This window comes from Trichosurus vulpecula, chromosome 8 (genome assembly GCF_011100635.1).
Source record: "Trichosurus vulpecula isolate mTriVul1 chromosome 8, mTriVul1.pri, whole genome shotgun sequence".
Lineage (NCBI taxonomy): Eukaryota > Metazoa > Chordata > Mammalia > Diprotodontia > Phalangeridae > Trichosurus > Trichosurus vulpecula.
In genome coordinates, this window is record NC_050580.1 from 39,561,813 (window position 1) to 39,705,991 (window position 144,179).

The 144,179-nt window shown below is 38.6% G+C and overlaps 1 protein-coding gene across 3 annotated transcripts; it reads left to right on the top strand.

The window, feature by feature from the left end:
- Positions 1-3,956: 3,956 nt before the first annotated feature.
- WAPL (WAPL cohesin release factor) lies at positions 3,957-114,401 on the top strand. Of its 3 annotated transcripts, none has more exons than XM_036734632.1 (20): positions 3,957-4,046; positions 4,589-4,659; positions 6,590-7,110; positions 36,548-37,591; positions 42,444-42,544; positions 74,848-74,943; positions 76,151-76,303; positions 76,638-76,774; positions 79,403-79,514; positions 88,765-88,992; positions 98,494-98,605; positions 99,268-99,365; positions 100,420-100,496; positions 101,517-101,692; positions 102,053-102,168; positions 102,521-102,682; positions 105,182-105,389; positions 106,326-106,414; positions 111,666-111,761; positions 111,989-114,401. In XM_036734632.1, exons 2-20 carry the CDS (start codon positions 4,652-4,654, stop codon positions 112,052-112,054), a joined length of 3,600 nt encoding a protein of 1,199 aa, XP_036590527.1. In that variant the 5' UTR covers positions 3,957-4,046; positions 4,589-4,651; the 3' UTR covers positions 112,055-114,401. The 3 variants fall into 3 exon arrangements, with proteins under 3 accessions (XP_036590527.1, XP_036590526.1, XP_036590529.1); XM_036734631.1 differs by having other exon boundaries at positions 3,996-4,046; positions 42,426-42,544; XM_036734634.1 differs by lacking the exon at positions 4,589-4,659 and having other exon boundaries at positions 4,026-4,046; positions 42,426-42,544.
- Positions 114,402-144,179: the final 29,778 nt, after the last annotated feature.

Here is a 144,179-nt window from a genome sequence, read left to right on the forward strand (position 1 = left end):
ACTCCCAAAAGGATGTCTTAAGGTGTTTATATTCAAATTTTCCTGAAAAGCAAGGTCACTGGGGTATGTTCTAGGGATCCCCACCTTCTGAAATGAGAAAGTAACAAAAACTCTCTATACCAAGAAAAAGAAATTCACCAAATAACAAGCACTTATTATGTGCCTACATGTCAGGCCCTGTGCTAAAAAAAACAAACACACCCAACAACAAAAACCAACACACACAAAGCTACCCCAAAATGACCTCCCTTCCCCCTCAGGAAATATTAAAATAAGAATAAGAAAAACAACAACAAAAGCTAGCAAAGAGTTTTAGAAATATCCCTTTTTTAAAAAGGTCTCTGATTCAGAGAGTTTTTTAAAGCCCTTAGCCCACAGGGTACACAGTAAAGGCTTAATGTTTGTTCCCTTCCCCTTCTCTTAAACGACTTTTAAGGCATTTTCCTTTAAAGAAGTTTATACAAATGAAAAAAAAATTATTTCTCACGAACTCCAATTTGTAACCATCTGCTAGATTAAGGGAGGACAATATAGGCAGCACACCTCACAGTCATTACTATTTTCCTCAGGGGTAGTTTCTGAAACCTATAATCAAAGTATAATTGTAAATTCACTTGGGACTTTCCTTCTCAAAGTCTGGGGGGTGGGGGAGGCCCTAGCCCTCCTACAAAGACAGGAAGGGTGGTCTCTTGTAGGATCACAAATTCTAATATGACAATACGAATACTTTGGCTCATTTCTAGCCTCATCATTAATAAAAATCCAATTTCAACAAGTATTTATTGAGCGCTGATGGTGGTGTTTAAAGAGACGGTCCCTATTCTCCAAGTTGCTTAGAATACATTTTCCCTGGGGAGAAAGGCCCCAGACATGAAAAAATAGTGGCACCATTTGGTCCTGCATCACCTGCTTCAGAAGTTTGTTCCCTTGAAATGTAGATGAAAGTGTTCAGGGAAAACAAAGAAGATGGAAATTAACCAAAGGAACCCCAAAGGCTGCCACAGGGAAGAGAGACCCAAGTTAGGCAAGGTCATAGTGGGCATCCTTTGCTTGGCCACAGCTCCACGACCTCGACTTGCAGCAAAGAGGGCACAAAGGTTCTGGGCAACCCCAAGACCTAAATGCCGTGCTTATGTTCCAAGCTACCTGGATGAGTGCAGAAATGTGACTGTCACATTTGGGTCAGAATGACAGTCGCTTACAGGAGAGCTCCATTCTCTATATGGATGTCCTCATTTTAGTTGACATTTCGTTAGTTCAGTATTTTAAAATGGGGAGAAAACAAGAGACACCTAAAAAGGGCCTCCGGAGTGTTTTTTAACTCCTAGCCACTGGGCCTGCCCCATAAGGAAGTTACAGACTTTGAATTTAGAGGGTTAACACCAAGCTTTATACACCTTGGTATAAAAATCTTGCAATTATCTCCTTGCTCCTTTTGACTTTTTGATCTTAGCTTTTGCTTCTGATGATAATTACCCCTTAATTAGCACCCACCACTGTATCATCTAAGTAATTATAGTTAGTGGAGCCTGCACCCCAACAAGTAGTCTTCAAAGAAAATTATAAAATAAGATCCCACATTGACTTTTTAAAGCAAAACTGGTTCAAATAAAACACTCCTGCAGAGACTACACCCTGAAGAATAGAGTTCAGACCTAACTTCCATTCAAGCCGGCTGCAATAGAGTTGGCTTTTAAAAAGGAAAAAAAGGATACTGTGCATAAAAGTTGAAGGGTACAGGTCCAAAGTTAGGGAACAGGTTATCTATACTTAAAATAATGCATCCACCTGTGGTGACTTAATCATTCAACTGCCAAGCAGTTGAATTCAATGCCTTGAATTGGACCTGTTTTCTATGGACTCCTTATAGAGCTTCACTAACATACTGATTACATATTGTTTAAACTATTCTTTATAATTTAGAAGAAAGCCACTTGAAGAGTTTCATAAACATGCTCTACTCACAGCTTTAGGTGTATGAATGGAAGGACTTGAGGAAAAAAGCTAACGAAAATCTTGTTAATTTCCCAATTACCTAAAACTCCATTCATTTCCCCTTTCCCCCAGAATAAGACCACATATAGATACAGAAGTCATGAATACGGTTTTATTTTGGTATCCTTGTTAAACTTTAAGAGGGAAGAGAAATGATATAGAGATAATTAAAAAAAAAACCCAGAATACATTGTTATAGTTGTTAGATGGAAACCACAATCTCATAGATAGCATCCAGCTCAACTCCTTTAGGTTTCAAATGAGCAAACCGAGGCCCAGATCACTAAAGACTTGTAACTCAAGGTCACCCAGATAGCTACAGGCAAAGGCAGAATTTAGAAACCAGGTCTCCTTATGCCCACATGAATGCAATTCGACAGTAACATACAATTGGGTCAAATAAATCTGGTTTTCCATTGACGATGTTTTTGAAGGTTTAGTACACCAAAAAATATAGAACAAATAATTAATGTATTTTCACAACGAGTTCCCAGTATTGAGAGTGGGGAGGGAGGGAGAGAGGGGGAGAGACAGAGAGAGGAAGGGAAGGGGAGGGGAGGGGAGATCTAGTTACCTGTTCCCCTACGGATCTGTGACTCAGGTTGCTGGAAGCTGTCAATTTCCAGGATGACTCATTTGGAGCACAGAAGCGCTGAGGAAAGTCGGACAATAAAGATTTTCTAATCCTTTAAAACTAAAATAAAAAGGAAAAAGGTGCTTGGTTGCTTCCTTCCATACATAAAAAGGTTATTTTTAAAATGTTTTCGTGATATCTTCACGAGGGCGGCATTTTGTCGCTGATTACGTGGGTCAAGAGAGAGACAGAAACAGAGAAGACAGAGAGATAGGGGGTGCGGGGTGGGTAGCCACCGTCTCTCTCCAGCACCACGTGCACCCAGCATCCCGGGCTCCACGAGCCTCTTTAAGTAGCCCGTGGGAACCCGAACTGACCATGCCCGCCGGTAGGCACACATTGCTCCACTACCAGACCCGGAACCGGACCAGGGCAGGAGCCGAAGCCGGTGCATCCCAGTAGGAGTTCGCGGGCGCCTCCGGGTCCCTGGGCTGCGGCAAGTCTGTGCAGGGCAAGCACGGACATCGAGGCGTCCGCCACGCTCCCAGTCTCTGCACTCCCTCCCCCGGCCGGAAGCTTCCGAGGGCACTGGCAGAAGCAGTCCGAGTGTCCGGCCCCTGGCCCGCGCCCCCCCCCCTCCCCCCCGCCAGCCTCGGCAGAGCCCAGGCCCTTCGTCCTACTCTCTCCTTGCGAAGACCGCGGTTCACCCCCACCCCCTCCCCGGGAGTGCGGCCGGAAACTACACCTCCCGTGGGCCCTCGCGGCCGAGACCATGGCGGGCCCCGGCGCGTGCGGCGTCCCGCGCTTGCGCGACGGTTGGTCCGATAGGCTCTGCGATTGGCTGCGGCGGCTGGGGCCGCGCGGGGCCTGTGGGAAGCGCCGTGACGGAGCTGGCGGCTGGGGGAGGAAGGGGGGCGGCCGGCCGGGGAGCGCAAATGGCGTTGAGATGGTTCAGGGCCCTACTCAAACTCCAGCCCTGACCACTCACCGGGCGAGGAGGCGGCGCAGGCGGGGGCGGCGGCGGCGGCGACGGCGGCCCAGCGCGAGGAGCTAGTCAGCCCCGGCGGCGCGGACGGGGCGGCCTAGGCCCGGGCCGGCGGCGGCGGCAGCGGGGGAAGTTGCGGGGCAGCCGCCGCCGGCGCTCCCCCCTTCCCCCTCTCTGGCTCTTCCATTCCCCGGGGGCTCCTCTTGGCCCGGAGTGGACGCCGGCGGCGGCCGGGGCAGCAGCAGCGGAACTCTTCTTCCCGTCCCCTTCCCCCCCCCCCACCCTCCGAGCCCCTTCTTCCTTGCGCGTCAACCGTCTCCCACCTCGAGCGCGCCAACCGTCTGCCCCCCCCTCACCCCCCCCTCGGCCCGCGCGCGCGGGGCCCCAGCGGCCGCCCGGCTCGCGCCGCCCGGGGGCCGCCGGGAAGGCGAGGCGGCGGCGGCGGCGGCGGCCGGAGCTCGGAGTCTCCACCCCGCCCGCTCGGCGCCCAGGGTAAGTGAGGTCCCGTGGCGGCCGCTAGGCCCCGCCCGAGACGGGGACCCGGGAGGGGGCTCGGGGCGCCCGGTGCGGCGCGGCCCGGAGGAAGTTGGGGGGACGGGCGGGCAGAGAGAAAGTAGTATCTGGATCTTCGCCCGCCCTTCCCCCCCACCCCCCGGCCCTTTCCGGGCGGCCGCCAAGTCCGGGGCGCCTCCCTCCCCCTCCCTGCGCCTCGGTCAAGTGCACGGCGGGCGCCGGCCGCGCACCCGCTTCTGCCCCCGAGAGCTGGGCGGGGAAGGCGACTTTTCTTGGGGCGCCGGCCAGACTCGCCCTGGCCGGAGGCTCGGAGCGTTGAGATCGTCTGGTCCGCTGCCCCTCGGGAAGCCGCGCCTGGGGAGGAGGGCGATGGGAGGGAATTGTGGGTGCCAGGACCCCCAGTTTGCCGCGAGCCCTCCGAAAGGCCCCGGGGGTGGGGCGGGCGGGGCGAAGTGGATGCGGAAGGAAAAGACCCCAAGCATCGGGATCACGGAGTCCCACTTTCTCTCTGGCCCGGACAGGTTGTTTGGAGGAGTTGCAAATGTCTCTGAAGGCCCGAGTGAAAGGTTAAGACCCACGCGCCTATGCACATGTAAGTGAGACTGTAACTGTAAGTTGTCCGCCCACCCCCTGGGGTCCCCCGCAGGCCGGGTGGTGGTGCCCCTGGTGTCGGGGCGTCCCCGAAGCTTTCCGTGTGCCTTTCCAGTTTAGACCTGAGAAGGCTTGACTCGAGATTGAGATTTGCCACGGGTCTCCTGCTTTTGGCAAACTCTCAGGTGTTAACTTTTTAGGTCATGGAGTAGGAAAGGACCTGAGAGGTTGTTTAGTCTGAACCCCTCGTTTGAAAGAGGGGAAACTGAGACCCATAGAGGTCAACTGACTTGCTTAAAGCCACAGGAGTAGTAAGTAAACCCAAATCCAAGGAATTCCCAGGCCAACACTCTTTAGCTCAGTGTTGAGGAATATCTCAAATATCTGTATCCTACAGTAATACAAATGCATAGGGATTTATTTACATTTTTCTATGGAAATGACCAAGTTCTCTTGTTTACAGATGAGTTACTTAAATAAAGCATTTTGTTTCTATAGCACCTAGGAAAGAAAAACACAAAATTCACCAATAAAATCTGGTGCAAGGGGGTATACAGATATCTCCTGTTCTTATTCCCAAGGTTATAGGAAATGTTACTAATTTATTATTGAGTTTCATATCTCATATGGAAAAAAACTCCTGGTGAATACCCCAAAAGATCAGTTGGACAGTTATTCCTCAGAGGTGTTTAGTAGATCCAAGGGGAAAAAAAACAACAGCAGTATTTGGAGTTCAGTGAAACATGGGGCAAATTCTGGTACAGAAAACCATTGTGATATTTCAAAATACTGGCATGCTTTCTGTGTGTAGCCGATAGCCCATTTCTTTTAAGCTCATTAATTCCAGTACAGTGAAGCTGTACGCCTCTTAAAAGTTTATTATAAATTCAACTATCTCAGTAATGTAGTTTTTAATAACAGTTAAATGGAAGAGGCTTATTAGTGAAAGAATACATGCATATCAGGTATAAAAGAAAGATGTACACTCCCCACCCCCCTTGGGTGAGTTCTCCCTCCCCCTTTTGTATATTTGTGTATTTTCATCTTGGGTACACCTTGTTGTTCTCTGGACCTTCCCCCCCCCCCATCCAATCCCCCATTGAATGCAAGCTCCTTGAGGGTAGAAACCATTCTTAGTATTCCTTAGCTAGTACCTTGAACTAGTTGGCACTTATATATTGCTGCATGGCATTAATCTTTTAGTTAATGTAACCTATCCCTTTCTGGGGACTTCACATAAAGATCTAGGTTTCTCCAAACATGTCTTTTTTTCTCTCTTGAATACATATCACCTGTCTATTGTGTAAGTAAATCTGAATGAATCTCTGAATCCTTAAAGTTTACAGATAAAGGAAAAAGAAAATGAAGTTGTATGTTTATAATATGGTTTAGTTGCCCATGGAACTAATGTTAAAGAACTGACTTGCACTTATTTATCAAATACAAAAGCAGTATCTTCAAAGTCAGACTTCAGTTAGTATAAGACCCAGCATTTTTAAAGTTATCCTAGAAGTATACGTTAGATTCAGTGTGATGCCGTCTTTTCTTTTCTTTTTTTTTTGGTCTAAAAAAGCAAAAGCTTAGGAATCTAGAAACACAATATGACCCTACATTAACATGTCTTAAAATGTTACGCTTTTCATGGCTTAATATGGTACAGTGCATTGGGAATTGAACTGTTCATACCAAAACTTTTCGGAAGATGAGTGCCTAAATTTTAAGCTTTTTAATTATTACACTTAACATACTTAAGTACTGTATAAGTGAATATTGTACATTGACTATTGGTTCAATTTCGGAACTTTAATGAGTTCTATTATGGTAAGTCGTAAGTCAGTCAGTCATACTTGTTTGACAACTTATTAATTCTACTTGTGGTATTTAAAATTTTTAATTACAATATTGGTTACATTTTTCTTGATTTTCCACAGAGAATATGAAACAGGTGTCAAAATGACATCCAGATTTGGGAAAACATATAGCAGGAAAGGGGGAAATGGCAGCTCTAAATTTGATGAAGTATTTTCCAACAAAAGGACCACCCTTAGTACAAAGTGGGGAGAGACTACCTTTATGGCTAAATTAGGCCAGAAGAGGCCTAATTTAAATCCAGATATCCCAGAAATTCCTAAGAAGCCTAAAGTGGAAGATGAAAATTCAGAAGATCCTTTTGGATTTGATAGTGATGAAGAATCTTTACCAGTTTCTTCAAAGAATGTGGTGCAGGCTAAGAGTTCCTCCCAGTTGGAGCCTGGTGAAGCTACTCATCTGGGTGACTTCACCTCTGTACTTGAAGCTAACAGCTGTATTAATCAACCAATCACCGAAGACATTATTGTGTCGAGCAAGTGTTTACCTTGTGAGAGTACTTTCCTTGGTTTAAAAGAAAAGAGCACAAACCGAACCTTAGAAGACGGTGAAAACAAAAGCAGTGCAAAACTAATAACTAAAGGTGAGTATTTTGTTATAGTTGTCATAGACAGCTCCTTCTAAGTATGCATGCCCTTTACTTTTATGTAACTTAGATTATAGACCTGCTTTCATCAAAACTTTTGCCTTTGAAAAATGGGGGATAGATAATAAGATCACAATCACTGTCAACTTTGTAAATAAATTTCAGAATTTTGAGGAAAACAATTGTCTTGAAAAAAGTTCTATTTTTGTAAAATGGATAATAGTCTGCTATAGAATAGCATTTTGCATATGCTCCAGATGTCTTCTTCCTTTTGGTTATCCATAAATAAGATAAAGTGGACTAGGTTATTTATATTAATAAAATACCTTATTTGTCAAACTTAGTATTTGGTAGTTATTGGTAGTGACAATAACATGAATTTTAAATTGTAGAATTAGCCCAAGTTTAAAATATTTAAATAACCTACAGTTTTGGTTCCAGGAAACAAGTATTAGTCATAATATTTTTGTAGTTTTCTTGAGTATAACAAATTAGTATTTTACCCTAATTCTTGGTGAGATTTGATTTAGGGCTGAGATTAATAGTTGACAGTCAATGCCCAGTTTATAAAAGTGAGTTCCCAAAGTTCATGTTCTGGTTGGTTATTTTGGAACTTGAAAGATGTTTCCTCCCAGGATCTGTGTTATTATCAGTAGCAGTTTGGTTCCTAGGTCAGCCCATAAATAGAATTTTATAGTTGGAAAGGACCTAAAGGTTCATCTCATCAACTTCACTGCCCCTACCTTTTGCCATCTTCTACAGAGGAAATTGAAGTACAGAGAGTTTGTGATTCACATTTGAGTATTCTCAAGTTAACCCATAATGTAGCTGAAATAGTACTAATAGTTACCCTGAACCTTGTGTGTGGGAGTAAATACTGGAGACTGGGTGCAAGTTGCAGTGGTTTGGCAACTCCCGTAGTGGCTTAAGGGAGAAAATGAGAATATAGCAAGGAGACTAGGAGGGGGCTCCAGAGACTGGAGTGAGGGGGAAGGAAGCAGGCAGAGAGAGCACACAAGAAGAGCAGTGCTACATGCCAGAAGAGATGCAGAGTTTGGGAGAGAGATATGTGTGACATGTATACAGATGTATGATGAGACGTGCATAAGGGATGTGTAAACAAAATGCTCTGTGAGGTCTGATCATCAATAATGATTAGGTTTCCAGGCCGATCTAAGTAATTAGAAAACTTTTAAGTCTTTGCCCACAAACAACCATTTCTCACCCTTAACCCTTTTGATTTGGCTATCCCCTTAAGCTTTCATCCTTTCTTCTCCCTTTTGATGCCAGTCTCCTAAAAGAAATGATACGTGCTTACTGCCTCTACTTGCCTTCCTACTTGGCATTTTACAGATTAACTTTTCCTCAGGTTCCCTAGGATCTCTTTTAAGTTGCCAGAATTTGTTGGTCTTTTCTTTATCTTAATCTCCCTTGATTTGGGCAGCTTTTTGCCCCTGTTGACTTTGAATCTTCTTCCTCCTTGATCCATCTTGACATTTGAGACATGATTCTTTTCTACTTCCTTTGCTGGATAGGCTTCCTGCCTAAGAGTGGGTGTCTTTCTTTGTTCCCCAAGGCTCTCTCCTGGGCTTTTTTCTTCTACATGCTCTTCCTTAGTGATCTGATCTTTTATGTTTCAATTATCATCTCTAAATAGTTACTCCTAAACATGAACATACCGCCGAATTTCCGGAAATCTAGCACTGCATGGCCAGCTGGCTCCTAGACATCTCCATTTGGCAGTTTAAAGACGATTTGTCCAACACAGCTTATTAACTCCCACCTTTCTCTGATAACACTCCTGATCTAGACTTCCCTGGACCTCTTTAGGGCATCACTCTCTTGCCAGTAACCCAGGTTTGAAATCTCTGATATCTTTTGCTGTTACCTCTCCATCACCCTCTGTATTCACCTAGTTGCTATCTCTCTTTCCTGTTCTGTCTCAGTCCTGTTTATTCACAGTGCCACCTCCACAAGTTCAGGCCCTCCATCACCAAATTGATCTGGCCTATTGTAACAGCTTCTTACCTGTCTGGTCTACTTCCAGTCTTTCTTCTCTGAAATCATCCTCCATACACAAAATAATTGTCACTTCCCTACTTGGAAACCTTCTGTGATTGCTTACTTTGTCTCCAGGATAAACTTATCCACTGCTTAGCCTGCTTTTAAAGCATTACAGGGTCTGGGCTCCCTTTCATCCAGTCTGTTATGTTTGCTCTCTGAACATTTTGTCTCCCATCTCTGTGCCTTTGAACAGGCTGTCTCTTCTGTGCCTATCATTTCTGAGGTTCAGTGCTGGAGCTCCTTCCTTCCCTTGTTGTTAGTGTTGTCTCTAACCTGTAATTAGCTTGTACTTACGTTGTTATCATTTGGTAGAACAGAAGCTTCATGCAGGCAGAGGTTCTTTCTTTTTGTCTTATTTGCAATGCCTTGTATAGAGGAGAAGCTTAATAATAATATTTATTGAACTGATGAATTTCTTTCAACTTAACTGATTGATTACCTAACAACAAGAGAATCAAAACTTTGAGAACTGCAGGTCATTTCTGTGCCATAAAGAGACATCTGAGCAGGACTTCAGGGCATTAGAAATTTACTTGCAATGAGTGTTGTATTTTCCAGGAACAGCATGGGGCAGTAACAAGTCCTCTGAATTGCAGGGCAATTATAACATTCCTCTATAGGGTTTTCTCCATTCAGACCAATCAAATCATTGGAAAAGGCTCATTCAGACTTATTACTAGTGACTACTGCCCCTGCTGGGAAAGTGTTTTAGCGAATTCAAATTCACTCCTTTATAAAGGAGTGTATGGTTAGGAACTTGAGGTCAGTCAAGAAGCATGTATTATGTGCTAGTCTCTGTCAGGTATTTCAAGTTCAAGACCTGTGTGTACTTATAAAGGAGAGGAGGTAGCATATCTTCACATTTATTGGAGGAATTGGACAAATATATAGACAGGAGTTAATTTTTAGACTGAATTTAAAATGTTTTAGATAATTATTTAATAGTAGCCTGAAAAGTTCCACCCTCTTCTCTTCCCCTTCCCCCATCTTATTTATTTATTTATTTATTTATTTATTTATTTATTTATTTATTTATTTTTCTTTTTTTTTTTAATCTTTTTTTAAAATTTATTTATTTAACATATTTGGTTTTCAGCATTGATTTTCACAACAGTTTGAATTACAAATTTTCTCCCCATTTCTACCCTCCCACCCACTCCAAGATGGCATATATTCTGGTTGCCCTGTTCCCCAGTCAGCCCTCCCCTCTATCACCCCCCTCCCCTCTCATCCCCTTTTCCCTTCCTTTCTTGTAGGGCAAGATAAATTTCTACACCCCATTGCCTGTGTATCTTATTTTTTAGTTGCATGCAAAAATTTTTTTTTTTTTGTTTTTGAACGTCTGTTTTTAAAACTTTGAGTTCCCCCCATTTTATTTATAAGAAAACTAAGGTAAGGTGACTTATCCAAGGTTATTCGCTCTGTGTGTGCCCCACCGTGCCCCCCATGGCAGAGCTCCGTTTCTTGGTCTAATATTCTTTGTATTCCATGAGGCTGCCTGCCTTTTCTTTCAGCTTGGCCAAATTTGAAGTAGACCAAGAAATCAAGACTATACATTGTCGGGAAGTACAGGATTTTTCCATTACATTTTGCCAAAAGTAGTAACCAAAAATTAATTTGTTAGCATTTTTATATTGCTAAACTAAATTATTTGTCATTTAAACTGTTTCACAGTAAGTAAAGAGTTTGTCCTGCTGCCAGAGTTTTATCCTGACAGTCAAAATTAACTTGAATAGGGGAATAATAATGCATTTATTCTAGATCTGTTAAAGTCTTAAATAATTTTAATAGAAATACCATTTTAACAGGTTCTTTTAAAAAAGTGGGCTTTAATAATATTTTTTCTATTTTGTTTGACAACGGAATGAAAGTAATTTAAGGTATAAATGTAACAGTTTAGAAGGGCAAATAATGTAAATAGATTCACCCTATTGTAAACTAGATAATTTGTTTCTTGTGAAAGATTTTCTGAAGTAAAGAATATTCACTCATGGAGCTCTGCAGCAAAACATATGGAAGGGATCATTAATCAACTACTACTAAATGCCTAGAACTTGCCCAGAACTGTGGGAGATACCAAAGAACTAGCAAGCAGTTCTGTACTACTCCTGAGGATCTGCCTTACATTTGTTTGCCCGTATTGTTGAATAAATGCTTTTCAAAAAATCTAGCTGCTTCCCCAGAAGTCAAATGTTGTTGAATTTTGAGATGTATTTTGCTTTAAGAATAATTTTGAGAGAGTATTTGTACATTTATATAATGCTTTTATATTTTTCAGTGTGCTTCTACATGTTGTCTTGTTTGAGCTATTGTGGAGTTCTATAACCCTCTGAAATAAAATGTAGTTTGCTAGCTATCATGTGGGGGAATTACTAGGTAGACAGAAGGTTTTGGAAATAATTAGCCCCAAGGTTCTAATTAGAGTGTTGGTATGATGGAACCTTCATAGATCCCCACTGAACCCCTGTTGTTTAGAACCATGGCTATTCTTATTCTTTTTCCTTTTCTCTCCTAATATTCTCATATCTACCTTAAATCTCCAGTCTTATCTTTTTTGCCTCATTTGTAACCCCTGTTTTATTTTTTATACATTCCTTCATCCTTATACTTTTCATTTCATATTCATTGTAACTCCTGACACTAACTGGAGCTTGGTGTTCTTTTGAATACATCACCTTTTCCAGTATTGGATGTTTTCATCACTCCAAGAGGAAGAGAAGGCACCTTCTTGTCCCCCTCTCCCCCTTCCCCGCTGTCACTTTCAAAGTTTTTCTTACTCTGTCACCATCTTTCAACAATCTCCCTTGCTTTGTAAGAATACGAACTTAATACTGACTTGCTGTCAATAAGAATTTAGGACTTGCTCCTGCCTTTCCTTAATGACTTTAGCACTTGGTTTGCCACTTTTACTCCATCTCAACTCCTGTCATCATTTATTTATGGTTATCCTCCATCTCAGGTTCTCCATCTCCACTCTATCTCATCCTTCTGAGAGGGTGGTAGTCATTTAGTCTTCACCATCACTCCCCAACTACATTGTCTCTGAGATTCTGTTCATGTTCTTGAGTCTCATTATAACCTCTGCTTCTCAGCTCCTCTCTTGCCTTCATTTCCTTCCCTTCACGGTCTTGACCCTGTAGTCAGCTATTTCAACAAGGCACTAATCCCCTGCCCTCCAGTCTCATTCCCCTGTCCTTTTGCTGCTGCAGCCTTATTATTCTCCAACCCTGAGTCACTCTCAACATCCCATTTCTCTGCTTCTACTTCCAAGCCATTAATATTGCCAGAGGAATTCACAAAATGAAGTTGACTTGAGTCCATTTCAGTAACTTCAATCTAACCCCTCATATCATAGAGCCTTTATGACATCCCATTTCCTATAAATGACTGTTCCAAACTTTTCCCTTTGCGTTTAAGCCTTCAGCTTTAGCTCTCTCTGTGGCTCTTCTCTTTTCTCAGAATTGGTCAAGTTCATCTTAGACAAACTTAAAAATGTCTCTGATTCCCTTCAACCCTCCTCTTTTTCTCTTGCCTTAGAGGGAATAAGGTAATCTTTCTCCTTACCAAGGTTAACCCTTTATTTTGTGTCCTTGATCACATCATCTCCCATCTGCTCCAAAACCTGCTCTGTCCTTCATCTCCACTCCCAATCTTCAGTGTCTGCCTAATTAGACTCCTCATTCTAAAAAAACAAAAACAAAAAAAACCATACACACTCCTTTGAACCTGTCATCTTGCCAGCTATCATCTTAAAGGCCTTCACTGCTACATTGACATGGAGTAGCCTCCACAGTAGCTTCCCCATGTTCTTTTCTCAAACCCCTACAACTTGGCTTTCAGAAAGAGCTTATATTTCCTGAAACTTCTATGTCTGAGGTCACAAGTGTCAGCCTATGATTTTTCTGAGGCATTTCATACTGTCAACAGCTCCTTCTTGATTTTCTTCTAACTTCCTACCCTCTGCTGCTTTTCTACTGGTCTGAATTGTCCTTTTTGTTTCATCTCTTAACTATAGGCATCCCACCATCCCCCTATACTTCTTCCCCCTTGGTTCTCTGATCCAGTTCCATGGCATCAATTTAACACTTCACGCCTGAATTCCCCTCGTGAGCTCCAGCCCTGAATTTCAACTCCCTGCTAGACAGTATGTCATTGTGGGTAAGGTGGTGATCTTGGAGTCAGGAAGATCTCATTTCAAGTCCTAACACACTACTGTGTGGCTGTACAATCACTTGGCCTGAGCTTTAGTGTCCTCATTTCTAAAATGGGATTGAGAAGCATGTATTGTGAGCCTCAAATGAGATGATCTGTGTAAAGTTCTTTGCCGACTTTCAAAACACTCATAAAATTGTTAATTTTTATTTCTACTTTGATTTCCCACTTTCTACATTCGAACTGAATGTAACCAGAATTTAACTTACCATTCCCCTCATCAACCCCTAAATCGAACAAGGAGCTTACATTATAAAGGGGAGACAAGTACCTATGAAAATATATGTAACATAAATATAAAGGTAGGAAACATGCACAAAGTAGTTAAATACAAGGCAGTCTGGGAGGAAAGGCACGAGTCATTTGGGGGAATAAGGAAGTTCATGCAGAAGATGGTGCTTGAGTTTCATCTTGAAGAGACTGAGGTAGAGGGAATGGTAGAGACATATAGTGGGCAAGGAGATGCAGTGCCATTTTTGAGGATCAGAGAGATGGTCAATTTTGGTTGATTCTAGAGTTCAGGCAGGAAACTAATGTCCAGTGAGGCTGTAAAGTTAAATCGGGGCCAGATTGTGTGGGGCTTTGAAAACTACTCAGAGGACTTTGTATTTTATCCTAGAGACAATAGGAAGCCACTGGATTTCATGGGGGAGTGACATGATCAGATCTGTGCTTAAGGAAAACTACTTTGACAGCAGTGTATGGGATGAAGTAGTAAGAGACTTGAGGTGGGGAGACCAGGTAGGGAGGAGGCTATCACAGTAATCTAAGTGAAAGATAATAAGGTCCTAAAGTAAGTAAAGTGGTAGCTTTACCACCCGGTGTGAGAGGAGAGAAAAAGGTATTGGATTCAAGATGTATTATAAAGGTAGAAATGCAATATTTTTTCAGCTGGTTGGACATGTGGGGTGGAGGAGCATTGAGGCATTGAGGCTAATGCTAAGATTATAAACATGATACTGGGAGGATAGGCATGGTCTTCTCCTCTTCACATATGGATGATTACAGTCCTACTAGCTGACCAGCCTTTAATCTCTTCTTCCTCCAGTCTCTCCTCATACAGCTGCTGAAATAATGTTTATAATGCAAAGATAAAATACGAACTCATTAGCCTAGTATTTAAGGCCTCCACAACCAGTTTTCCAGCCCTTCAAGCCTTTCTCACTATTTGTATTCTACTTTCCAACCAAGTTGTACTATTAGGTCTTATTCCCTGATGTCATTTTCCATCTACTTTCCTCTATACATTTGCATTGGTATCTTTCCTACCCACTTCCATATCTGTTTATTGAAACTTAATCTTTTTCAAGGTACAGTTCAGGTGTTTCCATAAAAGCCTTTCCTCCAGCTGAAAGTAATGTTTCCCTAATTTTTTTGTAACAGTACTGGATCCTTCTTTTGACCTTTATCACTTCCCTATCCTACCATTTCCCTTAAATTATAAGCTCTTTGTGTGGCAAGGTTGGTGTTTTTCATCCTTTCTCTCCTCCCTGCCCCCCCACCCCCAGCCTCTCAACTGTCCCTTACCTAGGAACCCAACTTCTTTTCAGGAGTTAAAAACAAAAGATGAGAATGTACATAATTAACTGCTAGTTTCTACAAAGAAACTGCCTAGAATTTAATAACTTTGATCAAAATAATGACCAGCCACAGTTCCAAAGGATTCATGGTGAAACATACTCACCTCCAGAAAGAGAACTGATGGACCCAGAGTATAGATTGAAGAATATTTTCTTCTAATTTTTTCTTACATTTTTGGGGGGGGGGTGGGGGGGGTGGAGAGACATAACTAATGCAGAAATTTGTTTTGCATAATTTCATCTATTTGTAATTGGTTTCATTTTTCTTGCCTTCTCGATGGGGGAGGGAGAAAATTTGGAACTAAAAATAAAATTGAATTTAAAAAAACTTTGGACACAGCATGGTTCTACATAAAAGAGGTTAGGACTCTGCCACTAATTAATTATGTGACTTGGACAAGTCATTTTACTTTGGATCTCTTGAGGGGATAGATGAAAGTTTTGCTCAGTTGGCTTAATTGGAAAGAAGAGGCAGATAAATTCAGATGTCTGAATTACTAAGTATTTTGAAAGCAAAGTTTTAATACTTTGGAATAATTCAGATTCACTGCTTAGAAAATTTATTCTAATCTATATTAAAATGACTTAAGGCTCATTTTTTTGGGGGGGGGGAAGGCAGGGCAACCGGGGTTAAGTGACTTGCCCAAGATCACACAGCTAGTAAATGTGTCAAGTGTCTAAGGTTGAATTTGAACTCAGGTCCTCCTGACTCTGGGGCTGGTGCCTCTACTCCCGAGCCACCTAGCTGCCCCTTAAGGCTCATTTGTAATGAATACTTTTCAAAATATGCTGCTGTTCCTCCCAATAATCTTATTTACGCTATTTACTTGACTCAAGTAAAAAGTAAATTCTTTCCCACATTAGGAGAAAGTTAATGAAAATCAATGGATTCAACATTAATTAGAACTTATAATCATTTTAAATTATGAATACCTAAGATTATTAACTTTCTACAAGGTTTAGATTCATATGAATTGATTTTCTGTATTAATGGATACCTCTCTTTGGTTGAGGGAAGAAACTTTTGTTTCTTGGAGCTCTAGCATTTTATTTTCCTAGAGGCACTGTGATAGGCATACATATGCAAGGTATTTACTACAACCTCGAAGCAAGGAGTGGAGCAAGGGATGTTATTGAGGAGATCTGGAAAAGAAGGTGGGCTGGTCATGTGGTGACCTTGAGGGATATCTGATGGATGGTCTGCGTGCTGTGTTCTTTTTTTTTCCGTTTTTTTTTCTCCAGGGGGCAGGTGTGGCAGTCTGGGTTAAGTGATTTGCCCAACGTAACACAGCTAGTAAGTGTCAAATGTCAAGAGGCAGGATATGACTCCAGAGTCAGTACTCTATTCACTGTGCTACCTAGCTGCCCCTATGAATGCTGTGTTGATATGAATTGTAAAAAATCCTACAGGAAGGAAGGTCTCCAGCACTTTGGGCACATCATCTATGAAAAGAGAATATGGATATTGTTAGGATATTCAGGAGAAACTTTGGCTGTAGTGGGATTTTTATGGGAGGAGGCAATAGTAACATAGATGGGGTCGTAGATTTAGAGATAGACGATTATTTAGAGCTTAGTGATTATCTTGTCTAATTGATAAAGGTCAAGGATCCATTAAAGTACAAGTATGTTCTCCCTCAATTCTGTCTATAGTGGAATGTTATTACTATAGTGGATTGTTACTAAGTGCTTGAAGAACATAAATCCATCTTAAGCTTCTATATGTAGACTTCAGTTTTAAGTTTGTGCAAAAGTGTCCTTTGAGAAAAACATGTCTTTGACTTGAAAATAATGTAATTATTACAGAATTTCAGAGTTGGAAGGGATCGAAGTAGCTATTTAGTCCAAGCATTCCTTCTAGAAAATACCATTCCAGCTTTTGCTTTTGAAGGTATCCCTCTTAAGTGAGGGAGAACCTGCTTCTTCCTAAGGTGACCTGTTGCACTTTGCCATAGCTCTAGATCGCTAGGAAGTTTTTATTTATCAAGAAAACTTTTCTTAAACCTTTCCAAAATGTCAGTTTCTCTTTTAAAAAGGAGTCAAAAACAAAGTAGAATAGCTAAAACAGAAAATCAAAAAGACATTACAGAATTGTCCCATATAGAATTAAAAACATTCATACCGTATTGACGATCACTTTGATTCAGAGCTTCACTTCATTCCTACATCCTGGCCAGAAACAGAACTGGTACCATGTTCAGAGACAGAAGGCCGCTAATGCTGGCAAAATAAACTCTAGACTAGAATTTGACACTGTACCTCTCTTTTTTTGAAAGGAAGTTTTTCCTTATGTTCAACCTCAATTTCCTTTTTTGTGACTTTAACTGCCCTCCCGGGCCAAGCAGAACAAATGAAAAAGAGAGAGGGTTTTATGACAGTAGTTGAATGGGGGAGACATTTCAGTTCTGCAGTCCTTTAAAAGATTGTGTTTACCTGGAACAGTTTTAATTCCCGCCCCCCCCACACACACACCCTTTTTTCACATAGAGATAAACATGAATCTTAGTAAACATGACTACATTTTTAATGTGTGATATGCAAATTAATGTGCTAATATGTATTAATTTTGTTTACATTATTACAATTAAAACTACTTTTTCTCAATACCAAATTGGAAACCTGGAAATTTTTAAAGATTGTAAACAAAGCAATTCAAAGATCTGTAATACAGTTGTTAGGTACAACTTACACCAATGCACATGACTCCACCCCCACATAACTGAGTAGATGTGGTTGGAGGTAGGGGGCTGCTGTGGCTGAAAATTCTTCCTCTGGCCAATGTAGTGATTAGCCTCTCTGAATTTAGCCAGTCTTGTATTTTGGTGACATAGCTTTTAAGAACTCAAGGTTATTAACCAGTGGTCACTACCCAGTCATTACTCAGATCCTTGCTGTCAGCCATCTTTCTTCAGCACTCCATTGAAATTGCTCTTTTAAAGATCACCACTGATAATATCACAGTATCTTTGATGCTGTCTTATGCTTTGCCATGATGATACTTTTCTTCTTGACTTTTTATGTTTCATCTCCTAACTCTCCTAATAGTTCTCTAATAAGCATCTTCCTCCTCTCCTCTCATGCCATGTTTGCATTCCTCAGAGTTCTGAACTTTGGCCTTCTCTTGGCTCTCTGTTCAGCCAGCTTGTGACATTTCTACTCTTGGATCCTCTTGAGTATCTCTTATCCATTTCTTTGGTCTTGAGTGCCTCTCACTTAGACTATTGGAGTAACCCTGCTCTTCTCTCAAGGATAGTCTCTTCCCTCTAATACACACTACTTCCATGTAGCTCAAGATTTGGTACCTTTTCACCCTCACCCTGTAAATTGTTTTCCATATAGACCCTCCAGGCTTCTAAACCATATAACTGAAATGCCATTTTTACATAAGGCCTGTTCCCCTCAGCTGAAAGTGAGCTTGCCATGCTTTGAACCACTTTATATCTTCCATTGTATAGTGGTAGCAGCAGCTCATGTTAATAGAGTGTTTTAAGGTTTTTAAAGTGATGTGCATACATTTTCCTTTGTTCCTTTAGGATCCTGGTACTATTATCCCCATTTTATGAATAAGGAAACAAACTAAGCCTGAGTTAAATGATTTGCCTAGGGTTATAGAACTAGTTAGTGCTGAGGCTGCATTCAGCCTTGGTCTTACTGACCTCACTAAGGCCAGCATCCTGTCCACTGTAGTTGGGTGCTATTTCTTGTTCAGTCATTTAACTTTCTAAGACCCCCACACCCCTTAGGGGTTTTCTTGGCAAAGATGCTGAAGTGGTTTGCCATTTCCTTCTGCAGATCATTTTACAAATGAGGAAACTGAAGCAAACAGTTAAGTGACTTGCCCAGGGTGACACAGCTAGTAAGTGTATGAGGCTGGATTTGAATTCAGGAAGATGAGTCTTGCTGACTTCAGGCCTGGCACGCTGCACTGAGCCACCTAGCTGCTCATTTCTTGTTACAGCTTATTATTTATTTACGAGCCTCTTGTTTCCTCATCTGTAATATACATACATACACACACACACACGTGTATATATATATATATATATATATATATATATACGTATATATATGTATATATATACTTATACAAGTATATGTATTATATTTATATTTTATTTAGCTCCTCTTTTATAATGAAACCTTCTTTAGGGCAAGAGCCATGTTTTCTTTGTAACGCCCATGGTGCTCTCTATATAGCTGATGCTCAAAAAATAACATTGATCAGTGTCTGTAGCTACTACAAAACATACAGGTGATGTCTCTGAGGCAATTTGTATAGTTTTTATGATCTATTATAGCTTCTATTACTCTGTGGCACTTGTAGGTTTCTAAGAGCTTTCACATATTTTCTCACAGAGGATAAAAAAAGAAATCCTAAGTAGAGCAAGTGCTAGTATTCATATGTTAGCCATAAGGAAATTTACCTTCAGGCAGGTTGTGACTTGTTGGCCTGTGCCACACAGGTAGTTCCTTGGCAAATCTGGAGTTAGAACTTAGTTGTTCTCACTCTTTTGAGTCCATTGCTCTTGCAGTATTATGTTCCACTTCATATGTATTAAAACTTATGAGCCTCAACTTTAAAAGGGACATGACATTTTGTCCTCAAGTGTGGCTCTTTGAATCCTTTTATTAAGAGGATTTGTTCTGTGGAGTTTGGATTCAGTCAAAGGGCCTTGAAGGACACTTGTTCCCCACCCCTGCCCTATAATTTGATCTATGTCTAATTTATTAGCTGGAGATTGTTCATCCCATATACTTATTACAAAACATAAAAGACTACCTTAAAAAGTTCATTTTGTGTATTCTATGGAAATGTGAAGTTCTGAACTAGCCATTATTGTTACCTAGAGCTATGCTGTCATCCAGGAAAATGTATGTAGTAGTTGAACTTAAGTGATTGTTAATATGGTGAAAGTGACACATGATGGTCCAGTGGGGTAAGAGGTATCCTGAGTGAAAGGTATTGAATTTTGAAAAATCTGGTTTGGACTTTTTTAAGTGTAGTTTCAGAGGTGTGCTAGTTAATATTTTCCTTAGGGTGAGTGTGACCAGCTTCTCTAAATAGAAGGTTTCTGGAAGACATTTTCCTGGCCCACTTTGCGGATGCTTACTTAGTCTACATGGTATTCATACATTGAAAGAATGAATAAAACAGTATAGTACTTTAACTAGGGAGGAAGTATTTGCAAGTTAGAGTCCTCTAAGACTTTTTTAACTGAAATAAATGAACTGTTTGTAATTATAGCATCTCTTCACAAAGTATGTCACAGTTCTTACAAGCTTGTTCTCTAGTAGGTTATTAGAGCACACTTCATTTATATTACAATTAAAATTTACTTAGTAAACTATTGATTATAACAGCTTTCAAATTAATGTCACCTGATAGTTTATACCATAAATTGAACCTATCTTGCAGGTTACACTGAAGTATTTGTTATTCTCTGACACGCTTTGTAAATAATGTGTGCAATGGAATTTCAAGATTAGGCAGTTCAGAGAGGTGGAAGAGCAACAAAAGGAATTTTGGAATTTGGAAATTGTAACATTTATATAAGTAGAATAGTAGCTAACACTTATGAATCAGTTTAGAGTTTGCTAAAGTACTCTTATTTAAATTAATACATTTGACCTACAGAACAGCCTTGTAAAGTACATGCTATTGTTGGCCTCATTGTATAGATAAGGCAGCAGAGGCCCAGAGAGACATAAGTGGCTTGTCTAGAGTCAAACAGCTGGAAAGTATAGGAGGCCAGAATTGAACTCCAATATTCTCAGCCCCATATCCTAGACACAAAATCTATCCTTAGCTTTCAGCTACCCATGACCACAAGTAGGGCCTGTTTTTCCCTTAACTCATTTAGCTGTAATCATCTTCTTAGACAAAGCTGTTATGTCAGCATTGATACTGTTAGGTAATAGAGAGTTGCCAGTCATTTAAGAAACTGGTGGGTATGGGAGTACCTTCCATCCTGGATCCACTGTCATCCTTTAGATCTTAGATAAGATGAGTTCATTTTTAAAGGCTCCTAATACTAAAAATGTGCTAAATGTAAGCTTTGCCTTATAGCTTATTGAAATACTTGAGAGAATATATTCAGCACTCATCAAATAGTTTATATCTATAATAGGATCATATTTCTGAATAAAATTTTTTTTACTTATGGGGATATACACTTAAAGCTGGACTTTTAAATATCTAGTCTCATCTTCCTGTAAAACTGAGGTCCAAGAAGGATTCTTTTCCAGAGTCTCTGACTCCAAATCATTGTTTTTCACTTTTAGTGCTCTCTATCCAACCCCCTTTAAAAGAAACAAAACAAACTGTATTAGTGAAACTGTTCAGTAGTTTTGCTTTTGTCCACACTTAGTGTCAGTACATAATTTTGTGGGGAACAAGCATGCTTAGTTCTTTAATACTGAAAATGCAGTGATCATTTGAAAACTTATCAAGAGGAGATTTGTGTGGATGTAATGAATACTTGGAGGAAGCACATTGCCCTAAGCAGGAGGGATCACTAGAGCATTTGACTCCTAATACAACACACTGTTGTTCCTATTTTGCATGAAAAGAATACATTGAACTGAAATGAGTATTTTGATTTTTTTTACTGTTACCCCAATGGGACTAAAGTTCTTTGTCATCGTCATTATCATTTATGGTGTCCCCTAGCAAAGTGATTTTTTCCTGAAGTTCTACTTAAATTTATTGAAGGTGTGACAGAGCTAAAATTTGAAGTATCTTGACAAAATTGGTATATAAGCCAGATTGGGTGAACCAAACCTAGTATGAGCTTGGGAACCAAATTACGCTTTCTTCCAACATGTTTCCTCATTTGTAAAATGAGGGATTGGACTGGATTGTTTCTGAGGTTCTTCCAACTATATGTAAAGTGCCTTATAAACTTTAAAGTCCTATACAAATCTTAGGTGTTATAATATGTTTTGTGCTTGAGATATTGGCATACGTTTGAGTTTTCAAAGGTATTTTCCCCCTTGCTTTTGATGTTATTCACTTGTTTCAGTCATGTCTGACTCTTTGTGACCCTATTTGGGGTTTTCTTGGCAAAGATACTGGAGGGGTTTGCCATTTCCTTTCTCCAGCTCATTTTACAGGTGAGGAAACTGAGGCAAACAGGGTTAAGTGAGCATGTAAACCTAGTCTAAAATAAGAATTGTCAGTGCTTGAAGAAAATGCTAGTGCTGAGATAAGTCATGTTTTGGTATTTTCCTTTGGTTCCTGAAAATTTTGAGGCAATGTATTTACCATAAGCTTTCCTCATTTTTTCTAGATGCACAGCTAGGTGGTACAGTGCGCTGGGTCTGAAGTCAAGAAGACCTGAGTTCAAATCTGGCATTAGACACTTATTAGCTGTGCGACCCTGGGCAAGTTACTTAACCCCATTCCCCTCAGTTTCCTCATCTGTAAAATGAGTTGGAAAAGGAAATGGCAAACCACTCCAGCGTCTTTGCCAAGAAAACCCCAAATGGGGTGATGAAGAGTTGGACATGACTCAACAACAATATAGGACAGCAAAACATACTGTTGCTTGGTTTCTATGCCTAGTGTTATAAAAGGCTTAAAAATTGAAAATCGTGTAGAGCACTTAGTTGAATTTGGTGGTGGGAGGGCTGCAGGGTCTTCCTTTCTCACCTGAGCTGAATAGGCCACTCACATTAACTTTGATCGGCATGTAGAAGCTTTGGCTATTCTGTTTTTCTGATCTGGTCTTAGGAAGGCTGAGGGCCCTCTGCTCCCAGTGAGTCACTGTGGGGGGTTGGGAGGGGTAATATTTAGTGCAGACACAAGAATGAATTCAGCCCTACTGTAGCCCAGAACTCCGTAGCTTAAGTTCTCCACTATCTCCTCCTCCCCAAGCATGACCATGCCCAGCCCAACTTAGTTAAATTTTGAGAATAATTTCAGTGGATATATTCGAGATGATTTTCTTTTTGGTGAGCTAATGTTTTAGGTCAGACCTCTTTATGTAATTAATGAGCCCATATACTTTGTGAAGTATCCCACCACAAGGAATAGCATGTTGTGAATAAGTAAAGTTTTTCTAGCAAATTGTAGTGGTATGGGACAGTGTTCATAACACGGAATTTTAAGTCTTCTAGTGTGGATTTAAAGCCTAATTCTGCTCTGTGGTCTTGGGTAAATAAGTCATTGCACTCCTCTGGGTGTTTTTCTTTATCTATAGAATGGTTGGGTTAGACCACATAGTTTCTCTGGTTCTTCCATGTCTAAATCTGATCCTAAATTTAACTTTTAAGTGCTGAAACATTATAGTTATGATGGAAAATCTTCTGGAATGTTTTACTCAATTCCTCATACTAGTATGCAAAGTATAATTAATGTACATATCCTAATAACTAAAGGTTATGATTTCAAAATTACTTCTCAAAGTGATGTGCATAGATTCCTTTCAGTAGGGTCATCTACCCTCCTGACTCCAGGTGTTTCCATAGATAGTGCCTGGAATGTGTTCCCTCAGCATATTTGCCTTTTAAAGTACTTTTTTTTCAAGACTTAGCTTTTTCTTCCGCAAAAACTTTGGGGGGGGGTGTCCTTTGTTTTTAACCATTTTTTTCTTGTATTCCTCTATTTGCAATCTCTCTGAGGGCAGGGATTGTGTTTTTCATGTTTTGCAAGGGCATGGCATCGTGTGCAATAGACACTCAATATGTACTTGTTGAACTAGATTGTAACATGGAATGATTAATCCTTAAACTATCAAGAAACAGAGTTGAGAATTTTTGAGAAGGATAGGCATGTTCACGGGTCAGGCTTATAGATACCAAGTCTTCCACTGAGGATGCTTTGGAGAAAGCATCACAACTTCAAAGCTCTCCTAGATCTGTACTCAGCAATCAAGTTAATTAGACCAGTTTTTTTTTTAATAATACTAGTGATTCTGAGAATCCCTTTAGAATTGAATTTCCCCCTCTTTTTTTTAAATGAGTTCATAAAAGCTTATAGAGCTTTGTTAGTTACATGGGGCATCTCTATAACTCATGGATGTTCTTCAACTTTAAAGTTTCTTTAATTCCAGGTTTTGGAGTTCAGTTAAATCGGTTTCCTGGCTTTATTTTTTTTTCTTGTTATTATTTTTTAATTCAGTTTTAAGTTCTGAATTCTTTCTCTTTCCTTACCCTTCCCTTGCCCATTGAGAAGGCAAGAAAAACAAAGCCAATTACTAATATGCGTGGTAATGCAAAACAAATTCCCACATTAGCCACATCCAAAAAAAAAATTTGCTTCACTCTTGAATTCATTCATTCTCCCTCTGGAGGTAGGCAGCATTTTTATCATGAGTCCTTTGGGATTGTGGTTAGTCATTATCAGTTCCCAAGACTTTCAGAGTTGATTATCTTTACAGTATGGCTGTTATTGTATAAATTATTCTCTGTGTAAGTTCTCTTCACTTCGTATCATTTTATACAAATCATTCCAGTTTTATCCAAAGCCACCTCCTTCATAATTTCTTAGAGCATAGTTGTATCTCAGGGGTTAGGGGTGTGGCGCTGCACCTGTTCCCCTACCATCACCCCACCCCCAATCTGGAGAATTCATGTAAAATTTTTAGGCCCTCCCTTCATACTAGAGAAGGTCTGAACTTTTTTCTTTTTCTTTTATGGGTTCTTTAATGTACCTTATTGTAAAATTCAGGTAAGTTTTTGATCGTAGGTTATACATAGGTCAGTGTTACATAAAAACACTAGCCTTTGTGTTTCCTGGCTTTAGCATTCTTTTCTCAAACTTTAACTTATTTTAACTTTAAAAAAGAAACTGTGTATATTGTATGTTATTAAAAGATAAAATATGTTGTTATTATACAATACTAAACATATATTTTGTGCATTTCTGAGTTTCTAAACTTTTTCCGTGTTGTCTGCTGGTCTGCATGTTGTCTGTGGCTTCTGCACAACTCCCCAAAATTCCCATTTGATTTCTTATGCTCACCTGCAATATATCAAAACCTTGATGGGGAAAGTCATGATGTGGAAGAGATAACTGTACATTCATATCCCATAACTTGTTCAACCATTCTGCAGTTGATAGGCATCACTTCAATTTCCAATTCTTTGCTACCACAAAAAGAGCTGCTATAAATATTTTTGTACATATGGGTCCTTTTCCTCTTTCTTTGATCTCTTTGGTTGCCCTACTTTATTAATTCTGTATTTTAAAAAAATGTGTCAAGTGAAAATTTACTTAAACTGAAAGAATACTTATTTTTCCTACTACATTTAAAAAATCTCTTTGGGGGACACATCTCTGTGGTTAGAAAAATTCTTAACCAGATAAGCTTTTAACTTAAACATTTTTTTTTTTGAGGGGGGAAGGCAGGGCAATTGGGGTTAAGTGACTTGCCCAAGATCACACAGCTAGTAAGTGTGTCATGTATCTGAGATCAGATTTGAACTCAGGTCCTCCTGACTCTGGGGCTAGTGCTCTACTTACTGTGCCACCTGGCTGCCCCAACTTAAACACTTTTAATATCCTTCCTCTTTATTTTATTGATAACTCTTCAACATTAGGAATGTAGGTATATCTTTGGTAGAAAGATTAAATTATAGATCACCTTTAAATGGTACTACAGACTATAAAGATAATTTTTATATTGCTATATAATTGAAATTAAGTAGGATGACAAGAATATTTAGAAGGCTTCCTTTTTTTTTAGATAGTGTTTCAATACTAAATTGTTCTCAATTCACAGTGTTCACTGACACTAGTCAATTTTGCTAGTGTAGCAGTATTGGAATTTGAGACCCATTTCCTTCAAATTTAATATTCTTAAGCCAGATGTGAAAAAGAAATTTCAAGTCTTAAAAAAAAAACTCAACTTAATTTCTGCTTCACTTCGTATTTTTATTTTTAGCAAGCAACCCTCCCAATTCTTGATTTAAATTTAAAAATTAAAATTAAATATAAAAATAAATTATAAATTAAATTAAAATTAATTTAAATCCTTTCTGATGATTTTCCTTCATCTGAGTATTATTATTTTCCTTGAAAGGAAGAGTTTTGATAATTGTGGGGTAAGTCTTAGCCAGCTTGAGAAATTTGTATTTTTACCCTTCCTGCCAGACAGAGCCACTAAAGGTTTTTGAATAAGACTCTTAGCTGTACAAAGTGATTTTGGAGGTCCTGTGGCTAGAAGGCTTGATCAATGAGAAGAGTAAATTGGCAAGTGAGCTTGACTTGGATTCCTGAAAAAATTTTAGAACAAAATATTAAAAGGATAGTTAGTGAACATGACCGGGTTACTTTACTGTAGGTAAAGGAATTGATGAGTCTACCTAGATTTTGGCAGTCTTTCATACTATCTTTTGTGAACCAGATGTAGAGGTTTGGGCTGGATGACAGTGCATTTAGGTAGATTTGGAAGAGGTTAAGCAACCAGGCCTAGGAGATAGTCATTAACAATTAAGTGTCAGCTTGGAAGGGAAGTTTTTTGTGCTAGTGCCTTAAGGATCTGTCCTTGTACTTGTTCTGTTGAACACTGTTATCAGTGACATGGATGAATGAGATGGCATGCTTAGAGAGTAACAGGAAGGAATAGTTAATATGTGAATAATAGAATTATCCAGGATCCAAAATGATGTGAACAGGCCAGAATGATGGAGTGAATCTAATACAATAACATTTACTGGAGATTAAATTTAGTCTTATCCTTGGGTTCACAAGTTATCTTTACAAGTACAAGTTAAAGTGTCTAAAGCACTTGTCTGAAAAAGATGTGGGGATTTTGTTGAGTTATAAGGGTAGGTAGGATGATATGGGAAAAAAGCTAATATATACTTATGGTACATGAAGAGAACTATAACATCTAGAATCAGGGAGGTATGATTGTTGCTGTACTCTGTCCTAGTCAGATCACATCTATGATGTTGTTTAGGTCTGTGCTCTACATTTTATAAAGGGCGTTGGTTAACTTGAGAATGTCCAGAGGACAGAAATCAGGATGGTAAAAGACTTCAAGACCATGCTGTATAAGGACCAATTAAGGGAACTCAGGGATGTTTAGCTAGCTTGGAGAAGAGAAGAGTAATAAGATTGTTCTCTTAAAGTATCCAAAAGTCTATAATGGGAAGAAAGAATTAGATTTTTTTTTTCTGCTTGGCTCCAGGAAGCAGAATAATGGGATAGAAATGGTACAGTCACAAATTTATCCTTGATATAAGGAAATACTGGCAGTTTGAGCTATCACAAAGTGGAATAGCTCACCTGGGAAAGTAATGTGATTCCTTTTATTAGCAGTCTTGTATGGAGAATTACTTTTCAGGTATATTACAGAGAGTTCCTGTTCATGTGTAGGCTGGACTCTGTGGCCTCTAAGGTCCCTTCAAATGCTGATGAACTCACTCTTGAAGGTTTGAAGAAAAGACCCTTGACTATTGAAGAAGTTTATGTACATAAAGTATGGGGAGGCGGGGAATTGGAGAAAGGGAGGAGGGAAAAAGAGAAGAGTGAGATGTCTGTTTCCATTCAGAAAACCTGGGTTTGAATCCCAATTCTGCTACTAACTATATAATCTTGATTTTATCACAACATAGTGCTTGAATTCCAGCTTGTCGGACTCAGAGGTGTGATTTTTTTTTTCCTTGACCTAAGGAATATTACTTCCTTGAAACTTTTTTTTTGGACTTTGTACTACAACATAGTCTTTGATAAGTCCAAGGTAGCTTAGTCACCACCTGAATAGTTGAGGCATATCCCAAAGAAGAAGAATCAAGGTAAAAATATGTTTTGTTTCACTCAACAGCAAATATTTATTAAGTGTCTACTCTGCCAGACACTATTCTAAATGCTGGGATTACAGATGCAAAAAGAAGTAATCCTTGTCCTCACAGCTTACTTTCTATGAGTAAACCAGTGTTTTTTGAAGGGGAAGTGCTAACAACTGAACAGAAGAGGGTGGTAATCAGGATAGGCTTCCTGTAAGGGATGGTTAAAAGAAACTTCTCAAGAGTCCCTCTTTTCTAAAGCAGAGCTGAGAGTCTATTCTAGATCCTGGGGTGGCAACCTGGGCAAAAAATCACAGAGGCAGGAGACAGAATGGTGTTTATGAGGAACAGTTAGGGGGCCGTTTGGCCTGGAAACATAGAATGTGTGAAGGAAAGTCATGGGCCCTAAGCTTGGAGAGAAGCAAGGATGGAGCCAGAGATGAAAAGCATGTGCCTTTGATCCTAGAAGCAGGGAGGTTCACTGTCTCCCTTCTTTCCATGCCTCTTGCTCTTGTTATAAGTGGCAGAACCAGTATTTCAACCTCAAGCCCTTTGACTTGAAATCTAGCAGGGGTTTTTCCCCCTGGGCTGTGATGCAGAGTTATGTTGCCATAAGAAGTGATGGCTATGAAGACTACAGGGAGCCACAGGAAGACTTAGATGAATGTGTGCAAAATGAAGTCTGCAGAACCAGGAAACTAACACTCACAATGATAACAGTAAAATGGAAAGAACGATAGTAAAAATTAAAGCTCAATACTCCTTATAAAAATGACTTGTTTGACCCCAAAGATGAAGTGGGAGGCTATGGATGTAGAACACTGCGTATGATGTTGGACTTGGTTGATATGTTGTTAGTTTTGCTAAACTTGTGTGTGGTTTTTTTTTTTTTATTTCTATTTTGTTCTAAGGAATGATTCTCTGGGAGGGGGTGGGTATGGTCATATTTGGAAACAAAAATGGCATAAAAACAATCTAAACAAAAATCAGAATGTTATCACTCAAAATGCATTTTACCATATGAGTAGTGCTATGGATGGTGGTTGATTGTTTTTTTTTCTTAAAGGATACAACACAAAACTCTTTACCCCAGAATGTTAAGCTTTTACTAATGTGTAAAATACTCTGGGCACTGTGGATTCAAAGACAAAAATTAAAAGTTAAAAAATAAAATCTGTGACCTCAAGAATATTACATTCTATTGGGGAGAATTACAACATATAAAAGACATAGGCCGGGTGTGTCTGTGTCTGTGTACTGACAACTAGAGTTATAGGGAAAGAAGGGGTAGCAGCAGCGGTGGGGGGGGGGGGGCATAGAGGTGGCCTATGCAAATTAGGCCAAAAGGGAAATAATTTCATTGAGCTTTGAGAGGTAAGCTACAGCCGGATCATAAAGGACTTCAAATGTCAGGATGAGAACTTTGTATTTTAACCTAAAGGCAGCAGGGAGCCACTGGAGAGGTTCTTGAGCAGGAAATGTAGTTTAGAAAAATTTATTTTGCCACTTTGTGAAGGATGGTTTGGAGAAGGGAGAGTTTGGAAGTACAATTAGTAGGCATTAGCATTAGTCCAGGTTAGAGGTGATGAGAGTCTGTCTGTACTGGGGTAGTGGCCTGTGGATTAGAGAGATAAATGTGAGATATTACTAATTTTAGACTATAGCCAGCTTTATTGCAATCCAGATTTGGTTGGTTGTGTGTGGCCTATATTTGGGAAAATGTGGCAAGGAGCATTTGACTTGTTCTCCTCGCCTTTTCTGTATGTCTCTTTTTAAGGTACTCATTGTCTTTATGCTGCACCAGGGGTGGGGAACCTGCAGCCTCAAGGCCACGTGTGGCCCTCTAGGTACTCAAATGCAGCCCTTTGACTGAATCCAAACTTCACAGAACAAATCCCCTTAACAAAAGTATTTGTTTTGTAAAACTTGGACTCCTCAGTCAAAAGGCCACACCCAAAGATTAGAAGACCACATGTGGCCTCAGCTGCAGGTTCCCCACCCCTGTGAACATATTTTTTTACAAGAGTTTAGTTGAGAAAGGGGAGGGGAAATGAGATAGAGGATAGATTTGATGTGGTAAAAGTTTTGGACCTGGACGTATTTGAAAGGAATAAGGAAGGAAAAGGGAAAAGGATGATTGAGAGGGCAATCTGTTGCAGAAAAATGGGGGGAGATAGATTCAAGGGGTACATGTAGAGGGGTTAGCTTTGGCAAAAAAAGGGGGGGAGATTCCTCTGTCAGAGGGTGGGTGAGGAATTGGATTTTAAAGCAGTTTTATATTTTGGATGCAAAACCCCTCCATCTGTGGAATAACAGGAAAGTAAGCTGAACAAATTCCTACTAATTCATTTATAAGTAGCCACCATTGGTTAGGTGAAGCATATTAGCTTTGTCTTGGGGTCCCCCATAGGGTCAGCTTTTCTTCCTTTTTTTACAAAAAATGCTTGTTTTTTTCTGATCCTAAATTTAGCTGATTTTCTTGTAAATACTGTTTTATTTGTTTGACAGTCATGGTAGAAGTTTCAGCTGTCACTGCAGTGTGTCTCTGCATTTTTATGCTGGAGAATTATATAGGACTATGAATTTTTATGAATTGTTGATTTTTTTTGTCTTTCTGTTCTTAAAATTTTCTTATTTTTATTAATAGCTTTTGGTTTTTTTGTTTGTTTTTTTTTTAATTTAAATTTATTTATTTAACATATTTGGTTTTCAACATTGATTTTCACAACAGTTTGGATTACAAATTTTCTCCCCATTTCTACGCTCCCCCCCACTCCAAGATGGCATATATTCTGGTTGCCCTGTTCCGCATGTCAGCCCTCCCCTCTATCACCCCCCTCCCCTCTCATCCCCTTTTCCCTTCCTTTCTTGTAGGGCAAGATAAATTTCTACGCCCCATTGCCTGTGTATCTTATTTTTTAGTTGCATGCAAAAACTTTTTTTTTTTAACATCTGTTTTTAAAACTTTGAGTTCCAAATTCTCTCCCCTCTTCCCTTCCCACCCACCCTCCTTAAGAAGTCAGCAATTCAACCTAGGCCACATGTGTATCATTATGTATAACCCTTCCACAATACTCATGTTGTGAAAGGCTAACTACATTTTGCTCCTTCCCAACCCATCCCGCTTTATTGAATTTTCTCCCTTGACCCTGTCCCCTTTCCAAAGTGTTTGTTTTGATTACCTCCACCCCCATCTGCCCTCTCCTCCATCATCCCCCCCCTCTTATTTTTTTTTAATCTTCCTCCCTCTTCTTTCCTGTGGGGTAAGATACTCAACTGAGTATGTATGGTATTCCCTCTTCAGGCCAAATCTGATGAGAGCAAGGTTCACTCATTCCCCCCCTCGCTTGCCCTTTCCCTCCTCCCACAGAGCTGCTTCCTCTTGCCACCTTTAGGCGAGATAATCCACCCCATTCTATCTTTCCCTATCTCCCTCTCTCAGTATGTTACTCTCTCATCCCTTAATTTCATTTTATTTCTTTTAGATATCTTCCCTTCATCTTCAGCTCACCCTGTGTCTACTCTCTCTCTTTTACATATATATATATATATATATACACATACATACACCTATATATACACATAAACATATATATACATATATATGCATATTCCCTTCAACTACCCTAATACTGAGGTCTCATGAATCATACACATCATCTTTCCATGTAGGAATGTAAACAAAACAGTTCAACTTTAGTAAGTCACTTGCAATTTCTGTTTCTTGATTACCTTTTCATGCTTCTCTTGATTCTTGTGTTTGAAAGTCAAATTTTCTATTCAGTTCTGGTCTTTTCACTGAGAAAGCTTGAAAGTCCTCTATTTTATTGAAAGTCCATATTTTGCCTTGGAACATGATACTCAGTTTTGCTGGGTAGGTGATTCTAGGTTTTAATCCTAGCTCCATTGACCTCTGGAATATCGCATTCCAAGCCCTTCGATCTCTTAATGTAGAAGCTGCCAGATCCTGTGTTATCCTGATTGTTTTTCCATAATATTCAAATTGTTTCTTTCTGGCTGCTTGCAGTATTTTCTCCTTGATCTGGGAGCTCTGGAATTTGGCAACAATATTCCTAGGAGATTTCTTTTTGGGATCTATTTGAGGAGGCGATCGATGGATTCTTTCAATTTCTATTTTGCCCTGTGGCTCTAGAATATCAGGGCAATTCTCCTTGATAATTTCTTGAAAGATGGTATCTAGGCTCTTTTTTTGATCATGGCTTTCAGGTAGTCCAATAATTTTTAAATGATCTCTCCTGGATCTATTTTCCAGGTCAGTGGTTTTTCCAATGAGATATTTCACATTGTCTTCCATTTTTTCATTCCTTTGTTGCTGTTTTATAATATCCTGATTTCTCATAAAGTCACTAGCTTCCACTTGCTCCAATCTAATTTTTAAAGTAGTATTTTCTTCAGTGGTCTTTTGGACCTCCTTTTCCATTTGGCTAATTCTGCCTTTCAAGGCATTCTTCTCCTCATTGGCTTTTTGGAGCTCTTTTGCCATTTGAGTTAGTCTGTTTTTTAAGGTGTTGTTTTCTTCAGTGTATTTTTCAGTATTTTTTTGGGTCTCCTTTAGCAAGTCATTGACTTGTTTTTCTTGGTTTTCTTGCATCCTTCTCATTTCTCTTCCCAATTTTTCCTCTACTTCTCTAACTTGCTTTTCCAAATCCTTTTTGAGCTCTTCCATGGCCTGGGACCAGTTCATGTTTTTCTTGGAGGCTTTTGGTGTAGGCTCTTGCACTTTGTTGACTTCTTTAGGCTGTATGTTTTGGTCCTCTTTGTCAGCAAAGAAAGAATGCAAAGTCTGAGACTGACTCTCAGTGCATTTTCGCTGCCTGGCCATATTCCCAGCCAACCAACTTGACCTTTGAGTTTTTCAGTGGAGTATGACTGCTTGTAGACTACAGAGTTCTATGTTCTACAGAGTTCTATGTTCCACGTTTGGAGGGGAGGTGCCAGCTCTGCCACACCAGCACTGCTCCTTCCCCAACCCCCAACCCGAACTGGGCTTATATCTTCAGCAGGCTGTGCACCCCTGCTCTGATCCGCCACTTAATTCCTCCCACCAGGTGGGCCTGGAGCCAGAAGTAACAACAGCTGTAGCTGCCCCACCTCCGCTGCCCCCGGGGCTGGAAGCCGAACCGCGAACTCCTTCTACTCCCGCAGCTTTTCCCACTAACCTTCTCCGCAGTCTGGGCTGGAGCCCTGCTTCCGTCTGCTGTTTTGTGGGTTCTGCCGTTCTAGAATTGGTTCAGAGCCATTTTTTATAGGTTTTTGGAGGGGCTCGGTACCGAGCTCACTCCAGTCCCTGCTTACCAGCCGCCATCTTCTCCACCTCTTTTTCCAATAGCTTTTGTTTTTATATCACATTCATTTCCAATAATATCTCTCCTCCCTCCCCTTCCCAGCAAACCATATCTGGTAACAAAGAATAAGAAAGAAGAAAAAAAGTAGCTCAGCAAAATCAACCAACATATGTAACATATATGAGAATGTATGCAGTAGTTAGCCTGAGTGCCACACTTCTGCAATGTTTTCAACAATTTTCCAGGGCCACCTTTGGTTAGTGTGTTCATTTTTGTTGTTCTTGTTGAGGTCATTATGTTTATTATTTTCCTAGTGTTGCTTACTTAGCATCAGTTCATGTAAATCTTCCAGTGCTTGTCTGAAGTCTTCATATTTGTCATTTTTTATGACACAATAATGTTCTCTTACATTAATGTGCCACAATTTGTTTATGTAGCATGCCATCTCTTGTCATTCTTCCTTCTTTCTCAAGGAGTTCAGCATTCTTTTTCTTTCTGCGAACCAGTCATTATACTTGAGGACCTTGCATATGTCCACATAGATGTACCCTCACAGTACATAAATCTTCGATTTCTTAACACATCTGACCATATACTCCTGTCATTGCCTTCCACCCCTTCTAACCCTCTGCTTTGGCCTCATTGAGACCATTGCCTTACAAAGGGTAACTTTCCTCTCTAACCTATAGCCATGTGGACTCTATACTGTCTTATAATCTTAAATCCCTTGCCTCTTGTCTTGTCCCTTTTGCCAAACTTCAGCCTTAGATTATACTCCTACCATCTTGTATTCCCTGCCCCTATTCACAAACCACAGAATGAGGCTGGGAGAACTTGTAATTATACCAGCTGGATATGTTACAAATAGATGTTATCCAACCTCAACTGGACTCTTACTACAACAGAGCTGTCTTTTAATTCCTCCCAAATGAATTCCCTATCTCATTGCCCAAAGAAGATATTCCAAACTTTCTCAAACCCTTCATACTTCCAGCTCCACTCCCAACCCCCTTACTTTACTGAAAAAATTGAATCCATTCACCATCAACTCCACTTATATTTTTCGTTGCAAAAGCATATCTCCCACGCACTCCTCCTTTCCCCATCCTCTGGCAGAAGTTACCTTTCTCTTTGCCAGAGCCAGCCCCTTGATTCTGTCTTCTCCCATTTTTCTCCAGCAGATTGCTCTCTCAATCATCCTTTTTCCCTTTCCTTCTCCCTCTCTGCCGCTGCCCCTTGCCTTCCTTATTCCTTTCAAACATGTCCAGGTCCAAAACCTTTATTACCTTACCACACCACATCAAGCTATCCTTATCTCCCCTCCCTTTCTCAAATAAACTCTTGTTTAAGAAATATTTTTTAATTGATTTTTTTCCCCCTAACATCTTATCACCATTAGTAATAATCCATGTATTCCTTCTCTTCCCTGGCTGCCCCCCCCCCCCCCCCCCCCACTATGTGACAGTATTTTTTTGGAGAAAAAAGATTCAGCACGATTGATAAATACATTGAAAAAGGTCTGAAAACATGCACACAATGTGTAGCACCTGTGAACTTACTACCTTCATGAAAGGGTAGGTGGGGTTGTCATCTCATATCTCTTCATTTGAGTTAAATTGTATTCAACTCTTCATGACCCCATTTGGGATTTTCTTGGCAAATATATTGGAATGGTTTGCCATTTTCTTTTCCAACTAATTTTACAGATGAGGAAACTGAGAGGCAAACAAGGTTAAGTGACTTGCCAAGGGTCATACAGCTGATAAGTATCTAATGCTAGGTTTGAAAGATGAGTCCTACTCTAGATCTGGCACTCTATCCACTGTATAGTAATGTTCAATTACATTCATATACCACAATTTATTTAGCCATTCCCCAATCGATGGACTTCTATTTTGTTTCCAACTCTTAGCTATCGCAAAAAGTACTGCTATTAATGTTTTGGAATATATGGGGATTTTTTTCTAACAGTGGCATCCTTGGGTTATGTATGGATATTTTAGTCACTTTATTTGCATAATTCCAAATTGCTTTCCAAAATGGCTATACCCTTTCACAGCTCCACCAACAATGTATTTGTGTGCCTGCCTTTCTACAACTACTCCAGTATTGACTTGCTACCCAAAATCTTTGGCAAGCCTCAGGTTGTGCTGACCTGATCTAGATCATGCTTCCAAACTGTAGTTATCCCAAGATTCTGTCCTGGACTCTCTTCTTCTTCATTGCTTTCACTGCTTTTTGATAGCCTTCTCATTTCCAGTGGGTTTAACTATCACAGAGATATATATTCAGCCGCAGGTTCTCCCTTAAACTTCATTCCCACATGATCAGTTGCTCTTTGGACCTTTCAAAATGGGTGTCCTGGAGGCATCTTAATTTTCACTAAGTGCAGATCTGATTATGCTCCTCTGTTTTAGTTTCAGAGCCCTATGAAACTTAGTCCCAATTTATCTTTACAACATCTTTGGGCATTACACCCTTTCCTGTACTTGAGCATCCACCCAGATTTTGGCCTTTTCCTTGTTCTTCAAACATGACACTGTATTTCCTGTCTCTGTGCCTTTGCTTTGGTGATCACCTCATTTCTGAATGCATTCCCTCTTTATTTTTCCTTAGAGAGACTCTATTCCTTAATTAATAATTACTTTCCAGTTTTGGTTGAGTAGTTCACAACTCTACCAATAGTACTTGTGTGCAAGCTTTCATATTTGTTAATAAGCTACAGTTCTTCTGTGAATTGTTTGTTCATATCCTTTGTTTATCTACTGGTGAATTTACCTGTGCCTCTTTATTCCAAACCAATAGTTACTGCTTGCCCAGCACCATAACTTCCCTCTCCTCCCTTCCTAAACACCCTTCCCTCATCCTAATACACACGAGAGAGGATGTGTGCATTTTCTATACTAGTGCCCCTTCACTTTAAAAGGGAGGTGAAGAATGTCATTTGCATTAGTTTTTACTGTGTTCCTTCATTGTTGGAGATTTTTATTTAAAGCCTTAGGAAACTTTACCAAGGCATTAAAAAAGATGAGCAGATATTCAGTGAATGCCTAGAAATGTGCAGATTTGTAAGTGAGATCAGTGTAGTGTATGTAGGACCCATTTGTTGAAGTAGTACTAAGTTAATTTATAAGAGTAAGGTAACAATTGACTTTGTGTACGGAAATTATCAGCCAAAATAAAACTCAGGTAAGCCTTAAATAAGTTTTGCTAAATACTATTGAGTTTATGTGGAAATTGTGCTGATTGTTAATCAAATATGAATTTAAGAGCCTTAAGAAACATCATGAATAGGAATTATTTTATTCTTTGTATCCCTAGCACCTAGAAAAGTGATTGGCATATGGTAAGTCCTTGATAAATTCGTGATTGAAAGTAAAGGTGATTTAAAGCTTAAGAGGAGGTCTTGAGCTTTTTGATATAATGTTAAATTTCTTTGGAAGTATCTCAAGAATTTTATCATCTTTTCATAAATATTTGGTAACCTTTCATGCTAATATTTTATATCCATTAATTTATACCTTTTTCATTTTATAGATAAAGTGCAGAATTTTAATGACAATGAAAAGAACAGTCACTTTATTTACAAACATACTGAAGGTGGTAATAAACAATCCAACCCTGAAACTACAGCCATTTCTGGATATAAAGTTGAAGCCAAGGATTCATATGATGCTTGGGATTCCCAAATTGGGAAAAGGTTAGACTCTCCATCAGAAATGGCCCACACCAAGGTATCCCTACGAACTGGTTTATATGAATGGGATGATGTTGCGGATAACAGACCAGGAGATTATATTTTAAGTTTGGATAGCGGTCATCATTTAGAGATAAAGAATAAAGAGGAGTGTACAGGTAAAGATGAAATGGGAAATCTACAAGAAGCCATTAATGAAGACCTTCTGCAAAGTGTTCTCAGGCCAAGCAACTGCAGGACGTATTGTAGGTCCGGTAAAGCAAAATCATCACAAGGGGCATCACATTTTGATAAGCTAATGGATGGCACCAGTCAGTCTTTAGCCAAAGCAAATAATGAATCAAATCAAGATGGTCTAAATCCAGTTCGGAAAGTTGGTGTAAGTTGTGGGACCAGTTTCAGAGGGACAGTAGGACGGACTAGAGACTACACTGTTCTGCATCCATCTTGCCTGTCAGTTTGTAATGTCACCATACAGGATACAATGGAGCGGAGCATGGATGAATTCACTGCAGCAGCTCCTACGGACTTGGGTGAAGCTGGCCGCCTAAGAAAGAAGACAGATACAGCTACCACCAAGACCACCACTAGACATCGACCTAGCAATACCAAATCCAAAAAGGATGTTAAACTTGAATTTTTTGGATTTGAAGACAATGATGAGGCAAAGGTTGATGAAGGAGGTTCTGGAAGTTCTAATTACAAAATTAAATATTTTGGTTTTGATGATCTCAGTGAAAGTGAGGATGAAGATGATGATGACTGGCAAGTAGAAAGAAAAACAAGCAAAAAAAGAACTAAATCAGCACCATCAGTCTCCTTTCAACCTCCCACAGAAAGCAATGATAATTATTCCCAGGATAGTCAATCTAATGCAAATCCAGGTAAGTGACTTTTTAAAATGAATACTAATATTAAAGAGAAGTTAAAATTATTTGTAGACTTCAAATGGAATTGTTAAGTGTTTTGCAAAATCTTAAAGCACTATATGGGGCTGCTATAATTAGACCAATTTACACCCTTTTAAAAATATTTTTCCTATCTGAATATAGACTTAAGTTACTTTTTTTACTTTTTTGGTCTGAACCTATGAATTTTCCTATGGGCAAACTTCGTAAGGAAAACTCCCTCCACCAGTGTAGATGTGCATCCCTTGTGAATGTTGATGCAGAGAGTTGCCTGAAGCAATGAGCATTTAAAAGACTTGCCCAGGATTACACAGGAATTGTGTGTCAGGCAGGCCATGAACCCAGATCTTCTTGACTCAGTCCTGCTCTTTGTCCATTATGCCAAGCTTCCTCTTAGTATCTTGAGCTCCATCGATAACTCTTTACAAATATAAACATTTTTACACTTAAAATGGAGGAAGCATTTTGACGGTCAGTTCTGAATTGGGGGAAACCACTTGAAAGTGGGAAAAGTTTTTCCAGGTTTTTGTTATTTGTTTTTCATTCTCCCACATTAGTATTTAAAAAATAAGTGGGAGAAAAAACATTAAATGTGGATTTCAGTATTTACCCTTTCTCTTTAGATATATATTTCAATACATAGGGAATTTCAATAACAAGACTGATTCAGTCATGTCCTACTCTAGGTCACTCTGTGGGTTTTCTGTGCAAACATGCTGGAGTGCTTGGCCATTTTTTTCCTCCATAGTGTCCTCATTTTAAAGATGAGGAACTGAGGCAAATAGAGGTTAAGTGATTTGTCCAGGGTCACAGCTATTAAGTGTCTAAAGCCAGATTTGAACTCAGGAAGATGAGTCTTCCTGACTAGTTCCTGGTGCTCTAGGCACCATGGCACCGCCTAGCTGCCCCTAACTTCAGCTACTGGTTAACTATTAATGGTATTGAATATTGGAAAACTTTTTAACCTAGATTCTACCTCCTGAGTTAAGCAGTTGGTTTTCAATGAAGAAAACACGCCCTCCCTGCCAGTCTCCTCCCCTTCCTATGTAAAACACTCAAACCAATGTAGGTTGTGGGTTTTTTTTTTTTAATCCAGTGATCTTATTCAGCTGTTGAGTTATAATTCATATTGAAAGCTCATTTTGGTTGTGTTGGATAGAGGAAAACATGACTTCAGGATGTTGGGCCCAAAGACCTCAGCGATTTTTTTCACAGATTTTATTACATACATCTCAGAACATAAACCAACCAAAAAAGATTACCATTATGCTATGTATAAGGTCCAGTAATCAGAGTCTGGAGGGGACCATGGCTATCTAGTTAAACCCATATCTAAAAGGAGTTTCCACTATATCATACCCAACAAGTGTTCTGTCCAGCCTCTGCTTGATGTCCCCCCAAGGAGGGGGAACTCAACACTTTCTGAGGTAACCCATTCCACTTTGGGGTGGCTCTAGTTGTAATTAAGCCTAAGATGGCCTCTTTGCAACTTAAACCCATTGCTCCCTATTCTGACCTTTAGGGCCAAACACAAGTCTAATCCCTTTAGATACTTTCAAATGACTATCATGTCCCTCTTCCAGTCTTCTTAGGCTAAACATCCCAAATTTTTTTAGTCCATTATTATGTGAAATTGACTCAAGGACTCTTAGCACCCTGATTGCTCTCTTACACCCTCTATAATGTATTTATTAGTACCCTGCTTAAAATTGTATCCAAAACTGAATACAGTACTCTAGATGAGATCTCAGCAGGGCATCTGGAAGCGATGCCTCTCTCAAAGCAGCCCAAGTTTACATTAACTTTTTTGGCTGCCCCATCACATCACACTGCTGACTTACTGAGCTTGCAGTCCATTAAAAACGTCAGTTGCTTTTCAAGATAACTGCTATCTGACCATGCCCATCCCATCTTATACTTGTGGAGGTGGATATTTTGTGCTATAGAATAAAACTTTACATTTCTCCCTGTTGGATTTTATCTTATTAGATTATCTCAGTGCTCTAGCCAATCAAGATTTTTTTGGATCTTGACATAGTCCAGTCTGCCATGAACTTGCCATCTCTGTCTTGATCTAGGTCAATGATAAAAATATAAGATAGGGCCAAGTACAGATCACTGGGATTCTTGACTAGAAACCTCCTGTTGCATGGATGTTAAATCATTAATTACTTTTTGAATGTACTAGCTATTAAGCTGGTTCAAAATCCATCTGATTATGTTATTGCCAAGTAATATGAGATAGTTTATCAAAAGTTTTGCTAAGATCTCTGTCCATAACATTTTCTGTGAGAAAGGGAGATGAAGTTATTCTGGTGTTGACCTGTTCTTGATAAAGCCATGCTGGCTCTTTTCCCTATCTAGATGTTCACCTACTATCTCTTTAATAGTCTATTCTATTTGGCTTATATTTAGAGAATCTTTTCTCTTCCCTTTTAGAAAATTGGAACATTTGCCCTTCTCCATTCTTATGGTACATTTCCTGTTTTCCACAACTTTTCCTATATCATTAACTGTGGCTCAGAAGTCACATCTGCCCCGTATTTCTGTTCCTGAGGATATAGTTCATCTGGCTCAGGTGATTTGAATTCATGAAGGGCAGCTAGGTGCTTTCTCAACTTGACATGGAAATTACTCCAGGTTCTTTGCAACTGTGCAAATATAGTATAAGCTTTGGTATGCCATAATAAACTGGAAAGACTTCCTGGCAAGATATTTTCTCTTCAAAGACCAGCCTATCTTGAATTAAGAGAAAGTTATTGGATAGGGGGTTATCGTTTTTCATCTTCTGCAACTTATGAGGAAAAAGAGGGACATACTGTGTTTTAATACAGTATATAAATATTAAGGACCTACTGTGTGCCGGGCATTGTGCTAAGCACTGGGAATCCAAAGTCAAATGACAGTTTTTCCTCATGAGGAGCTTACATTCTAATAAGGAGAGACAGCATGTCAAAATGATGTACAAACAAGGTAGGTAGGATACATTGGAGATAATCAACAGAGGGAAGGCACTGGCATTATGGGGGATTGGGAAAGGCTTCTCATAGAAAGTGTGATTTTTAGCTAGGACTTGAAGAAAACCAAGAAGGTGAAGATGAGGAGGGAAAGAGTTCCATGTATGGGGTCGAGCCAGTGAAAATTCATTTGAGTCATGAATGGTGTGTTGTGTGTAAGAAACAGCTAGGAGGCTTGTGTCACTGGATGATGGTGTGATGGAGGGTAGAATAACATGTAAGAAAACTGGAAAGGTAGGAGGGGGCCAGGTTAATGAAGAAACCCAAACACCCAAAAGCCAAATGGGATTTCTTATTGGCTCCTACAGGTGATAGCAAACCACTGGAGTTTATTGAAACGGGGTAGGATGCACTTAAATGACAAGAAGACTTGTGCTTCAGGAAAATCATTTTGACTGCCGAGTAGAAGGTGGACAGGAAGGAGGAAATATTTGAGTCAGGGAGAACAAAAATAATCGAGAATCTGCCATATTGCCTCAGATCATCCATTAGTTAAGGATCCTTCAGAGTAAAAGTATGCATTTTGTCAAAATTCACAGGATCATGAATCTAGAGCTGGAAGGGACTTCAAAGGCTATTTAGTCTAACCTTTTTTTTTTTTTTAAACACATGAGGAAGCTGAGTTCCATGGAGGATGATTGACTTGGCCATGCTAGGCAGTAATCATGGTATAGGATTTAATTTAACTTAGGTCCTCTGGTTCTATAACTAATGCCCTTTGCACTGTACGTTACTGGCTCTCTTGTCTCATCTTTTTTATTAGTTTTAGAAGACTAAATGTAATGGTTTCAATGGGCACACTTTCCAGAGTTGCTTATCGACCCTATCAGCCAGACTGTAACATATTGCCAGATTCAGACGGAGGGCTGAGTAAATTACCAGTTAAATTTTTCTGCCGTTCAAAATTTTTTTTCATTTTTAAAGAAAGAAAAAAAAAAACACTCTTTAGACATTGGTATCCCTAGCCTATGTTAGGTATCTGTGCATGGGGTTTAGAGTGCAGTGCTATAGTAGATAGAGAGCCCGTGTCCATGTTGAAGTCAGAAGGACCTGGAGACAAGTCCCTTAGTGCTCAGCAGTGTATCAGGAAGCTCAGTAAGACTAGGAGTTGTAGATTGGTAGATACAGTTTCCTAGATCCAGACACACCCTGGTCCCTCTTCTACCTTTGCAGAGTGTGTGTAACTAGCATAATGCAAATATAGACATAAATGTGTATTTTAATACTTTTGTGTGAGAATTCCCGTCAGTACAGATAGAACAAACCCCAACCCTCTAGTCTGTAATTTAGTAAGTTTAGTGTTCAGGAGTTGCTATAGTCTTAGAGATTGGGAAGTGGTAGGGAGAGAATGATACAGATTATGTTTTGAACCCAGACCTTCCTGAGTCTTAAGTTCAGTATTCAATAGAGAGATTTTAAGTGAAGCCCTTGTGCTTTCTTTTGGGGATAGGCCTCCTTGGGCTAAAGTTGCTTTGTTCTCTAAGAGGTAGAAAAGTGGAGGACTGCTAGGTCAAAATGTTGTTTCCTTTGTTAGATATGTTCACTTTTATTCTGTGTATTTGCTTAATTGTCTTTCTCACAAAGGAAGGGTTAAGTCTGAATGTTTTCTGTTTTTCTTTTTCCTGGCAATGACTAAAAATAAATATGATGCCTTACATCAATATCCATGTATAATAAAAGCCACTTATGTACATTTCTTTCCCTGTCTTCATATTTCTTCACAGTAATTATTTTATTTAGTAGATAATTAAATTAAACTGGTAGAATTTGCTGGTTGTGAATTACCATTGCAGATGTTTTGGACTTTTCAGAGGATTCACCTGGCGTGCCTGGAAACATAAAGAAGACTACAAATAAACAAGGAGATAAATCAAAGGAAAATACTAGGAAGATTTTTAGTGGCCCCAAACGAGTAAGTACTATTGGCAATTTTGTTTATTCTTTGAAGTCTCCTCCCCTCCTTTATTTTATTTAATTTTAGTTTTTGCTTTGCTCTTTAAAGAAAAGGTTCAGATCTCTAAGAAGCTTATGTTATAGAATAAAATGTTCTGCGTATGGTTCCTATAGATATGGCATAATTTTTAAACTAGAGAAGCACTTTTTTGCTTAAAATTCTTAATGAACTTTTAATTTCAACTTACAGAACTTAAAATTTGTGACATTTTTCCCCTTTCGAGTTGTCTTATTGAAAGAGACTAGAATATTATTTTATTGTCTTGTTCTTGTATCTTTTTATACCAGCTTCCAAGAATGTTGTCTGTCTGAGTAATTCCTCACACATGACTTGTTTGGTGGTTATAGTACATGAACTGTTCATTTGACTTAGGGAAGGATGGTCAGTGATTAATTGTAGAATCATGTAAGTAGAGGGGAAAAAATTGCTTTCGAAAGTTATACGATATATAATATGTGTGTATGTGTGAACGTGATTGTGAGGAAAGTGGAAATTTTAGAGCCCTACATAGATGTTTTGTTTTTTAATTGGGGAGAGGGGGTGGGAGACATGTGATACTCTTGGTCTGGAAAACTTCAAATGACCAAAGATACCAATTTATATTGGCGCCTTTTCTCTAAGTGAAGTTGTGACCTGTTAGGATCACATAGCGTTTGTGCATGTGAGAGAGAATACACTCTGGCACACTAAATGACATTTCAGTTAGTTTATTGGGCTAGATCATCTTTAAGGTCTTTTTCCAGCTTTTAAATTTATGTTCCTACAGTACTTTTCATTTAATTTTTGAGATGATATATTTCGGGCAGAGGTGGGGAGAGGCAATTGTTATAAATGGTTTAGAAAGCAGTGTTTAAAATTAATTTTGGTTAAAGAATCATCTTAGTTCAGGCCTTGAATAAAATAAATTGGGCATCTAAATAGTACTTTTAAAGTATTAAATACAAAATATCAATGGTACAAACATTTTTTAGACTACTCTTGAATCATTAAAAGTCATGACTTTGGGGGGGAAGGAGGGGAGAAAAATAAGGAGCTCAAAATTATGTAGAACCAGGTGTTGTAAACTAAAAATAAAAAAAAGTTCTCTTTCAAAAAAAAGTCATGACTGCAAAAGTGGGGAACTGTGTAGAATGTTGTACATACTGGCAGACATGGTCAATATGTTGGTTTCTCAACTTTTTATGAGGAGTATCTTGCTGGATATCAATGGCCAGGATATATTTGGAGAGGAATGTGATACAAAAACAAAAGGTATCATTAGAAATAAGATTACTTTTTTTTAAGTATCATGCCCATATCTGCTTATGTATGGGAAAGAATAATTCCGTATAGAAACCTTGAATAGCAAAAATTATGCTTAAGTTCAATATCAAGCCTAGGTTGCCCATGCGAAAAAAAAAACAAAAAAACAAAAAAACCCCAACCAGTTCAGGATTATTGTCATTCCTTTTGATGTATCTAAACAGAAGTCCTAATGGTTCTAATGGCTGTGTTATTATGCTAGTCATCAGTAATAGAAACTGTGTCCCTTTCACATGGTCCAGAAATTTGCGGGGGGTGGGGGGGTTGTTTTGTTCATCTATATATGCATACGTATACATATATATATATATATATATATATATATATATATATATATATATATATATGTATGTATGTATTTAGTATGTGCATTGTTTTTTTAGTATGGTCTCATGGTTTCTGTTTTCTTCATGAGAAGAAAAAGTTCATCTTTTCTATTATGTCCAACCCCCACATTTCAATAAATGAAGAATTTTTGATTAAGTTAAACTTTGGCTAGTGGTAAAGGCAGAACCAGAAGACATGATCTCTTGGCTCAATTCATACTCTTTTTGCTGTGCTTCAGTGTCTCTCCTGAAAAATACTTTATAAGTTTTCATGAAAGCTCCAACAGATCTTTGTAGGTTCCCTGAAGGGTAGTTTTCAATTGTGTGGTGACATCTGGTTTAAAAGGCCTTTAGAAACCTTCTGAATCAGTAATAAGAAGCCATCTGGTGGAAATAACATCTAACAAGGATATAGACCATTCCTCTGCCTTTAAAGTAGGGCTTTTTACTCTGTGGCATATAGTAGGTTAAAATATAAGGAAAACAAAATGGCTCAAATTGTGGTTGAGTTATAGGATGGTACAACAACAACAAGAACAACATACTCATTAAGAAACAGAAAGATGGCTCCTTTAGAAAATATGGAAGAAAATACCGGCTAATAACTAGATATTGGTAAGCGTGGAAAAAATGCAGCAAAGTTTTTTTTTTTAAAATATGTAAGAATACATTGTGATAAAATAAGAAATCAGAGCTGAAAATTAAGATTTGTGTGGAATGAAAAGGGAGCACCCTTTTTGTTTTTTGTTCTGTTGTTGAGATAAGAATTTGTTCTTAATCAGTTTGTTTTCCATGAGTAAAGGCTAGGTCTGGTTTTAGAGAACTTCAGATTCAGTAGACTGTCACTTTTCTCTACCATTTAGAATCATAGAGCATTACTTAAAGCATTGAATGGTTAAATAAATTTAATCCAGGTCTTCTTGGCTTTCTATCCAGTGCGACACGCTGCCTCTCATTCATAAAGAAAGGAACCTGAAAAAGATCCATTTAGAAATTTTGGTCAGGTTACTTCATGATACTACAAAGGATCATGAAAGGAGTTGAGCAGGTTATAAAAAATAATCTCTGAAGTTTTAGCCACTGTTTTGATATGACCTCCCATACTAAGCTAGATTAGAGCTGTAGCTTAATTGCAAGGCTTATTGTCTGTTTCAGTAAGGCTAAACATCAAAATAGTCATGAGATAATTCATCATTAAATAAATCTATGTATATATCTCTTCTTGATATTAAAAATGCCAGAAAAAATCTGTTGTAACACAACATAATTTCAATGAACATAGCTTCAGTTTTTTAATTTGTTCTTCTGTTTCCTTTTTTAATTATTTTTTAATCAGCAAAAATCAACCTTCTATTTCTCCCTTCCCTCTCAACTAAGAAAACAAAACCTCTCTTAGAAACAACTGGTCGAGCAGATTTCTGCATTCACCACTTCCAAAAATTTGATCTCGTTTTGTACTTTGAGTCCTGTCAGTAGATGAGTTGCATATTTGATCATGAGTCCTCTGTAATTGTAGTTGATTGATAAACTGATTATTGATTTTAAGTCTTTCAAAGTTCGTTGTCTTTATGATATTGTTATTGTATATAACTTGTTATTCTGGTACTGCTCACTTCAGTATACATCATTTCATATTTCTGAAACCATCCTCTGCATAATTTTTATAGCATAATAATAATCTATCACATTCATGTCCCATAACTTACTCATTTCCCTATTGAAGGGCATCCCCTTAGTTTCCAGTTCTTTGCTACCACAAAAAGAGCTTCCTTATAAACATTTTTGTTTATCCTTAATTATTGTTTATTTTACTTTGGACTAATCCCTTAATTTATTCTCCCTCTTACTCCTTTCTCTTTCCTTTTACGTTTACCTTCTTTTCTCCTGGTTAGTATTTCTGTATCCAACTCTGTGTGTGTTTTCCTCCTTTGACCAGTTCAGATGATGGACCTGTTCTCTTTTTTTTTTTTCCTTGAAAAGTTCATTCATATAACTTTTATTTCACTTACATCAGCTTATTATTTGTGTTCTTAACAGTTATGTTTGTTCCTGAAAATTTCACGAAACATAAAACAAAACTAATCATCATTTCATTTCCCTGTTAACTATTTTTATAGCATATGTGTGTTCAGCAAATATCCAAAAAAAAATTACAAAAGTAAAAAATCCTTTTAAAAAAACTTACACATGGGTTTTTTTATATAGTGACTTTATGAATATCAAGTGTTTAATTTTTATTGCATCTTGTACATTTGATCATAGGTTGCTCAAACTATTTAAATACTATTTAAACTGTTTAGCAAGAATAATGAAGTTGAACAATGGTAAGTTTATAAATAATAGAATGTGAACTCTTTCTGCCCTTCCCCAGAGTAAACAGTCTTAAGGAATATTTTTGCAAATGCAGTCATAAAGGTGTACATGTTGAGATTGCATTTTCTAAAGATACGCATGGCACTGACATGTAATATCTGTGGGACACCTGTTTGTGCCACAGCCATGAGTGCTCCAACCCTAAAGTACCACAACAATCTATTCCCCTATAGTATTATATTCGGTTTGCTGGATAAGTCATTCTTGGCTATAACCCTATGTCCTTTGCCTTGTGGAATATCATTTCAAGCTCTCTACTTCTTCATATTGGTGGTTGGTACATCATATGTGAACTTGACTAGATCCTCAGTACTTGAATTCTTAATTTCTGGATACTTCGGTATTTTTTTTTTCTTTTTACTTAGAAGATTTTGGGTTTTGACTCTGATGTTCTTGGGAGATTTCGTTGTGGAGTTTCCTTGAGGAAGTTACTGATCATTTTTCTTATTTCCATTTTGCCCTCTGGTTCTAAGAGATCTGGATAATTTTCTTTAAAGATTTCTTGAAATATAAATATTTTAAGTTTTATATATCAATATTTCTTAATATAGGTATGATTCTTAAATTTTTTCTCAATCTATACGTCATTTGTTTTTGCTATGAGATCATCTTACGTGTTCTGTTTTTTCAATCTTTTGATTTTGTTAATTTTTCATGTTTTATGGAATCATTGGCTTTAGTTTATAGTCCATTCTACTTTTCAGTGAGTTTGTTGTCAAATTTTCTATTTAGCTCTGGTCTTTTCACTGAGAAAGCTTGAAAGTCCTCTATTTTCTTGAAAATCCATATTTTGCCGTGGAGCATGATACTCAGTTTTGCTGGGTAGGTGATTATTGGTTTTAATCCTAGCTCCATTGACCTCTGGAATATCGTATTCCAAGCCCTTCGATCTCTTAATGTAGAAGCTGCTAGATCTTGGGTTATTCTGATTGGGTTTCCACAATACTCACATTGTTTCTTTCTGGCTGCTTGCAGTATTTTCTCCTTGATCTGGGAGCTCTGGAATTTGGCGACAGTATTCCTAGGAGATTTCTTTTTTGGGATCTATTTGAGGAGGCGATTGGTGGATTCTTTCAATTTCTATTTTGCCCTGTGACTCTAGAATATCAGGGCAGTTCTCCTTGATAATTTCTTGAAAGATGATATCTAGGCTCTTTTTTTGATCATGACTTTCAGGTAGTCCAATAATTTTTAAATGATCTCTCCTGGATCTATTTTCCAGGTCAGTGGTTTTTCCAATGAGATATTTCACATTGTCTTCCATTTTTTCATTCCTTTGGTTCTGTTTTATAATATCTTGATTGCTCATAAAGTCACTAGCTTCCACTTGCTCCAATCTAATTTTTAAGGTAGTATTTTCTTCAGTGGTCTTTTGGACCTCCTTTTCCATTTGGCTAATTCTGCCTTTCAAGGCATTCTTCTCCTCATTGGCTTTTTGGAGCTCTTTTGCCATTTGAGTTAGTCTATTTTTTAAGGTGTTGTTTTCTTCAGTGTATTTTTCAGCATTTTTTTGAGTCTCCTTTAGCAAGTCATTGACTTGTTTTTCATGGTTTTCTCGCATCCTTCTCATTTCTCTTCCCAATTTTTCCTCTACTTCTCTAACTTGCTTTTCCAAATCCTTTTTGAGCTCTTCCATGGCCTGGGACCAGTTCATTATTTTCTTGGAGGCTTTTGTTGTAGGCTCTTTGACTTTGTTGACTTCTTCTGGCTGTATGTTTTGGTCTTCTTTGTCACCAAAGTAAGATTCCAAAGTCTGAGACTGAATCTGGGCACGTTTTCGCTGCCTGGCCGTATTCCCAACCAACTTACTTGACCCTTGAGTTTTTCAGTGGAGTATGACTGCTTGTAGACTAAAGAGTTCTATGTTCCAAGCTTGGGGGGATGTGCCAGCTCTGCCACACCAGCACTCCTCCCTCCCCAAGAACCCCCAACCCAGACTGGACTTAGATCTTCAGCAGGCTGTGCACTCCTGCTCTGATCCACCACTTAATTCCTCCCACCAGGTGGGCCTGGGGCCTGAAGCAACTGCAGCTGTAGTTCTGTAGCTGCCCTACCTCCACTGCCCCCTGGGGCGGTAGCTGAACCGGGAACTCCTTCCACTCCTGCAGCTTTTCCCACTAACCTTCTCTGTTGTCTTTGGTGTTTGTGGGTTGAGAAGTCTGGTAACTGCTGCAGCTCACCGATTCAGGGCGCTAGGGCACGCTTCGCTCGGCTCCTGGTCTAGTTGGTCCACGCCGCCCACGCTGGGCTCTGCTCCGCTCCGCTCTGCTCCCAGCTCCCTGCGGGGTACACCTCACCCAGAGACCATCCAGGCTGTCCTGGGCTGAATCCCTGCTTCCCTCTGCTCTTTTGTGGGTTCTGCAGTTCTAGAATTGGTTCAGAGCCATTTTTTATAGGTTTTTGGAGGGACCTGGCAGGGAGCTCACGCTAGTCCCTGCTTTTCAGTTGCTATCTTGGCTCCGCCCCTGCCCCTCCCCCCCCCCCCCCCCCATGTAAACCTAATTTCTGCCAGACTCTTCAGGTGATAATTTTCACCAATTCAGGTAATCACTTTGGCTTCCTGTCCTAACATAAATGTTTTCATAGCTGTTAAATTTGAGATTGAGTTATTCTCCTCAGGAGGTAGTTTTCTGTTCTTTTGTATTCTATGAAATTTATTAAAAGTTTTTGGAAAATGTTTGGATCCTCTGAGGGAAAAAAAAATGTTTTCTTTGTGATGAAATAAATAGCCAGTGTAACTTAAAAAAAGGTTTTCGAGTATTCTGATTTTTCCATTAGGAAAAAGAAATTACTGGAAACATCAATGGACATAATCTTCAGGACACATCAATTTCAATTTGCTTTATGAAAACCTTACTGTCCCACACTTCCCATTCAAAAACACACTTGCGTGAATGACTGTCTCTCTAGTGTTGAAGTATAGTGCCTAATTCTAGAACCAACTGGTTATACCTTCTTTCCATTTTTTCTCTTTTGTTCTGTTCATGAATATTCTGACTATAGCAAAAGTTAAGCAATCAACTATAGAAGTGAAAAGTATTGAATGAAGCAGAGAATCTATTGCCTCCTAATAAATAGCCTTGATACTCATTAAAAAATGTTTGCAACTTTATGGAGGGGGCTACGGATGGGTTAAGGGTGAGGATTGTCATTCCCATTAATTTTTCTTGCCTGTTACCCACACATATTGTTCAGCAAACCAATCAAACTAATTGTTTCTTCCTTCACAATCTGTAGCAGGATTCATTTGTCCTTGTTAAAAACATATCTAGCAATAAGATGATTTCTAGTAGAAATAAAATACTGGTGGAGGGGGGTATGTGTGTGTGTGTGTGTAGTATTGTGTAGCATATATTAAAATATATGGTTTTAGATTGTGTAAAGTACTATGTTTAAGTGTATATGTGTATGTATATAATTTATTTTACATAATCTACAGTCTTCAGAATATGCTTTTGTTAAAATGGCTTTAGCAAGAGTGTGTTGAATTGAATTTGGTTGAGCTAAACCAAGTATTCTTGGGCATTTAGAATATTCTGAGCAAAAATATCCAGTGTTTTAGTGAATAAACCATGTTACTATATTGTCTTTTCTAATTTAATTCATTTTGGTGTATGCTGAAACCTGTTTATGATGTGTTCTAAAGCTCTGAATGGATTTGTTTATTTGAAATATTACATTATAATAGAATTTCACTTAAAATTTTTATTATTGCTGAATGGATTTGAGAACAGCATAAGAGTGAACCATTAGTGAAGGTTAACATCTATAATATGTAACATCTATATATTAACAACTACTCTCAACATCAGCCATGATTGTTGACTGATTCTGGATTTCTTTTATAGTAGGGCAAAACTGTAAGTAGTTCAAGTGAAAGAGAATCAAGACTAGAATGAGGATAATCACAGTAAATAAGAAGTATGTTCTTCTTTGGGAAAGGATTATGAGCTTGAGGAGAGATTGAAGATGAGAATGAGTAGGGAAATTTCCTGGAGGGACATTAAAACTGATAAGATAAACAAAATATAGTTTATTTTAGCATTTTGCTTGTTTTCATAAAATTATCAAGCTTTAACCTTACAAGATTTTATATATGACCAAAGTAAATGGACTTAAAATTGGTCATTCTAACTCAGTGGATTTATTCAGCATTTGTATATTTAATAAAAACTGTAAAAAGTTTAAAAAAAAAGCCTTTACTTGATTACAGTAAATGGAAATATTTGCTGAACCTTGTTTCCCAATGCAAAGGACTTATGGAATTCAAGCATTTTTATTAATAAATTTGTTAATTTTTCTTCATTGCTCTGTACTTTAGAAATATATTTATTTCTAGAGTGATTCATGTTTCAAGTTGTGAATGATATACTGCTTTTTTCACTGTCCTGTATCCATTACTAGCCTCATAGTCAAAAGATTTGTGAGGTGAGACTTTTTTAAACAAGCTTGTGACCTGACTGGGAAGGAAAGCTCTATGACTAGGGATTTCCCTACTAAAATATGGCATCACATCTTCCAGTGAAGACCTCTAAGTTACATGGTTGAGATCAATAAGAAGTTGTTTTAAATTAAATACTGATTTATTTAAAACAGCAACTTTAGTTTAGCACAGATATGGGGAGAGGAGAAAGTGTAGATAATTTCTTCGAATGGAATAAAAAGACAAATCAAAACTGGAACTTGTTTTAAAAAATAACAATACTTGTTTTCTCATTAGAGTTTATTGAATCTCAAAGATAAGTTTGAGGTGCAGGGTTGATTCAATGGATCACTCTTTCAGAGCCTAGAGGTCTTTGAGCTTCAGAATAAATCTCTCAAAAGCTAGTCCATAGGGAACTTGAGTATAGTGTAACTTAGGTATATTTGTGACACCTTCATTGTGATTTTGAATTATTTTAAACATTAGCTTTGTATTGTAGACTTTTGCTCCATTAGTTTAAAAACTGAAGGATGACAAGAAAGCTCATTGGCTTTGTGTGAAGTCCCATCCTGTTCTTCCCCCCAGAATAGGCTATTTCTCTAATTGGTGTAATGGGTTCTGGAATTGATGTGGCTATGATAATCGTGGAGAATAGTGATACCGTCATCATTTTATCCATTTTTTCCATATTGTGGAATATCCACAATATTACATCATTATCTCTGTCATATTTACTCTTGTGTTGCTTTTCATGTTTACCCTCTACTTTCCATTTCTACCCTGAATTCCACTATCCACTATGCTTTTGTTTGTGTTTTTTCTTGGATGAATGATTCTATAATTGATGTCAGTTGAAAGATAGAATGTTCATTATGAGGAATTTTGCTTTACAGGCAACATTGCAGAAAATTGTAGTAAAGTCCTCATTAGAAAACCTTTACTTACTTGTTTGAATTTTAGGGACAACATGGTATAATGGAAAGCACTCTAAAGACTAAAAATGAAGGAAACCGAATGTTAATCTCAGTTTTGCCATTAATGAGCTCTACATAGCTTGGAACAAATCATTTTATTTTTCTGGGTATACTCACGTGGAAAGTGAAGATGACTAGACAGTCACTTTTCTTGCTTAGGTCTCTTCCATATCTAAAATTTTGTGTTCCTGCCTTTATATGTAATGGTGTTCCTGTTATATACTATTTTGTATTTTGGAAGCTCACTGCTAAAGCTTAATAATGGGATTTTACTATAATTTGACCCAGGTCAGAAAGTACTCTTCATTGTTTCGTTTACCATGATTAGTATTCAGCCACTTGCAAATACAAATAATCTTTTCTCTAGAGATTCATCTATGATGGATAAATGGATAAAAATTATTATAAAGACCCACTGTCTAATGTCATGCCCATAAATGAAAACAGCTCCTAAGATAGCATCTTTTTGACTTCTTGTTATATAGACCTGAGGGTACTTAAATTTACATTGGTAACTGTATATTAAAGTTATTGAAAAACCTTAAACTTGAGTCTCAGGAGATGGAAACACTAACCTCAGTTTCCTTTTTCTCCTTGTGCTGTCTTAATGTAACTTCAGGAGAGAATAGGACCAGAAAATGGAAGTGTTGCAACAAGATTTTATTTTTTAGTGATTAATGACGTTTTAGTAAGGAAATTTCGGATTGGAGGGCATTCTTTCCATACAGTACTTAGGTTTGTAAGAAGGATAAATTGTGAATAACTATATGGTATTTGGTGAACTTAACATTGAACACTTTTTCAGGTTGTATTTTTTTATTGTGTTTTAATATGGGGACTGAATAGGTCAACTGGCTTGACAGATTTTTTTTCTCTTTATCTTTTCTATAACTATTAAAATAATCTTAAGTGTTTTTTAATCACTCTGCTTCTAAGTGGTCAGGTAGTAAAATTTCTCTGTAGAGACTTAGGTACCACAGGCTTAAGAGTATTGGGGGTATTACTGCTTCATGTAGTAATTCTCACTTCTTTGTTCTAGCCTTGATTGTTTATGATTCAGTTTTGTAGCTATCCTACCAAATTGTGATTTAGTTCTTGGTTTACATCGAGAATGGAAAAAATGTTCCTTTTCTAGTTGTTCAGAGGGTAGTACTTGGACTTTGAATCTCTGATTCTGTGACTATTATAGTCAAACTAGAAATAAACCAGGGCTGACCACCCTGTATTAGAGCCTTGTTTTTTTCCTATTAGCCAGCTTGTGGTGTTTAGTGACCTGGCAGCCCAGAATTTTGTGTGCCTTTTTAATCTTGTGATGTAGCACATTTTGGAGTGTATGTCAAATGTTGTATTTTTGGCCTTTCACTATTGAAACTTGAGTATGGGGGCAGCTCAGTGGCACAGTGAGTAGAGCAACCCTGGAGTCAGGAGGATCTGAGTTCAAATTTTCCCTCAGATACATGACACACTTACTAGCTATGTGACCTTGGGCAGGTCACTTAACCCCAATTGCCCTGCCTTCCCCCCTTAAAAAAAAAAAACAAAACAACTTGATCATACCTCAGTAGGGATAATAACACGCTACCTAACCACCAGGACTGTTTTTAAGCAACTGCTTTATAAGCCTTTAAACACCATATAAATGTAAGTTGTTGGTTATTGATCTGGACACAGCAAATTTTCTACAAAAAATAATTATTACTGTCCACAAAATACATTGAAATATCTTGGTTGTTCTATAATTATAAAATTGTAATATTATAGAATATAGAGAGGATAGCCAATCTATAACTTTGCAGTTTATTTTGTTCCCTTATCAAATTTTTCTCACCATGCTTAAAAATGCCCCTAATCTCCCAGATTCCAAGTTCTTGCATAGCAGTACCATGTTTTATTGTTGGACATTTGGGGAAAAGGGTTTAAGAGCTTATTATTTATAATTCTGATCAGCAAACTATAAGACCAGCTGTTATGACTATGAAGATGTTGTAATAGATAATTCTATAGTATCTAAATTTTTTAAAGAATTGCAAATAATTTTAGTTCTTTATTTCAGAAGTGATAGGTCTTAAAAGGTGATAATAACCCGTTAGGTCAGTATTTTTTAATAGCTCTTCTAGCTTCTGAAGTGAGCTTTAATGTGATGTTTAAATGCTTTTTAAAATCTCTTCAAGTAAGTACCCTTTTGCTGGTCTGTTTTGAATTTTAATGCCATTATTGGATTTGTTGGGTCATTTTGAAACTATGGCTCCTCTATACTTTTTAAAAGACTAGTGCTTAAGTAAACATCCCTTTAAAACGAATCCTAGTTGATACAGGGATATTTCATGTTGAATTACTTCGTCAAATGTAATTTGAGAAAGTTTCTATTTATAAAAGTAACAAAGATTTTTGTGCTTCTCTAAAAAATTCTCTTCAAATTAAAAGAGTAAGGGCATATTTATGTACTATGTATGGTCATTGATGATTGCATATTCTTAGCACCATATATATTCATATAGAGAGATGCTACTGTGCATCTTTGATGAGTCATACTGAAATAAAATCCTACAAAGGTGGATTGTAGTATGTAGCTTCCCATTAAATATGACTCTTCATTCAGGGGTTTGCATCCTATATGAATAGAATAGTAAGTAATGCCACATTCAGTGCTTTGTCACCTCCTTTGGTTTAGAAATATTGAATAAAGAATTGCAGTAGAAACAGTCCAGGTTCTTCCAAAGATATAATGTTGTATATGTGTCAAACAGAATATGTATCTGTTGAGTCTTTTAGGAAGCAGTGTAGAATATAGAGAATAATAAGAAAGCTTGGAGAGCTTCTTAAAATTTGAAGCATTGTTTTCATAAGTCAGATGTAAATTATACTAAGCTATAAAAATCCACTGAAATATAGTACTAAAAATAAATAAAATAAGCAGAACTTACAATAACATCTCTTTGGGGACATTTTCATTAAGTTTTTGATTTTTATGTTTTTCTATTCAGGTTGCCGCACAGTGAGAGGCTCAGTTCAATTCAGTAATAAGCTACAGTGAACAGTTTCCTTTTTTCTTGCCAAAAATAAGTCTGTTGATTTTTTGTAAATAATTATGCATTACATAGTTTGCCATCTTTTGACTCACGTCATTGTGCTCTTCCGTGTGATAACCTTTTAAATTACTGAAAGAAATACTGTATGTTTTGTCCTTAATATCCTAAGTTGTCACAAGTGGAAAAAGGACCCATATGTACAAAAATATTCATAGCGGCTCTTTTTGTAGTAGCAAAGAATTGGAAATCAAGGGGATGCCCATCAATTGGGAAATGGCTGAACAAGTTGTATAGTATGTGAAGGTAATGGAATACTATTGTGCTATAAGAAATGGGGATGATATGGACTTCATAACAACCTGGAAAAACCTACACGATACAATGCTGAGTGAGCGGTGCAGAGCCAGGAGAACGTTATACATGACCACAGATATATGGATTCTGTGATAACTAACCCCGATAGACTTTGCTCTTCTCAGCAACACAAGGTGCAAAGACAACTCCAAAGGACTCACAATGGAGAATGCTGTCTGTATCCAGAGAAAGAACTATGGAGTCTGAATGCAAATTGAGGCACACTTTATGTTCACCTTTTTTTTTTCTCTCTTTTTGTTTTTGGTTTGTTTTTTTTTTTGTTCTGTTCTTTCTCATGATTCATTCCATTGGTCATAATTCAATGAGAAGTTATACGCAGAAGATGCATCAGATTCCATGCCGTCTTGGGGAGGATGGGGAGGGGGTGGAAGAAAATCTGGAACTCAAAATTATGTAGAACCGAGTGTTGTAAACTAAAAATAAAAAAAATCCTAAGTTGTCCACAAAATATATTGGAAATAACTTGGTTGTTCTATCATTATAGAATTATAATATTATAGAATATAGAGAGTATAGCCAATCTATAATTTTTCAGTTTATTTTGTTCCCTTATCAAGTTTTATTTGATCTTTTTCTTACCATGTTTAAAAATGCCCCTAATCTCCCAAATTTCAGTTCATTGGAATTTTAAATTATTGAAAGAAATACTATATGTTTTGTCCTTAATATCCTAAGTTGCTATTCTTGACAGTAATTAAAGGATCGGTGATATCATTGGTTCAGATTCTTCCTTCACCAAAGCAGATGGCAGTTGCTGTACATACACCTTAGTGAATGTTTTCTTGAATTGTTGTGAAAAGTGAATTGGCTCGTTGTGAACCTCCCTGCTTTTGGAGAATTTGTGTCACCAAAAGACATGGATATGGATATGACTTTCCAGTGGAGAATATGCTGTTGCAACATTAGTCTTTGTTGATGATGTAAAGAGCCTACCAAACCTTAAAGAGCTATAAAAATGTCCATTATTTACTGGTTTTAATCTCAAAATATAAAACAATTCTGAATTAGATTTTGGCTCGTTCTCTTAACAAGCAACTCCATACCCATCCCTACTATATCCTATTATTTGGTCTATTTGGTAATCATGAAAGGAATGCTTCCTTTCTCAATTTTAGTCTTTTGCCTGAAATCCAAATTTCTGGCTTCCAGGGCCTGGCCATACTAATAAATATTGGGACAGATCATACAGGACAAAAGTCAAGACTTAAGAAAATCATTCCTTCCTTGCAGCTTTGATTTCTGCAGTCTGGAGTAAAAGCTGCCAGAATCACATGTCCCCAAACTGCTATTATTACATGTCCAGTACCCAGTCATCTAGAAGATGAATGAATGCCATCATCTGCCCACAAATATGGAACCCAATACAGCGAAGATCTAGATTATGCAACAGTATAGCTAATAAAATAAGCTGATGGTAGGAATTGGGGGGATGGATTAATTACCACTATTCAGTTAAGATTTTCTGTGCTGCTATCCATGGGATACCAAGTAGTGGAAGAGAGCTGTAGTGATGACAACAACAAACTGAAGGTTACAGCCAAATTAAGCTTTCTCTGTTTTTCTTTCAAGACAATCGGGGCCATAAGTGAAAGGCAGTTCTAGTGTCTGTGGGCCTTGATGCTTACATCCCATTTTGATATCTTCTATAGAAGGAATCATGGAATTGGAAGTAAGACAACTGAGGGTGGTGATCTTATTATCACTTATGATTCCTTTATAATGAAGACTAATCTAGGGGTTAGAGACTAAAAGCTCAACTAGGGGAACTGGAATGAAGTTGGTTTTATGAGTTACATGGAATATTCTTTTCTCTCTTCACTTTTTTCCCCTAACCCCAATATGGCCACCAATTACTTTCCATCTACTTTGTATATATCTCAATTTGCAGTTTAGTTATATGCCATTTCCTGCCTTAGACTGAGCTCCTGGAAGACAAGGATGGTTTTGGCCTTCCACCATGTCTCCAGCATTTGTTATAGGAATAGTGAATGCTGGTGGATTTTTGCTGGAAAATGAGACATCTCATCACAACTTGGAAAACTGAGTAGATTTTAAGCTGGCAGAAATCTTGACTAAGACTAATGAGTGAAAATTGTATGAAGAGGAATTGCTCAGTAGAAGAAAACACTTCTAAAAATTAGAGTTGTTAGAAAATAAAATGATATGCTTCAGGAGGTAATGAAGTCCCAGTTGCTAGACGGTTTTCAAGCAGAGGTTGAATTATTGCTAACATGTCAAATGAAGCATTTCCTATGAACAGTAGGATGTAATGGGATAAATCTTACTATGCTGTGTATGCCCTGTTCAGACAATAGATTATTATGTGCCATTCCAACCTTCAGATTTCAGGAGAGACTAAGAAGCTGTTAAAATGACCAGAGGGCATGGCATCATGCCCTATATCTTGCTTGATCTCTAGCTTCCCTCTGAAGATACAATAAAACCTGCTGGTTGGTCTGCCTGCTGCAAATCTCTTCCCCCTTAAGTCCATTCTCCACTTAGCTGTTAGAGTCATCTTCCTAAAGTATAGACCTGACCATATCTCCTCCTCCCCCCCAATAAACTGCAGTGACTGTCACGTCTGGGATGATAACCTCGCCTCCCATGTAATATTGGATCCAGGTACACTGGCCTTGTTATTCCTGGAACAAAATACGCCATCTCCCAATTCTAGGCATTTTCACTGACTGGCTGCTATGTGTGGAGCCCTCTTTCTCCTCATCTCTGCCTCTTCTGGCTTCTTCCACGTCCCAGCCCAAATCCCACCATACATAGGATGCCTTTCCCAAACCCTCTTAATTCTAATCTCTTCCCTTAGTTGACTATTGCCAATTTATCCTGTATATAGCTTGTGTTTGTACATGGTTATTTACATGTTGTCTCCCCAATCAGGTTGTGAGCTTATGGAAAGCAAAAAAAAGTGTCTTTTACCTTTCTTTATATCCCTAGTACTTAGCACAGTGCCTGGCATATGGTAAGCACTTAATAAATGTCTATTGACTGACAAAGGAGGAAAAACAAGATAATGAAGGGATTTCAGAACATTCCATGTTAAGATCTGTTTGAAGGACCTGGTGTAATGTTGAAGGAGAGTTTGGGGAAGATATAAAAGCTCTTGAGTATTTGAAGGACTGTCATTTGATAAAAGAATTTGATACAGTGGCCCTGAACACATCTAAGAGATATAATACCAAATCAGTGCAGGACAACAAAGTAAATGGAAGGATAGCTTAGAATGGAAGAAGTTCTGAATACTTTTTTTTTAGGCACCTGGAAAGGAACTAATGGAAAGGGAGATGGATATAATGATAATAGCCAGAGTTTATATTGTGCTTAAGGTTTGCAGAGTGCTTTACATATATGATCTTATTTGATACTTACAACAACGCTGGGAGGTGGGAGCTTTTATGATCAGCATTTTACAGATGAGGAAACTGTAATTGACAGGTTAAGTAACTTAACCAGGGTCGCATAGCTAGTGATTGTCTGAGGCTAGATGATTAGAATTCAGGTCTTCTTGATTCCAAGCCCTGAAGCCCACTTCTCTGCCTAAAAGATGAGAGGTGAGGAGAGCCCACGTTGGCATTGTGGCAGAGGAGAGAAGGGGGCCTGCATGAGAGATAGATAAAATGGACAGATCTTATAAGAGATTGGAAGTAGGTATGTGGTATGTCTAATGGCTCGGGATTTTGTGTAGGAGTCAGCCCAGGAGTTAATAGGAAGCCCTTAGGAGTGAAATTCTGCAGACCTAGAATACTACTGAGAAAAAAGCATTTATCTAAAGAGATCAGGAGAGAGTATTAATGTAGTGATATAGGAAATACAAAAGTGGCTTGGAAATGTAATTTAAGTGTCAGGAATACTCAAGTTTGGAGTGAACTGAGGCGAGGGAGGAATTTTTAGCTTATATTGAGGGGGAAAAGGTATGGGGATCAAAGAGGTATGGGATAGGTGTCTTGAAGTGGATGGGTTGTGATAATGGCCAAGAAAGAGTAGGCAGAGCTCAACTCTTAGTTTATTTCCTCTGCCAAGGGGAATGGTTTTTGAACTTTATGTAAGGAAATTCTTTGTAACTTTAGGCCCCTTAAAGTAGAGTGAATAGCCTTGGGACGATTTTCCCTTTACTGAAGGTCATTGAGACAAAGATTGGATGAATGAAAGCAGGGCATGAAGTAGAAAGGAAATTTCAATATGGGTTTGAACTATGCAGCCTAACTAAGAGAATTAGTGATTTTCTCAGAGCAGCAAGGTGTGATGAAAAAAGAATTAGAATGGTAGGAATCTAGGGGCCTGGACTATATATAATCTGCCTCAATCCTTAGATTGAAATTTTAATAAAGTCCCTGGGCCTCAGTTGTCACCTCTGAGTAATGAAATATTGAACTGACTGATCTTGAAGGTGTCTTTTAAATATAAAATGAGAACAAAATAATTTGACTTTATTGTATGTCTAGATATATTATAAGTAATCTATGTGACGTAATTTAACCAAAGCAGTACAAGTATCCATGTCTCTTTTAAACATAAGGAGAGAATTGGCTTAAAGAGTTAAAAATTTCAAATATTTAATGGAACCTTCTAAACCCCCAGAATACTGTAGCTGACTGGGAAGAAATGTTAATTATTATACCACTAGCTGATAAAGTTATAAGAAGTTAGTGAATTTTACTATAATTCTGGCAGTTGGCCATTTGTGTGCCATTAAGTCATAGAAGATGTCTAGCTTGAAATCAGATCTCTCTTTCTAATACCATATAAAGTATGTTTCTGGTTATCCAAACATTTAGGAAACAAAAATAACCAGATTTCCCCTCCATCCACCATGTTTAGTTTCAGCATTAAATTTATTTTATTGTGTTTGTATATTTAAAAAGCTGAAAATGGTTGGTATATAGAGTGTAAAAATACAAAAGAAAAAATCTGAATCTCTCAATCCAATTAAGGAAACATTGTGTGCCTTTCATGTGCAAGGTACTGTGCTGCTCTGAGAGATTCAAAAATAAATATAGTACAGACCTCTTTTTCCCAAGGAGCTTATACCTTGATCCCCCATTGCTGATTCTTGACTATTCAACCTTCAGTGACCTTTCCTCTTTCCAGGATTATTTAATCCATCTATACCACCTACTTCCTTCTCATGCTTGCCGGTTTTTTGTCGGCATCTACCAAACTATGGTACATTCTTCCAACTTTATCAGAGATTTAAAATACCCAGTTCATTTCACTTCATTTCCATTTAATCAGTGTAATGATGTCAACCACTCTCTACCTCTTGGCTTCTTACTGTTCCCTTGTTCCTTTCTGCAGTGGTCTGTGTCATCCGTTCCCCCCCCCCCCAGCTTTTATACATGAAAACTTAACCACAGAGTCTCACACTTTAATATGTACCTACTTGCTTCCGTAGAATCCTTATCTCTTTTGTTCCTGAGAGTTGGGGAGGGCTAAGAGGAAGACTTAAGGAGGCCAAGCAAAGAGATTTCAAGAATGAGCAGTTGGGTCAGCAACATGAAATGCTGTAGATGTAGACCCAAAAAATCCACTAGATTTCTTCACTAATTGTAGTATGAGAGGTAGGTTGTTGTAGTAGGAAGAAACCTAGATTTTGAATTACTACCTAAGTTCTAATCCTGATGACGTTTAAAAGCAACATTTATTACTTCTATATTTGTTTAGTATTTTTGTAGAGGAAGAAAGGGGAGGAAAAGGATCTTTTTAAAATTTGTTTTTCTCCTTTTCTGATACTTTATTATATCTTCATCCTTAAGTACTCATGTTGTGCAATTAAAGCATATTTAATTTTTTTTCCACTTAATATAGTTTAGTTTAGCTACATTTTTGCATAGAGTTTATGTGCCCTATTTACCAATTTTAACTGTTGTGTTTTTTTCTCAATTCATTCCTGTTCCACTAACTAAATTGAATTGGTATTTATTTCCATAAGGTTCTCCGTTCATCTTTCTAATACTCATACTAGCACTTTCCGTACATTATCTCAATATTTAGGAAAACCACGAGGGATGTTATTATCCCTCCTTTACAGATAAAGAAACTAAAGTTCAGAGAAATTTAAAAATGACTTGTCAACTAGTGTGTTTCCAAGGTAGATTATGGATCATTGACCCTGAAGACTAAGAAAAGGGCTTCCCGTTTCCTTATTTTGGGAAGAATCATTAAAAATAGGAAATTCTTAATTTTAGAAATAATTCAATGATTTATTAGCAAACTATCCATTGAAACCTTTTAAATATCCCAAGCTAATACCACATCCTTAGCTAGCATTAAGAATTGGCTTATTTCCATCGTGACTTCCAACTACACTTATTTCCCTCCATGACTTGCCTTGACATTACTTGTATTAATCTCATTTTCAGTTTTCAGCTATCCTTTATTTGGTTTGCATTTTAATCCCCATGTGGGCCAGTTGAGGTTGGAATAATTCATTCCCCCCACCACCACCTGCATACTAATACCACTTGAACTCTTCCTCTTGTGTTTCTTTTGGCTTCCATTATTCTACATGTATTCATATTCATAGGCCACTTTTTATTCTTTTGAGAAGTATTTATTGAATTTCTAATATGAGCTAGGAACTGCCTTAAAAGAGCAATTCGCATATATGGATTTTTAAAATCAGCTGTTATTTTGCTGCATTACAAATAACAAGCCTGCTTTGGAGGAGTGTGTATTTCACTTATTAATTCTGCAGCTCCTTTAGTTGTGACCTTATTCAGCACTTTCTGTAAGTATGCAGAGCACTGTGCCGGGGGATACTGAGTTTAGATAAGACACGTGGTATCTCAGAGTTAACAGGTCTTTGAAGAGGATCTTTCCCTGCATACTGCAAATGAAACAAGCCTCTAAATTTGGAGAGTTTTCTTTTTTCTTCAGCATATTAACTGCTGTTTCTTTTTATGTTGAGTATTTACAGTATATCTCATGTCAGTGTCAGTTTTATTGTTCTTATACCATTGAGTCAAGATAAGCTACCAAGTGACAATTTGGGGATATATATATATATGAATTGGAACTTTGGGAGGTTAGGATTAATATCACTCATAAAAGCATAGAGTTTGAAGGAATTGTAAAGGTGATCCAAATCTATTCTAATCTCTTTATTTAATAGATGAAGAAAATAAGGTTTAGAGAGTTTGATTTGCTCAAAGTAAATAGTTGACATTATTTTAAGATTTTAATGACAGCCCTATTCCTTTTAATGAAATAATTGATGACCCTTTCTGTTTGGAAGCCTTCTCAAATCAAAACCTATTGCATGTTATGTATTATCTATTTAGAAGTAAATACCTTTAAAAAAATACATTTTGTTATAAAAAATACCACACGTCAGACTTCTCTCTGGCAGACTCACGAGAGGAAGATTTTTACTAATCTGTTTAGAAAATTCTGCCTTCAATAATGAGATCTCTATCCTTAGCCCCAAGTTCAACTCGAAGTTCTCCCCCAAGTTTCTCTCCATCATCATCAGTTGCTTCTTGGACATTTTGAACTTGATATCCCAGAGGCATATCATATGCAGTATGTCCAAAACAATTCATTTTCTCCCTAAACCTGACCTTCCACATTTGACTGTTTCTGTCAAAAGCATACCATTCCTCCAGTCTTCATGATCCTTAACTACTCACTTTTCCTGACCTTAATATTCATCTAGTCATTTGCCAAATCTTGCTGCTTCTACTTGGCACAGCAATACTAGCACCTACCTCTTTGATCTCTACTTACTGAGCTATCACCTTAGTTCACATGTGAGAAGAGTCCCTCTTCCCTTCAAATTCAAATGCCACCTTCAAGAATCAAAGAATGAAGGAATGAATAATTAAAAATATTTAGTAAGTACTTCCTGTGTGCTAGGTATGCTATACTAAATCCTGAGAATGTAAATAAAAGAAAATAAGATATTCCCTGCCCACATGGAGGAATACAGTACATGGAGAGCTTGAAAGAGTAGGGCAGGTGCAAGGGGGAAGGTGTTGAAAAATGACATGGAGTCATGAGTTTAGGCAAGAAAAGGCGGAAAGCTTACATGTTGGTGTTCAGGCTGTTCCAAAGGTACATATAGTTCTAGTAAAAGAGCAATAGATGGCTGGATGGTAGGTAGATGGATAGATAATTTATTAACCACTTGTTATGTTCCAGGCATTGTGTTAAGTGCTGGGCATAAAAATGTAATACCCTTAAGGTGCTAACAATCTAGTGGGGGACTGGAAAATTGCTGAAAAGGTGACAGTGTAAAAGTGGAAAGTCAAGAGTAGAGTGGAGAAGAAAGTGGACATGGCTGGCCTGGACATGTCCTCAAATAGAATGCTGCCTTCCCTCCTCCCCAAAGTACTTTCTTTTTATGTATTTATTTGTATTTATTCTCTTTATAGTTTCTATATTCTTGTATTTGTACTTGTTGTTCCCCATTAGGAAGTAAGCTCCTTCTGTGTAGGGATTGTTTATTTGTATTTGCACATTTTCAGGCATATAGTAGGTGCTTAGTGAAACCTTGGCGATTGATTTTCCTTAAAAGGAAAAGAATTAAGTGCAAACTATATCTAGAAAGGGAAGCTATTGTGATCACAGAGAGCCAGTCTGGCTTCATTTCCTTTTTTTGATAGGCTAACAAAAATTTTATATTAGAGGAACTGCACAATATAATACAAATCATTTGTTGTAGTATTTTGTGCATTTCTTTTCAGTGAGATGGAGGGATGTTAACTGAACGATAGTATAATGAGATTCAGAACTGGTTGGACTCCAAATCATTGGTGGTCCTTTGTCAGCTTAGAAGAAAGTCTCTATTAGTGTGCCCTGTCACATTTTTACCAGTGACTTGAGTGAAGGCAAGGGTTGCTGTTTCATAAAGCTGGAAGGGATAGCTCTCATGCTGGGTGACAGAGGCAGGAGGAGCAGGCTTGAACTTTGAACTGAATGAAATAAGGTAAAATTTAATGAAGCTATGAGTCACCAATGGAAAAAGTTTAAGGAGCCCTGATCTAGATCAATGTTAAATCTCATATTTGGATTAAAAAGTAAACTTCACCAAAACAAGATAATAGTTAACATTTATATATCACTTTTAAGTTTGCAGAGTGCTTCATAGATATATATATATTACTGTATTTCATTTGATCTTCAAAACCGTTCTCTCTGTAAGGTGGATGTAGCTATTATCCCCATGTTATAGGAGACTCGCTGACATAGCTTTGGTGACTTGCTTAAGGCTACGTAGCCAGTAAGTGTCACAGGCGCATTTAAAACCCCCATCTTCCTGACTCAAAAGTCCAGTTCTAGAGCCATTATGCCATGCATAATTGCATGAGAAACATATCTTCCCAGTATATCTTTAAGACATTTGGTGATTTTAGTGAACTGCAAGCTCAGTATTTCAGTGACCTGATTTGGAAGTCAGGGAAGCGAATGCCAAAATAAAGAGCCACATGTAGTAGTCTCTTTGTGTGCCCTTTCCTCCTTTGCAGAGTACATGTTGAGTTTTGTGTTTAGCGTTGGGCACCACATTTCTGGAAAGACATTGATAAATTACTCTGAAGAGTATCCAAGGAGGATGATTAACTAGTAAAGACCTTCAAGTTAATGCCATAAGAGGATGGGTTGAAGGAACTAGGATGGTTTAATCCATTTCCAAGGAGACTTAGCAGGTATGTGATAGCTGTAGTTGGAAGGCTGACATGTGGCAGTTCTCTTTGACTGCACAATATAGAACGAAGAGGAATGTGTGAATGCTGCAGAAAGGCAAATTTAGATCATGTAGGGGAAAATCTGGTCCTGATAATTAGTGATCTCAGCGTACATCCTCTGGAAGATCTGCTGAGGCTTCCTGTGGAGGAAATAGGTTTCCTTTACTTGGCTGTTTAAGAAAAGGCTCAAGATTTATTGAGCATGTAGAGAAGATAATTTTCAAATACAAATTGAAATAGGCGGCTGCTGCGGTCTTTTCAGCTCTGAGAAGGCATAATTCTGTGACAATTGTATGAGGTTCACAGGCTACCTTTTTCCTTTATAATTTTATAAAATATTTTTAAAAGTATTTCTTAATAGTGGAATGAAGTAAGAAATCCCCTCTGCCATTAGAATTCTTATAAATCAAACTGTAAATATGGTTGTGATTCAACAAACAATGGCCTTCAGCCTTTGGCAATGATGAGAATCAAATTTCATCCAGCTCATTGTCTATGCAAATTTGCATTGTTTTTTCTACATCTACACCAAATCCTGTTAAGTGCTTTTGTGTCATGGTATGATTTTTACTGTATACAGTTCTCATTATTCACAGATTGCATATTTGGGAATTTGCACAGTTGCTAAAATTTATGCTCACGGTACTTTTGTGGTTATTTGAGGACATACTCAGAGCAACAAAAGATTTTGAGTCCCCAGAATGCATGATCCCAGTTGAGCTTGAACAAGGTGATGCTCTGCCTTCTTGTTTCAGCTCTCATACTGTAAACAAGTGTCCTTTTCACCTCCTATTTAGTGCATGTTTTTCACATTTTCGTGCTTTTTGTTTGTGATTTCATTCGTTAAAATGATTCCCAAGGGTAGTGCTGAAGTGTGATCTAGTGTTCTTAGGCACAAAAAGTCTGTGATGTGCCTTACGGGGAAAAAAAATTGCTAAATAAGCTTCCTTCAGGCATGAGTTATAATGCTTTTGGCTATGAGTTCAGTGTTAAATGAATCAATGTTATGATAAATCCAGGAAAAAGAAAGGGGAAATTCACTGATACCTACATGAAGCCACTCCAGAAACTGCTAAAGTAAATGTGGCTTATAGGAACCTAACCCTGTATTTTCCCCAAGGAACCCTTGTTCAGTGTTCACAGTGACTTTGCACAGCCTGACTACTGAGAATGATTAGAATTGACTGTATTCATTTGTTAGATTTCCCATAGTGTTTTCTTTAATTTATATTTGGCTGATTGTGTAGAAATTTAGCAATATTGTTGTTTAGTTGATCTGCTATCATGTATGCTGTACCTTAAAAGGCAAAGGATATAAACTTTATCTCTTAAATAGTAACTGAGACTATTGGGTTGAGAAGCTGAACTTGGCAGAAATATTTCAAGAATATGACACACAACTTTTTTAAAATCTATTTTCCTTAGCTATTTTGTGGCCTTTCCTTAGTATCAGATTCTGAGACTTTGATACCCAATAATTAACCTTCCAGAGGGTTGCATGAAGGAAAATTTAAGAATCTGAGAGTCATTTAATCTCAGAATTGGAAGAGAACTCAGCACATCAATCCTTACCTTAGGAATCCCCTCAACAACATCTTTGATAAATGTTTCCCACTTCCACTATGATGGGAAACTCCTCCATAATCCCCCTTCCATGTGATAGGCCCTCAAATTCTTGAAGACAGTTATTAACCTTACCTCCCAAGTTTTTTGCAGGCTAAACATCTCTAATTTCTTCCACTGGCCTTGAATCTTCTCATCATCCTTTTCCCCCTCCATATATGGGGTCATAAGATTTAGTGTTGGAAGAGGGGTCCTAGAAATAATATAGTCCAGGCCTCACATTTTGTAGGTGAACAGACATGACAAAGCCTAGAAAGAAACATCTCCATTGTTAAGCAGATAGTAATTGAACAGAGCTAGATTTCAAACCCAGCTCTTTAGATTGTAAAAACAAATGTTTTTTCCAGTTTATCTTTTTGTGTGGTGTGATCCAAGCAGAATATAGTGGTTATAGTAGTTTTTCTTCTGTTCACTGCTCTTAGAAATCTAGCTCATATCCTTTTAGCTTTTTTTTTTTTTGCTTCCATACCACACTGAAGATTTATTAAGTTTATACCATAACCTCATGCTCATTAACTATTGTCTAACCATACTTTTCTTTACTCCCCAGTTCTGTACTTTTGCATTTGATTTTTTGAAACCACATAGAAGACATTTTCCTTATTGTAAGATCATAAATTTAGAGTTGGTAAGACCCTCAGACAACGTTTGGTCAGCCATTTTACAGATGAGGAAATAGGCTAAGAGAAAGTAGTTTTCATCTCTAAATTCTGTCTATCATTCAACATCTTAGCCTTTTCCTCCTTGTTTTCTATAAATTTGAAACACATTCTATCTATACCTTCATATTATAGGTCATAAATAGGTGTTAATAGGGCTGAAGCTGAATCTTACGATATTCTACTAAAGGCCCTGCTCAAGATTAACATTGATGTTTGGGTCTAGTTATTTAGCTAGTTTAGGCTAACCTTATTGCATTGTTATTCATCCCATATCTCCATCTTGTTTATAAGGCATACCTAGTTATAGAGCTAAAAGTAACTGTTACCAACTAATCTGGTTCCCTGAAAATTTGCCTGGGGTTAGTGACCATAGCATTTGTGCTTGCGTGCTCTCTCTCTCCCTCTCTCTCTCTCCCCGCTCTCCTCACTCTCACCATGTGCATGCATATATTATACATGTTTATGTATCACAGAATTTAAGATTTGGAAGGGACTTAAGGCACCATCTAGTGTATCTTGTAACTGAAAGAAATCCCAGCTTAAATATCTCTAAGGAAGAAGAACCTACCACCACACCGCTTGAGAAGCAATTCCACTTTTGTACAGCTCTAATTCTGAGAAGTTTTTCTTGACCTGAAACCTAAATTGACCTTCTTTGTAACCTTTACCCATAGTTCCTCATTTTGCCTTCTAGGGCAAGTCAGAACAAGTCTATTTCTTTCTCTACAAGAAAGCCTTTCAGACATTTGAACACAGATAACTTGTCACCAAGTCCATCAGTCTGGTTGTTCCCCCCACACCCCTTCCATTCTCTCTCCAATTCATATATGGTCTCTCTCTGGATAGATAACATAGATTCATATAAAGGGGAAAACGATATTTTCTTCCTTGGCTAGATCTGGGTTCTTTCCTGTGGTTCCCAAAGATGTATCTTGCAAGCCATCTACTATTTTTCCGCCTATCAAATTCTCATCCATGTCCTTCAGTAAATTCACAATATAAGACCTGCTCAACACGCTAGAGTACTTGCTCTTGTTGTTTTAACAACTTACTGATGCCCGAGCTTCATTGTTGTGCTATGACAGACCCATCTTCTTCCCAGTCATATATGTCCATTATGGTATCTTTTATACTGTATCATATGTGCAAATAAAATGGTGTGGAGGCATGTGTCTTGTGCTGCTTTTGGGGGAGTGGTGTGGAGGGGTGCAAAATACCGTTGAGATATGTGGGATTTTTTTTTTACGTGGGATTTTTTGATTATCGTTTGTGAAGGAAAATGAGATGTGTGTGATCGGTCAAATTATTTAAGTTTAAATGTGTTAGTGGAAATGTTTTTGGTATTATAAGACTTGACTAATTTTTGTGGTTAATGGGAATTTTTTTTTCTAAGAAAAAAACCCCAAATAAGAAATCTGTGTATGATTTATTTTAATTTCTGGCACTAATAACATGATGTCTTTTTATCATTCATCTTCATGTCTGTAGAGATTAAACCCTATATTAAGCATGTAAGACTTGGAACTGTTGTTAAAGGGAAAGTTATATAATAGTATAAAATGATTTGGCTATTCAGTATATTCACAATGTGTTCCTCTGTGTTGGTAAGCAAAAATGGGCTCCTTAGCACTTAGTTCAACAAGTGCCCTTGAATAGTTTGGCTTTTGTTCCCTTTGAGTAATTCATTGAGCCTTACTAGAAGCTAAGACCCAGGGCCAAACCCGTATTAGGTGTAAAACCTTAGTGGGTGTGGATTGGCAACTAAGGTGGGGCCCAAGGTGGGGCTCACTCCAGGGAGGGCCTAGTTTACATGTCTGGGAGAGCAGAGGCTTTTTAGACCACGTGGGTCCGCCTCTTTGTGACTATTCTAGGTCACATGGGTGAGTCAAATGTGTGACTCACCCCTGATGCTGAAAAAGATATAAAAACCAGGGGTTGGCTGTCTGTTCCTTGGAGCTCTCTTACCCTTAGCAGTGGTGGCCTGTGACTCTGGGCCAGCCCTTGTTCTGAGCTCCCGGGCTGAACCTAGATGTTGGTAACTATGAATCTGTATTTGGTCTGTCTGTTAATGCTTGTAATTTGCTCTGAAGTTCAGTCTGCTGGTCTCTTCCCCTGAGCTAACTGAATGATATTTGTAACTGGTGAATTAAAGTAAGCTTGTCAACCCCTTCACTTTGCTTTCCTTAGTTAAGCAGATCAAAAGAACCTGTGCTGTTGGCAGCTTTCTGGGTGCTGGCTGTGGGTGGATCTTACACTCCCACAGAAGCTGCTAGCCGGATTGTTGAAACATCCTCCTTGTTACAAGTACATGTTATGTTGCACTTATGTGTGATGCCTGAAAAGAAAATAGTTTTAGAAGGAAATGTTCCAGTTTACAAATTGACACTGTTAACTTTTCAAGTAACTGAAGCTAATTTAAGTCCTGAGAATTTTTAAATTTTTTACTGTTTTTGGGTGGAATTCATTTTAAAATGTTAAAATGAACAGAAGCAGTGTTTATTTAAACGTAGTTAATGTAATTATAAAAGAAAGTAATTCTAAATAATTTTGGAAATTATTTAATGAAGCACCAACTATAAGAAGTCATTATAGAACTTTAGAGTTGCCTTCGATCATATAGATAGATAATAAAGATGGGTTGTTCAGCTCTAGCCGATTAACAGCAGGGCCACACCCTGGATGCTAAGTTTACTCCAAGCTTTACCAGTTTTTAAGATTTCAAATTCTCAAATTGATCCTGGCTAACTGCAGTATCTTACTGTACCCCCTACCTCAACCTCCGTACTGTATCCTCACTCCAGCTGACCCTATTTGCCCTCATCACAATTTCTATTTTCTTTAACCCCGAACAGTCTGGCTTCCCGCCTTATGGTTCCACTGAAATTGCTCTTTCCAAAGTTACCAGTGATTTCCTAGTTGCCAAATCCAGTGGCCTTTTCTTAATCCTCATTCTCCTTGAGGTCTCTGCAGCCTTTGACACTATTAATCACTCTCCTCCATAACACTGTCTTATCCCTAGGTTTTCAGGATACCATTCCTTCCTAGTTCTTATCTTGCCTTACCTATCCAACCCCAACTTCTTTGTCTCCTTTGTTGGATCCTTGTCCATATCTCATCCTCTGACCATGGGTATCTCTCAGAAGTCTGTCCTGGGTCCTCTTCTCTACTCCCTCTATGCTATTTTACTTGGTGATCTCATCAGCGCCCCTGGATTTAATTACCATTTTTTACTGATGATTTTCAGATCTGCCTTTCTTGCCCCATTCTCTCTACTGACCTCCAAATTTGGATCTTCAGCTGTGTTTCAGATATCTTGAACTGGATGTCCAGCAAACTTCTTAAAACTCAACATGTCCAAAAAAGCCTCCAAAACAGCCCTCATCTCTACCCCACTGCCTAGCCTCTGCCTACCTCCATCTCCAAGTCACTCAGGCACACAACCCAGGAGTTATCCTGGGTTCCTCAATATCTCTCCCTCCCGAGCTGCCACCCCCCCCCCCCATCCAAGCTGTTGTAAAGGTCTATCGAATTCACCTTTGCAAAATCTCTTGAATATGTTCCCTTCTCTCTGTGACACTGCCACCACTCTAATGCAGGCCCACATCACCTCACATCTTGACTGCCACAGTAGCTGCTGGTGGGATCTGCCTGCCTCAAGTCTCTCCCCATTCCGTTCCACCCCTCCATTCAACCACTAAAGTGATTTTCGTAAAACACAAGTCTGACCATGTCAACTCTCTACTACTCAGTAAACTCAATGCTTTTGTATTGCCTCCAGGAGCAAATACAAAATACTCTGTTTGACATTAAAAGCTCTTCCTTCCCTAGCCCCCTTTTACCTTTCCAGTCTTCTTACACCCCAACACATATTCTTTGATCCAGTGACACTGGCCCCTTGGCTGTTCCATAAGCAAGACACTGTCTCTGAGCTCCAGGCTTTTCCTTAACCATCTTAATTCTAGTATTTTCTCTCTTTTAGTTATTTCCTATTAATCCTTTAGATAGCTTGCTAAAAGCAAGCACATCGTCTCCTTTATTAGATTGTGAGCTCCTTTGAGGGCAGAGAGTATCTTTTGCTTGTTTTTGTATCCCCCAGCTCTTAGCACAGTGCCTAGCACCTGACAAGCACTTAATAAATGTTTATTGAGTGAATGAATGATCCTTCCAGTTTTTCATTTAGCCTTCTGGTTTTACTTGGAGGTAAGATACCCAATTGAGTGTTTATGGTATTCCCTTCTCAGGTCAAATCCGATGAGAGCAAGATTCACTCATTCCCCCTCACCTGCCCCCTCTTCCCTTCCTAGAGAACCGCTTTTTCTCGCTACTTTTATGTGAGATAATTTACCCCATTCTATCTCTCCCTTTCTCCCTCTCTCAGTATATTCCTGTCTCCTCCCTTAATTGGATTTTATTTTTTTAGATATCATCCCTTCATATTCAACTCACCCTGTGCCCTCTGTCTATATATATATATGCGTATTCTATAATAATTATGATTCTATAATATATGCATATTCCCTTCAACTACCCTAATACTGAGGTCTCATGAATCATACACATCATCTTTCCAAGTAGGAATGTAAACAAAACAGTTCAACTTTAGTTAAGTCCCTTGGGATTTCTCTTTCTCATTTATCTTTTCATGCTTCTCTTGATTCTTGTGTTCGAAAGTCAAATTTTCTATTTAGCTCTGGTCTTTTCACTGAGAAAGCTTGAAAGTCCTCTATTTTATTGAAAGTCCATATTTTGCCGTGGAGCATGATACTCAGTTTTGCTGGGTAGGTGATTTCTTGGTTTTAATCCTAGCTCCATTGACCTCTGGAATATTGTATTCCAAGCCCTTCGATCCCTTAATGTAGAAGCTGCTAGATCTTGTGTTATCCTGATTGGGTTTCCACAATACTCAAATTGTTTCTTTCTGGCTGCTTGCAGTATTTTCTCCTTGACCTGGGAGCTCTGGAATTTGGCAACAACACTCCTAGGAGTTTTCTTTTGGGGATCTTTTTAAGGAGGCGATTGGTGGATTCTTTCAATTTCTGTTTTACCTTCTGGCTCTAGAATATCAGGGCAGTTCTCCTTGATAATTTCTTGAAAGATGATATCTAGGCTCTTTTTTTGATCATGGCTTTCAGGTAGTCCAATAATTTTTAAATGATCTCTCCTGGATCTATTTTCCGGGTCAGTGGTTTTTCCAATGAGATATTTCTCGTTGTCTTTCACTTTTTCATTCCTTTGGTTTTGTTTTATAATATCTTGATTGCTCATAAAGTCACTAGCTTCCACTTGCTCCAATCTAATTTTTAAGGTAGTATTTTCTTCAGTGGTCTTTCGGACTTCCTTTTCCATTTGGCTAATTCTGCCTTTCAAGGCATTCTTCTCCTCATTGGCTTTTTGGAGCTCTTTTGCCATTTGAGTTAATCTATTTTTTAAGGTGTTGTTTTCTTCAGTATTTTCTTTAGTATTTTTTTGGTTCTCCTTTAGCAGGTCATTGACTTGTTTTTCATGGTTTTCTCGCATCCTTCTCATTTCTCTTCCCAATTTTTCCTCTACTTCTCTAACTTGTTTTTCCAAATCCTTTTTGAGCTCTTCCATGGCCTGAGACCAGTTCATGTTTTTCTTGAAGGCTTTTGTTGTAGGCTCTTTGACTTTGTTGACTTCTTCTGGCTATATGTTTCGGTCTTCTTTGTCACCAAAGAAAGATTGCAAAGTCTGAGACTGAATCTGAGTCCGTTTTTGCTGTCTGGCCATGTTCCCAGCCAACTTACTTGACTCTTGAGTTTTTTGTCAGGGTATGACTGCTTGTGGAGTAAAGAGTACTTTGTTCCAACCTTGAGGGGATGTGCTGTTGTTTTCAGAGCCATTTCTACATAGCTACCTCTGCCATACCAGCACTCCTCCTTCCCCAAGAACCACCAACCTGGACCTGACTCAGATCTTAAGCTGTCTCTGCACTCCTGCTCTGATCTGCCACTTAATTCCTCCCACCAGGTGGGCCTGGGTCCGGAAGCAACTGCAGCTGTAGTTCTGTAGCTGCACCACCTCCACTGCCCTTAGGGAGGTGGCCGAACTGTGAACTACTTCCGCTCTGTCCCCTCAGCTTTTCCCACTAACCTTCTCTGTTGTCTTTGGTGTTAATGGGTTGAGAAGTCTGGTAACTGCCGCAGCTCACTGATTCAGGGCACTAGGGCCTGTTCTGCCCAGCTCCTGGTCTCTGGGCTCCAGTCCCCTCTGCTCCCAGCTCCATTCGCCATAGACCTCACCCAACAACCATCCAGGTTGTCCTGGGCTGGAGCCCTGCCTCCCTCTGCTATTTTGTGGGTTCTGCAGTTCTAGAATTTGTTCAGAGACATTTTTAATAGGTTTTTGGAGGGACCTGGCAGGGAGCTCACGCAAGTCCCTGCTTTCCGGCCGCCATCTTGGCTCCGCCCCCACATCAAGGATTTTTAACAGTCTTTTCACACACCAAATCTACCTTGCCTATCCCTGGATGATCCTAACCATCTGCAGCTTGGGCTCCTTGGTTGCCAGGTGTTATTAAAGAAAATCATCAATGTCCTGATTGTATCTCTTAACACCGTTGTGGGGGAGGGGGGCGCGTGTATTAACTATCTTAAAATATACCAAGGGTGCTTATATGCAAGAGGCATTAATGACTTGAATATTTGACCTCAAAGGGCAGGTGTGCAGAGGTTATAGAGAAGTAGTTTTGTATCTACGGTGGAGAGGGCCTTCCTAATGATTGGAATTATCTAAAATTGGAAGGAACTGGCTTGAGACAGGATGGGCTTCCCCTTCATTGGGATTCTCTGAGGAGAAGATGAAAGACTGCTTGTTGTCTACTTGATAGAGAGGGCATCTGCTCCGAGATATAGGTTGGACTTCACCCCTGAGGTCCCTTTTATCTTTGAGTTGCTCTGATTCTACTTCAATTGCTACTGATCTCGTATGTCCTCTTTTCCCAGTGCAATCATACTAAGTTAGGACCTTATTATCTATATTTGTAATTTATTTTCTGTTCATATAATATGCAGACTAAAGCTGTTTGCAGAACTAGGTCTTCTGAATCACAATACAGTGCTCATTCTGCTTCCTGAACTATTATAATACCCACCAAACTGGTTTGTCTACCTCTAGTCTTTCCTCCAAATCTAATCTGTCCTGTATACAACACTGATCCTGTCATTTTCCTTATATAACACCTACTATCCAGCCTTCTTACACTTGTCCTTTTTAAAGTACTCACCCTTAATCCAAACCGACCCATAACTGTTTTAACAAACATATCATATACATATATCTGTTTTGTTTTGTTATGTTTTTCATTTCCCTTAACTAAATTCTAGCTTGTTGAGGGCAAGGACAATTTCTTTACTGACTTTTGTATTTCCCTTAGCAGCCCAGTACATTATTGTTCCATCATGAAAAGTCACTTGCAAAGTACCATGAAAATATGATGAGTTTTCCTTGCTTCATTTTTAGTCACCTACAAAAGCTGTGTATAATGCTAGACATTGGAACCATCCGGAATCAGAGGAACTCCCCGCCCCACCAGTATTGAAAACTCAGAGTGTCGCAGTAAGTAGTCTGTATTTCTTAATCTTTGTATTCATCTTAAATAGTGGCAGGGTTGCCTCAAGTTATATCAGTGTTGTGTGAGAAATAAAACAGTGGAAGTCAGATTTTAAAACAAATTTAGAAAGCTATAATACAATTCATCGAAGTCTGAAAAAATGTGGATGTAATCACAGGAAACATCTAAGAATTAATGACTACTTTTATCTTGATTTAGTACCATCTTAAATGATGTTTGTAATCTGAAGTTTCTAATGAATTAACAATTCATTTGAATTTATTGTACATGTTTACATTTAACCTCCACCATTATCGATTCCATTGAATTCTTCTGACATTGTGGGAATATTGGATAAGGGTATTATGGGAAAAGCCCTTGGAGATTCTGAATGCTCTCCAAATTGGACAGCTTTTATTTGTAATACCATGAGTAGTATTGAAGGCAAACCCTTTCAGATATGAAATGTTATTCTATTATAGCATCAACAATTAAATAATTTAAATTTTGAGGCATTTTTTCTACTTACTGGAGTTTTGTATTAATTTTGTTATAATACTGTCTTCTACATGGTAAATTATGCCTCCTACATCTCAGTAATAGTGGCCTAATTCCAAACTTTTTTTTTTTTTAAGTTGAAGCCTTCTATTTGCAAAGGACTATGTTGATGATTATTTTGTTCAGGAAGAATAATTCATGTGTTCCTTATACACAAATTAATATTTCCACATTTGTAGGAAGATTCTAGCTATTCAGAACTCTTGAAATATGCATTATTCTTCATAGTTGCCATTTCTGGCTGAGGGTTTTTTTTTTTCAATAGGTTTTATCTTTTCCCCTTTCTTTCAGCTTTCACTTCTTGATACAGTTGATATGGCTTTCTGTAGCAACTCCTTTTTATCCCTTCTAATTTGCTACTTCTGATCTCTTACGGGCTTGGAAATCAAATAACCAAAATCATTAAAGTTCTGTATAAGACTAAATAGGTTCTGAGTTTAAGGGCCGTTTATTAGTAAAGTGCATGAGCTTTACATAGTGCATGGACTTCATAACATCTGTTTTAGCTGCTCAGAGGCCTTTTTTGCTTTCTGTTTCTCTGCTGTGTTCCAGATGGGTGAGATTGCCGGATAACTAAGTTCCGGATAAGTGTGGTGTTACTCTATATGTATGTACATGCTTAGAACAGCTAATTTAATACCTTTTTATTAATAGGTGAGGCTTTCTTCAAAGGAGGCAATTCAGAGAGATGATGGAGTTTTTAAGGCTCCTGCACCACCACCCAAAGTAATAAAAACTGTGACGATACCTACTCAACCCTACCAAGAAATAGTAACTGCATTGAAATGTAGGAAAGAAGACAAAGAAGTAAGCAGATGTGTATAATTTTATTTTAGATGAGGGATTTTTGGATATAGATATTCATTGGCCTTATTTTTATCACAAATACTGATTTGGTACCCTGAATAGAAGCAATCATGAAACATGTAACAAAAATAAACTTGTCCTTCATTCTTCAGTATTTTGTAAAATATTTGTTTTCTGTTTTTGAAGTATATTATAAACCAATTTATAAAGAATTCTCAAAGTAATATGTTAACGCAAAAAAATTTTAAATCCTATGTTTGTGTTTTTATAAAATTCCTGTTTTGTGGTTGCAAAAGAGACCAACACCACTGAATTATTTTCTGTTTTCTTCCAGTTATACACTGTTGTTCAGCATGTGAAGCACTTCAACGATGTGGTGGAATTTGGTGAAAATCAGGAGTTCACTGATGATATTGAGTATTTGTTAAGTGGCTTAAAGAGCACACAGCCTCTAAACACACGTTGCCTTAGGTAAGATTTTTATTTTCAGATTACTAGCTTATGTATCACATTATATATGTGACAAGTATTCTAGAGAAGTATTCTACTTCAATAGGACTGTATGGATTAAGGATAATAATTAGGGATAATTTTCAGTTATAGAGCTACAGGCTTCTGATCAATTGATTTATAAGGGTAAGTTAAGATAAAAATACACTGCTTCCAGTTTATCTCTACAACTAATTAACTGATTTTGGTCACACTGAGAGAAAGGCGGGGAAAGAATGCTGAATTTTCTCCTCTCTAAAACCTTCAAACTCTAAAATTCTATAATTCTGTTTCAGCACTAGAGCGCTGACAGATTGTTGGTAATCTGGATTTTTATTTACAGAATGTGCTCTGATGATAGCAAGTAGCCTGCTAAATTAAGTTAAATTGATGGGGCAAGAGATAACTCTTCAAATCTGGTCTCTAACACTACTTGATAGGGGACTATGAGCAAATAATTTAACCTGAGCCTCAATTTCTTCATCTGTAAGATAGGAATAATACCTATGTTAACTACCTTCACAGTGTTGATATGAAGATAAAATGAGATGAATAAAATGTGCTATATAAATAACTTTAAAGTGTTAAAAAATTGTCAGACATAAATTTTCAAAGCAGAACTAATGAATTTGTTTCGGTGTAGCTTAAAAGTAAAATGGATTGCAATTCACAGACAAACGACTGCTATCAGATTAGGTGGAACATCCTTCGCTGTGGTGGTAAAAAGCACAACATATGCAATATATATTGGAATATTGCCCAAATAACCTAATGATGTACATTTTAAAATTTGCAATCCATTAATTTAAAACATTTGCACTAATTATTCCAACATTTTGTGGAGGGGAGGTGTAATGGGATATCTGACTTTTTCTTTACTAGCAATGAATTAAATATACAAAGTCCAATTTAGGCTTGTTCTAAGTATAAAACTTTTAGTGATTAGAGCAGTCTCAAAGTGAAATAGTACTATTCCTTAGAAGTAGTTAGTTCCCTCTCATTGGAGCTGTTGCAGCAGAGAAGTGGCGGTACTTGCTGGGGCTGAGGTAAAGGGAGTTGTTGATCAGGTTCTGCTTGTTTGGACCTAAATGGCCTTGGAGATTCTTTGATTTTATATTCTTCTACCTCAGCAGTTTTACCTCTTAACTTACCAGTGGCAGATTAAAAGGCACCCAGCCCACTGGTCTGTGTAACCAACTACACAGCTCTACTCTAACCGTGCATATTGGTTCTGGGGTCCTGCTAGAAACATACATAGAGTACACCTCACATTAGGTCCTGGAATTGCGGAGGAAAAGAAACCAGCCTTATTTAAGGGCCTCATTTAACTTTCGGGCAAAGTCAGGGTGATTGGCTACTGGAGAAATTTTGGCGTTGTTGATACAAGGCCAGGATTGGACTATAGGAAAGCTGTAGCTAGTAAGTTTAGAGAATAATTAAAGCAAATTGCAATCATCTTGTCTCATCAAACATTTTATTATTACTTATGTTTTTCTTCCACCTGAATACAAGTATATTTTTAACTGAACAATATAAATTAGCAAAGATGTAATATGCACATAGTGAGTGCTTAATAAATGGTTTATGTAGTGTGAAGAGACCATGCTGCCTCTTGTTATCTCTTTCTCCCCCCATAAAAATGCAACTTCTTGATGGACATTTTGGAAAAGAGTAAGTTCCGAAAGTTACAAAGGGAGGGAGATGGTAGTCGTGGACCACACCCTAGCCCATTCTTCATAAGGCCTTCCTTCCTCCAAGCCAAACACCATATCTTCTGACATGACACCGCTATTCCTCGAGGGATTGACTTCTGAGTTAGCCTTCTTTCCCTAGTTTTCCCAGGACAATCAGCTTTCTGAGCATAATGTTCTTTAATTTGGTTATAATTGGTAAAGCCGTTGCTTAGCTGTAGTGACTTTAAGCACGTATGATCAGATCATAGAATTGGCCTTGGAAAGAGACCTCTTGGGAGTAGATTGGAGCATCCAAAATATATTTGGTGTTCATTCACATAGAAGCAATGTGGTGCAGTGAAAAAATATTGCTGGGTTTGAAACGAGAGTCCCTGGGTCAAGTCGCTGCTTTGCCAATTATTTATTATCTTTGTGGCATTTGGCAAGTCACTTAAGCCCCCATCCTCAGTCAAATGAGAGCATTAGACTAGATAACTAGATAACTAGCTCTAAATTTATGAAACTAAGGGAAAGGTTGAGGTCAAGATTTTATGGGTAGATATATGATGTTCACAGGTTGGAAATGTCATGAAAACCAAGGAGATTGTGGGCCTGGGTTATATTTAACACCTTGCCAATGCATCATTGCGTATATTTGTGGGGAATATTTGTATTGTAACACAACACACTTTACGTATTTGTTGTCATCTTAAAATAACAGGAGTGAATCTTAAACCATGTATGGCCCAAAGGAATGTATGTCTTTTCTATATTTGTTTATATGTATTGTTCATTGCAGCAGTTTATACTTAGCATGTGTCCAATAAATATTTTTATAAAGACTTGCATTTTGTGCATTCAACGTGTGTATTTTGTTTAATTTTTACTAAATCAAAAGTTAAGTATTATTTGCTAAACATGGCTTATTTTCTTATAGCGTTATTAGCTTGGCCACTAAATGCGCCATGCCAGGTTTCCGAATGCACCTGAGAGCACATGGGATGGTAGCCATGGTTTTTAAAACACTGGATGATTCACAGCACCACCAGGTATTTTGATTTTCTGGGATCTGACATCTTTAAGGTTTTTTGTTTCTTAATTTGTTTTTAACAAGCATTCATTTTTAAATTTTCATTTCCAAATTCTTGGCCTCCTTTTGTAGTTTCTCATAATAACATTTATTTCTTGAAATTATATTTACTATAATTATCTGATATTGAAAATACTGAATTTGATACTTCTAGAAGATTTCACTTAATCTGTTTTTAAAAAAATTCTTCTAGTAGTGAAAATCTTTTCTGCCCTGAGTATATTTTCCATTTCTCCTTTGTTTTCCTAAGCTGTGTTTAACATTTAATGCTAATTCTGTAAGCCCTACTTCTCATGATTAGTAACCCCTATCATGATTGAGAAACCCCTATCTCCTAATGCAGTTAGATGCTACTAGTATAGAGAGATATTGATGTGGAAAGTAGTCTTAGTGACTGAATGTGTCCCATATGCTTTTTTTGTGTCTGGCTGTGGGGAAAAGAGAATTGCCAAATGCAAATAGGGAATGGGGATACATTAATAGGCCTAGACAAAGGTGTGCATATAAGTAGTAATAGAATTCTCCTGGCTACATATGAAATGGTAGCCTTTATTGTATATGGAGCCATATTATATATCAAGCCTACCGGCCTGGTGTTTCATTGTGTTGTAGAGTTGACAACATTGGTATGGTTAAATTTGTGTTAACATGTTAAAATTTTCTATTTGATTTTAACTAGAGAACTCATTTTGTTGTTGTCATCTTGCTAGAATGTACTGGTATACTTTACTACCATAGTAATAGTTTAGTAGTAGCTAATTAAATCTGTCTTTTACTTAGACTCTTTCAAGTGTATCACAGTTATTACCCTGTAGTTTTTGCTATATGGTATTTGAGTTACAAAAGATAAGACTATATACTGACCCTACAACATAACTTGGAAGCTCATTTTTATAATAACCGCCAATTTTTTAGCTTGATTACTGACTCCCTTGCCTAAAAATGTAGTACAGGTTTAAAAAAAAATTAGGAATTGAATTTTGGTTAATTTAGTTGTCCTGCCTGAGGTGGTTACTTTGTTCAAGAGTTATACTGAGTACTTTGAAAAATTTGATTAAAGACCAAAATAATGCAGATAAGATAAAGAGATAATGAGGCATACATAAGTAGAGTGCTATATTCATAAGACAAAATTAGGGGATAAAGGGGCATAGCATAGTAAGTGGTTAGAGGGGCGGGTTTGCAATCAGAAACTTAAATTTGAATCTCATCTCTGCATTAGCTGTGTGACCATGTTCAAGTCACATAACCTAATCTGTAAAATGCAAACCTTAAAACTATATGATTTTTTTTTCTTTTAGAAGTTTCTTCATTTCAGTTGTTTTTAGAACGTGGTGTAGTACACAGGTGTCAGGCTCAAAACAATATATTAACATTATTTGCATTCTATTGTATTTCTACTTATTTTGTTAAATATTCACCAATCACATTTTAATCTGATTGGAGCCTACTGTGGAGCTGCACTATACCTCTGGTGTAGTGAAAAGAATGCTAGATTTAGAGCTTGGAAGACCTAAGTTCAGGTCTTCTGTCCTGTCACTGGTTACCTAGAGGATCTCAATCATTTCCTCTCTCTAACCATCATTTTTCTCATCTGTAAAATAGTGGTGTTAATACTTGGAACTGCTTCCTATGAAACATTAGTTTTGTGATCCATTATTGTTTTAAGTCTGATTTATAGAATGGGTGAGGGGAAAAGTAAAGGTGTAACTTAGATGTAAGGTAGATGCTATATTTTATAGTCTTAGACTTGAATAAGTGGAAGTGGTGATATATGAAAATAATTTTGGATCTGGAATCAGGTCCTGTGTTCAAATCTCAGGTCTAGGACAAGGCACTTCTTCCTGGGCCTCAGTTTCCTCAGCTATGAAGAATGTGGTGGTTGATCTTTGTAGCCTGCGCTAGGTCTGAATTCTCTTACCTAAGTAGTGTAGGAGGAAATCATATCAGTTAGGAGAAAAGTAGCCCGGAGGTGGTGGGGGGTGGTGGTGGTGGTATGACAACATATTCTAAATGAGTTATGTCAGGGCAAACGTATGTTATAAAAGTTTACTGTTGTGGTCAATTGATAAATTTCAATTGAGTAACCATTTTTTATAATTTCTGGCTCATTGATTTTAATGATAAATTTATTTTTATGCTTAATGAACCTAGATCTTAGCTACAGGAAAACTATTACTTAATAATTTGTATAGGCATATGTTTACCTCTTAAGTAATAAGTTTTAAAAGGATAAGAGATTGCTAGAACAATCCTATATTGCTTCCACTTCTAGCAGTAATTTTCTCAGAATTATAGCAAATTGTCAGAGTATCAAAGTTCTTCAAGGTTCTGTCTGCCGATGCAGATGTTTTTAGGCCAAAAGGCCAAGAGTGTGTGTCTAGTAACAGACAGAATGAGAAGCTCAGAGCAGTTCATCCTCAGGAGGTTGGCCATCCAGTGATGAATTCTTTTGGGTATGACAGCTAGTAAATCTCCGATTGTCACAGAGGAGCTTTTGTTTTCAAAGGTGAAGGAAGCACCACACCAATAAAATACTTTAATATTTTCAAATTCTGAATTAGTTATTTCAAATTAATTTTTTTTTCTCTTGAGATGAAATGTGCCATGCTGGATAGAGGGCCTGCCTTGGAAACAGGAAACACAAGTCCACTTAACCTCAGAGCCCCACCAGACACTTCTGTAAGATTATTAGTTACAGATGAATTACTAGTCTGCCTCATTGGAAGGAATTTCTTGACCTTCATAGAGTTGCCTATATTGATGAAATCACAGATTTAAGCCTTAACAAAAGAGTTATTGTTTTGTAGAAACTGTTAAAGCCTTGGGGTAATTGTTTTACTCAAGTACTCAAAACATATATCACACACGTTTTCCAATGTAGCTTTTCCAGAGAACCATGCCTTATAACAAAGAAGAGAAGAAAACTGCTCAATAAAACCAGCAGATTGAAATATTCCATGTTTCACACTTACAGACACCTGCCCCTACTCTGCCCATTTTCAAAAAAAGTGGCAGTATGCCTCCTTATATTTCTTCTTTGGATCCAAGCTTGGTCATTAAAATTTTGCAGCATTCAGTTTAGATTGTTTTGGTGACAGTGGTAGTTTTTTTTTTTCTTTCATTTCAGTGTTGTCATGTATATTGTTTTCCTAGTTCTGTTTGTTTCACTTTGAAACAGTTCGTTTGAGTTTTCCCATGTTTTTTTCTTATTTCTTATAGACAGTAGTTATATGCCATTATGTTCATATGACATACCTTGGTTAGAAGGTATACCTTCCCTAATTGATGGACCAATATTTTATTACCATTTCTTTGCTACTACAAAAAATGCTGCCTTTGACTCAGATTATATTGCTAGGTGTATATATGCATGTGTGAGTGTGTGTGTGTGTGTGTGTGTGTGTGTGTGTGTGTGTGTGTGTGTAAAATGTCAGTGTTAAAATATGGGGGTGCATATATGCACATAAATACATACATGTTTGTGCATCGTCCCAACTAAATTGTAAGATTCTTGAGGATAGAGCCTTACATGTCCCAAAGTACCTGGAACAGAGCCATGCACACAATCCAGGTATTTGTGAACTTTTATGGAATGTGAAAATCCTGGGCAGGTTACAGACAACAAAGCGTTTAGAAATTTGCAATGCCTAATATGTTCCCTCATATGAAACATCCTTTCAAGTCCATTTAACTGATACACGTCTTCACTTTTTATGCTCTTCCCTGCCAACAACAGCAACAGTTAATACTAAGTTAATACTAAGCCAGTTAAGGCCTCTAAAGTTAATTACTTTGAAGTGGGGTCATTTGGACAGATTGACTTGAAGAGCTTTAAACTGTTTCAGGACAGAACTGAAAATGGTCAGTGGTGCTTACATTAACTAGCTTTAACTCTGATCTATTTTTTAAAAATATATGTTGTATTTGTGTGTAGTGTTTTTTTGTGTATGTGTATAACCATTTTGCAGTCTGTTTGTCATCAGACTACTTTGAACTTTATGTTTTAAATTATCAATGCAGTAATTTCCTATCGCTGTCAATATATGGCACTTGAGGTTAAGAATGGTGGTTGGCAAAATAAAGTCAAAATGAGTTCACGACTTAGATAAAAAGACTGATACTATAAGCAGTTTGGGAGAGAAGGGAATAGGTTACCTATCAGACTTATGGAGAAGGGAAGAATTTATGACTGAACAAGAGATAGCATTACAAGATGCAAAATGGATAATTTTGATTACGTTAAATTGAAAAGTTTTTGTACAAACAAAGCCAGTGCAACCAAGATTAAGAGGGAAGCAGAAGATTGGGAAAGAATTTTTACAACCAGTGTCTCTGACAAAGGCCTCATCTCTAAAATATATGGGGAACTGAGTCAAATTTGTAAGAATACAGGTCATTCCCCAGTTGGTAAATGGTCAAAGGATATGAAGAGGCAGTTTTCAGAGAAAGAGATTAAAGCTATCTATAGTCATATAAAAAATGCTCTAAATTGCTATTAATTAGAAAAATATAAATCAGAACAACTCTCAGTTACCACATCTCTCCTGTCAGATTGTTGGCTAACATTTCAAAACAGGAAAATGATAAATGTTGGAGAAGATGTGGGAAAATTGGAACACTGTTGCATTGTTGGTGGAGTTGCAAACTGATCCAACCATTCTGGAGAGCAATTTGGAGCTATGTCTAAAGGGCTATAAAAATGTGCATACCCTTTGACCTAACAATACCACTTCTGGGGCTGTATCTCAAAGGAGGAAAAGGACCTGTACGTACAAAAATTTTTATAGCAGCTCTTTTTGTGGTGGCAAAGAATTGGACATCAAGGAGATACCCATCATTTGGGGAATGGTTAAACAAATTGTGGTATATCAATGTAATGGAATACTATTGTGCTATAAGAAATGAGGAACAGATGGACTTTATAAGCACCTGGGGAGTCTTACATGATCTGATGATGAGTGAACCAGGAGAACATTGTACACAAACACTGACACATTTGCTTCTGTTGACTAACTTTGATAGACTTGGCTCTTCTCAACAATGCAAGGTTCTGAGACAACTCCAAAAGACTCATGATGGAAAAGGCTATCCTCATCCAGACAAAGAATTGCAGAATCTGAATACAGATTGAACCAAATTAGTTGCTCTCTCTTTTAAATTTAATTTAATTTTTGGTTTTCTTACATCACATCTTTCTCATGGTTCGTTTCATTGGTTATAATTCTTTACAATTTGATTATTGGAAAAGAAGTTTAATGTGAAGGTATATGTGGAACCTATATCAGATTACATGCTGTCCTGTGGGGGGGAGGAAGGGGGAGAAAATTTGGAACTTGAAAACTTGTGGAACTGAGTGTTGTAAACTAAAAAAAAAAATAATAAAAAGGTTTTTTTTTTGTTTTGCTTTTTTTAAAGAATGGTGGTTGGGAATAGGTAATGTCTCAAATATAGAATTTGGTCACTAATGCATAGGGTAGGTGGAGAAGTGAAGGTCTCCTTCTGAAACCATAGAACATATGTTTGCCAGAAAATGCACCAGGTATATAAGATCAGTGATTTTTGAGATATTCATTACCTTAGTTTACATAATTCAGAACATGTTTAAATGAAATCCAAGTGTGTTTATTTCAGTCAGTCAACCAAATACAAAACATCTCCTATGTGCTAGATATTGTGCTTGACACCAGATACCAATAGAATGAATGGAATTGGCTAGGAAGTGGGAGTTGGAGTGTAATCTGTGAGGAACAGAATGAAGGCAAATGTGGCTGAATTCCACAATGTGAGAGGGAGACTTAATGTCCAATGAGCCTGGAAAGATAGGTTGGCAAAAGGTTGTGAAGCACTTTAAAAAACTAAAGGGGAATTTGTGTTTTATCCTAGAGGCCTAGGAAGCTACTTGAGTTGGTTGTGTAAGGGAGTGACATGCTCCCTGACACAGTAGGTCTGCTCTTAAGGAAAATTATTTTGACTAGAAGATAGAGTGACTTGAGGCATTGAAATCAATTAAGAAACAGTTGCAATAAATTTAGACAGCAGGTGATGAGTGCCTGAGTTAAGGTGGGAGTTGTGTGAGTAAAGAGAAAGGGCTAAGATGAAAGATATGTTGGTGACAGTAAAGTTTGGGACCTGATTGGATGTAAGATGAAGAAGAGTGAGGAGTCAAGGTTAATAATGCCTAGGAGATTGGTGGTGCCTTTGACAGAAATAAAGAAGTATGCAAGAGGGGCAAGTTTGGGCATAAACAAGAGACGTTTCAAAGGTAGAGTCAGCTTGGTGATTGGTTATGACATAGGCGATAGTAAAGAGTTAGATGATGATTAGCCTCAAAGCCTAAGTGACTTGACAAGGGTGGTGCTGCCTTAGACACTAATAGAGAAGTTTGGGAAAAGGGGGAATGGGGGGGGGGGGGCGGAACAGTAATGAATTTGGACCTACTAAATTTAAGATGTCTACAAGATACCTGGTTTCAGACGTTCACAGACAGATGAGAGACTGGAGGTCAATAGGGAGGTTAGGCTGGATAAAGACATCATAGAATCATCTGGATAAAGACGATAACAAAATTCACAGGTGCCGATGACATTAATAAGAGAAATATTACAGAGAAAGAAGAGGGCCTAAGACAGAACCTTGGGAGAAACTTCATTGAAGATCCAGCAAAGGAAACTGAGGGGTAGTTAGCAGGTAGTAAGAGAATCAGGAGGGAACATTGTTTGAAAACCCTAAAGTTGAAAGTATCAAGGAGAAGAGGATGATCAACAGTGTCAGAGACTTCAGAGAGGTCACAAAGAGTAAAGATTGAGAAGAGGCCATGGTTGGTCTTTTGCCTCAAGTCTCTTCCCTGCTCCAGTCTATCCTTCACTCAGGTGCTAAAGAAATCTCCCTAAAGTGCAAGTCTGACCATCACCCTGCTACTTAGCAAACTCTAGTTGTCTCCCTGTTACTTTTGGGATCTGATATAAAATCTGGGCATTTAAAGTCCTTCATAACCACCACCACCCCAGTCTTTTTACACTCCCCCAATCCTACCCCCATGGATTCTGTTGTCTCCACTGGCAGTGGCCTCACACAAGACAGTCCGCTGTCTTCCATGCCTCTGATGCTCTCCCTTTTTATCTCTGCCTCCTGGCTTCCCTAGATTTGCAGTCCCAGCTAAAATCTTGCCACCTTCTGGATACTTTCCCTCTTCCCCTTAATTCTAGTGCTTTTCCTCTTGATTTACCCTGTATGTAGTATTTTTATATAGTTACGTATTGTCTCCCCCCATTAGTCTGAGCTCCTGGAGAGCAGACAGTCTTGCCTTTGTATCTTCTGCTCTTAGCATGGTCCGTGGCACAAGGTAGGCACATGATAAGTGTTAATTGACTGAATTTGGCAATTTAAGAGATCCTTGGTAACTTTGGAGAGAACAGTTTAAATCTAATGATGAGTACAGAAGCCAAATTGCAGAGGGTTTATAAGTGAGTGAGCAGTAAAGAAGTGGAGGCATAGCTTGTAGATATCCTTCTCAAGGCCTTTGACCTTAACCTTCCTCCTTAAGGAGGAAAACACAGGACAGCAGCTGGAGAGAATTAAGCGATCAAGTAAGGGTTTTTTCTTTGTTTAAAGGATGAGGGAGAGAGCGTTTATAGGCAGCAAAGAAATGGCCAACAAATAGGGAGAAATTGATGATTAGTGAGTGGGGATAATAGAAGGGATAATGTTGCAGAAGTTGGAGTGGAGTGGTATATTACATGTGCATATATAGGGTTTTACATTGGAAAGGAGAAGGACCACCTCTTCCTTTAAGACTGGGGTGGAAGAAGTTATGTAAGTGATGTGAGATGAGGAAGGAGCTCTTGGAAAATTGCCTTTTTTTCTTTTTTAGTAAAATGAGATAAGGTTTTCAGCCAAGTCGGGGAGGAAGATCCACAGAAGGTTTCAGAACGGATGAAAAGTTTGGGAAAGGCCCTATGGTGAATGGAATAGTGAATTGATTAGATAGATGTCAAAGGATTGCCTTGCCACCATGAGGGCCTAATTGATATCTAACGGATTTATAGTGGACCTATTCAGCAGTTTCTTGATTTAAAGGTTAATGAGGAAAGAATAAAAGAATTGCCTTGCTTCATCGAGGACCTGGGTTGAAGCTGGACATTATGAATTTATAATGTACCAAATCAGTCAAGTTGTATGATTTTCTCTAATCCTATAAGCACATTTGACTGGAGAGGAGGAGTCAGGTAGTGGGAATGATCTAGAAGTGAGTTTTAGCAAGAGATGCCCAGCAATAGGACCACAATTCAAGAGTAGAAGACAGTGTAGAGAGAATTCAACTGGCTAACTATTAGAAGATCAAGGTTGGAAGGAAGTGAAGTCAAAGCGGGGATAGTGTCATGAGAAAATGCCGTTCGGTGGGAGGAATTGGCTCTCTGGGTGAGGACAAAGAATTTGCAAAGGGGGAGGCATAGGGAGAGATGAAATGGTAGATACTTATAGGTTATGGTAAGATCCAGTTAGTGACCTTCTCTGTTTTTGAGGTGGAGTGAAAAAGTAGGTCATGGGATAGGTGAGAAATTGAGACTTTAATGACAGTTTGAGGAAGCATATGTATAGATATTTAAGTTCCCTAGGTAAAGGGGCAGAATGCGATGAGCTAGAATTGAATTCCTTGGGAAAGGAGGGAGAATGACTTGGGGACGGGACAGGTATACTATAGCCACAATAAAAGACCTCAAATTACATATGGATATAAGCAAAGCTGTTACTTTTCAGACTGTGTGTATGTGTGTGACAGTATACATGTAAAATCTTAAGAGTTGAGCATTTTAGTATTTTAAATACCATTTATCTTATCCAGGGTATAAAAGGCATTTAATAAAGATGGAAATGTAGATTATGTTTTCCCAAATAACATTTAGCTGAAAAAAATGTTTGTTTTTCCAAATGTTTAACCCCAAATGGTCAAGCAAAAATTTAACTTACTTTCCATACTCCAATGAAAGAAAATTTAAGAAATCCTATAACCTTTTGCATGCTGAAGAACTTCAAGATCATTGCAATAAAAATTCTGGTAACTTATGGACTAAAATTAATCATTTTTAGACATAAACCGGTTCAGTCTTTGAACTATTTTCAGAATATTGACATATATTTAGGACTTTTGCCCCATTTGCTCAAAATTTGACTTGCTACTTAAAACTTTTTTTTTCTTTTTTTTAAAGAATTTGTCCCTTTGTACAGCAGCTCTTATGTATATACTAAGTAGAGACCGTTTGAACATGGATCTTGATAGAGCTAGTCTAGATCTTATGATTCGACTTCTGGAGCTGGAACAAGATGCTTCATCATCGAAGCTACTGAATGAAAAGGACATGAACAAAATTAAAGAAAAAATCCGGCGACTCTGTGAAACTGTACACAACAAACACCTTGATTTGGAAAATATTACGGTGGGTCTTCCTTAAAACTGTATTTACATTTTGTGGATCTCCTACTTAGAGAAATTGTTTGTAGTTATTACTAATGATGACTATTCACCAAAGTGAACTTTTCCTCAATTACTTTTATATTAATAATAAGAATAATTGGAAGAAGTACAGGTACGGGGGGATAGTGGGGAGTCAAGATGTGTGTTGTATTATTGTTTCTGCTGTTAATTGGCTTTGTGATATTTGGTAAGTAGTTTTTCCTCACTGGACTTCAGTTTGCCCATATCATCGAATGAATGGGTTTGGCTAATAGATACCTAAGGCTCCTTCCCTACTCAGATCGTTAGGATGCTTTTGTTTTTACTTCACTTCTTAATGTCATTTAAATAGTTCTTTCCTTACTATCATAGTATTTCTGTGGTAGGCAGTGCAAACAATTCTAATGCTCTTGTTAACATATGCTGTATTACTAGTTGTAACCACATATAAGTTACTTTACCTTTGAGTAAGTTGTTTTAAAATATATAGTGCTCTGTGAAAGTCACAGGCTTTCATAACCTTTTGAAGTATTGCACTGATCTGTTATAAATAAATAATATGGTGAATTATAATCATAGCTAGTATTTATATAGTGCTTTAAGGTTTGCAAAATGCTTTTTAAATATTACCTCATCTTTTCCTCACATAAAGTTGAGAGAATGGAGGCAGATATAGCTTAAGTGACTTTGCCAGAGTCGCAAAGCTAATACATTTCTGAGGCTGTATTTGAACTCAGGTCCTCCTGATTCCTGGACCGATATTCTATTCATTGTACCATCCAGCAGCCACCCATAGAAACTAAGCAACTTAAAGGAAATTTACAATATTATATTGATAATTTACTCATAACATAAAATGTGAGTACATAGCTACTATACATAGTAGGATATATTCCTCATCTCTAGTCCTATTATATTTAATTATGATAAAGAATAGTTACTTTAATTTTGTTTCAGGGTATTTTTATAATTGGTATAATTGATTTAGGGGTAGAAGAAATTTTCTACATATTTCTTTGATTCATTTCAAATTATTTAACTTGGACTAAAATTCTGTTTACCCTTGTTTAAAGTTTTATACTTTTGATCATTTTATTAAAATTCTTGTGATGTACTTTAAGTGATAGCTATACCTTTTATGTGTGTAATTTATGGTTCCTGTTACCATTTCTTCTCCTCCTCACCCTCCCCCCTTTAAATTTTATTTTCATTTATCAGTCTTTTTTTTTTTTTAACTGTCCCTACCCCCACTGGAAAAGTAAAAGAAAAGCAAAACCCTTGTAACAATTATGTGTGGTCAATAATAATAATGATAGAATAGCTAGCACTTACAGTGCTTTAAGGTTTGTTTAAAAAAAAACTTTACAGGTACTATCTCATTTGATCCTCTAAAAGGCCATGTGAGGTAGGTGCTATTATTATCCCTATTTTACAGATGAGGATACTGAGGCTGAGAGTGGTTAAGTGACTTGCCTAGGGTAATTCCCACATTGACCACCTCCAAAAAATAATATGTCTCATTCTGCACCCTGAGTTCATCACCTCTTTGTCAAGAGGTGGGTAGCATGCTTCATCATCAGCCCTCTGGAATTTTGGTTGGTCATTGAGTTGATCAAAATTCTTGTCTTTTAAAATTGTTTCTTTATGGTGGTGTTGTAGTTTAAGTTGTTCTCCTAGTTCTGCTTACTGTGCTCTCATCAGTTCATATGAGTCTTCCCAGGTTTCTTTAAGACCTCCCCTTCATTTTTATGGCGTAATAATAATCCATTACATTCATATTTTTATTCAGCTATTACACATTTGTTAGGTATGCACTTAATTTCTAGTTCTTTGCCCCTGTAAAAAAGAGCTGTTATACATACATTTGTACAAAAAAAAATCCTTTTCCTCTTTTTTTGATCTTTTTGTGGTAGGGACCTAGTAGACCTGTTGCTCGGTAGGCAGTTTAACTTTGGGGGTATAGTTCCAAATTCATATTCCCTTCTTTTCATATAATTCAAATCTCATCTCCGATACTTTCTTTTTCTCCTAAATTACCAGTATTGATGATCCATGACATCTCTGTATTTCACATAGGACACCCTTCCCCCCCCCCATGCACACACACACTTGAGCTATAAAGAATAAAACAAAAACCCATTCTACTGAATACCTGGATGTTTTATAGAGCAACCTCAATAGAGACCCCAAATGAGAAAGGAAAACAGTATTATTTGGTGTTCACCTTTTCTGGACCCTTGTATTCTTTACTACTGTTGCATTTTAAGACGGTGTGATAAGCCCATTGATTGATACTTTCCCAGCTTTTTGTTCTTTGCACAGATGTGGAAAGTAATAGTCGCTGTCGCTTGGGCCTATTCTGTCAACACTCCATTGATACACATGTAGAGAACTTTAGAATTAGAAGATAGAGATCTCAAAGGACAATTCAGCTCAGGCCAAACCAAGAACAGGTGTTTTCCCTAAGCCCAGGAGTTTAAGGTATTGTGTCAGGGTAGATGTTATGACTTTGGTGGTCCTCCATCTTGCTGGAAGGCTTGTAGATAATGATTCCTATTACAATCACATTGTTTTCTACCAAATCCCTCCACCCTCCCCTCCATGGGTGTCTGAGCATCCCAGGCTGTGGGGAAGGGTACTCTTCCCTCCCAGCCAGTCTGGATGGGGTTTTGCACAGTCCCAGATTCTTTGCAGTTGGGGTTCCTATAGCTTTAAGTCAAAACTTTTTACCATCTTTTTTGGCTTGCTGGGTTCCTGCCAGCTTAATGTTGTTCTTCCTAAAATGTGGTGCCCAAGATAATAAAAAATGAGTCTCTTACCATACTCCTGGATAACATGACATCTCTAAGATTGCATTACTTTTTTTGGCTGTAATATCACACTGTTGACTTATTTTCAGCTCATAGCTCACTAAAACCCTAAAATCTTTTTCAAATGGAGTATTGCCCTACTATGCTTCTCCCTTCTTGTATTTATGACAGTGATTTATGTGAACATGTTATTACATCCCAGTTGAATTTCATTTTAGTGAATTTGGCCCCATATTGTAGCTTATTTCAACTTATTTTAGAATTGTCTTTTCATCCTATGTTTAGGAGTACCTCCGAAATTTGGGTCATCAGATTTGATAAGCATACTAAGTGCTTTTATCCAAGTGACTGATAAAAATGTTAATTAATATAGGCCAGGAGTGGTGAGCCTACAGAATAGAGGCCACATGTGGCTGTCTAGGTTCTCAGATGTGGCCCTTTGACAGAATCCAAACTTCTTAGAACAAATCTCCTTAATAAAAGGATTTGTTCTTTGAAATTTAGATTCTATCAAAGGGCTACGCTTGAAGACCTAGAGGGCCACCTGTGGCCTTGAGGCCACAGGTTTCACCCCCCACCCCACCCCCACCCCCCAGTGTAGGCCAATTACAGATTCCTGGGATGATCCATTGAGCATCTTCCAAGTTTTTAGAACCATTAATGGTAAATTTTGGGGGTCTTAAACCATTCCATCTAGTTGTGCTATTGTCTACACCCCATTGCTCCCACCCTTTCCACAGTAATAGCATGAGAGACTTTTATCAAATGCTTTATCTATAGCATTCTCTCGATCTACAGATTTAGTAGCTCTTTCTATCTACACGTTTCTGGGTTGTGCCTCCTCAGAGGTTCTCATAGTCCAACTTGTCACAGGACAAAAATGTCTGACTTTTGGGATAGGGAACGTGGCTCATATCTGGTAGGACACATAGCCCTTTGGAGGTTGAGGTTAATAGAACAAATCAAAGGTATCAGCCTCTCTGCTTGTTGAGAATTTTTCATCCAAGATTCACGTTAAAGCAGACAAATTGGAGCAGGCTGTGACTCAGTTTTATAATGTAAAATGTGAACCAGATTTGAGAAATAAACTGAAAATTTTTAACCCTTTTTCCAACCAGTCACATAAAAAAAAGTATTTCTTTAGTATCTGCCACGTTAAAGGCATTCTTTAAGATCAGCCAACGTGTGACTGAGGATGAGGGTCATCTCTTTGCTCACTACAACATCTAGCAGTTCTGTATTGAAAGAGAGTAATGCTGGTTTAAGATGCTGTAGGAATTTCAAGGCAGAAGTGTCCCTGTCTCCAGAGAGATTCAGACAAATATGCCAAGTTGCAAAGTATAGGTTCTGACTTTGTGAATTCCCATCTTGATAATGTACTTTATATGATGCTAATTTCAGAGAGTAATTTTAAGTGTTTTCCTGGTTTACAAGTAGTCAGGAAGGAGCCTGAGACAGACCAAAACTAAACCTCTTGTGTCCAATCAGAGACTTCTGTTGGATGTGTTAAAGATGGTCTTACACCATTGTCAAACAATAAATTCTGTTATTAAAATTGTAAAATGGTAAGAAAAGCTTTCAGACTTTGCTGTAAACATTAATTAGGTAAAATTAACTTGCTTAAATATACGGAGTAAGGGGGCAGCTAGGTGGCGCAGTGAGTTAGAGCATTGGCCCTGGAGTCAGGAGGACCTGAGTTCAAATCCGGTCTCAGATACTTGACACACTTACTAGCTGTGTGACCTTGGGCAAGTCGCTTGACCCCAATTGCCCTGCCTTCCGCCCTCCAATAAAACAATATGAGAGTAAGGCATATATGAAAATTACATTTCAGCAAAAACTTGACTATGAAAAATTAACTTCAAATCCAAGTTACTATTGTTAAACATGCTTAACTGCTGAAAATTTCTGTGTAACTGAAATTTCCACTTTCTAACCAATATTTATTTACTTTAAGTATTGTTTAATTAAAAAACCACTCTGGACACAATAAAATAATTTACCAGTTATCCTGTGAAATTCTTCTAAATAGGATCATACTCTTAGAACTAGAAGGAACCGTGAAGATGATATGTGTCAGCCTTTTTTATAGATGAGAAAGCTAGGGATTAGTCCTTGTCTCATTTTGTAATAGTAAAAATGCCTAATCACCTGGTTATATGACACAATACTGCTTAGAGAAACAAGAGCTTCTTTAGATCATTCACAGAAATATTTCCTCACATTCCCTTTCCCTGTTTGCCTTTTTCCTCCCTCCTTCCCTTCTCCCTTTATATATAGATAGATGCGATGAAGGAATTTTGTGTCATTCTCTAATGAGCTTAGGTTTGTGCAGAATTCTACATCTTCTACTCATGCAGCAGTTTTAGAAATATATGGTAATCATATCTGTCCTCAATTTCTATGGGACAAACATCAGAAATAAAACAATTTGAGGTATCTGTAAATACACATTTTTCCGTAGAAACTAACATCCTGTAGAGTAAAGCTTTTTTATGAATTAGCAACATAAATTCTTTGCACTTATTAAACCCATTGGTCCGTTGGATATTAAATGAAGAAATAGGAGTTTTAGCACTAGGTCTCTTGCCAAATGGCTTTGTAACTTTTGGCAAACCAACCAAATTTTCTGTACTTCTCTTTGTACAATAATGTAGTTTATCTAGAATATCTTTAAACTCTTTCTTGACTTGTTAAAAGGTAAACGCAGGAGGAGAAGTGATATCTATTTTTCGTTGTTAAAGCTACTTTAATAATCATATATGAACAAAACTTTCACACACTCCCTCTAGTGGCTGTTCGAAAAATTAATTTTGGCCGTTCAGTCCAGAGATCATGCCAGCAATGAAACCTTATACTGTAGCTTTCTGCTATTTTGTCAGACAACCCCAGTCTTTAGATTTAAGTTGATTGAATTTTTAAATCTTTAATTTCCAATTACATATGAAAACAATTTTTTACATTCTTTTTAAAAAACTTTGAGTTTCAAATTCTCTCCTTTTCTGCCATCCCCCCTCATTGAGAATGGAAGCAATCTGGTATCAGTTATACATGTGCAGTCATGGAAAACATTTCTATATTGGTCATGTTATAAAAGAAAACAGACAAAAAAATAGAAAGTTTCAAAAAATAGTGTGCCTCTATCTGCATTCAAACTCCATCTGTTCTTTCTCTTGAGGTGGATAGCATTTTAAGTCCTTCAGAATTGTCTTAGATCATTATATTGCTGAGAATAGTTAAGTCATTTGCAGTTGGCCATTATACAGTGTTGCTGTTATTGTATACAATGTTTTCGTGGTTCTGCTCACTTCACTTTGCATCAGTTCGTGTAAGCCTTTCCAGGTTTTTCTGAAAGCGCCTTGCTTGCTTGTCATTTCTTAAAGCACAATAGCATTCCCTCACAATCAGATACCATGATATGTTCAGCCATTCCCCAATTGATAGGCATCCCCTCAATTTCTAGTCTTTCCCAGCACAAAAAGAGCTACTATAATATTTTTGTATATATTGGTCCTTTTTCTAGATCCTCTTTTGGATATAGACCTAATAGTGATATTGTTGGATCAAAGGGTATACACAGATTGATTTGGGCATAGTTCCAGATTGGTCTCCAGAATGTTTGGATTGGTTTACAGCTCCACCAAAAGTGCATTAGTTTTCCAGTTTTCCCACATTTCCTCCAGCGTTCTTCATTTTTCTTTTCTGTTATGTTAGCCAATCTGATAGATGTGAGGTGGTGCCTCAGAGATGTTTAATTTGCATTTCTTTAATCAGTAGTGATTTAGAGCATTTTTTCATATGATTTTAGAGAGCTTTAATTTCTTCATCTGAAAACTGCCTGTTTCTATCCTTTGACCATTTATCAATTGAGGAATGACTTCTCTTATAAATTTGACTCAGTTCTCTATATATTTGAGAATTGAAGCCTTTATCAGAAGCATTTGCTTTTAAAAAAAAAACTTTCCCAACTTTCTGTTTTCCTTCTAATCTTGTTTACATTGGTTTTGTTTGTGTAAAAACATTTAAATGTAATGTAATCAAAATTATCCATTTTGCATTTCATGATGTTCGCTATCTCTTGTTTGGTCACAAATCCTTCTGTTATCCATAGATCTGACTGGTAAACTATTCCTTGCTCTCCTAATTTGCTTCTGGTATCACCCTTTATGGCTAAATCATGTACTCTACTATTTGCTTCCATTTTATAAATGAGTTTATTCCTTTCACATTCAAGAGTTGTGATTACTATTTCCCTCTATCCTACTTTTTTTCCCTTGTTAACGCTTCTCTTTCTCTCCTCTAACCTTGTCCCTCCTCAGAAGTGTTTTGCTTTTGGCTACTACCTCCCCAAATCCACTCTCTTTTATCAGCTTCTTGCCTTCTCTTGTCCTCCTCCCCTCCTACTTCCCTCTTGGGTAAGATAGATTTCTGTACCCTCTTTGAGTCAGTTCCAATGAGAGTAAAGCTTAAGTATTGGCTACCAAACCCCCATCCTCCCCTCCCTTTCATACCTCTTTTATGTGATATAATTCACCCCATTCTACCTTTCCTTTCCGTCTTCTCCCAGTGCATGTCTCTTTATTTTTTGGGTATATCTTCCCTTTATTTTTTGGGTATATCTTCCCATCATAGTCAGCTTATCCATGTGCCTTCTATCTATGTTCACTCCTAATTCGCCTAATAATGAGAAAGTTCTTACGAGTTACAAGTATCATCTTCTCACATAGGAATGTAAACAGTTTAACCTTATCAAATCCCTTTTTCTCTTTCCGGTTTACCTTTTTATGCTTCTTTTAGGTCTTGTATTTGAAAGTCACATTTTCTTTTTCAACTCTGGTCTTTTTATCAGGAATATTTGGAAGTCCTCTAACATTAAAATGTCTGTCCTTCCCCCTAAAAGATTAGAATCACGTTTTGTGGGTAAGTTATTCTTGGTTGCAATCGTAGCTCCTTTGCTTTCCAGAATATCACATTCTAAGCCTCCAATGCTTTAATGTACAAGCTGCTAAATCTTGTATTAATTCCTGACTGTAGTTCCACAATATTTGAATTGTTGCTTTTTGATTGCTTGAAATATTTTCTCCTTGACCTGAGATCTCTGGAATTTGGCTGTAATGGAAGTTCATTTTGGAATCTCAGGATGTGATCAGTGGATTCTTTCCATTTCTTCTTTACCCTTTGGTTCTAGGATACCAGGACAGTTTTCTAAGTTAACTCTCCTTGGTCTGTTTTCCAGGTCAGTTGTTTTTCCAGTGAGATATTTCACATTTTCTTCCATTTTTTGCCCTTTTAATTTTGTTTTATTGTTTCTTGATGTCTTGTGGATTTATTAGTTTCCTCCAGTTCTAACTTTTAAGCAGTTGCATTCTTTGGTGAATTTTTGTACCTTCTGCTTTTTAAAGAGTTTTCCTCTCCAGTGAAGTTTTGTACATTTGTTTCCATTTGGCTAATTCTTCTTTTTGAGGAGTTTTTCTCTTCAGTGAATTTTTGTGCTTTTATCAAGGTGTTCGTTTTTCGTCATTTTCTTGTCTCACACCCCCATTTTTCCTCTACCTCTCTTATTGGATTTTTTAAATCCTATTTGAGCTCTTTCAGGAACTGCGTTTGGGCCTGAGACCAGTTCCCATTTTTGAGGCTTTTCGTGTAGCCCTTTTAACATGGTTGTCTTCTGAGTTTGTGTTTTGCATTTTTCCTGTCACCCTAGTAACTTTTTATGGTCAAGTTCTTTTTTGTTGTTGTTTGCTCATTTTCCCAGCCTATTTCTTGGCTTAACTTTGGGCTCTGCTCCTGGGCCGAAGGTGGCACTGTCTCAAGCTTTAGATTTTTCCTGCTGTTCCTTTCAGAGCTAATTCTGACGGTCTGTAAGTTTTCATTTCTTCCTGCCCCGTGTGATCTGTGAGATGACAAGCGCACTCTTACTCCTTGGAACTGTGTCTAGGGTCCCCATTCCTGTTTGTGCTCTTCCTCACCCTGGCACTATGACCCAGAAACTCATATAGGCAGCGCAATAAAATCCTGCTCCTAGTGCCAGCAAGGGTTTTCCTAGAATTGCCTACTGACCAGTTGTCCGACCTCCTTACCTTTTGTAGACTGACAGCCAGCATTTGCTGGACTGCTTTCCACTCTCACCCTAGTGAGACAGAGCTTTCCTGATAATGTTCTAAGTTGTCTTGGGCTAGAAAATTGTTTTGGCCCCATCCTTTTGTTGGTTCTGCTGCTTCAGAATTTATTTGAAGCATTATTTTAACATTGTTTGGAGGGGAATTTGGGTGAGCTCAGGATGAGTCTCAGTCTTTACTTCACCATTGAAGTCTACCCATGAATAGATAGAATTTTGGTATTTACTAGTGATAGAAACTTTTCTGTAGCAGGTGAATATATTTTCAAAAGGAGAGGGAAAAATAGATAAAAATGTGCATGAGAAAGAAATTTTTTTTTGGTAACTTGTAAGTAATAAGTAAAAATGAATGTTCACACAGAATCAGTTGTATTTTTCTTTTTTTCTTTCATTAAGCCTTTTCCTATATCATTCATTCTGTTTAACATTAGTAATATTTTATTGTGTCATTTCATGCAAATGTTATCTTGCAATTATTTTGGTCTGTATCAATAACAATTATATATGAGAGTTGTTGCTAAAATATTGTGCATTAATAGCAAATTCTGATTTTTAGACAGGGCATTTAGCAATGGAGACATTATTGTCCCTTACTTCAAAGCGAGCAGGAGACTGGTTTAAAGAAGAATTGCGCCTTTTGGGTGGTCTTGATCATATTGTAGATAAAGGTATGCTAGACATAAATTTCCTGTAACATTTAAAATTTTACTTAGAATCTACAAAAGAATGTGTTTTCACCTTGCCTCTTAAAAGAGTATATTTATTATTTGATAGTAACACAGTAAATTAAATGGATTTTTTATGTTAGTTTGAAAAGCCCAATTACTACATCATTAACCTGTAGTATGTTGTATCTTAATCTCATAATTAGCAGAAAATAATACAAATTTTCATCTCGTTGAAATAGAAAAAATAGAAGCGATTATAATCTGTGTTGCATCTTTTAAATAGAACTACTATCTGGCCCTGCAACCAAAAATACTGTGCTTGAGTGATGTTTTCCTGCTTATGTTTTGATTTTGTAAAACTATGATGTGCTTGTATAAGCGAGAATTGGGAGTCTTTGGGAGTATACCTTTCAAGATTCTTGCTCGCCCTGCCCCAAGACAATTTTAGTATATTATGAAATTTGTTTAAAATAGGTATCTCTTAGACGCTGTTACAAGAGGCTTTGATTTCCAACCTAGCAAAGTAGTTATAAGGTAGCCTCACAGATGAACCCTGGGATAATGTCAGAGAAACACTAGTGTTTTTATTAGTAATATGAATATGCCTTTAATGTATAAGTTTTAGAAATCTGTATTTTCATGACAAGTATGTTTTTTCATAGTAAAAGAATGTGTGGATCATTTAAGTAGTGATGAAGATGAAGAGAAACTGGTAGCTTCGTTATGGGGAGCAGAAAGATGTTTACGGGTTTTAGAGAGTGTAAGTATGAGTTGATTATTTTAGGCTAAAATTTTGAGGATGATATCTTTTAATAACTACGCTTATAATCTTTTTTATGTGTGAATTCATTGAAGTTCTTTTCACTACAAGGATTTTATTTTTATTTCCAACAACTTGTTAAGTAACTAATGGCAGTGCATTAAATGAATGTTTAACTGTGGTTATGTTATTTTGTGGCCCAAAATCTTAAATCTATGATTTTCTTTTTAAAACCATCAGGTCTGATTAATAGGCAACATTATTATAGTAGAAAAAGCACTAGATTTAGAGCCAAAGGACCTGAATATAAAGTACCACTCCAGTCCTTGGTTATCTCCAGCCAGTTGCTTCTCTTTAGACCTCAGTTTCCTCCTGTGAACCAGGGCATTAAGAATCTTCAAACTGCAAGTGACATGAGCTAATGGGAAGAACACGGGAATGCAGTCAGACTGCTAACTCTGTCCCAAGCTTGCTGTTTACAACCTTTTGGGTCTCAAGCAAATTACTTGCTCACCTTGGACTTTAGTTTCCTCATTTCTAAAATTAGAGGATTAAATCAGATGGCTTCACAGTTTCCTATGAACATGTGCTGAGTGGTATCATTTTGTCTGTCTTGAAATTGGGTCAGAATGGTTGTTTTGAAATGACTTGTTTGAATTGAACAATTACTGATTTAAAATAAGTTTCTTGTGTATGGGCCCAGTATGATCTATTTTTAAAGTATGTCTGTTGAGTAACACTCCAAAAGTGGTTTATTCTCCCGATTGTTTTTACTTGATTACATTCTAAGCAGCTTAATGTGGGCACAACACCTCACACACATCAGGTGCACTCACACTTAGTAAATGGGCTTTACAAAAATTAAGCTGAACTTTGTTTTATTGTATTTCTATAGTTTAACAAATGACATTAAACTCAGTTTAATATCCACTGTAGATTGGAAATTGTTTTCAGGAAAGATAGGTATCAACAAATTCTTTTGTCCACCTAGACAAATACACAGTAGAATCAAGTCTGTAATACTTTATTAAGTGATATATTTTTCCCTGTTTAGGTAACAGTGCATAACCCAGAGAATCAAAGCTACTTGATAGCATATAAAGATTCACAGCTTATTGTTTCATCAGCAAAGTAAGTCCTAAAATAAACAGACGACAGAACTTCTTAAATAAGAAATTGTGGTTTGGAAGAATAAATTAAGTTGATTTATTGTTTTCAGTGATTTGTTCTCTTGTAATCATATTCAGCCAATACACTGGTGGGGTAAAAACTCTGCTGACTATTCTTGAGTTCCAGTTCGTTGCCACTATTGGAGTGGAATTCAGACCAAATGCATGTATCCAAGAGACTGGTTTCAACTCCTTAATTCTGCTTTGTCCGGAATGAACTGGCATCTAGCATCGCAAACCAAGTGTAAAAGAGTTACTGGCCCTCAGTCAAGCCCCCTCCCTGCAAAAGATGAAGATCACCACCAGCTCCCCAATGCGGCGCGCCCCCCCCCCCCCCCCCCAGCTGTTCTTCAGCAGACACTGAAATGAAAATAGGAGGTGTTTTAGGAAGGTTGTCATAAGGAAAGGGTCAGGAAACAATCTAACTGTTAGGCTCTTCCTTTCTCAGAATATAGTGGAACAGATTAACATCCTTCTTTCTTCCATTCTGATTCTGTGCCTTAGAGAATATGCATGCTTGTGAAATGCATACAATACTAGAGACATGTTTGATAAAATTCTTGCTGCCTGCCAGGTGCTCACAGTTGAATGAAATGTATTATCAAGACAGTGGCTACAATGTATCCTAACATGGAGAGGAACATTATCCCAAAGGATATTTTCTTTTGTTGAGGGGGTGGGTTGGTCCTTTGTCATCCTTTGTACTTAGGGTTGAATCTGTAAGGTAGTGCTAAGAGTACATGTGGGAGCTATAGTGAGATAGGTCAAGAAGAAGTAATTCTTGAAAATGAGGAATTAGACATACAAGCTGTGTAAAGAAGAGTCAGACTGTGGTGAGGTGACTATCTACATTTAAGGTAAACCACAAAGTTGAACATAAGGGAGAAATAGAGCTATGGTTTTAAAGAAATTCGAAGGTATAAATAATTTTAAAACATTAAAGTGAAATGACTTGTATGATAACTAATGTTTTTCTTTTCAGAGCTTTACAGCATTGTGAAGAATTGATACAACGATATAACCGTGCAGAAAATAGCATATGTTTACCTGACAGTAAGCCTCTCCCCCACCAGAATGTAACTAACCATGTGGGTAAAGCAGTACAAGACTGCATGAGGGCCATCATTGGTGTGTTACTCAATTTAACTAATGATAATGGTAAGTATCTTTTCTAGATATTTCCTAATTACAGTATACTATACTGCATTTTACAGAAAAAGCAAATTATTTTCAAAACGATTTAACTTTTTCATTTACACAGAGACGATTCTACCGTAGAATAATCAATCAATAACTATCTTATGATTAATTACTAGTCACTCTAGAAATAAGGGAATTTTTAGAACCAGTCCAGAAGATGAAGTAGGAATTGGCATTGGCAGTTAATGTCTCATGTTCATTGTTTTGAATATGAAAGGAAGAGCACTACATTTAAAAACTTTTAGAGATGCCCAAAATGTTACTGTATCATTTGTACAAAGGAATGGACGACTAAAAACCTATACAAAATTCTTTCAGAATGGGGCAGCACCAAAACAGGTGAACAAGATGGTTTGATTGGCACAGCAATGAATTGTGTGCTTCAGGTTCCAAAGTTCCTACCTCAAGAACAAAGATTTGATATCCGAGTGCTGGTAAGATAAAATTCCATTTTTAAAAACATGGGAAAAATGAGCATTTGCAAATAATGGAGGGGGGGAATAGTTCCCCTTAGAAGCCTTGTATCAGTGAAAGGCAATATTGATATTATTTATCTTAAGAGTTTGAATGTGGCTTTTAAAAAAAAATCTTCTAAAAAACAGAAAGTAATGAAATATGGATCTAAATTTGGGGCATAATTTTGGTATTTATCATGATAAAGATAAAACTTTCAGGGCGACAAGATATGATCATGATTGTGCTACCGTTGGCCAAAAATAAAAGAATGCCTAGACTTTGGTTTTATTTCTCTTTGTTTAAAGGAAAACTTTCTTTTTATTTTTGTAGGGCTTGGGTCTACTAATAAATCTAGTAGAATATAGTGCTCGGAATCGGCACTGTCTAGTCAATATGGAAACATCAAGCTCTTTTGACTCCTTCTGTGCTGGAGAAGGAGATGATAGTTTAAGGATAGATGGACAGATTCATGCAGTTCAGGCTTTAGTGCAGGTAAGTGACAACTTTAAACTATAAACTATCTTGTCAGTAACTTCTATTAAAATGAATAAATTCTGTATTAGACCTTAATTGCTTCATTTGTTACACATTTAAGCATTTCGTAGACTTGAAGCATGTATGTATTTGTCTTGTTTTATTTTTTTTGCTTTTAAATGCTATTTTTTGCAGTTGACCTGTTCTTACAGATGGAATAACCTTGAGCTAAAGTATACAGTGTGGTTGGTTTGAACTAATAATGTCAGTTTTAGTTTAAATATGGTACTGAAGAGGTTCATTCTCTGTGGGCTAGTCTTAACCTGCTATGTTATTGTATATAGAGGAAAGAACCCCATGAAGTCTGATGACATTGGTTTTACGTCCCAGCTCTGCTTACCCACTAACTTTGTGACCTTGGGAAAGATATTTCCTTTCTGGCTGACAGTAGTCCTCATCTATAAAATGAGGGGGTTGAATTAGGTTCTTTCCATCCCTAAATTCAGTGGGTGTGGGTGTGGGGGGGCAGTGTGGGGGTGTCACAAGGCAGTATTGAGCAAGAAAATGTCAGAGGCTCAACTAACCACAACTGTAAGCCCATGGCCTAATTGTGTTGGATTGGTATAATTTTCTTTCTATATAAAAAGCAGTATTTTTACAGTTAATTTTTTTTTTTTTTTTTGCATTTCCGAAGTGGATGATCTGTAATGACTGATTTCCCCCTAAGACAGTAAACAATTATTAAATACCTTCTATATGCCTTGAACTCTGATAGACAGTGACAGAAGAAATAGAATGAATACCTTGACCTGCCCTCCACAGAACCTGTTACATAACCCCTAAGAGTATGGCTAAATTATGTTGTTGTCTCATAACCTAGTTTAACCTGAGAGAAGACAGAAGTCTTTTTCTTCTTCCCTGCAACTTTGAAATAGCACATAACCTATTCCTTAAATCTCTTTAAGGGTTTTATGCATAACCACTATAGGATAAAATAACAGTTTTGATGAGAAAGTTCTTATCAGTTTTTCCTGGTATTTCCCTACTCACCCACCGAATAGCCCTCTTAGAGCAGTGAGCAAAATCCAGAAATCTAGGCCTTGCTTTCCCTGACAGGTAGTCAGTAGGTGTAAATTAGATCTTTCCATGCAAAGTGACTTCTGGACTGGTCAAAAGGTCATCTCAGGTCATTTCTTTACAAAGGGTAATTGAAAGTTAACTAGTTATGGAGGCAGCTAGGTGGTGCAGTAAATAGAGCACCAGCCCTGGAGTCAGGAAGACCTGAGTTCAAATGCGGCCTCAGACAGTTGACACTATCTCTGTGACCTTGGGCAAGTCACTTAAACCCACTTGCCTTCCCCCCTCCAAAAAAAAAAATAGAGCCATGAAAGTTAACTAGCATGGTTATCCATTCATGTCTCCCCCACCACAGTTTGTGGAGTTCTGACTTCCTTAGTCTCTTCTCACACGGAAGCTAATCTCATCCTTTGGTTAGTTTAGTTGATTTTAACATTTCTTGTTCTGTTCTTTCTTTCTTAAGATTTGATGACCAGAACTGCATGTAGTATTACATCATTTTGAGGGCTACAGGATACTTTTTTTTTTCCCCTTCTTGTTTCTAGTACCCTTATTATATAATTACCTTTTTTTCCTCTTTTGATTGTTTCAGCATCAAATGCATTGGAGCTACTGTAAAAAAAATCTACAGTTTCTAGATCCCTTCCCCAAGTGATAGCTCAGGAACCATCATTCATAAACAATTGGGGCTTCTCCCCACCTGCCCCCCAAATACATACAGACTTGCTCAAATGGAGATTGTCTATTTTTCTGCATGCTTACAGATTCTTCTAATTTTTTTTGTAATTTGTCTCCTTTGGTTTGACATTTAACCCTAACTGAATTTTAATATCTTTTTCTTTGTGTACTTCCTTTACCAAGCCATTGATAAAAATATAAATGAGATTGGTCCCCAGGGTAACTTAATGCTTCTCCATTAAAATCCCTACCCTTTTTTTCCTATCTTTAAGTCAATTCTGTCATTAAAAAAATAAGAAAAACAACAACACTGTTTCAATCCCACCAGTAATCACTGTGTTTGTATGAACTAACCTTCGGTATGGGGAGCAAAACAAAATGACATCCACTGTTTTTTTCCTTATCTGCATGTTTATTCCCTCAAAAAATTTCCATAACTTTGTTAAGAATGACTTCCCTGTAGAAGCCATGTTACCTTTCAAAGTTTTTTGAGAACAAATGAGTGTTGCAGTATGGTAGACCATATGTGAAGTAAGGATGCTTTATACTATTTATGGGACAAGAGATTTGTTTTGGTGTTGCCGTGATGTTATGTAGCAAGAAGGCAAAGAGAAGTATCAATATCATCATCCTTTTTCACCACTTAGTATCTTCATGGAATAACTTTTTGTTTTTAAAAATAGGAAATCCCTTAAATGCATGTATACATATGTGATATTAAATGTGATCTGTTTTTGACTGTTTCTAAACTATTTTAATTAGTTGTTCCTTGAACGTGAGCGAGCAGCCCAGTTGGCTGAAAGCCAGACAGATGAACTGATCAAGGAAGCTCCCACTGCTCAGCATGATAAAAGTGGAGAATGGCAGGAAACAAGTGGAGAGATACAGTGGGTTTCTGCTGAAAAGACAGATGGTACTGAAGAAAAAGATAAGAAGGAAGAGGATGATGAAGAACTTGACCTCAATAAAGGTCTGTTTGATGTTTGGGGGGGGGGGGTGAATGAAAAATAGGGTATCTACCTGCCTTAAGTTCAGTTGATTTTTCTAGGTTATCTACAGGTTAATTTTAATCTTTCCCCATTACTATTTGTTCTCATTTTGAAACTTAATTGTCTATTCAATTCAATATTCCCACATGTTTACATAAAACTACAGTTTATACAACATTTTCAGATCTAGCAGCATATTTGATATTTACAACTTTGTGACATAGGACATGGCAGATGATAACCCCACTTTTTTTAGAGGTAGGGAAATTAAGACTAAGATTAAGGTGACTTACCTATAAATCTCATATTGAGAGTCCTAATGTGGCATAATCTTTCTGTAGCTTTGTTACAACAGAATTCTATAATCATTTTAGTTAATATAGCAACTTGGTATTGCAGCATTGGAGTTTGCAATGTTTGCTTTACCTGTTTGTTTGTTTGTTCATGGAGAAAACATTTATGTACTTATTGGAAAGAGCAACAAGGGAGCTTGTTACATAGAAATTTAAAAATCATGAGTTCCTTATTCTAATCCAAGCTCTGACTAGCTTGTTATGCCAATTCCAAGAGAGCCACTACCTTTAGTTAGGTCTAGGTACCCTTTCATAAATTCTTTGTTGTAGTTGCTCCTTGTTCCTGCTGTATCTGTTGCCAATTCACACTGGCTTCTATAGTATAATTAAGGTTAAGTTTCAGTCTGTCTCCTTTTGGTGGATCAAGTGTTTCCTTAGGCCTCCAATTTTTTTCTTCTATAAAATGAAAGTGTCGCTCCTTTTAGGAGCTGTTAGGCATAAAACAGTTTTTTAAATTATAGGAAAATAAGGCCCTTAGATACTATAATAATAAAAGAGGCTCTTTTTTAAAAAAACACAAGATACTATTGCTTTGTCAAATTACTTTTAAATACTTATTTTCAGCCCTTCAGCATGCTGGTAAGCATATGGAAGACTGCATTGTGGCTTCATATACAGCACTGCTTCTTGGCTGTCTCTGCCAGGAGAGTCCAGTAAGTTACACAGTTCAGTTTAATTTTGTAGAATTGTAAAATTATTTTTGGACTGACAATTTTATGCATTTTATATGTCGGTTTTCAGTGTGGTTGTTTTGGGTTTTTTTTTGTTTTTTGGGGTTTTTTTGCCATTTCATTGTGACAAAGAAAAGGCAAGAGATAATTTAGTTTGTATGTTAACTTTCATATTTTTTTTTTAATTTTAAATTTATTTATTTAACATATTTAGTTTTCAGCATTGATTTTCACAACATTTTGAATTACAAATTTTCTCCCCATTTCTACCCTCCCCCCCACTCCAAGATGGTATATATTCTGGTTGCCCTGTTCCCCAGTCAGCCCTCCCCTCTATCAGCCCCCTCCCCTCTCATCCCCTTTTCCCTTCCTTTCTTGTAGGGCAGGATAAATTTCTATGCCCCATTGCCTGTGTATCTTATTTTTTAGTTGCATGCAAAAACTTTTTTTTTTTTAACATCTGTTTTTAAAACTTTGAGTTCCAAATTCTCTCCCCTCTTCCCTTCCCACCCACCCTCCTTAAGAAGTCAGCAATTCAACCTAGGCCACATGTGTATCATTATGTATAACCCTTCCACAATACTCATGTTGTGAAAGGCTAACTACATTTTGCTCCTTCCCAACCCATCCCGCTTTATTGAATTTTCTCCCTTGACCCTGTCCCCTTTCCAAAGTGTTTGTTTTGATTACCTCCACCCCTATCTGCCCTCCCCTCCATCATTCCCCCCCCCTTTTATTTTTTTTATCTTCCTCCCTCTTCTTCCCTGTGGGGTAAGATACCCAACAGAGTATGTATGGTATTCCCTCCTCAGGTCAAATCTGATGAGAGCAAGGTTCACTCATTCCCCACTCACCTGCCCTCTCCCCTCCTCCCACAGAACTGCTTCCTCTTGCCACCTCTATGCGAGATAATCCACCCCATTCTATCTTTCCCTATCTCCCTCTCTCAGTATGTTGTTCTCTCATTCCTTAATTTCATTTTATTTCTTTTAGATATCTTCCCTTCATCTTCAACTCACCCTGTGTCTGCTCTCTCTCTTTTACATATATATATGTGTGTATACATATATATGCATATTCCCTTCAGCTACCCTAATACTGAGGTCTCATGAATCATACATGTCATCTTTCCATGTAGGAATGTAAACAAAACAGTTCAACTGTAGTAAGTCCCTTGCAATTTCTGTTTCTTGATTACCTTTTCATGCTTCTCTTGATTCTTGTGTTTGAAAGTCAAATTTTCTATTCAGTTCTGGTCTTTTCACTGAGAAAGCTTGAAAGTCCTCTGTTTTATTGAAAATCCATATTTTGACTTGGAGCATGATACTCAGTTTTGCTGGGTAGGTGATTCTAGGTTTTAATCCTAGCTCCATTGACCTCCAGAATATCGCATTCCAAGCCCTTCGATCTCTTAATGTAGACGCTGCCAGATCTTGGGTTATTCTGATTGGGTTTCCACAATACTCAAATTGTTTCTTTCTGGCTGCTTGCAGTATTTTCTCCTTGATCTGGGAGCTCTGGAATTTGGCAACAATATTCCTAGGAGATTTCTTTTTGGGATCTATTTGAGGAGGTGACCAGTGGATTCTTTCAATTTCTATTTTGCCCTCTGGCTCTAGAATATCAGGGCAGTTCTCCTTGATAATTTCTTGAAAGATGATATCTAGGCTCTTTTTTTGATCATGGCTTTCAGGTAGTCCAATAATTTTTAAATGATCTCTCCTGGATCTATTTTCCAGGTCAGTGGTTTTTCCAAGGAGATATTTCACATTGTCTTCCATTTTTTCATTCCTTTGGTTCTGTTTTATAATATCCTGATTTCTCATAAAGTCACTAGCTTCCACTTGCTCCAATCTAATTTTTAAAGTAGTATTTTCTTCAGTGGTCTTTTGGACCTCCTTTTCCATTTGGCTAATTCTGCCTTTCAAGGCATTCTTCTCCTCATTGGCTTTTTGGAGCTCTTTTGCCATTTGAGTTAGTCTGTTTTTTAAGGTGTTGTTTTCTTCAGTGTATTTTTCAGTATTTTTTTGGGTCTCCTTTAGCAAGTCATTGACTTGTTTTTCATGGTTTTCTTGCATCCTTCTCATTTCTCTTCCCAATTTTTCCTCTACTTCTCTAACTTGCTTTTCCAAATCCTTTTTGAGCTCTTCCATGGCCTGGGACCAGTTCATGTTTTTCTTGGAGGCTTTTGTTGTAGGCTCTATGACTTTGTTGTCTTCTTTAGGCTGTATGTTTTGGTCTTCTTTGTCACCAAAAAAAAGAATCCAAAGTCTGAGACTGAATCTGGGTGTGCTTTCGCTGCCTGGCCATATTCCCAACCAACTAACTTGACCCTTGAGTTTTTCAGTGGGGTATGACTGCTTGTAGAATAAAGAGTTCTATGTTCCACGTTTGGGGGGAGGTGCCAGCTCTGTCACACCAGCACTCCTCCTTCCCCAAGAACCCACAGCCCGGGCTGGGCTTAGATCTTTAGCAGGCTGTGCACTCCTGCTGTGATCTGCCACTTAATTCCTCCCACCAGGTGGGCCTGGGGCCGGAAGTAGCAGCAACTATAGCTGCCCCCGGGGCTGGAAGCTGAACCTCGAAGTCCTTCCACTCCCGCAGCTTTTCCCACTAACCTTCTCCGCAGTCTTTGGTGTTTGTGGGTTGAGGAGTCTGGTAACTGCCGCAGCTCACATATTCAGGGCGCTAGGGGCCCCATCCGCCCAACTCCAAGTTTGGCTGTTCCATGCCGCTCAGGCTAGGCTCTGCTCCACTCCGTTCCCAGCTCCCAGCTCTGTCTGGGATAGACCTCACCCAGAGATGATCCAGGCTGTCCTGGAGCCCTCCTTCCCTCTGCTGTTCTGTGGGTTCTGCCGTTCTAGAATTGGTTCAGAGCCATTTTTTATAGGTTTTTGGAGGGACTCGGTAAGGAGCTCACACTAGTCCCTGCTTACCAGCTGCCATCTTGGCTCCGCCCCCCTAACTTTCATATTTTTATCAAAACTATTTGCATCTCCTTTCTTTGTGGTCTAGGCAAACTTTGTCCCATTGGTATAATTTTATTAAAAATACTTTGTCAGATTTGTCAGATTGTTCCTGTTTCTCTTGTAAAAGTAGTTTTTGGATCACTAATTAACAACGTGAGTCATTTATAATCCTTGGAGTATGAGGCATCATGTGGAAGATAAAAAGGACTAGAAAACTAGACAAGGAGCTTTTAGGATCGTGTAGTATATGAAATGGCTAACTAGTATATATCAGAAGTGGGATTTGAACCCAGGTCTTCTTCATCCGAGGCTAGCTGTCTGTCCCCTGACAGCCAATGATCAGTTGGAGTTAAGCCCAGCTTTTCTTATATGTCCCAAAGTATGGGAAAGATTATACTTAAAAGTCAAAAAGGATTCTAATCCAGAGCCCAAGCAGAAAGACTTAGAAGGGAAGAGGTAATCTCTTTCATAATTGCAGAGAAAACATTGTTTGCATGAATCTGATTTTCCTAATTGACCATACTGAAAAAAGAGCTATCCTTTTTGAATTCCATTTCCTAAAACACTTCCTCCACTCAATCACCAAGTTATATTCTTATCTTTTGTACCCTTTAGTTCCTTTTTGTATTCACTGCCAACCTTACGAGGCCAGATTCTTATTACCTCACATGTGGATTACTGCAACAGTAGCCTTCTGGTTTCCCTTGTTTCTCCTAGCTCTCATCCCCTTCTGGAGCAGCAGTGTAGAATTCTGTCCCACTCCAGACTCAGTAGCTCTCCATGAATTCACCTTAGTGCTTACAGAACAAACTTTAAATTGCTTTGCCTAGAATTTGGGATCCTCTTATCCTACCTTTTTGTTTGATATTCTCTCAAACAATGAAACTGCCAAAAACCGGTCTTGCTTCGATTGCTGCTCTCCCCTACTTTGTTGTATTTTTTTCCTTCTTGCCTTTCCAAGTCTTGGCCCAACTCGTACCTTTTGTAAAATACTGCCTGAAAAACTCTAGCTTTATAAAGCTTGTATCTTGGTGATTATTCTTAGCGTCCAGTATTATCTAATTATTTTATATGGGAATATCATCTCTGCAAGGTCATGAGCTTCTTAAGCTAAGGAACCATGCCTCTTGTTTCTTTTTGTATCTTGCCTGGTGATTAGGTACTTGGTATTTACTGAATTACATATAACCTCTCTGCAGTGAATTAGGAGCTCATTGGTTTGATGTTGGCAAAAGATTTGGGGGCCTTAAGGAGAATAATGTAGAAGCAGTGAATGTCAACCCAAGTAAGAGATGAACAGAAGAATTGCATGGCGATATAGCACATGTTGGCTGAACACAGGAATGTTTTTGTTTTTTGCCAGACAGTCCATCAACATTATTACTAAGGCCCTACTGTGTGCCAGGCAGGCAGCTAGGTAACACAGTAGATAGAGCACTGGGCCTGGAGTCAGGAAGACCTGGGGTCAAATCCAGCCTCAGACACTTATTAGCTGGGCAAGTCACTTCATTTCTGCCTACCTCTGTTTCCTCAGCTGTAAAAATGAGCGGAGGGGTGGGGGTGTGTGGGGGGAATGATAAATCACTCCAGTATCTTTGCCAAGAAAACCCCAAATGGGGTCACCAAGAATCAGAAACAATAGAGCAACAATAACATGTTGGTACTGTGCATGATGCTAGGGATGCAAAATTGGAAGAAATTCAAGGTATTTTATAGATATTGACATTTTTTCCATCTGTTAACCAAGCCCCTTCGTGTAATCTTAAGTGTCCTAATTGTAGAAAAAAAAAGAACAACTTAATTTTTAGGGACAGGGCAGGAAAGGGAGTCTTTCTATGACCTCAAACCTTCACAACTGATTAATAACCACCCTAATTCTCAGATCACTTATTTGTAACTAAATGTAAACATTAAGACTAACTTAGGTGCCTCCTAATTCCTAGTACCAGGTCTCAGAGTCCCAGGTTAGTATTGGTTACCTATGACAAGATTTGTTCCACTAGTTTTCACAGTGGTTGTTCTCCCTCAAGGGTCTGGATTCTGATGAGCCACAAACCTGTGTACCAGCTGCTTTTTCCTTTTTTTTAATCTGTCAACAGAGCATCTGCCTTTTGGGGGCTGTTTTCCATTTCCTAGAAATCCTCAGCTGACTAAGTAGCAGGGCTTTTGAAAGTATGCACAGGTCATACATAAAACTTAAGCAAAACATTATTTTGTTTGTGCAGAAACTTGTAAATATTTGTCAAATTGAAATGTTTCCACAGATCAATGTGACTACTGTGAGGGGGTACTTACCTGAAGGGGACTTTTCAATAATGACGGAAATGCTCAAAAAATTTCTCAGTTTCATGAATCTTACTGTAAGTAGCATATGTTTAAAAGTATGTTTTTCCTCCTCCTTTCTTAGCACCTAGATTAATTGTATGAATTTTTCATTTTGTGGAATTCTAGAACTCTGCCCCTTAGAATATTCATTTTTCTCAGGGCATTATTTTGAGGTTTTCAGCCCAGTAAATAAGAAGAAAGTATAACTTTGAATGCTTACTTTCATTCATATCTTTGATTTCTGTTACTTTCTTGCCCGCAGTGTGCTGTTGGAACCACAGGCCAGAAATCTATCTCTAGAGTGATTGAATACTTGGAACACTGCTAGATACTTCATTTCCGCTGCAGGCACTCACTCATGCTGGAGCCACCCTTAGACAGAGGAAGAAGTCATGAAAGAAGTCCTTGAAGATTACACCAAGAGCATTCATCTGTGTCATTCGTGTTCGGATTTTAAAGCTACTACCTGGTCTCTTAATCATGCATTCTGCATTTTGCTAAATGACAGTTACTACATCAATCTGCAACTATCAAAAATGAGGGGGGAAAGGTTCTGATGAAAAAATTCAGGCTCTTAATGATGTAGTGCAGTATTTAAATGTCCATATTTTGGCAGGATTTACCCTTGCTCCCCTTCTTTTCTTGCTTTGTCCTGGCAAGTATAAAGGCGAGAAAACTTGCTGCTGATAATGCAACTGCTGTGTATGTTGAGCCACTGTTGTCATGCCAGCCAGGTGCAAAAGCAGCTTTGCTACTGAGGTATCAAACAGGTGTTCGAAGTACATTCTGGACAGCAGCATAGCTCCTTTCTTGAGTCTCATTTGCTTTTGCTTTTTTGTTGAATGAATCCAAGATCATAAAATAAAGCTTTTATGTAATTTTGTGATTTTTAACTACTGTCTATATTTAAAATTTGTTGGAATCCAAAGAGGCAAGAATTGGATAGTTTATTTTTTTACTCTTGACCAGGTTCAAGTTGTTGGACTATTTTTCATTTCTAAGAACATCCTAAACCATAGAAAATTACATACCATAAAATGTCATAGATCTAGACGGCATGCAAGAAAATAAGCAATCCAACAGTTTGAAAGGGAATATTATATGAAAATGCAGTAACTCTAAATGTTGTGCCCTGTTAAGGATAAAATGAAATATCAGTCCCAGGGTAGTTTACACTTAATTATAGGTTAAAAAAAAAAAAAACTTTGAAACACTGTTCTGTTTCAAGGGCGGACTCTAGATATATTTTATAATGCGCAGTACAGTAGATATAAAGAAGCTAAAACACCAATGTGGAATTCATGTTTCCAGATAACATTTCTATTAGTATATTCTTCTATAGAATGGCAAAATCAAATGCATAAACATAAAGCCTTAAATTGCTGATTTAGAGAAGATCTTTTGTCCAAAGTCTAATTCATAGTAAAGCATGTTTGAATATTTTCATTGAACACAAAATCTCAGAAGATGCATTTTACATATTTCAGTTTGGAACATGGCAGTGATTTCTTGCTTTCATTATTATTCAGACCAATAAAACTTGGTAACTTTTTTTCTTTTAAATTAAGCTGGTCTCAAATATTTGCAGGCTTTCCAGAGATCTATTTCATCAACATTTTTTAAATACCTGTGTAGGTAATTATATCATGTTTCTTCATTGGATTTATAAAACTTGAAGCCATAAAAAAAAAATATGAGTTCGGTGTGTATTGGGGAAAATAGCTAAAAGTCTAATCTTTTACCATTTAGACTTTGTTATTTCCTTGTATAAAGTTACAAATCTCTGCTCTTGTATCAGTGCCAGCTGTAATTATTTTTAATACAGTGGCTGCCTTCTATGTCTTCCTATTTTTGATAATGCAGATTGTTGGGGATTCTATAAGGAAGTAACTGATTAGAGGCAAATTCTGTTTTGCTTGTTTCTTCTTTTTCCTCCCTTTTCTCATCTAAGAACACATGCCAGTGTAACTTTGAAAAAAATTAGGTCATGTTTGCCCTGGATATAAAAAATTGAGAGCAAATTGGTTTAAAATATGTATATGAGTAAATGATGTTCACAGATAAATCAGCTAGATACATTTTGTCTCGTTTGATTAATTTTAGAATAATGTTTTTTTTCATTGATCTTTGGATTTCAGAAAACAGATGTAGGCTAAAGTGACTAGTGGCAGATGGTAAGAAATAATGAAGAAAATCAGGGCTAACTCCATTTCTCTGTTACACTGGTAATCGTTTTGAATGGGAATTGATTTACCTCAGTGTTTAACAGTTTTTTTTTATAATAACCAATTGTCAAGCACTGATAGAGATGCAGAATTGGATGGGGGGAGTAGGGCAAAGTGGTCACCTTTGAACTGCAGTGCGTTTGTGTGTTTGGAACCCTCAGAGAACTCTGCATTCAAGGGTCCTTGAGGCTGACTTGCAAATTAACTAAAATTTTAAAGTAACTTTTTTTCCATTGTAAATATTTCTGTAAATACTATCAATTGGAAATTAGAACAGTAGAGTACTTTTCTGAATCCAATCCTATTTTTATTTTATACAGTATTTCTCAGCTGTGATCTTTGGAGCAAAAGCCAACGGCAGGAAAAAATAGTTTGTACCAGTTTCATGAAGTATGTCTTTGGGTTTTTGTAAATAATTTTAACTCAAATAAAATTGCTACTTTCAATATATATGTATATATATGTAGTCTTTAATATAACGTCTATCTCTATAGTGTTTTTTTTAAAAAGGTTTGAACATTTCATTTATGTAACATTGGCCATCCATAAAAATGATGTTCCCATTCTCTCCTTTCTCCCCCTATGGAAAAATTTTTATATTTTAGAGAGAATTCTTTCTAAAATGTGGTGATTTTTTTCCATTTTTCTGCTTTTAAAAAATTCCGAGCACAGTTATTGGGCGGGTTTTGTGTGTGTGTGTGTGTGTGTGTGTGTGTGTGTGTGTGTGTGTGTGTGTGTGTAAAATCAAAACCTAGATAACAGATATTCATGATAGTCTTCAAGGTTTGTTGAGTTTTACAGGTGGCTCTGTTTTAATAGATATGGGGTATGCTGTTTAGTTATTCTGTCTTTCCTCTTGGCTGTTACATCTGGCAGCATGTCTTTCTCTGGTAACTTCTGCTCTCGTGATTCAAATTTATACAGCTCTAGGAAGTTTCAAAATGCTTTTCTTGAATCTGTTCAAGTGGATAATGTATCATTAAGCCCATTTTGAAGATGCAGAAACAGGGCTTAGTAACTTGTACTTCAGACAACTCAAGAAGGCTTTTATGACAGTGGATTCCATTTTAATCAGAGATAAGTAACTATCCCAGGTTTCTCATATTAACAGAGTAACTTGTCCAAATGGATAATCACCCACATAATACAAAGGAAAACAGTAACCATCGTCTTTAAAATCAACTTTTCTGCTAATCTCTAGTTGTCGTGTTAGATTCAAATTTATTTGTAGTTTTTATGTTTGCTTTGAGTCTTCCTGTGCTTCTGAATTCTTGGTGTTCATCTTCTCTTATTCCATAAATGAAGCACAGTTTAGCCTCTCCCCATTGGTGGGCATCCAGTTTTTAGCTGCCGCAAAAGATTCTGCTGTGATAGCACCGAATTTTCTTGGGGTATCTATCCATGAAGCATCAGCATGTCTAGGTCAGAAGCTGGACATCTTAGTGTAATTCCACGTTGCTTTCCAGAGTGATTGGATCACTTCTAGCCTTACAGTATAAAGCAGTGTATTCACGTGCTTGTCTTTGTGAAGCTTCTCTTTTTGCTTATCCATTGCGTGAAAAGTAAAAATTATTACACCACCAACTCTAGGCACCAAATTGTGCCAAGTGCTTATGGGAATACAAAGATAAAATCATACACTAATAGCTAATAATACAGATTAAAGAGTACATAGAAGAGTTCAAATTGTGTGACCTGAGATTTGGGAGCATCGTGAAGGCTAAAGGATCTGGTTAGATCTGTTCATTTGGAAGGTTGCACTTTGTATTTTGCCGGAGCTGTTATGGGTGGATTAAGGGTGAGACAGAATGGAAAGGAAGATTGTTGGAAAGGCCATTCCAATGATCCAGGCAGGAGAGTGGCAGAGGGAGTGAAAGGGATAAGTAAAGTACTTTGGTATAAATGAGCTGTTAACTATGCGGCACTAAGCAAAGAGAAGTGTAAGTTATTTAGTGAAGTGGGTTTTTAAAAGTTTAAGGGAAAGGCATTTCAAGGGCCTCTGATACATAGTGGCTTTGTGGCTTCAGGTAAGTGACTTTGGAGAAGCAGTGCTTTGAAATGGTAAGGAACTGAATGTGGATGCACTGGATAGACCTCAGTTCAAACTTGTCTTTCCTTGGGCCCCTGAACCTCCCTGCACCTCAGTTTCCCTCATGTGTGAAATGAGATGGCTGAACTTGAAAGTATTTGTGACTATATAAATGTTATTCCTTGAGTGCTAATGGTAAGTCATTCAGTATTCATCATACTCTTTTTCTTGTTGTGAACGCCGTGTTAATCAGGAGGAATGGAGTATGTTACATTGCTTTTGGAAATTTTAAAGCTATCTTTCTGACCAGTGTAAAATCCTGTCTTTTCAGTATTAACATTTTATCAGTGTTGCTATATGGCAGCAAGATGTGCGTGTCCCACCACTCTCAGAAGAATTGAAAGTGAACATCAGAGGCCATAGGGGAGGCATATGGTCAGGGTCAGCAGGTTTGTAACATAAAATCAACAAGGACTCCAAAGCACCAGTCAAGATGTTCTTGGGGCATTACATGATAGAAAGAGGTGAGAGGAGGCATTGCCAATACATCATGCAGCCTTATACCAGAAATAAGTAAACAGAAGGCATTATCCAAATGAAACAAGTACTCAAGTAGTAGTGCCCAGAATAAAATTGTAGGTCATTTTTCCTTTTTTTTTTTTTTTAAGTCAACATAGTATAGAATAAGAGTTCTTGCCTGAGAAGGGGGAAAGGGGGGAGGGTGGTCCCTTGAACTTGTTTTTAAAAATATTTTGATCACTATATTTTCAGTGTGATTGGTTTCCTTCGAATTCCTATGTATTGGATGCATTTCTAAAAAGTGATTTTGAGTAAGGGGTTGATAGACTACCTTACCTAGACTGATGGCCCAAGGAGTCATGACACACAAAAATTAAAAGAGCCTAGGGTTTGTGGTTAGAGAGCCTAGTAGTTACTACCTGTGTAGGTGACCATGGGCAAGTTGTTTCACTCAAGCCTTTGGTTTCTTCATCTTTATTTGTACCTTTTGGGTGTACTCATGGATGATCATACTCCTCAGTCACAAGTATTCCACTTCTTGGATTTATAACTCTGAATTTCTTTTTGTTCCAGCTGTCTCCAACCTATTCTTAGCCTCACCTTGACTTCTAGTCCCAGCATCCCTCAGGCTGTCCCAGGCTATCAGTTCCTGTTCATTTTCTTCCTCTCTCAATCTTGACCTTAGAGTTAACCAATTAAATTATACATACTGTCCTTAATGCTCAAATCCCACACCACTTTATGTATCAGTAGCTCACAGCTTGTCTGTCACAACTGAATCCCTTACAACTCTGTTATCTCAACTGTGCCCTTTGTGTTCCTGGCAATATTCTTATCCTTTCCTAATTAACCCAACATCATTCCCCAGAGCTCCTCTTCCAAAACTTGTTTCTCCTAAGGGAGGGACAGAGTGAAGGCATAGGTGAGAGAGAATGTTGTACGTGCAAAGAAGCAGTGAAAAAGGGAGGGAAGAAGCCTCTTCGTAGCACCTACCATGTGCCAGGCACTGTATTAAGCCATTTTTTATAGATAATCTTATTTGATCCTCACAAGAACTCTGCAAGGTGGGGGATATTGTCTTCATTTTACAGTTGAGAGAAACTGAGGCCCAGGGTCACCCTGGCTACTAAAGTATCTGAGATAAGATTTGAATTTGGGTCTTCTGGCTCATCTCAGTTCTCTCTCCAGTGGGCCACCAGCTGCCCCGCACAGATACCTAAAGATAATGTGCTTGGAAGGTCAGTCTGGAGCCAGTGTGGAGGACTATAAAATTGGAGTAATATACAGTGCTTAGAGATATGCAAAGCATTCTGGAAATAACACACTTTTGGCTTCCCAAGCCACCACTGATCACTTTCTCCCAAAGACTTTTTTTTTTTTAATGACACTTGATTTTCCCAGTTTTCCCTGATTAGCCACTCATATTGCTTTGCTGGATCAGCCAAATCTTATCAATTCTTATATATTAACAAGCATTTTAATTGCCTGTTATGTACCAAGTGATGGGGAGAAAAAAGATAAAAGTGAAACAGTCCTTTCTCCCAAAGGGCATACATTCTGGGGGGTTTGGGGGATCATTAGATGCATATGCAAGTACATTCAAAGACATGAGCTGGGCAACTCAGGGTAAGTTTCCTAAGAAGCCTTTCTTATAGTGCCAGAAATAACACTTGCCAGCCTGATGCTGAAAGCCCTTTTGAATCCAGCCTACCTTTCTAGTTTTACTGCATATAGCTATCTGTCACTCCTATGGTCCAGCCATGCTAACCTACCTGCCATTTCCTATTTCAGCACTCTATCTGTTGGCCTCCTCTGTTGACTGTCCCAACTACTTCTTTCAAGGCTCAGCTCTTTTGCCAGTTTTATGGGAAGCCTTTCCTCATGCCTTTGGTTATTGGTGCTCTCACAACTGGGTATGAACTCTTACACCTGTCAAATCCTGCCTCCTCCTGTAGAATATAAAATTTCTCGAAGGCAAGAGCTTTTTAGTTTCATCTTTATAATCACAGTACCTTGAACACCACAGGTGCTCAATAAATGTCCTGTTGGATTGAATGGAATCTACAGTCTCTTCCAGCTCTGAATTCTATAATTTTAGGACAGATTATTCCTCTACATAGGGCAATGCCAACAGCAGGGAAAAGTGAATCTAAGAGACCTCTAGGGGAAAGTGAACAATATTAGACATCGTTTAAGGTGCCAGCAGAACAAGGTCAACAGTTGGAAAGATTGGATAAGAATTTGGGAAAAATCCAGGCAAGACCTACAGTTTTGGTAGTCATTTTCATTGACGTTATATTTCAGTGAGTGGTTGATTTGGAGCCAGAGCTTGTTGGTTCTGTTTTGTGCCTTTTACCCCTTCAGTAGGGGTAAAAAATAGGTGGTCTGGGCTAGATTGCCAAAAAGAGGCCACAAACCAGGCCAAAGGACCATTAACTTGGAAGAAAATTCTTGGGCTTTGTCTTTAGCTTTTTTCTGGGTTTTAGGCTGACCAGAAAGAAATATGAACTGTTGTATTTATCCTCATGTTCACTTAGTCATCTTCCTCTTTTAAATCTGGGAAGTGGAAGAAGGGAGGCCTTTGTTATGCTATAGATAATAATGAGTAATAACACATTTAGGTGGCATATGGATAATAATGAGTAATAACACATTTAGATGGCATCCTGAAATTTATGCAGTGTTTTCTGTACAACATTCCTTCCAAGCATCTAGTGTGAGTGTTCGTGATCCCCATTACACAGATGAGACTCTGAGAGGTTAAGTCACTCAACCAAGGTAACAGTCACATTGCATCAGTGAAGTCAACAAGCATCCATTTGAAGTGATAGTATTTCTGAAGTCCCTTCATTGCTGTGACTTGGTAATAGAACCACAGGACTGGAAGGTGCCATAGATGTCTTCAAGTCTGCCCCCTCCCCTATCATTTTACAGATGATGGCAGCGAGGTGACTTTCCTAGGATTTCACAGCTAGTGAGTGTCAGAAGCAGGATCTGCACCCAGGGCTTTCTGACTTGTCTACTGTGTCGTGCACCTCCCAAAAGGATGGTGACCAATTTGAAGAAGGATGAAATAGAAGTCCTTCAAGATAGGCCCTCCAAGAAGACTGAGGAGGAGTGGTCTTGTCACAAAATCTTCATATACTCACTGTCGCTTGTGTGACCAACTGAACTACATCCTTCAGTACAGCAACAATTGGGTGTGTGGTGTATGTCTCTACTACGGAGTCAGAAGGGCCCTGTATCTTCTCTTGGAATATGAGCGACCATCGTTAAACTGCCTTCCATGTTAGTGTAAATTAAGCAGGTACAACCCCACTCTTGTGCTGTTTTCTCTCTACCTCAATTCTTTAGCAAGGCCAGCCACAGAGGAAAAAAAGTCATCCCATTCTGAGTCCCCTAGGCTCAAAGGGCATATTAAGTGTCTCCCCCTTCTTTCCATCACAGCCATCTATCCCATGGAAAGCTGTAGTAGAGAGTTTGTTTTGCAGACCAGCTCCCTAATTATTTTCCTTCATACCTTGTTGTAGTGATTCGGCCTGTTAAGAGGCACCTTGATAAACTGTTGGTGTTGTAAGTTGGTCCAGTCATTGTGGAAAGTAATTTGGAAGCATTCCCATAAAGTTGCTAAACTCTATGGGCCCTGTTTGACCCAGGCAAGACCACTACTAGGCCTAAACTCCAAAGAAAGGAAAAGGACCCCTGCCCATCAGTTGGGGATTGGCTGAACAAATTATGGTGTAGGAATATGATGGATTATTGTTCTGCTATAAGAAGTAATGGGGACAGTTTCAGAGAAAAGAAGCCATGAATGGATGAGTGCAGCGAACAGAAATGAAACAATTTATACCATAACACTGTGAAAACGAAAAAGATTTTGAAAGACTTAAGAACACTTACCAAGTCATTGATCAAACATGATTCCAGAGCACCAGTGATGAAGAATGCCATCTTCTGGCAAATGACCGACTAAATATGCAGAATGAGACACAATTTTGGAAATGACCAGTATAGGAATTTGTGTTGTTTAACCATGCATATATTATAATAACAGCAATTTTAATATAGCACTATGTTCCAGACACTGTGCTAAGCACTTTACAATCATAATTTCATTTGATCTTCACAATAACCCTGGGAGGTAGGCACTGTTATCTCCACCTTACAGATAAAAGTGTGGCAAAGAGATTAAGTGACTTACCCAGGATCACACAGCTAGGAAGTATCTGAGGTCAAATTGGAACTAGATCTTCCTGACTCCAAGCCCAGTGCTCTATCCAATGTACTGCCTAGCTACCATATTTATTACAAGGTTTTCTTATCCTTTTTCTTTTTTTCAATGAGGAGGAAGGTGGAAGGAAGAAAAATGATTGTCAAGTGAAAAAAATATGTAATTAGAACAACAGCAAAATAAAAAAAAAAAGATAAATGGCCAGTAGAAAAGGGCCACTTGATTTTCAGAGATTTTCTGCATAAACCAGCTAGTGTGTTTCTCTGCCGTGGCTTATAATATCCACAAGATGTCTGCTATGAAAATTGAGATACCGAAAATTAGGAGATAGAAAAACTTCCATTTCTTTGAAATGGGTATGGGTCCTTATCACAATAGAAAATAAATTATGTACATGATCTACATTCAGACCACATTCCAACAACTATTTATTAAAGTCATTTATTATGCTAAGTCCCAGATAGGAATATCCTTAAAGAAGGGGCAAACTGTACTGGGAGGACAGGACATTGGATTATGAACCTGGTAGGCAGGGGCAACTGAGCTGTCTTTTCTGTTCTCACTATATCCAGTGGAGGACTTTCTTTTGAAGATTGGTGTTTCTCACATTGGTAGAGTAGCTAGTATCTTATAGGGATACCCTGGAAAAATTGCAACTTGTCTATTTTTAAATCTAGTCAAGGACAGAGACTGTGACATCCAAGTTTTTGGTAGTAAATAAATGGTATAGCTTATGGAATTTAGTATATTGAACTGAAGCAAAGTATCTTTGGGTGGGGGGAGGGAGAGGTTTAGACACTTTGTCATCAACGTCATAATTTAGAATGACTTATAACATATATGTGCTATGAACAATCGCCACCTTCCTTCATACTGCAGAAAGTTAAATGTCCAAGATCAAGTGATCCTAACAGAAATGTAAGAGGCATAATTTAAAGTCAGGAGACAGCATGGGATAGTTGGTAAAATATAAGCTGCCCTTGGAGTCAGTGAGGCCTGTGTTCAAGACCTGCCTCTGGCCCACTGGTGATGTGGCTTTGGGCAAGCAGTTTACCTCTCAGTGAGGCAGGCAATTCTTAAAGATTGTAAGTTGTGGAGGAAGTGCCCTTCTGAAGTGAAAAAAGACATCCTCCCTTCCCCCCTCCCCACCCCTAGTGGTGAAATCACAGGCCTAGTTTATATAATGAGAATAGCTGCCATTTATATAGTGATTTAAGGTTGGTAAAGCACTTTACAAACACCTCACAACAAGCCTGGGAGGAAGGTGTTATGTCCATTTTATAGTTTAGGAAACCAAGGCATATGGAGGTTGTCTTCTGGACTGTACCGTACTGTAGCTGCCAAGTTTATCCATTTATCTGCCTGTGGCAAATGCCTTGCTAAATGCACAGATTTTCTTGGATGATTTAATTAAACTTAATAATAGCTAACACCTCTAAAACACTTTTTTCAGGGGACCTCTTGGTGAGGCACTTCCATTGCCAATGTAGATTGGTCCCTTCTCCGTCATGGGCTTATAAAGTAGCCTGGACACTAAAAATTAAACAATCATATGTCACAATTATATAGATTTTAAGGTTTGTAAAGTGCTTTACAATTATTATTTTATTCTCACAACAACCCTGGGACGTAGGTGCTTTTATCACCCTTTTACAGTTGAGAAAGCTGAGGCAAACTGAGGTTAAGTGACTTGCCCAGCGTCACCCAGATAGTGTCTGAGGCCACATTTGAACCCAGATCTTCCTGACTCCCATCCCAATGCTCTGCATACTGTTACCACATTGCCAATATATGGTAGAAGGGGACTTGAATCAGATGGTCCTCCTAATTCTGAGGCTGGTTTTCCATCTATGCCACAGATCCATCTGCTGCAAAGTCTTGTCTACCTTTCTATCTCCCATATAAGTCCCCTTCTCTCCACTCACACACCCTGGCATAGAGGTCCAGGAAGTGGAGTCCATCCTGGAACAGCACAGTGGAGCCTGGTGAGCTCAGGACAGCCCTCAGAAGCTGCCCTGGCCTGTCACAGTGAGCCACTATGGCAGCCTAGATGTCTTGTCCTGAAAGCGAAGGAGTTGACTCTCCATCGACCTTTTCTGCCACATTTGTCAGTAACCTTGGTGGGATGAATGCTTTAGAGCAACCATTTTCCTGTCAGAGCAGCACTCCTGACTTCTCCATAGGACTTTCTACCATTTCCTATCTCAGTACCTTCAACTTTGACATCTGGTCTTCCTCCACTGAATTGTAAACTACTTGAGGACAGTCTCTTTCTGCTTGTAATTATATTCTTAGAGCTCAGCATAGTGTCTGGTACATAGTAAGCACTAAACAAATGCTTATTGACTGACAACCACTTTAAATTTGAGCTCAGTCTTTTCAGGGTCCAAAGTGGTAGAGGGAAGAGTGTGCCTGGTTGGGAGGCAAAAAAGGAAGAGGATGGGCATGGTCGTAATTTTATTCTTGCTATTTTAAAAAGTGTTAATTGATGTTAATTCATCCATGATATTGGGGCAATTGTTATTTAGGACCTTTAGGAAATATTAAGAGGCATTGGGTGATTGATATGGCGGTGGAGAGCTGAGAACACCTGAAAGTGGGCTTAAAGTGATAGCATTAGAATAAGCCTACTGGCTTTCAGGGGTACCCCTAGAACCAGCCACTCTGAAGAGCCTTGACTTGTCAATGTTGGTGTGGGCTAAGAAAGTCACAAATGCCACTGTTGGTATTTCCAGTGCATAGCACAGGGCCTGGTACCTAGGAAGCAAGCAATTCATTCTTGCTGGGTGCTTGACTGAAGCCAGAGTCTTTCTGCTGGGCAGGACACTTCGAGTCTCTGGGCCGGAGTTTCCTCATTTATAACATGAATGGACTTGACTGATCTTTGGCCTTATTCTCATATGGCATTTTGTGTAAAAAATACTGGCTTTAGAGTCAGAAGACCTGGGTTCAAATCCTGTCCCTCACACTTTCTGTGTGATCTTAGGAAAGCACCTAACTTCCATGGGCCTTGGTATCCTCATCTGTGAAATGAGGGGATGGATTGGACTGGTGAATTTCTGATGGTCCTTTCCAGCTCTAGGTTCATGATCCCTCCCACCTTACATTCATCATCGGACCTGTGCAAAAGACTCCTGCACTGGCCAGTCAAGAAGCTTAAATTTGGAGAGGTCCATCACTATAAGTTTGACCACCAAATGTTGAACTTTTTTGTAACTCATGGAACCATCTACTAAGTCATAGAAGACCTGAGATTCACATCAGAGATGGGTGTAGCTGTACTAAGGAAGTTACAGATCTACCAAATAACTGCTTGGTGAGGAATTAACCACTGGTTAAACCATGGTTGTGTGTAGCCTCAGATTTTAGAAGAACTAAATGTCTTGTTACCCTGTCTTCAACCTCATTCCTCCATGCCAGTATTGTTGCTTAAGGGGAAGCAATAAATGGAACCATAGGGACTCCTATAAGGGTCTGTTGGAATCTATAGGGCCATAGAGTGAGATAGTCCTAAACTTCCCATATTGCTGGTCACTGGCCACATACTTCTTTCAAAACCATGTATCCTAGAAACTAAAAGAAAAAAAATTAATAGAATATGTTTTGCAGTCTTTATGTACTCAGTATACAAGTATTAGAAGCCTACTACTCTATGAGGTGTGGGAGATATGAATACATTAAAAAAAAATTTAGTGCCTGCCCTCCACAAGCTTATTTTCTGTCTGGGAGACAGTAGCAAGAGGGAGGTGGGGGGAACGGTGCACCAGAGAAGGGGTCACCAGTATGTGGAACTTGTGGTGTTCCCACCCAGTTGCCCTCATTTGGGATGTCTTTGACTTCTCCACCATTCCCCCAGGAACCTCATCATTGGGAGCATTCATCATCCTGCAAGACGGAATCAGCCCTGATACTCAAGCCTCATCAGTACCCTCTTCTCCTCTGATTGGAGGGTGGATTGATGAACTCCTCAAAAACCGTTTAAGGAAGGGGCATGCATCTGCTACATGCCAGACCTGTGCTAAGTAGTTGTACAAATATTATCCCATCTGATCCTCACAACCCTGCAAGGTAAGTCCTATCATTATCATCTCCATTTTACAGCTGAGGAAACTGAGGCAAACAGGTTAGGTGACTTGCCCAGGGTCACACAGTATGCTTCTGAGGCTGGATATCCACTTGGAAATATCCAAGAGACAGCTGATTACCTGGGACTAGAGCTCAGGAGACTAAGGATGCATATATTGATCTGAAGGTTATTTGTACACATGATAATTGAACTCATGGGAACTGATGATGTCGTCGAGAGAAAGGTTGTAGAGAGAGAAAAGATGAGGGCCCAAGACAGGGCCTTGGAAATCACCATGATTAGGGGCCAAACCACAGGTGGCAAAGGAGACTGAGGAGGAAGGGCCTGACAGAGAGCATTGTCAGGAAAAAAGAGAGGCTGAAGTCTGTAGGGGAAGGGCAATCAACCGTGTCACATGCTGCCCAGAGACCAAGAAGGAGGAAGACTGAGAAAAGGCCATAAGCTGTAGCAATGAAGCCAAACAAGGGAAAATGTCTAGTTGGCTTTCCCTTGCCTTAGCTTCAGTGACCTGAATCTTCAGTCAAGAGCAGGGGCCTCCTGGGGGTGAGAAGGAGGAGAGAAATAAAAGCACCCTTAGAGCAAGAAGCATCTTAGAGGGTCTGGAAGAGGGTCCATAGAAGGGCCCGAGCCTGCAGGATGACCACCTGGAAAAAGAAGAAGGAGGAGGAGAAGAATACAAAGAAGAAGATGATGATGATCTCCAGGGACCTGGGATACCTGTACCCATTTCCAGCAGACTCCAGATCCTGCTGCAGAAATAGGGTTTGTGGGCATATTAGAAGGTTCACAGGCATACCCCACCACACTCCATCTGCATGCGTCTTTGGGGTTCTTGGAAGTTGCCCACAGTGGCTTTTATAGCTGCTGATTTTGGAAACTATCTAGACTGAAAATTCCTTCCTTCCTTCTTTCCTTCCTTCCTTCCTTCCTTCCTCCCTCACTCTGTGCTGAGCACCAGAAGCTACAATAATATAGTAAGATCACAGATCCATCACATAGTTGGAGTATAATCTCATATTGGAATCTTCTTTGGTGTTTATTAGGAAGGAAACTGGATTCTTAACTACTGGGAGAAATTAATCTTTAAAATAGAAAAAAAAATTAAAGATGAAATATTACTTTGGAATCTTTATACACTACTAACGAATTGCCTTTTCCTAATCAGGTCAGAGGCCCCTTAAACAGGGCCATGATTTTCTCTTTACAAAACCCAAACCTAAGCACTGGGAGATTGGTTATAAAAGAAGCATGGACCTAATTTCTAGAGCTTCTAGCATGAAAGAACAAATGCTTGCAAGCTGAGCTACTTTCATAGAATTCTTAACTGCCTCTCAAGAGAGCCACACCTGGAGCTGGCTGTTCCAAAGCAATCATCTATAAAAGAGAAAACACTGAGCCCTCTTGATATAATAGAAGTCAGTAAGTTTTCCTTTTGGAGTATGAGGTATCTCCATTCCATTAGAAAAAAATATATTCAGCCTAATAATGTCTCTGCTGCAGTATATTATTTACCTTTCTAATTTATCAAAACCCCGCTGGCAGTTTATCCCATCAAATCTGATTTCTTCTCTGGATCCGCTTACTCAAATTCAGCTCACTTTCTGATTAAAAAAAAGAAAGAAAGAAACTATAAAAATGGAGTGGACCAGTTCAAGCTGCTTGAGCTCCCTCAAAAGCTGAATTCAATTTTCTTCTGCACACTTTTTTAAAGCTGTTACTATTCAGGCACTGCGACAAATGCTGAAGATACCAAGACAAGATGAGGTGAAAAAATCCCTTTTTCAAGTCTACTGGGGGGTAGGATGGGGTGGAACAACATGGACTCTAATCAGGAGGAAGAAAGGGATGTTCATGTCCTCGCCGGCCTAGCTCCTTTCGGTCTGGTACCTTCCAAATAATCCCCCAATGGCAATGTGCAACTTCTCTCTGTTCCCACTGGCCTTCACTGAGAGGTCATGGAATCCAGCACCACCTCCCTGGGGAAGAAGGCTCCTCCCTTTTATACCAGCTCATTTATAGGGATGAACATCTATGAGGTCTCCACCTGGGGCAACTCCTAACACTCTACAGTAAAGAGATGATGCATTGTAGGTAATTAAAGACCATCAAGTATCAGTCAAAGAAGCATAGCTTCTTTGTTTCAGGTTACCCTCTGCTGCCATCCAGCTACCCTGACTTTCTTGCCTTCTGCTCTGTCCCTGTTTCCCTGTCTCCATCTGAATAGCACATCTGGACCTGAATCTCTAGAGACCAGGGACTTAATCCACCCAGCTTTGGGACTTCAGCTTGGCGATTAGCCATCCTGATGACAGGAACAGACTCTCCATTTGCAGTATATCTAGATAGCCCTAGATATATCTTCATGTCTTCTCTGCCCTGAGCACATTCCCATTCCTCTTCCTATCTCTTGCTCTGGGAACAGCATTCAAATCAGTATCTCATTGCTTTTGGAAAGGTCATGACAACAGATTATCCTGTAGTTCCACCCATCATTCTTGTGACTCCTCAGGCCAAATTCTCCTTGGCCACCACCATTTCACTGTATGTATGCATAAATATTATATATATATACATATATATATGTGTGTGTGCATATGCATACATATAAAATATATTTAATTTGTTTGCATATACATATATACTACATATAGTATACATGCCTGTATATGTCTTCTGTTATTAAAATATAAAATATTGAAGGCAGATTCTTTCCTGCTTTTTTGTATTTATATCTCCAGTGTTGAACACAGTACCTGGTACATTGTAGGTACTTAATAGATGCTATTTCATTTTATCAAACAAACATTTCTTAAGTATTTACTAGATGCCAGGCCCTTGAGCTAGATGCTGAGGTTGCCCTGCTTTCAAGGAGCTTACAGTCTGCAGATGAGAAGGATCACAGAATGGCGGCTTCTCCATTGGAAGCCTCCAGTATCCACCCTTCTTGGCATGGGTTTCCAGCTCCTCACTCAAACCGAAGGGTCTCTTTATTTTATACAAAGTGAGATGGGTGGGGTTGGGGGTGGTGGCGCTGAGCATGATGGTTTATTTTCCTTTGGTGGAATCTATCTAGACTCTCATCTTCCTGGTGGTAAAACTGACCAAGAAGCCTTAGCTGGCAATGGGAACATCCTCAGAAGAATGTGGGCACCTGAAGCAGCCTTGCCTCTCCTCAACCTTGATGCCATGAGCAAAATAAAGTCAATCGAGGAGCTCTTTATGTGGTACAAGGGCACATGGAAGAGAAAAAATGGCCCTCTATTGAAATGAAAGTGTGAAAACCTTCAAACCTACCCCCAAAAGACAGACATCACTTGTTATGAATAATTTACCATTTACAGAAGAAAGAAAGTCTATTAACTTCATTCAATTTGGATTAGATTCTCTCCAGTGACCCCTTGAAGTGGGATACCAAGAATCAAAGAGACATTAATCCTATAATCTAAAATGTAATTAAGTCTGCAAGGCCTTTTCCATGGGAAAGGTATATAATTTCTGTTTGCTGCCCAATGTGTTCAACACCTTAGCCCTTCTTCCCAGGAAAGATGTATACTCATTTAAAGCAGGATGACCCAGGCTGGATTAAGGCCCCCCCAGAGGTGGGGGTTTAATAGGGAGAAAGCTTACAAGGGCCTGTTCTTTAGATTACTGACAATCTCGGAAGCCTCATCATGGCCTAGAGGTGATCCTGGGTTCTCAAAGGTTGACTGAAAAGGCTTTGCAGACATGCCCCCAGGATGGACTGTGCATCTGACATTTGAGGATCAACCTAGCAAAGAGGCTCATCACATGAGTTTCGGCTAGTGAGGGGCAATTGGTTTTGCCCACAGCAGCTCATCAACCCATTTAGAATGGGGGCTGGAAGGAAAAATAATAATGATAACCCACATTTATATAACACATCAAAGTTTCCAAAGCGCTTTATATTGCATTATCACATTCAATCCTCACAACAGTCCTGTGAGCCAGGTATTATTATTATTTGCACCTTGGAGAGAGGAGTTTTGGGTTGTCGTAGCTGAGGGTTGCAAAGGTGGTGATCTGCAAAGATTTAGGCAGTGCCTGGAAGGATCACTGACACATTTAAGTGTTTGGAGCAGTTAGGCCTTTAAACAAACCAATCCAACCCCAGAGTCAATTCATTAGTTTACAAGAGTGAAAAGTGTTTTTGAACTCTCAAGTCATGCAATGCCTGTGGAGTATAGAGGACTTGGGATGCCCAACACAAAGCAAGGGCCTTGACTCAGGCTCTCTCCAAATTGATGATCCTGGTCATGGGAGAATGCTTGTCTGTCTTGGTGATCCAAGGTACTTGGATGATGCAGTTTCTGGAGAGATATGCCTTGCCAAGTGTTGAGTCAGACCTCCTGATCTCACCTCCATAGCCAAGGGGCAACTGGGGGACTTCCAATGGTGTTGTAATTAGGCTGCTCCCCAGAGTGGGGCTTGTCCTTTAGCTCTTTGCTGAGCAACATGGGCCATGTCAAGATGGCCTCCTTGGCTGGTCACCAGTAGATTAGAAGAGGAAATGAGGAGAAATAACTCACTCTTTCTTTTTTGGGACTCTCCCACTCCTTCTTCTCCCTTCCAATCCAAAGGCAGAGATTTCTCTCCCCAGAGGCAACAGGGATTACAAGCCTAGGGCAGCAAGAACTCATGCTTGCCTGTGGGAGATTGAGTCCTCAGCCACCACTTTCTTTTGCTTCCTATTTTTATCTCTTATCATAGCCCACTGACCAGGGATCCTGAGAAGTGGATATTTCCAGTCTTGGTGGTACCCTGCTTCATGAGTTTGAAAGGGAAGGCGTTTCAGAGTCAAGTGCTGAGCTGAAGGTGATTCCCCATAATAATCAATAAACACTCAAGAAGCACTCACTGAGGCTGATGACTTTGTAAAATTCTGCCTCACTTAAATCCAATTCAATAGCTAGTCGAGACGTCACCTTCATGGTGTCATTGGTCCTCTTCAAGAATGACAGATGAACAACTATGTGCAAGGTACTAGTGTAAGGCTAAGCACAAGATGGCTTCTGGGAGAAGTACCAACATGAGGAGGATACTGGAGCCCAAAGGACTAAGAAAGTCTAAGTCCTTTGATTAATCAGGAGATCTGTACCTTATATCTCAGAAATAAAAACGATAACTAGTATTTCTAGAGAGCTTTAAGGTTTGCAAAGTACTTTACAAATATTATCTTATCTGATGTAAGGTAGGTGCTGTTATTATCCTCATTTTACAAATGAGGAAAGTGAGGCAGGTTATGTGACTTGCCCAAAGTCACACAGCTACTAAGTGTCTGAACTCAAATTTGAACTCAAGTCTTCTCAGTTCTAGTTCTAGTGCTCTATTTACTGCACCACCTAGCAGGCTCAGATGGAGGTAAAATACCTTTTTCAGCTGTCTCTAAAAGTTGTCTTCTAGTTTCAGTAGAGTATAACGTGTTTAATGGATTATTATTTGATGTTTGTATATGTGTCAACATGTGCTTATTTGTCTTTTGTGTTTTAAGCATTTTTAAAGGTGGAAGAAAAAACCCATTATTCTATTCATGTATACCTTTTCTAGAAGGGAATTTGTTAGATATTTTTTGCAGGGGAGAAGGGAACCTACACTGAGCCATATCTAAGCTTTCTCTTAGAGATTTCCCCAGAGGTTGTCTGGGGTCTGGGGTGTAGCAACAAGTCAGAGACAAAAGCTGACCCTCTTTGGGGTAAGGACCCCTCAAGATGAACCTGGTTCTTGGGGGGCCAGAGCCAGAACCCCTTGTGGGAAGGGTCATGATCCCATTCTCTCTCCCTCTACCCTTCTATCTGCTCCTCTTTCTTCCCTGTCTTTTTCGCTACAGCTTTCTATTCCTTTCTTTCTATTCCTCTTTCTCTCTCTCTTTCTTTCTTTCTCTCTCTCTCTTTCTTTCCTTCTCTCTGTCTCTCTCTCTCTTCCCCCCTCCCTTCCTTCTTTTCTTTTTCTCTTTCCTTCTCTCTCCCTCCCCCTCTCTTTCTTCCTTCTTTCTTTCTCACTCTCTCTCCCTCCCCCCCTCTTCCTTCCTTCCTTTCTTTCTTTCTTCCTTTCTTCCTTTCTTTCTTTCTTTCTTTCTTTCTTTCTTTCTTTCTTTCTTTCTTTCTGTCTTTCTTTCTTTCTTTCTTCCTTCCTTCCTTCCTTCCTTCCTTCCTTCCTTCCTTCCTTCCTTCCTCCTTGTCCAAGATCACTCCCAAACTTTTCCTGTTCATCAACTGTGGTTGCAACAGGAAGAACAGTGGTAAGATATCAAGAATCCCTCTCCAAGCATGGGTTGTATCAACAAATGTTTATTTAGCAACTACTACGTCATGTGCAGAGCCCTGGGCACACAAAGCCAAGAAACAGCACAATCCTTCCTCTTGCAGAGTTTATAATCCAATGGTGGCTGGGGCAGGGAGAGCATGAAAGGAGAGGGCACATTAATTCAGAGGGTGCTTACAGCTGGAAGTGACCTTAGACATAATTTGATCCAATTAGGTCTCACCCTTTGTGTCTTTCATTCTCCCCATGTCTGGCCTCTTTCTTCCTGGGTGGAAGAGGGAAGCAGGAAGAACCTTGCATGCTGGATCACTAGAGACCTGGGTTTGGACCCTACCGCAGACGCTTTTTCACTTCATGACCTTTAATGAGTCATTTAATCATTATGATGCCTATTTCACAGAATCTCAGACCCTCACAGTCCATCTGGTCAGCGCTATACCTGAGCAGTGCTGTCCTGTACAGTATCCCCAGGAAGCAGCCATCTAGTCTCCACTTAAAACTTCCAGTGACTGGAAACTCATTACCCCTTAAGGCATACCATTCCACCCCTGGACAGTTCTGATTACTCAGAAATTAGTCTTTAGGGCAAACCAAAGTCTGCTTCACTACGACTTCTATTGTTAGCTTCTCAGTCCACCTTTAGGGGTCAAGTCCAACAAGGCTGATCTTTCTTCTTCATGCTAGCTAGCCCTTCAGATACTTGAAGGTAGCTAGCATCTCAATGTCTGCCCTGGAGTCTTTTCCTAGCACATCTTGTGTTTCTTCAACATTTAATAGATGCCTACTTACTATGTTGCTAGGCCCCTGGAAGAGAGAGGAAGAAAGAGAGAGAGACACAGACAGAAAGAGAGAGAGAGACAGAGAGAGAAAGAATGAGAGACAGAGACAGAGAGACAGGGAGAGGGACAAAGAGAGGAAAAAAACTTCTGGTCAGAGGGTGGGGTGAGGATTAGTACAAGCTTCACCTTGAAGGTCATATTTGAGTAGAACATTGAAAAATACAAAGTGAAGGAAGACTTGGCATTCCAGACCTGGAGAATAGGCTGTGCCCATTGCACAAAAGGTGAGAAGATAGAGTGCTAAATTTGGGGTATGGCTAGTCTGCTTTTAATGGCACGTAAAATATATGAAGGTTGAATATGAAGTAAGGCTACCAGGGGTGGGGTGGGGGTGGAGGTGAGGTGTGGGGTGTTGGGGAGTGGTCGGAGCTTTCAATGTTAAGTTGAACAGTCTGTATTTTCTCAAAGGAGTTACATGGAAATACTGAAGTTTATGAGCATGGTCAGACCTGTTTTGGTGACTGTGGAAGATAAGTTGAAGAGGGAGGAAACTAGAGTGAAACCACTTAGAGAAATGTAGACAGAGAAACACCATTTAAAATGTAAATAAAGGCATTAAATACCTTATAGTTGATCTAAGGAGACACATGGAACCTATGTAAATAAAGTTATAAAATGATTTTCATAAAAATAAAGACCAAGTCAATAGAGAGATATCCAATATTCATGGCTAGAGTTTGTCAATAACATAGAAATAATATTCTACCCAAATTAGCCAACAGAGTTAACTCTCTGACAATCAAATTAGCAAGGGAATTATTTCTAAAATTATACGAAATAATACCACTAGTAGGTCTGTTTTCTGAGGTGTTCAGGGAAAAAAGAAAAGAATTTCTATGTTCTAAAATATGGATAGCAGTTTTCTTTGTGGTGGCAAAGAACTGGAAATTGAGGAGATATCCATCAACTGGGGAATGGCTGAACAAGTTGTGGTATATGAGCATGGTGGAATACTACCGTGCTGCAAGAAATAATGAGCAGAGAGGAGATTTTAGAAAAACTTGGAAGGACTTGCATGAAAAAATGAAAAGTGAGGTGAACAGAACCAAGAGAACACTGTATACAGTAACAGTAATATTGTTCAAATAGTAACTGTGAAGAAGCTGTTCTGAGTATCATAAGCTGTTCTGAGTATCATAAATCTTCGAATCGACTACAAAGGACTTATGAAAAAAGATGCTATCTACCTCCAGAGAAAGAACTGCTAAGTAGAGGTTTGTATAGTATGGTTTTACACACACATGCGTGCACACACACACACACACACATATGCATATACACACACTCTGTATGTGTGTGTGTGTGTATATGTGTGTATGAACAGGGCCAAAATGACATCTGTATGTTGAGGTCAAGTTACATTATGTCCAACTGTGGCTGATCAGACCAATACGAGTTCAGAATACTCTACCACAGGTCAGGAAGAAATAGTTCATATGAACATTTGGAGTGGGGATGTCTCTATATCTGTGCATCTTTTGAACTACTGTAATTCTGCTTGCTCATAGAACACAGCACCTTCTTTGATGCAGGCACGCCATGCTGGGTGGTCCCGTGCCAGTGTCTCCCATGTCTCACGATCGATTCCAAAGTTTTTCAGAGAGACCTTGAGAGTGTCCTTATTTTGCTTCTTCTGACCTCGGTATGAACACTTCCCTTGTATGAATTCTCTATAAAACAGACTTTTAAGCAAACATACTTTTGGTATTCAAACAGTGTGACCAGCCTACTGGAGTTGCACTCACTTCAGTAGAGTTTGAATGCTTGGCAATTCATCTCAAGAAAAGACCTCAGTGTCTAGAAACTTATCTTGACAGGTGATCTTCAGAATCTTCCCAAGACAATCAAATGGAAGCAATTTAGTTTCCTGGCATGATACTGGTATACTGTTTCACAGGCATGAAACAACGAGGTTAGCATTGTAAACTTTCAGTTTGGTAAGTAGCCTAATACCTCTTCTCTCCCACACTTTTCTTTAGAGCCTCCTAAACATGGAGCTAGCTCTGGCAAAGCATGTGTCAATCTCATCGTCTCTTTATACATCTCCAGAAAGTCTACGGCCAAGGTAAGTGAACTTATCTACACCATTCACATATATCTGTGTCAAATGGTGACCTTCTTTAGTGTGGGGGGGAGGGAGGGCGGGAGACAGTTTAGAAGTTATGTAACAAAAAAATTAAATTAGAAAGTAAAATAATACAAAATAAAATTCACATGCAGAAGAAAGAAAAAGACAAGAAAGTTGGGGAACTAATTAAAATAAAAGTTGAATGATGAAGGTTTGATGTTGTCAGATCTCATCTAATGTTAAAAAGCAATAATAGCCACAAAGCTACCTGGTAATAGATAAAACAAACAAACAAACAAGTAAAACCAAAACAAAACAAAGAAAAAAACAAAAACCAAAACCAGAAGTTAATCAACGAAATAGATTAAACAAGTAAGAAAAAAGAAAATTAAAAAAATAAGGAAAAAGAAATTTCATCTTTGATAAATTCCAGAAGACAAAGTACTGGGGAAAGAATTTTATATTCAACAAGAAAGGGTAGATGGACTATATGAACAGATAGTTTGTGGAAACAAGAGCAAATGAGTAATTGGGACAATATTCTTTATTCATGGCTGGGTCAAGAAAATAAAAATGACCTCCCTGAATTTGCTCTGGGTGTAAAGGATAGCAATCATACACACACACACACACATACACACATGCACGCACATGCACATGCACACACACACACAGAGATTATTGACTATACAAAAATATAAAGCTTTTCCATTAGCAAAATCAACTCCAGTACAACAAAAAGAGAAACTGTTCAGTAGGAAAATATATATATTTTAAAGTAGCTCAGATAAAGTCTAATATCCAAGGTGGACAAGGTATTGACACACATACATAACACTAAGAGGCATTTCTCAGCAGGTAAGTGATCAATGTATACAAATAATTAGAAAGAAAAATTGCAAACCATCTGCGAAAATCTGCAAACACTTGCAAAATCACTGATACTATGAAGAGTGTACATTAAAACAACTCTGAGGTTTCCCTTTACGCTCATAAAGTTGTCAAAGATGATAAAAGACAAAAATAGGTAGTGTTGGAGGAGTCATGTGGAGACAGGCATATTAATGCACTGTGGGGAGAGCTGTGAATCGGTGCATCCCTTCTAGAAAACAACGTGGAATTATACAAGCTATACAAGTTACTAAACTTTGTGTACTCTTTGTCCCAGCAAACCACTAGTGGGCATGTACCCCAAGGACATCAAAGAACTGAAAAAAGTACAAACAGATAATTTTGTCTGCAGATTTATACAGGGCAACAATTTTTGTTGTAGCAAAAAACCGGGAAGGAAAAAATATCCATCAACTGGCAAATGGCTGAACGAATTACAGATTGTAGCCCAAGAATATTAACATGAAAAATAAAGATAAGGCATGCAAAGAAACAGAGGAAGAATTATATGTATAGATCCAGAAAAAAGCCAGTAGAGCTACAGAACAATATAAACAATGATTACAACTAGGCGAATGAAAGCAGCCCTAAAAGACAGCTCGTCTCACATTAAAGACAATGACCAATGTTGATTTTGGAGGACGAATGGTGAAATGCATATACTCTGCTCAATTGGGAGATGAGGGATTTTGGGAATGGAGTATAACACATAATCTTCAGGACCAAACTGATGAAGCCTAGGAATCCCTCCTTAGAATAATGTGTTTAAATGTACACAATAAAACACAAACGATTACAGAGAAAGCTAATTATATTGGAAATGCAGTTATCTGTGTGTGTGTGAGTATAAATGAGTTCACAGACCCTAGGTTAAGTACCTTTGAACCTGGTAGGGGTTCATTACTAGATGTGGACAACAAATTTCATATTTTATCATTCTGAGCAGTATTCCATTTAATCCCCTTTATTGATTTCAGACCCGCTGATTAAAGATTGATCCCACCTGAGCACCCCTCTAGCACAGTCATGGTGGTGGTGGGAAGAGGTGTCTAGTGTTTGTAGACTGAGAGGAGCCTCTGGTGGCTACCAGGGATATGACAGCCTCTTAGGGTATCTATGCCAAAGAGGAGCCAGGGGGAAACCAACGAGGTTGTTGGAGCCCCGAACTCGTCCAACCATTTTGGAAAATGATTTTGAATAATGTAAGAAAAGTTACAAAACTGTTCGTTCCTTTTGACCCAATAATTTTTGTGTTAGGACCCTCTGCTGTGAAACTGACCCAGATACTGACTCGGGGATGGAGTAATGAGGGTCTGGCATAATGTGGAGGTCTGAAGGCATCATCTGTCTCAGCCTAAAGATCACCCTACCCAGGATTGGGACTATCCACTCCCAATCCTCTCTAACTTCACTTTCCTCCCCCAAAACAATCCCTGCCCTCAAGGAGATTATATTCTAAGAGAGGGAGATTAAAATACTAGGATAGAGAGTGGAGCTATTGGGTAGTAGATTGACACACTTCCAGGAAAGGCAGCCATGAAACATGTACATAAATATATGCAAAATATACTCAAAAAATCTGTTAATGTTTTGGAGGAAATTGGAGAGAGAGAGATAAAGAAAGGTTTCTTATATAGCAGGTATTGCTTGAGCAGAGTTTTGAAGGAAGTGAGGTTCTAAGAGGCAAAATGAGAAGGGTATTCCAGGAATGGGGGTTAGCCAGTGTAAGGAGATGGCCAGGAGAAGGGAGGTGGAGTGTCATGGGGAAGTAGGCCAGGTTGGTTGGGAAGAGTATAGGAAGGGGAGGGATGCCTAATGAGCTTGGAAAGGTAGGTTGGGGCCAAGAGGTGAAGGGAGTGTGACTTTGGGGAAGTCACCACTTCTTTAATAAGGCTTAAAGATTTTCTTCGTCCAAAAATGGGGCTAAGATTTTCATTCACTCAGTCACCCTACCTAGAGTACAGAGTAAACCTCAAAGTGGTTTATAAGGTGCTTTAATGCATTATTCTTATCCTTAGTGTTGTTGTGGTTAACAAAATCACTAATTCTGCTCTGGGCTTTCCTCCCAGACCTCAGGGCAGGGAGAAGGCTCTATAGGAGATCTGGGTGACACAGTTTGGCTGGTGTCCATCACAGGACTAGATTTGTAAGCCATAACCTATGGGCCATGAAAGAAACCCTTCCTGGTTGTGGCAGGTTGAGATCTATTAAGGTCTCAGTACCCTCCCCAACCTCCCTTCCCCCATCTCTCAGTACTTCTCAAAAGGCCCCCAGGCCTTGGGGCCAGGCAGGGCTAGGCTTGTCCCCCAGAGAAATTCTCATAATAAGGGTGTGGGGTGGGGGGGGGGGAGAAAAAGGAGTAAGCCGACCTCTCCCCAAATGAGATTTATCACTCACTGCTGGGCTTTTTTCCAAAACAGAATTTGCCTCTCTTCTCTGCTCCACCCTCTCTGGTACCTGCCCAGTGCAGGTGTGATAATAAAGGAGGGTGGGGTAGGTGCAGACTCGCTAAACTCTCCAAGCCCCCAGCCCTGCCAACTGGGTAAAAAACACTAATTATCAATCTGGAGCACAGGCAGGGCCCTGGGGGTCTTTCCCTTAGATCCACTCTCAGCTTCACCCACTCCAAATCTGACCAACTTGTCAGTGAAAGATCTTGAAGAAAAAAAAAATCATGATTGGGCAGGTCCTGGCCCACATCTCACCTCTAAAGGGCTCAGCAGATTGTCCTGGGAAAAAGTCTATCTTGTGCTGATCACTCCTTTTTTAGCACAGATCAGCTAGACTCACTCAGCCTTTTCATTTTGCCTACCAAGTCAAGTCAAGCCTACTATATGCCAGGCATAGTGCAAAGTGCTGGGGATACAAAGAAAGGTCAAAGATGACAGCCTTCAAGGAGGCCACAGGCTAATGGGGGAGACAACACGCAAACAAGGCACTCTTTACCCCAGGGATGGATAGAGAGGCCAAACTCCTTTGGGTGATTAGAGATGTCTTCCAGGAGAGATGTTCTGGGGCTTGATGTAGACTGCATGATGTCGGCCACAAACAAGATTACACAGGACAAATTGGACATCTTTGTAAGGCACTGGCATTAAGGGGGAGCTCAAAAATCCACAAGAGAGTGGGGTTTCAAACTGTAGGACACCTTGGGGAATCACCTAGTCCAATGCCCACACTTACCAAATGACAGAAACTGAAGCCCAGGGTTAGGCAAGTCGGAGATGTCATGTCCAGGATTTGAAAGCAGGTCTTCTCATTCCCCACATTGTGCTGGGCATCATGCCTCATGCCCCTCAATCAAGCCTACTCCATCATTTTGGAAGACAAAGATCTGAAACAATAACTTGGGGCCTCCTGAACACATCAAGAATCTTAGATATGTATTTAGATATGTATTTAACTGATCAACTGACTGATAGTCACTTGGAGAATACATTCTAATTTTATTTTGCAAAAGTGAAATTGTAGTCGCTTACTATACATTAAAGGGACCTTCACATAAAAAAAGATTATCAGGCTGATTAATAGAAAGATATTTTTCTTCAGTAGTGGCTACTCAGACTTATACATGCAAAAACACATGATTAGCTTTCTGTTCCCCCTAATCTAGCTACCAGTTTCTCATTACCTCCATCCATGCTTACATGGTCCACCTCTTCTCTTAAATTGAAACATATCAGCACTTCAAGGAATCTGTGATCTCACTGATTAAGCATCTAGGTGGGCAGTGACTAGAACACAGAGTTAGAAAGAGGTGAGTTTCCATCCTGCCAAGATGCCAAAGGCCTTTTTCCCTTTCTGATGACATTGTGAAAAGGCCTGTGTAGTGCTCAGGCTGCCCACTTGTCATTCCTCCACCTTGTTATGTGACTAGCCCTTCTCTTCCTAAAATACATTTCTCTGATGACATCTTTACTCCTGTTCTCCTTTGGAGATCCTCATTGGTTTTAGGTTGTAGCCTGTTCACACCCACTGTGGATATGAACTCTCCATTGCCCTCTAAGTGATATTAATTTTCGACTATTCAGAGACTGTTATGTTAGTTAACTTGCAGCCTGTATGATAAAATCAGTAGAGTATGGGGACTTTGCTTCTAAGAGAAGCTCGGGGTCACTAAAGGAGTTTTTTAATTTCCTAAAGGCCATCTAACCAGTTCTCCTTTTCCTGTTCTTATCTCATTCTCCTCAATTCTGGGCTTAACCTATTGTCCATTTGTATTGTCTGTCCCGGGTAGACACACTGATGGATAAATTCTATACAACTTGTCCATTCGAATGTTTTTTTTTGGTTTTTGTTTTGTTTTTGTTAATCTAGGCAATGGACAGTCTTCATCCCCTTTGTCTTTCCTGTGTGGATGGAGAATGATTATAGATCTCTTCAAGGAGATTGTGCCATGTTCTTGGGCTTGAAGCAGGAAGTGTGATATCACCTATACATAGGAGCAGCTGGAAGACCTTACCATCCATGGGAAATGCCTCTTGAACTTGGACTCTATGCTAGATCTCCTCCATCACAGGAGTGAAGACCCTTGGTGAGCATGTATCTCCCTATTTTACACACTCACCAGAGATGTTTATGATTAGAGGGACATTGAAGAGGGACATCTCTATTGTTACATCTTCCAACATGTCTTAAATAATTTTGCTATGTAGATGGGAAATGCCTTACTGAGGGCCTGTAAAGTGGGGTTCAAACTCTATTGAATAAAACAACTTTTTTTCCCCAGTCAACACACAATAAGCACAGTGGGGATGTATCTTCTACATCTTAGTCAATCAAGAAGTAGTAAAGATGTGGTCCATTGTTGAAAACCACTTATGAAAGCCTGCTTATTTCTTACTAATACCATCAACTCATGATTAAATGTAATATAGGGTTCAAGTCTGAACATTTGCATAATGCTCTACTGGTAGAGGGAAAGATTACATAAATAGGTCTCACTGAGAATTACCAGAAGAGCAGGTTGGTTTTCGAAGAGGCAGAAGAACTAGAGACCGAATTGCAAACACTAGCTGGATTATGGAGGAAGTAAGGGAGTCCCAGAAAAATATCTATTTCTACTTCACTAACTACACTAAAGCCTTTGACTGTGTGGATCACAAGAAAGTGTGGCAAGTCCTCAAGGAGGTGAGGGTACCACATCATCTTACTTAGGTTCTGAGGAACCTGTATGTGGGCCAAAAAGCAGTAGTTAGAACTGAATATGGAATAACTGATTGGTTGAAGATTGAAAAAGGAGTATGACAGGAGTGTAAAAATTATAATAATAATAACCATTTATACAGTACTTTTAATTTTTCAAAGCGCTTTAGATATGCTAACTTATTTATTACCTCCATTTGATAGTTGAGGAAACAAAGGTTCAGACAGGCAAAGCAACTTGCTTAAAGACTGAAGGCTGAGATGAGAAGCCAGAGGGGCTGGGATTCAAACCTCAGTTTGGGGTTTTGGACTTGAAACTGGGGCTGTGCTTTATAGGAACCTAGATTTGTACCTAATCTCCTTCTTTCCCCCAGCTACTGAAGTGGCATGGGGAGAGGAGGATTATGCCTCCCATGTAGAGGGGGAATAAGCTTGTATATATGTGATTATACCTTCTGAAGTAAATATTCTTCAGTGTAAAAGCTTAAAAAGAAAAAAAACCAGAAGATAAGAGAGTTGATTCTTTAATCCAGTTGTCCTAACTCTAAAATTCCTGTGCTATTTATCAGAGACACAATCCAGGGTAGGTCACCAGGGCTTTGTCCCAAATGTCAACATCAGAAGAGTCCAAGAAGATACTTTCTGCCTTCAGGATGATCCTCAGTTGCCTGGTCCTCAGGCTACCATCATGGCATTCCTCTCCCAGAGCCCATTTTCCCCTGCCACTGCCTTCCTTTACCTCCTTCTGACAGCTGGAGTTTAATATTTTGAGAACAGGCTGACCTTTATCATGACTATAGTTGACTGGACCAGTCTTCTCACCCCATGCAGTGCCTTTCACAGAAGCCAAAGAGTGATCTGTAGGAATTCTTGTACTCAGGGAAACTTTTTCTGGCCTAAATAAAAAATAAAATCCTCACCTGCCCCTCCCAAACACAGAGGGCACCCTTGACATCAGTGTCCCAGGGTCTCCTCCTGGGGTAGGGGAGTGACAGTGATATGCTGACCTGGGGTCCTTGTCTCTCCCCTTCTAGGCCTTATGTCCCCTTCTGGCTCTGCTTTTCATTTTTCTGTACATTTGCACCAACCTTCAGCTACAATCTCACCCTGGAACTTCCCTTAGCAGCAGAAGCCTCTTCTCCCTCGAATGTGACTACCTCATGCAGTCCCTCTTCTCCCACTGGCTACAGGTGAATTCCTCCTGGGGCCTTCCACTTTGGGGAGTGGCCCAGACTAGTCAACCTTCATTTTCCTTTCCTTCAGGCTCTTGCTTCTGACTTTCTGTGTGACACTATGCCCTCAAGCTGGTACCTTCTTCCCTTAACAATTTATCTCCCTCTATCCTTTTCAGGTCCCCTTTGTGTGTTATCTCCCCATGTTAGACTAGAAGCTACTTGAGGGTAGGCATTGTCTTTGTTTTCACCTACATCTGTATCCTGAGTGCTTGTCCAGTGCCTGAAATATAGTAAGTGCTTTAAAAATGCTCCTTGTCTGCCCAGGGCCAAGAATGGTTGGTAACTGGTGTGGTGGAGTATGTAGTTCACTGGGATTGCTTAGCTATGGCTTTGTGGACATAGTTTTTATATTCTCAAAGTCTTTGTTACTGAAACTTCCTGGCGGGATGGGCTAGAGAATAAGGAAATAATTGGATCTCAGAGAAGAGGACAAGATATGCAGTCTCAACGGGCCCTTGAATGGTCTCTGAGTTCACTGTCTTTGCCAGTGGTAGAGCTAGCTCTGGTTTAGAACCAGAAATTCAGATAGTCTGGGGGGAAGCATGCGGAAACTCATCCTTGAAGGCATAAGGTGTGGGCCAAATACGCCTGTGCTTATAATGTAGGTGGGAGGAAGAGTCAGACTAACAAGGGCAGAAATGATCAGATCGGAAAGATCTGGTCGGAGGACAGGGGATTGATGAAGGCATGGAAGATAATGGATTCCTGAGGCTATATCATTTAGGGACCCCCAGAAGAGAGGACAGGAGGTGCCATGGCCTGAAACCTGCAGGCTGGAGGTAACTTTGTGGTTCTTATCAACTTCTGCTAAACACTTGTCATGTGGAAGTTTCTGTGTTGGACCTAGGGAAGTTCCTCCAGGAATTTACATTCTGCTGGAAGAGAAGGATGGTGGACAGTTCCAACACATTTTGGACATTTTTGACTTCTCTACCCTGCCCTTAGAAAAGTCATCATTGGGAAATATTATCTCAGAAGATCCAATCAGCCTTGGTACCTCAACAGTACCTTCTGCCTTATTATTGGAGAGTACAGCTACAAACTCTTCCATTTAAGGAGAAGGGGACAGGACAGACACCTTCAGACAGCTTTTCATTTCCCATCTGGCTGTACTCCTTTTGCAATTCTTTGCAGCCTCTGCTTTGGGTATGCCCCACCCCCTACCTTTTCAGCCTTCTTTTGTGTATACTCTTCCCCATAAGACTGTAAGCTCTTGGAGGGTAGGGACTGAGTTTGTTTTTTCACATCTGTATCCTCAGAGCTTACCACAGTGCTTGTCACATGGTAGAAGCTTAATTAATGTTTATCAATTATTGACTATTTTTGGTTATTGGTGGTAGGGACACTAAATGAACCCAGATGAGTGAATATAATTTGAGTAGGGAGCACTAACATTTGGGGGAAGTCATGTGAGCTGAGCCTTGAAGGAAGTGAAGAATTCTAAGAGGCAGATGTAAGGAAAGAGGGCATTCTAGGCATGGGACATGGCTTGTGCAAAGCCATGGAGACTAGAGGTGGAATGTTGTGCAGTCAAGATTGCCTAGAACTTGTGTGCGTGAGTGGGAGTGATGTGAAAGCCTGGAAAGGCATTTTCTAGAGGATTTCCAATGCAAGGCTGAGCAGTTTCTACTTTGTCCTCAAGGCAATCAGAATCCATCGACATTTTTTGAGCAGGGGATGGAAGAGATCAGACTGAAGTTTTAGGAAAATTATTTTGGCAACAAAAGACTGACGAGCTAAAAAGATGGAAACAGAGTGACCAATTAGGAAGGACATAAAGTAGTCCCAGAGAGAAGTGATGGGGACCTGACCCAGGACAGTGAGCCGGTGAGTGAGAAGAAGGTGGTGCACATCAAAGATGGTTGACAAAGTAGATTTAAGACAGACAATAATTGGATATTTCTGGAGTCAGGTAGAGGGAGGGAATAGACAAGGATGACTCTGAGGTTGTGAACCTGGGTGTCTAGAAAGGTTGTGGTGATTTCCATAGAAATATGGCAATTTGGAAGCAGTGAGTGTAAGGAGGAAAAATTTTGAATTTGAGATGTTGTTGGGACAGCTAGGTGGTGTAGTGCATAGAGTGCCAGTCCTGGAGTCAGGAAGATGAGTTCAAATCTGGCCTCAGATACTTACTAGCTATGTGACCCTAGATAAGTCACTTTGTCTGGTTTGCCTCAGTTTCCTCATCTATCAAATGAGCTGGAGGAGGATATTGCAAACCATTCCAGTATCTTTGCAACAAAACCCCCAAGTAGGGTCATGAAGAGTTGGACAAAACTGAAAAGACTGAAAACAGTTGTGAGTGGGAGATAATTCTTGTGAAGACTTCACAGAGAGAGAAAATATAAGAATTATTTCTGGAATAAGCAGGGGCAGTATAGACCTTGGGATTTAACCTTGTAGGAATGTGATTACCTTGGGAATTTGGGGCCTGGGTCAATAAGTGCCTCTCTCTCTCTCTCTCTCTCCCTCTCTCTCTCTCTCCCTCTCTCTCTCTCTCTCTCCTAGCACAGAGTTGTTACCAAATAAGAACAAAAAGGACCGCATATTGGTTGTTCATTCCCTGCTCCAGGAAGCCCCCTCCCTCTTTCCTCATTCCTCCTCTTTACCTTAGCCATATTATTGCCACATCAGCAGCTAGTTACTAAATCAGAAGATATGTTTCAGATTGGCTATACTCGATTTCCTGGTTCTTTGTCTAGTTTTTTGTGCCTAAATTGTAAGCCCGCCTCCCAGCCAATGGAGAGGAGGGATAGTGGTAGGTGGGAGTTCTTTTGCAATAGGATATGTGTTGGTGCTTTGCCTTTGTGATCTGCCTCCTTCCACTAGTCTGTCCTAGTGGAGGTAACTCCCAAATCTCAAGAGATTTGTCAAATAAAGATTAATTCCTTTTCTATCCCTACCT

What these genes read in the sequence shown, in the direction of transcription:
- WAPL (XM_036734631.1), top strand. An exon ending in TTGATTTGGAAAATATTACG is followed by an intron (nt 88,993 to 98,493) that starts GTGGGTCTTCCT and finishes TCTGATTTTTAG; the next exon opens with ACAGGGCATTTAGCAATGGA. An exon ending in CAGTTCAGGCTTTAGTGCAG is followed by an intron (nt 102,683 to 105,181) that starts GTAAGTGACAAC and finishes TATTTTAATTAG; the next exon opens with TTGTTCCTTGAACGTGAGCG.